At 38.2% G+C, this 138,590-nt stretch overlaps 18 protein-coding genes, 1 non-coding gene and 1 pseudogene across 23 annotated transcripts; 8 read left to right on the top strand and 12 right to left on the bottom strand.

Annotated features, from left to right (window-relative positions):
• Nucleotides 1-1,435: 1,435 nt before the first annotated feature.
• LOC116209182 (UDP-rhamnose/UDP-galactose transporter 6) lies at nt 1,436-5,417 on the bottom strand. The gene is made up of 6 exons (XM_031542747.1): nt 5,193-5,417; nt 3,688-3,937; nt 3,238-3,422; nt 2,774-2,974; nt 2,300-2,461; nt 1,436-2,014 (listed from the first exon to the last, which is right to left on the bottom strand). Exons 2-6 carry the CDS (start codon nt 3,815-3,817, stop codon nt 1,685-1,687), a joined length of 1,008 nt encoding a protein of 335 aa, XP_031398607.1. The 5' UTR covers nt 3,818-3,937; nt 5,193-5,417; the 3' UTR covers nt 1,436-1,684.
• A 4,314-nt stretch (nt 5,418-9,731) lies between these two features.
• Nucleotides 9,732-11,703, top strand: LOC116209503. Its single transcript, XM_031543157.1, has 3 exons — nt 9,732-10,039; nt 10,898-10,978; nt 11,187-11,703. The coding sequence occupies exons 1-3, from the start codon at nt 9,881-9,883 to the stop codon at nt 11,478-11,480; spliced, it is 534 nt and encodes a 177-aa protein (XP_031399017.1). The 5' UTR covers nt 9,732-9,880; the 3' UTR covers nt 11,481-11,703.
• A 1,599-nt stretch (nt 11,704-13,302) lies between these two features.
• On the top strand, nt 13,303-17,088 carry LOC116206787 (TSL-kinase interacting protein 1). Of its 3 annotated transcripts, none has more exons than XM_031539590.1 (8): nt 13,303-13,416; nt 14,162-14,376; nt 14,705-14,820; nt 14,950-15,188; nt 15,281-15,548; nt 15,694-16,101; nt 16,503-16,634; nt 16,729-17,088. In XM_031539590.1, exons 2-8 carry the CDS (start codon nt 14,265-14,267, stop codon nt 16,816-16,818), a joined length of 1,365 nt encoding a protein of 454 aa, XP_031395450.1. In that variant the 5' UTR covers nt 13,303-13,416; nt 14,162-14,264; the 3' UTR covers nt 16,819-17,088. The 3 variants fall into 3 exon arrangements, with proteins under 3 accessions (XP_031395450.1, XP_031395451.1, XP_031395453.1); XM_031539591.1 differs by having other exon boundaries at nt 13,316-13,416; nt 14,145-14,376; XM_031539593.1 differs by lacking the exon at nt 13,303-13,416 and adding an exon at nt 13,459-13,836.
• Nucleotides 17,089-17,699: 611 nt separating this feature from the next.
• LOC116206786 (transcription factor bHLH111) lies at nt 17,700-21,096 on the bottom strand. Its single transcript, XM_031539589.1, has 7 exons — nt 20,644-21,096; nt 19,824-20,418; nt 19,112-19,261; nt 18,731-18,796; nt 18,543-18,608; nt 18,090-18,131; nt 17,700-17,957 (listed from the first exon to the last, which is right to left on the bottom strand). The coding sequence occupies exons 1-7, from the start codon at nt 20,949-20,951 to the stop codon at nt 17,796-17,798; spliced, it is 1,389 nt and encodes a 462-aa protein (XP_031395449.1). The 5' UTR covers nt 20,952-21,096; the 3' UTR covers nt 17,700-17,795.
• Nucleotides 21,097-25,048: 3,952 nt separating this feature from the next.
• LOC116206789 (mitochondrial carrier protein CoAc2) lies at nt 25,049-28,691 on the bottom strand. The gene is made up of 7 exons (XM_031539595.1): nt 28,077-28,691; nt 27,516-27,601; nt 27,194-27,401; nt 26,428-26,554; nt 26,153-26,337; nt 25,923-26,048; nt 25,049-25,515 (listed from the first exon to the last, which is right to left on the bottom strand). The coding sequence occupies exons 1-7, from the start codon at nt 28,227-28,229 to the stop codon at nt 25,378-25,380; spliced, it is 1,023 nt and encodes a 340-aa protein (XP_031395455.1). The 5' UTR covers nt 28,230-28,691; the 3' UTR covers nt 25,049-25,377.
• Nucleotides 28,692-28,844: 153 nt separating this feature from the next.
• Nucleotides 28,845-31,079, bottom strand: LOC116206790 (thiamine phosphate phosphatase-like protein). The gene is made up of 4 exons (XM_031539596.1): nt 30,771-31,079; nt 30,554-30,675; nt 30,208-30,409; nt 28,845-29,285 (listed from the first exon to the last, which is right to left on the bottom strand). The coding sequence occupies exons 1-4, from the start codon at nt 31,062-31,064 to the stop codon at nt 28,965-28,967; spliced, it is 939 nt and encodes a 312-aa protein (XP_031395456.1). The 5' UTR covers nt 31,065-31,079; the 3' UTR covers nt 28,845-28,964.
• Nucleotides 31,080-31,416: 337 nt separating this feature from the next.
• LOC116206788 (protein arginine N-methyltransferase 1.1-like) lies at nt 31,417-34,425 on the bottom strand. The gene is made up of 9 exons (XM_031539594.1): nt 34,099-34,425; nt 33,987-33,997; nt 33,304-33,459; nt 33,126-33,189; nt 32,908-33,050; nt 32,481-32,568; nt 32,213-32,328; nt 31,886-32,036; nt 31,417-31,797 (listed from the first exon to the last, which is right to left on the bottom strand). The coding sequence occupies exons 1-9, from the start codon at nt 34,340-34,342 to the stop codon at nt 31,592-31,594; spliced, it is 1,179 nt and encodes a 392-aa protein (XP_031395454.1). The 5' UTR covers nt 34,343-34,425; the 3' UTR covers nt 31,417-31,591.
• Nucleotides 34,426-34,636: 211 nt separating this feature from the next.
• Nucleotides 34,637-34,718, bottom strand: TRNAS-AGA. Its single transcript has one exon. It is a non-coding gene; the product is annotated as a tRNA-Ser (tRNA).
• A 1,586-nt stretch (nt 34,719-36,304) lies between these two features.
• Nucleotides 36,305-38,473, top strand: LOC116206988 (methylsterol monooxygenase 1-2-like). 2 transcript variants are annotated; one of them, XM_031539834.1, is made up of 5 exons: nt 36,305-36,758; nt 37,023-37,303; nt 37,472-37,619; nt 37,725-37,758; nt 37,856-38,473. In XM_031539834.1, the coding sequence occupies exons 1-5, from the start codon at nt 36,426-36,428 to the stop codon at nt 37,897-37,899; spliced, it is 840 nt and encodes a 279-aa protein (XP_031395694.1). In that variant the 5' UTR covers nt 36,305-36,425; the 3' UTR covers nt 37,900-38,473. The 2 variants fall into 2 exon arrangements, with proteins under 2 accessions (XP_031395694.1, XP_031395693.1); XM_031539833.1 differs by having other exon boundaries at nt 36,309-36,758; nt 37,023-37,345.
• A 4,550-nt stretch (nt 38,474-43,023) lies between these two features.
• Nucleotides 43,024-44,944, top strand: LOC116207216 (methylsterol monooxygenase 1-2-like). The gene is made up of 5 exons (XM_031540103.1): nt 43,024-43,372; nt 43,637-43,959; nt 44,086-44,233; nt 44,339-44,372; nt 44,470-44,944. Exons 1-5 carry the CDS (start codon nt 43,040-43,042, stop codon nt 44,511-44,513), a joined length of 882 nt encoding a protein of 293 aa, XP_031395963.1. The 5' UTR covers nt 43,024-43,039; the 3' UTR covers nt 44,514-44,944.
• Nucleotides 44,945-54,871: 9,927 nt separating this feature from the next.
• On the top strand, nt 54,872-56,837 carry LOC116209597 (auxin-responsive protein IAA17-like). Its single transcript, XM_031543286.1, has 5 exons — nt 54,872-55,329; nt 55,533-55,717; nt 55,824-55,935; nt 56,265-56,326; nt 56,471-56,837. The coding sequence occupies exons 1-5, from the start codon at nt 55,046-55,048 to the stop codon at nt 56,512-56,514; spliced, it is 687 nt and encodes a 228-aa protein (XP_031399146.1). The 5' UTR covers nt 54,872-55,045; the 3' UTR covers nt 56,515-56,837.
• Nucleotides 56,838-61,240: 4,403 nt separating this feature from the next.
• Nucleotides 61,241-65,161, top strand: LOC116208895 (katanin p60 ATPase-containing subunit A1). 2 transcript variants are annotated; one of them, XM_031542466.1, is made up of 7 exons: nt 61,241-61,590; nt 61,983-62,682; nt 63,158-63,355; nt 63,686-63,930; nt 64,038-64,196; nt 64,334-64,421; nt 64,723-65,161. In XM_031542466.1, the coding sequence occupies exons 2-7, from the start codon at nt 62,257-62,259 to the stop codon at nt 65,002-65,004; spliced, it is 1,398 nt and encodes a 465-aa protein (XP_031398326.1). In that variant the 5' UTR covers nt 61,241-61,590; nt 61,983-62,256; the 3' UTR covers nt 65,005-65,161. The 2 variants fall into 2 exon arrangements, with proteins under 2 accessions (XP_031398326.1, XP_031398324.1); XM_031542464.1 differs by having other exon boundaries at nt 61,243-61,590; nt 62,214-62,682.
• Nucleotides 65,162-75,407: 10,246 nt separating this feature from the next.
• Nucleotides 75,408-77,781, top strand: LOC116206937 (gibberellin 3-beta-dioxygenase 1-like). Its single transcript, XM_031539774.1, has 2 exons — nt 75,408-76,017; nt 76,578-77,781. Exons 1-2 carry the CDS (start codon nt 75,533-75,535, stop codon nt 77,212-77,214), a joined length of 1,122 nt encoding a protein of 373 aa, XP_031395634.1. The 5' UTR covers nt 75,408-75,532; the 3' UTR covers nt 77,215-77,781.
• A 794-nt stretch (nt 77,782-78,575) lies between these two features.
• Nucleotides 78,576-80,491, bottom strand: LOC116206910 (annotated as a pseudogene).
• Nucleotides 80,492-82,985: 2,494 nt separating this feature from the next.
• On the bottom strand, nt 82,986-84,869 carry LOC116209671 (2-oxoglutarate-dependent dioxygenase AOP3-like). The gene is made up of 3 exons (XM_031543389.1): nt 84,442-84,869; nt 83,833-84,154; nt 82,986-83,672 (listed from the first exon to the last, which is right to left on the bottom strand). Exons 1-3 carry the CDS (start codon nt 84,642-84,644, stop codon nt 83,424-83,426), a joined length of 774 nt encoding a protein of 257 aa, XP_031399249.1. The 5' UTR covers nt 84,645-84,869; the 3' UTR covers nt 82,986-83,423.
• Nucleotides 84,870-91,886: 7,017 nt separating this feature from the next.
• Nucleotides 91,887-93,666, top strand: LOC116207125 (methylsterol monooxygenase 1-2-like). The gene is made up of 5 exons (XM_031539985.1): nt 91,887-92,277; nt 92,543-92,865; nt 92,992-93,139; nt 93,245-93,277; nt 93,374-93,666. The coding sequence occupies exons 1-5, from the start codon at nt 91,945-91,947 to the stop codon at nt 93,404-93,406; spliced, it is 870 nt and encodes a 289-aa protein (XP_031395845.1). The 5' UTR covers nt 91,887-91,944; the 3' UTR covers nt 93,407-93,666.
• Nucleotides 93,667-97,523: 3,857 nt separating this feature from the next.
• On the bottom strand, nt 97,524-99,058 carry LOC116206876 (probable 2-oxoglutarate-dependent dioxygenase AOP1). The gene is made up of 3 exons (XM_031539703.1): nt 98,617-99,058; nt 98,089-98,410; nt 97,524-97,954 (listed from the first exon to the last, which is right to left on the bottom strand). Exons 1-3 carry the CDS (start codon nt 98,997-98,999, stop codon nt 97,706-97,708), a joined length of 954 nt encoding a protein of 317 aa, XP_031395563.1. The 5' UTR covers nt 99,000-99,058; the 3' UTR covers nt 97,524-97,705.
• Nucleotides 99,059-110,955: 11,897 nt separating this feature from the next.
• Nucleotides 110,956-112,804, bottom strand: LOC116207744 (probable 2-oxoglutarate-dependent dioxygenase AOP1). Its single transcript, XM_031540827.1, has 3 exons — nt 112,323-112,804; nt 111,872-112,196; nt 110,956-111,408 (listed from the first exon to the last, which is right to left on the bottom strand). The coding sequence occupies exons 1-3, from the start codon at nt 112,703-112,705 to the stop codon at nt 111,157-111,159; spliced, it is 960 nt and encodes a 319-aa protein (XP_031396687.1). The 5' UTR covers nt 112,706-112,804; the 3' UTR covers nt 110,956-111,156.
• Nucleotides 112,805-116,840: 4,036 nt separating this feature from the next.
• LOC116207745 (2-oxoglutarate-dependent dioxygenase AOP3-like) lies at nt 116,841-118,480 on the bottom strand. Its single transcript, XM_031540828.1, has 3 exons — nt 118,016-118,480; nt 117,418-117,742; nt 116,841-117,277 (listed from the first exon to the last, which is right to left on the bottom strand). Exons 1-3 carry the CDS (start codon nt 118,396-118,398, stop codon nt 117,032-117,034), a joined length of 954 nt encoding a protein of 317 aa, XP_031396688.1. The 5' UTR covers nt 118,399-118,480; the 3' UTR covers nt 116,841-117,031.
• A 1,449-nt stretch (nt 118,481-119,929) lies between these two features.
• Nucleotides 119,930-127,357, bottom strand: LOC116207746 (pleiotropic drug resistance protein 1-like). The gene is made up of 24 exons (XM_031540829.1): nt 126,875-127,357; nt 126,311-126,431; nt 126,103-126,191; nt 125,899-125,983; nt 125,627-125,786; nt 125,464-125,540; nt 125,287-125,340; nt 125,094-125,184; nt 124,704-125,005; nt 124,327-124,608; nt 123,894-124,210; nt 123,632-123,792; nt 123,433-123,536; nt 123,199-123,355; nt 123,003-123,110; nt 122,759-122,913; nt 122,260-122,592; nt 121,855-122,145; nt 121,672-121,755; nt 121,439-121,572; nt 121,120-121,347; nt 120,845-121,016; nt 120,455-120,709; nt 119,930-120,362 (listed from the first exon to the last, which is right to left on the bottom strand). Exons 1-24 carry the CDS (start codon nt 127,204-127,206, stop codon nt 120,105-120,107), a joined length of 4,350 nt encoding a protein of 1,449 aa, XP_031396689.1. The 5' UTR covers nt 127,207-127,357; the 3' UTR covers nt 119,930-120,104.
• Nucleotides 127,358-138,590: the final 11,233 nt, after the last annotated feature.

Genomic DNA, 138,590 nt, shown 5'->3' with positions numbered 1-138,590 from the left:
GAATAGGAATAAATATAATGACGAGGAATTAAATTGATCAAAGTTTCCCAAGTCGGGAAGAAAAATAATAAACCTGCAGCATATGAATGGACAACTATTAATTGCATTTGAGATGAATTATTAAAATTTCGGGTTTATAGATTTTCTGATGAATTATTGGAGATGGATATGAGGGGGTGTTTTGAAGGGGATTTAGACGAATTAAATGGAAGGGAGGAGGGGGCCATTAACGAAAGCTAAATGATAGAAGGTATTGTTGGTGGGAGAGAGAGGGTGTGGGACTTGGGGTTGCTTTTTGGTCTAATAAACTCAACTCAAACTTTGGGTTTGATGAATTATATGTACATATATAAGCATGGTTTTTTTTTTTTTTTTTGGGTATGCACACGTATTCATGCAAGTGCAAAAGATAGTTGAGAATGAAAATCAATGCCCCACCGGAGAGATGATGACTTTCGAGGGGGGAAAAAAACATAATTATAAAAGGGATAGAGAAAACATAGGTGGACCCTACAAATAATTTGGCTATCATCAACAAGAGAGAAGAGAGAGGGAGGGATATGGACTATTGCCATCATTAGGCCCATTAGATAATGGGCCTATGCCCGGCCCATTTTCCTGAGCCCAACTAGGGGTTGTGTTTCAGGCGGCGTTTGGTACGTTATTAGAAAATATTACTAACAATCTGTCTGAATTACCAGCAATTGAAATTATAATCAATTTAAATTACCTGTATTTGTTGAATAGAAGTGTTCAAAGATAGCTACCAAGGTGGTGGTAATTCATAGACATGCCTCGTGGTGGTTGTCCATATTACCGCTATGGTGGTAATGCGCATTACCATAGCAATCAACCCCTCTAGAAAAGCGATCGATGAAGCCAAACATAACAATTTTATGAGCTCAGACAATTTAATCTAATATTAACGGTAATCTATTCCCTTGTACCAAGCGCTACATTAGGAAATTGAGACATTCCTTCATTTTTCACCTACCATAAACCAATTAATGTCAGGTAGCAGACCTTCCAAGCATTCAGTGACTGCAGAAATGGCTTATTTCCAATGAATTCTAATCAATTGATTAATTATCCAATCCTAAAAGAAGAGATATTATTAATGAAAAAATACATATATATATATGTGTGTGTGATGTTTTTTGGGACCACAAAAATGCCCATTTGAACAGGCAAAAGGATAAACAAAAGTTGCTGCCTCTGCTAGAGCTGAAGGAAGAGTTAATGATCATGTGAGCAAAATCCACCAACCTGCCACCAGAATTTACTCTCCTGCATCGTCTTCTAAAAGCCAGTTCGGTCACTCGGTACGAAATTCTCCGAACCCAGAGCATCGAAAACGATAACTCATGGAAATAAAATACATTGCTGCATTCCCATATGACCTTCTGATAACGGTATAAAAAAGCGAGACGGTATGAAAAGTGAAGGCATAACAGTGTAATTCCGACATTCTGAATAAATTACTGTAGAATTACGGGCCTCTTTTACATGGGGGGCTTCCAAAGGACTCGTCCTCCCGCTCCCCCGAATAAAATTTAAACAAAGAAAAGATCAGTAAAGGTACGATGACTCGAGGATTATGTAAAAAAGAAAAGCCGTATGCAGTGAGTGTAAATAATTATTCTCTTATTTCTAAGTTTTCTTTTCCTTTTGCAGTTTTCAAATTCTAGACCTTTTCTTCGGAATCAGTTGATTCTAACAACCCGTCGTGTTTCTCTCCTAATTTGGAAGTAGGAGAGTAGCTGAGGCGCTCTTTTCCCCCAGGCTTGGAGGAGGCATTCCCGTACCAGACCATTCCTGCTACGGCTACCAACATCCCTAGGACGACCTGGAGGTTGAGACCTTCCTTGCCGAAGAAGAGGAATCCCAGGATCAGGACAAGGATTGTTTTCATGTGACCGATCACCTGGAATGAGACTGCGGTGAACCGTCCAATGCATATGAATTGGCTCAGGTTCGTCCCAACAGCGATTGTGCAGGAGAGGAGAATGAATGCCTGAAGAAAATCATCAACAGTGATTTGTTAGTGAAAAGTATTCTCGAGTTTGCACTCGCATATGTAAGACCCATGGAGAAAACGAAACTCCAATCACATATTATATACATCATAAAAGCTTACGTGATTCTAAACGACAGAGGACACGTGAGAGTTCATAAGATGATTCATGCGCGAGAGAACTAAATCGCTATTGTTGTTACCTCAATACTAACACCACATGAAAGAAGAAAAAGAACCAATAGGAAAAACAAAGGATATAAGAGAAAACAACAAAGAAATTACCACAGAGATCAAAGTATAGTGATAGGCATCGACTCTCTGATCAGTCAACCAATAGTCGAGAAATGGGCCAACTATGAGAAGAGAGGTCGCCTGTACAGGAGCTGTGTGCCCTAGCAAGTTGAATGATCCCATAGAGTACTTCCTCTGTAGATAATGTACGTACTGAAAGAAACAGAGAGTTGATATGAATATCATTAATATAGGTCACAAATAACCTCTAGCGAGTACGTATTCCACTGATTAATCGAGCACCAGAAAAGTGTTCCAAACAGGGAAGCTCTTTTTCTCGTCCTGGACCAGTGAAAGATCTTACAGCTTCCAGTTGTTTCTGATCATTAGTATTGCAACGGGCAACAATCACTATATATTTTCCGGAGACATTTGGTAAAGAACTAAAAAACAGTTTTCCATCAACAAACAAAGTAAACAATAATCTGATGTGAGATCATCATCATACTCGAAAAAGTTACCCACGTATTGCTGCAGAGCAGTGCTCCAAACTGCGATAAAGGCGGCTAGGAAACCCTTGAAGTTGACGCTTACATCAGTGACTGTGCAGACTCCAACTCCAAGGAGAACGAGCCCTATGCTGAGCTTTGTATCCCTTGAATATCTCACTTTGTCCAATACAACTTCCAGAAAACAAGACACTGGGATCATACTTAGCTTTGCAATCTGGTAATACAACACAATAATCAGAGTTTCCCTTCAATTTTATTCCAACAATTCTCCAGTAAATCAAATTAAATTTACTCAAAAATGAATTTTTTTCCCCTTCTGCTATTTCAAGATTAAATTTATGTTCTAAAGAATTACCTGGAGAGCTTTTAAACCTGTTATGATGCCACATTTTTTAAAGAACTACTGACGAGGAAAGATGATAAATTATATAAAACAAGAACAGTAATACATGTACTTGAAAGAGAGAGAGGACTCGCCTGGTAAAATCCAACAGAGTTCCACATCAAGCTGACATTCATTCCAACAATAGAGAAGTTTGCAAACAAAACAAATTTGAAGAGCTCATCAAGTGGCAAGTGAGATGACTGAATATATCCCATCCATCGAAAAACGATAGTTAACAATGTTGTGGTAGCAAAGTGCAGACCCGTCAATGTCGTTGCTGCATTTCGATACCGTGAAAATCGTAAGTATTTCAGGTTTAATGTACTGAATTTGGAGTCAGAAACTATAAGCGGTCTATTCAAAAACTTGTATATTGTATATTGTTGAAGTTCTTAAAATTGTAAAAGATCTGCATCAGCGAACCCAACTAAACCAATTTCCCATCATTTAGCAATAAAAAATATTGAAGATCAGGGAATGGCCTAGACAGATGTAGATGCAGAGTGTGACAAAAAGAGGAACTTGCCAACTGAAAACTATACCGAAAGTAAAGCCGTAAGTGGCCATGAGGGCTTTATTGACGAGGATTATTCCGACAGAGGTGACCACATTGAACATCCATGCAGCCACATCGATAGTGGCCTTGCTGTCGGCCTTGCTTCCGGAGGACATCTTCTTCTTGACCGATTTTATTAGCTCTCTACAAAATTCTGTATTTCCTCTATCTAATTAGCCTTTCACCAAGTTTAAAGAACTATCCTTGAATGCTTCATTCAGTATTTGTAACCTAATCTGCATAGCAAAACAGATTTTACAAGGTTATAAGAAAGATTAACAATTGAATTCACTACAAACCATGCCTACCAACAGAGCTGAAAAATAAAGCCAAGAAAATCTTTTTCTTCATAGCACAGGCCATGAAAGATACTGTCTAGTCTGCAGATTCAACCGATATGTGAGCAGCTAAGTGTAATTTTTTTTTTTTACCATTTTATTGATGAAAAAAAGATATTTCTTTCCCTCCTAAGATGCAGCATCAAGATAAATTTAGTACAGAACTTTTATTTCTAGCCCTTACACATTCACGAGTAACTAATATCTTAGGCAAGCTTAAAAGTGCAAATGCATTGAGAAGTATGAATAGATAACTTGCCACTCCCGATATCTTAGCCCTTCAACAACGCAAACCACAGACAAACCATGAAATCCAGATCATTCAATACGGGTAAAATTAGGATATTTACATATAAAGCCAGAACTCTGAACTCAGGATCACCTCTGTAATAGGGCCAGACAAATAACAAAGCAAAAGTAACTGACAATGAGGGATGAACACTAAGAAAAAGAAGCCAAATTTGAAGTAGCATAATGCTTTGTATAGAATTTCCTCCTGTAACCCGAAATTCCATGGCAGGGTTATTCCTTGCCGATCATCTCAAGCCCTTTGATCTTTCTAATGTTCAACCACGTTTCCCACACAATTTCTAAAGGGGAATGGGGAAGTTGTTTATACATTATCTCCAAAAATGTTCAATGCAGCTGCAATTCTTTGGTAAAAAAATCCGATTCCTATCAGCTACGATACAATAATGTTCCGTTCAATAGGAAAAACTTAATTTTTTTAACAATCAGAGCAGCAAAATGATATAACTTAATCAAAACAACTCTTTGGGGAAGAAGAAAAATAAAAATTAAAAAACAAAAAATCAAGCATGGTCCTACAACAGAGCTTGGTGGGCTCAGAACTAAGCTCAACTATCTTCAAAAATCCAAACTTTGGATCAGAATATGAATCAAAACATAGTAATCAGCTACTAATGTGAAAATATTGAAAAAAAAAGGCCACCCTTTTCAAATCAGACACAGCATAAGCAATCAATCCTCGAGTGACCCCCCAAAGCTGAGCTGCCAAAAGCATAGACTAACCACTCAAATCCCATTCAAAACCAGCTAAATTGTCAAACCCGTGTCACGATTTCTCCAAGAAACTCTGAAGCGTAAGAATTAACCAAACAGAAGAGATCAAGATAAAGAGGGAACGGCGAACCTCTATGAACAAGTACACCAAAGGCAGGGAATTGCAGGGGAGGATTTGGAGAAGTGAGTGGTATTAATGCAGAAGGGAAGCTCTCTTGAGGAATTCAATGGCTTCTTCATCGCCATTAAAACAGAATAGACATGAGGAGGGGGTGTGAGAGGAGGAGGACGTGAAGGAAAGGAAACGAGGACGGAAAGAGAAACTCCTCTCCCTCTTTTCCTTCAGCTTCTTTATTATTGACATTTTGAAGTGTTTATTTATTTGATTATATTTATATATTTAATATCGCTTCTGATTATTATTGATTATCCTTAAGAAATCATAATTTTAAATTTCAGTGCCTTTATTTTATTTTATTTTTTTAAAAAAATTCCGTGATCTGTGGAGCTACTAATGGGAATTTCCATGGTATCTTGTTTGATTTTAGGCATCTTTCAGTCAAGAATTACCTAACCAATTAAATCTCTTTTCCAATATTTTCTGTCTTTTTCGTTTAAATGCAAATATATTTTATCCTTTTGCAATCTAAAGATGATATTGCGTCTCACCCAAATTTTCAAAAAAAAAATGAAAAGAAAAGAAAAAGATAATATATTGCAATCTTCCTGTGTATTATAATATTGAGTCCTTGTCAATTTCATATTCATGTTAGATAAATATTTTGTAGGTTGTGCTAATTTCTATTTTCTATTTGAATATATATATATATATATATATATCATAGTGGAAAATTATTACCATATTATTTCAGGAATATGTCAAAATCATGATAATCCCCGTACCTTGAATTTTCTTTCATTTTTTTCCTGACAAATAACGACTGAATTCTATTATTTTGACCAATTTTTATGTGATAAATATATGGACGGCTCTGATGAATTCATAGGCATCTCATTATTTCAAGTTCGGTGGCCAAAATACAAATTGCTCCTTTTCGTGGAAATCAATGGTGGGTTTCATTAGGGTTGTGATTTTCATTGTAGTTAGGGATTGAAATTAACAGCCAACTTTAGTGCACACAATGTGGACCCCAAAAGGGTCATTTTCTTCCCTTGTTTTGGAGTGAATTAGAGAATGTGAAATGAAAGGAATCCTAATTTCTTTCGCCATATTCATGTGCTGATTTTGATAAATTGGGCGATAATAACCCGATAAAAAGTCTCATCTTCAAACATGTCATGTGGGTCATTAACAATGAACCGTGTCATACTTTCTACTCCTACATAAAAGATAGTGTATTTAAGCAGTCTATTTTTGAGATTATCAATAAAGAAACATGTTCCTTGCATGAAAAATTACAATCACATCGATATTCAAATTATGATTGTATGTATTGATCTCAAGTTTGGAGATCATGAAGGTAAGCCTACTTTTGGTCTAATCATGGAAGAGAAAAAGTAATTAGATCCAACATCTCAAAAGGTATTAATTAATTTGGACGTCCATGGAAAGGAAATGGCCACCCTTTTCCTTAAGCAAGAAAGGAATAATCTCATCTAACAAATTATTATAACTAGAATATTTTATATATATTGGTGATAGTAATTGATTGTTCAGCTTTTAAAATTACTTGAATTGCATGTAATAATGGCATAATTAAAGATAATATATATATATATATATACACGCACGCACATTCATCTTTTACTTCTCAACTTATAAAAAAATATTGATATATACTATGATGCCCATGATCTCTCTTGTAATTGAAAAAAATTATCAATAAAAAAACTTATGAAAAAATAGAAAACAAAAAAACAAAAAAAAATGTTCATGATATATCACAACTCAATTGCTGCAAGACCGTATCTCATTGTAGTTATTCTACAATGATTTTCCAATGATTATATTTTCTTTTTAATATTCATCTTGATATTCAGGAGTCCAGCAATTCAATTCGAGACTGATCGATTTGCTAAGAGGTAAATCTACTCTTAATTACGAATTTTCTCTATCTGCAAAACTTAAAATTTGAAATTTCATTAAAAGAAAATATATACTGTACTACTTGAATAACTCACGATGGTTAATAATTATAGTAGTTAGTATCGCAAACAATAGCATAACTTTTGCTTCACTTTGCTTGTCCATATGATATTTGAGACCCTCCATTTTCAAATGCCAATTTAGGTCAACGATCTGTCCTAGGAAACATAAATCTATCTTTTAATTTTATTTTAATAATGAGATGGGAACCCTTTAAGTGAGCTTAAAATCAACTCATTATTATTTCCTACAATAAAAGAGAGAGAGAGATACAATTTTTCATAGACTCCCTTTTCTTTTTTCTTTTTTTAAATAGATCATAGACTTCTATTTATAAGATGGGATTTCTCATAAAGAAAAAACTATTCATTCATAGTCCATTGATAAGGTTTTAGTGATTATGGAAGTTTGTTAAGCTGTACTTTGCTTTATAAGTACACAATAAGCTATGTCACTGAATATCCGCTGCCGGCCAACCGATCTAGTTTCATCAATTACAATAATAATAATAATAATAACAACAACAATAACAATAATAATATTGCCTTTAAACTGAAAAGCCCATTTCATGTACCATATATGGACCCAATATCAAAGACCATATGGTGTCTGTCTCTTTTTGGGCCGGGAGTGGATTTGGATCTAAAATGGCAATTGAATTGCATTATTCAAGTTTCAGAGTCACTCGTGTTAATTAAGTTCGGAAAATTAACCCAAGCAGAGCATAAAACACGAACGATGATACGAAAAGTTTATCGTGACTTGGAAATAATGTATACGAGCAGTTTTGAATTTCCTCAAGATGCTGAGGGGAACAATGGTTGTTAATTCACGCGGAAAATATGAACTATTAGCCAATAAGATCTTGAGAGACATGACTTTTCTGTTGGACTTTCTCATCCATTAATCACGCGGAACATGTTATTCCATACTAAAAGTACAACATTGAACATGATGTGTTGATCTTTCAAGTTAGGGAAGAACAAACAATTAGCTAACCGTATCTCAGGAGTCAAGATCCCACAATCGACTATCCATGTGCACACGATTGCTTGTTCCTTAGACTGAAAATTAAAAGAAATTCATTAAGTTGATTCTAATATTAAATCGCTCTTTCGTTCACGGCTAAGTGTATTAACAATTATCTATATATTTCAATCACCGAGTTTCCTTCGGGTCCACTTTGAGTTCATATCGTTTTGAGAATGCGGTGGACATGGTTGCCAATTGGACTAGTTCGGGTCAGACTTCAGAGGATATAATTGGCTCAAGGGGCAAATATGCTTAGCCCTGAAAAGTTCAGGGGGAGCTTCTGCAATAAAAGAAAGGACGAGGCAGTATTTTCGCGTGGCCGATAATTAATATATAATTTTTTAATATCACATTGGTGGGCCCTTGCTTTAGTTAGGTAAAATGTGCAGGAGCCCACTTGGAATCCACGTGGCAGATGCCTGAAAAGTGAAATGTGGGCACTGTTCGGTTCAGTTAGAAAAGACCTGCCAAACCGAACCGAGCCAAGATCCGGTTTTCTCAATAACCGTCATGCAAAGAAAATCGAACCAAAAGAACCGCTCCTTCCAATTCGGTCGTTGTTCTTAAAATCTTTAATTAGAGCATAAAACTGATAGTTTTCCAGTCCATCATCGAGAGGAAGAGCAGAGGAAACTATAGACGAGCAATCAAAGCTAGGGATAGATCCTGGTCTTGTGTGGCTTGTCGTCATAGATAGGTTTCGTCAAAGTATGTAGATGAGAAATTGAAAGCAAAACGCGGGATGAGATGATATTCTCGGACATAAAGTTACTATTGAAGAATTAGCACGGTTTTTTCTCTTTTATTTTATTTTATTTTTATATTGAGACTTTCTCAATTGTTTCTACCAAATTCTCACGTTTTACGTTAACCCGAATCACAGAAAACATTGTTAACAGGGAAATCGTCAGTTATTCTTCAGGAACCTCATTCTGATGCTCAAGTCAATATATTTCTAGGAAGGGGAGCCAAATCACTAGAAATAAAATAGTGGACTCGCAAAATCTATAAAAAGATGTCTATATATATACGTATAAAGTAACTCAACGGAATATACTTAATCGAACTTGAATTGTCAAATTGCGGATTATGCTCTTGGGCCCAAGCATGGTGTGGTCGAGTTGGGTTAAGGCCCATTAGTATGGATTCCCGTGCCAAGTTCTCGTTGAGTTTATAAGAGAACGTTCGTTCCGTGAATTATTGCTAAATCATTGACACTGAGTGAGAATTAGAATTAAAGATTCGCACAACTATATATACTTTATCTGCTTACCGTTCATTTAGGATTTCATTTTCATTTGCTCGTAACTTTTACAGATATTGTAGTGCGTTTTGCAAACCGTTGTTAAATCATTGCCGAGTGCTGACCACTTGCCATTTAAAAGTTAAAACCGCATTGAAATAGAACGGCTTGAGCGCTTCGGTTGGATTGGTTCGGCGACGGCTCGGCTCGGTTCGGTTTTTTTTTTTTCGGCCGGAGCCCTAAGGTGGCCGCGAAACACTTTACCTTTGCCTTTGTCGCTTCAATAATCTCTCTCTCTCTCTCTCTCTCTCTCTCTCGTTTTCTTTCCTTCATCTTCCATCTCAATCTCTTCACCATTTCATTCATCCATTGAACAGCCATAGCCAACAGCTGTACGCAACCACCTCAGTTCGGCTCCATTTCTCTCTCTTCTCCGATGGCGAAGAAGAGGAAATCCGCCGCCACCCCGCTGGACGAGGTGGACCGGACGCTCTACAGCTCCTTCTGCGGCGCCGCCAATTCCCTCTCCCATCTCTACTCCCAGGCCATGAGCCACCAGCGCTTCTCCTTCCAAGCCGGTGAACGCCACGCCCTGGTCTGTTTCCTTTGGCTTCACCTTCTTGCATATATATATATATATATATATTTAAGTATGTGCTCCTTGGGGTTGGTGGATTCGCCAAAATTTTGTCTTTGATTGTCTGTGTCATAGATAGATTGTCGAAATTGGAAGATCCAAAGGTGAAATCTTTCTGGATAATCTCCGATTTCTGTCCAAATCTGAGTGTTACAGTTTGCAGTCCATGTCAATGTGCAGTCTCGAGTCTCAGCTAGTGGGGGAATTGAGCTCAAATTTTTTCATTTGAAGGCCAAGTTTTTCTTGTGTGTACTGTCCGGATTTTCTCTCGGTAGTGATCACATCGAAATCGAACACTGTTTATCTCTGCACACACGGAGTAGCATCAAATCATGAGGTTGAATTGAATTGAATTGGCTGACATCGAATTACATCTGCTCCAAGCTAGCATTGATCGGCCTGAAACTACAGAGAAATTATGATTGCGAAAATGGGTTCTTCTGGTCATGATGCTTTTTGAACCAATACCTGCGATTGCAGCTCTACATGATTCGTTTAAACTCGTAAAAGCATTATCTTTCCTGATGATTAGCTATAAGCTGAGGAAGAAATTGCATTTAGGATGGATAAGAACCAATGACCGATCTAGATGCCTGAATTTCTATATCCTTCCTTTATCTTCATGAAAACGCCTCCATACCCATTTGGCCCCATTATAGGTACTCCAACATTTTGGGAGGCTTACCGGACTTTAGCTGGTTTTTAATTTAGGCTGTCATGGGGTCGACTTCTTCCTTCCTTTCGTTGATTATTATTGGGTGAGAGCTAATAGTTTACAAGTATTAGTCTCTTAACGTGTGTTTTGTTTCTACTTAGGATAAACTTTATCAATGGATATTGAGGCAGCAAGAAAGCGGTTCAAGAGTGACTACAGTTGATATAGTTTCGTATTTGCAGGTTTGCTCCTTGTTATCTCATTTGCTGTATGCCCTCACCATATTATATTAGTGTATCAGCTTATGTACATTATCTGCTCTTGCTCATAATACAATAATGCAGTTAGCATATTTAAAATCTGCCAGAGCTATTTTATGCATGAAGGGATTTCATGTTGTTTATCTCTTGTGCTCTCTGTTTAACCGTCAATCCTTTTCTTTTTCTGTAGCATGAGCTTGATTATGGGGCCGATGAGCATCCGCAAACAGCAACAAACTTAGGTCACTCGCCAGTCACTCCAGTGCCATCAAATCCCTTCCCACCAGCTGTCAAGAACCCCGTCTTCTCAAATGCTCTCTCCAGCCCTGTTCGAAGAAGCCTTCAGAACTACCACCTGACACCGCGGAGCAATGAGAACAGTTATCCTCCACAGCATCAGCATCAAGGTAGTAGGGAGACGAACTCCAATGACTCCGCTATGGATATGCATGCTGATAGCCCTGGTCAAGACTCAATTTACTGAAGACTTGCGGGGGGCAAGGTCAAGAATCGATTCACTGAGAGTCGTGGGGTCAGGGTTAAGACTCGATTTAATGAGTCGGGGTGGGGGGAAGAAAAAATGTAAAGACCTTTATACCTAAATGATTGATGGTAATGCTGTGGCAGAGTTTAGCTTAACTTTTGCATTCCTTTGTGCTGATAAATTCAGTTTAGTTTTTGAAAATTCCTATCACCATTATCTACTAGTCGTGAAGTCCGTATGTTACAGGGATAAAATGTGGAACTCTGGTGAGGTATTACTAATAACGTGAAAATGATGTATCTGTATAGTATAAGAACCTTGTTGCATGTGATTATAACTGGCATTTGAACTCAAAATACAAATTAATACATAAGTAATGAAAAAAAGGGAAAAAAAAGGGAAGAAATCACCGTCATAAGACTACATTGAACTCACAATTACCAATTTGAAAAGAAATTATGATTAAAAAATTTAAAAGGAAAATTTCAAGTACGAAAAGATGGACGTGTAAGCAATTTAAGATTGAGAAATTAGTGATCAATAACTGACACCGAATAGCGACCGAAATATAAAGAGACGATAAGGACTAACAATTTCCACTTGCGAATCAGTGCAAAAACTTGTGAATTGGTGCAAAAAAGATGAAAAAATTGAGATAAGTAGATCTCGGTTTTCATATTTGAGATTGAGTGTCAGAAGTGAAAAAAAATGATCAGTTTACCTCCACATCTAATGGTAGATGTACTTTTTGGAAACTCACGTATAGTGATAGCATTATTTATCGAGATTTTATAGTTTTGTGTATTACTTCCTATCGATAACATATCATACATAATAATTATAAAAAAAATTAATTTATTTTTATTAAAGCAAATATGATCTTACGAGATTTAATTACAAAGATAACATATCTTTTATATGTTTATTAATTATATTAATTCAGAAAATGAATGACTGGTCCCATGACTACGGTTATTTACATTAAAAGATTGATTACCGGTTGGAATGAAAAGTGAGACTTTATAAACACAAGGCTCTGGAAAGCTGTAAATTTTTTCCAATACGATCATGGATCGATGAGAGCAATATAAGAAGGGTTGATATGTGGAAGGAAAGAGACAAGGGAGACAAAGTCAAATCGATACTTAAATTAAAAATTGTCCTTCATATTTTCTCTTTTATTTTAAATTACATAATATTTAAGTAAAAAATAAAGGATATATTTTTTTACTTTTCAACCGTCATATAAATAATGAGGTAGTTATAAATTCGAACTCTTAGTTAAATAATAGTATAAGATATTTGTAATATATTATGATATGTGAAATGGGCCATTATGTGCAGATGTACATACTATGTTTTCGATGTGATATTGCTATTTCCTCCGACTTGGCTTATTCGAACCACTCTTTCGATGGAAAAACAATTTTCCTTACAAAAACGGTTTCTTATTGTGATTTTTTGAATTTAAAAAAAGTACCAATTTTTGCAAACCAAAAAGAGGGAAAAAAACATATAAAATATACAACAACAGAAATAATAACAACAATAAACAGAACCAACGTGGCAGGTTGATTCAGATGTTCGACCTTTTTTCTTCTTAAATAAGGTATCGGGTTTCAGTATTGTAAATAAAGAAAACTTACGATCGTGAGAGTTTTATTTTCAGTGTGCTGATCCGGTTCGAACAAGGATTATCGCAAACTAGCAACTCCAGGCCATAAGATGAGCGGCCCAAAATTAGTCATATGGGCCGATTTAATTCTGTGCCGGCCCATTCAGAAAGCAGGCGGCAACGTATTTGAAGCACCGACTCTTTTCTTCTCAAACGAATACTTTCGCGAAATTTTCATTCCCGCCATCCTCCATTTCTATCATTCCCTCTCTCTCTCTCTCTCTCTCTCTCTCTCTCTCTCTGTGAGGATCTCTGGTTCAGGTAAGCTTCCATGCTTCGTCTTCTTCTGCACCTTTCGCTATTGAGTTTCATCTGTTCTGTTGATGTTGCATCTTGATTCTTCTCTCATGAGTCGACAGTTCTTGGTTTTCCCGTCAAGAATTTGACCTGTCGGCCCTCTGGCATCAATTTCTATGTCCTCTGATCCGGAAGAGCTCACTTCTCAGCGGCTTCTTCCTAATCCTTGTTCGGATTTTGTGTTTGTGCGCTATGATGTCGCATATCTGAGCTCGTATTCACGATTGTCGTTCTGGTGGTGAAGCAATAGTAGTTTAGCTGTTGCTTTCATTCCATTTACCTGAAAAAACCCTAATTGGTGGTTTCCTTGCTGAGATTTCTACCGAGGATTGGGATCCTTAGCATGGGATGTAGTAACCGAACAATGAGCGAACCGCAGAGCAGGTCAGGATCTTGATTATCTTGCCTAAGACCGTTGACTTTTGACCGTCGAGCCGCAGAGCAAGAAAATTGGGGTTCTTCTGTGGACCATAATTCATGAGAAGAGATCTGAAAGGCCACGTTTTTTATGTTCAGTATTCTTTTGAACAATTGCAGTGCCGACCACAGACTTGACTCCGTTTACTTGATCTTATTTGCAACTCTAATCGATTCTATTTGACTTCTTTAGTCGTTGCATGGATGGGATGATTTGTTTATGTGGGTGTTCGGGTGGGCTAGTTGTGGTTAACTGAAGCTAAATTCACTTCCAGGGGCATTGTTCTTGCAGGTAATTTTTACTCTCATATTTGGGACTCCTGATTTCTACAAGTATAGCTATACCACTTCTCTGTGACAAGAGAATCTTCGAGGGAAAGAGGAAAGCCAGCATAATGAGACCTGCAAGACAGCGAAGGGTGAGAGCGCAAAGCATTAATACACACACATTACCTGTTGGGAGTGAGAACCTCAAGGAAACTGGTCGGCAGGTACGCGAAGCTAAAGGTAAGACATCACATAACCTTTGTAACCTTCATATCATGTAATTCAAACGTTCCTTCTCTCCAGAAAATAAAAAAATCTTTACTTAGGCAAAGTCCAGTTTGGCATGCCAGCTGACAGTTTCTAGCCCGAAGATGATGCCAGAGGAGGAACAGGACGCCTCTCTCCCTCATGAGCCTATTTGTTCATTTGCTGCTTGTTTCTTAAACCTTGGATTAAAGGGAAAGCAGAATTCTGGTTTACAGTGATATGCATTGAGCACAACTGACTAGTCTTTCAAGTAAAGCTGAAGCATTAATTTTGCATCTTTTTGCGTATGGCTGTCTCGCAGCAACCATGAAGATGTCTATAGATGGGCTTTGCCCAGTGCAGGAAATTGATCCATCATCAAAGATCAAGCTACAACTTTTCCCAATTGATGACGTGACCCGTGCAGGATTGGAAAAGGTAGGATTACTAGTTTGCTAGTTTCTGGTTGTAGATCAGACAAGATAACAAAAACCTGTATTTGGGAATTACTAGCTTCGAAGACGTCCAATGGATATAAATTGATGCATTCTCTTTTGATTCTCTTAGGCTGGGCATCATCCATACTTGGAACTCATTCTAAGAGCACGGAAGAAGATATCTTCTGTGTTGAAACACATTAAGGGCAAGTGGGGAAGTTCAAGCATTGCTAGAGGGGAGCCTGTCCTTTTCCCGTACTATACACCTACGGAAAAGGCCGCATCCTACAGTTGGACAGTGAATGATAGTGAAGTCAGTGCAGGGGAAGTCTATGCAGCTATTGGATGCCCTGCTATATTCCGTTTGAGGTAAGATGCTTGAGAATGTGTCTCTCCTCAGTCCTCATAAGTTCTTAGTAGGTAATCATTACTTTTAAGGTTTTGACTTAATCCCTCTGTAGGTATGGGTGGTCTTCCAATTATGAAACAACAACCTGCCCACTAGGGTCTAAGTTGGCTTCTGCTGCATCCGGGCTTATTTTACCAAACTCGGCTGGGACTTGTTCACAAACTGGAGAACCACAGAAATGTACTGGTGAAGAGATGATTGATGTACATGAGGAGGAACAGAAGCAGACGTTGATGCAAGAATCTGTGGTGGAGAGTAGCAAAGAAATGCAAGTTCCTGGTAACGAGAAAATCTTGCCGTGTCAACCTGAAAATCATACGGTACATTTATTCCCTTTTTGTTTCTGATAAACAAAGTTTCTCCGAGTTTCAGAAATGTGGCACTGCTTTTCTTTATTGTGCTTGACTGGCAAGCTGAATACTCAGAACAGTAAGCAATGGGTTGCACTTAAATCATTGGATACAGGGTCCTGAAGAAAGAGGAAATGAGGCTCAGGGACAATCAGCTGCATTCTGGGCTGATAGTTTAACCAACATAAGCATTGGAGGTCTGCTTTCTGAAGCATCCTTGTTGGGAAAGATTGACAACTTTGAATTGAAAACAAATGGGCGGAGTAGGCAACCATCTGCACTCATTTCAGATTCATTAGACGCTTTCATTGCTGCTAATACAAATTACTCTCAAAGTCCGATGCTGCCCCCTAGCGAGCCACGCTCTTCCATCCTTGACGCTGAGGACACATGCCATGCATTTTCCTTTAAAAGGCCGTCATCATCATCATCAAGCAGAGATTTTCAAACTTCAAGTGGATATATAGGGGTCTGCCATCAGGAAAGTGTCCCCAAGGCCAGCAAACTTCCACAAACAACCAAGGTCTGCTTAATCTTTTGTCTTCATTGATATATTAATATCTTTCCTAGCCTTACCTTATTAGCTTTTATTTAATCGGCATATGAGTTCGTGAACAAGCAAACGTAAATTGCCTTATCAACAATTGCAAACAGTGTTTACTTGCAAACCCTGCCTTGTACTGTAAGGTGCTATTAAATGAACTGCGACGTTAGCTTCAAGTTGGAAGCTGATATTCAACTTGGGGTCTTGGTTAGATAAATTTGGTTATCGGTTCAGAAATTAAATATCGACTGACTGCAGATCAGCTTGTGAATTAGATTTTAAGAAATTAAGGTTGATACCGTTAAGGTATATGAGTATTTTAGATGGATGATTGGTTCATTGTTGGGTAAAACCGTTGCTTCCTGGTGATGGTCTATCAGGACAATGAAACAGGAAAGAGTCAACTTGGGACATCACAGGATCATGAACATCAAGAATCTGCAATGGATCTGTCATTTGGTTCTCAGGGTTACAATGACGAAAGCAGCCTTGGCTTGGCTGGCATAAATTGGGTAATTTGAATTGATTTCTGCATTATATTTTCTATTTTCTCTCTTATTTGGCCGAAAAAATTGCTTATCTCTAATGCTACTTGGCTCTATGCAGACTGACACTCTTGGTCCATTTGATCTCGGCTTACCCTCGAGGAAGATTATAAATGGAGACAGTATTAGCCTTGGAGGATTGGCTCGATGACCTTTATCTAATAGCTGCAAGAGTTGTCCTTTTAGATCTAGTTCATCATCTTCATTGACATGGAAACTGTGCAATATAGCTGTCCTGGATCCTGAGCTAAACAGTAGCTTTGTGAGGACTATGCCATGTCCTCGTCACTAGGCTTTGATCCGTGTTCGGACTTGCACCAGTAGATCCGCGTTGAATCAAGGATCTCGTTGCTTAGGATATTAATCATAAATTGACATTTATCGGTTGCTAAATTTGTATATGGTATAATATTCCCAGATTTTAACAAGATAGACAGTGGACAGGAACCGTAATTCAGTTCCAATTATTCAGATTACACAATCCGCGACGATAGGATTCTGTGATCTCTGCAAAATTCGAGTGTGCAGTGTTATTATTTCTTCTCTTCCATTTCATTTGCAAGTGCAATAACATCGTTTGCACCATGTTTTCGATGTCTGATCACTCTGAGAAAGGTTACTGTGTCACATGTTGAAGACATGTAAGTGAGATAATCATTCGAGAAATAAACCCTGTGCCACTGCTGGAGCTCGGTTGGGCCATTGGAGTTGCATAGGCTTGAGAAATGTACTTGAACTCAATGCGGGTGTGGGATGAGAGAGTAGAGAAATGTATTAATCATCTATCGGATGATGCCTAGCTCATAGATATCACTTGAATTCCCGACGATAAATGTACGTTCATGAACCATCCCTGCCAGCTCGATACAGCCGATGCTGCTGCATTTGTGTAAATTCCGGAAAAAAAGGAGAGAAGCATTTCCTATTTTTCTTGTTAGGGAGTCGCATCAAGTTACACTTGCTAGTGATAACACAAAATGTTACGATGCCAGCCACCAAGAGTTATATGAATTGTTGAGTCGATATTAAATATGAATAACTAGGGGAAATTATATTATTGTTTTTATTATTAATATCATCGTAACATATATAATTAAGTAATTATTGGTATTATATATAGGTTTCACCTTATCTATAGAAGACCCCTCTATAAGGGAGGGACCAGTAGTCGGAGCCGGTGTTGTCACGACAGACCTGAGGAGCACACGAGACTGGAATTAAGCAAAGCCCCCTGCTCCTGAGGTCCACCTTCACTTCTTTCCTCTCCAACCCTCCCCCCCATGGATATTCCTGCAAATTCAATTTACATTAACTAATTAAATAACCAAAAAAAAAAAAGGAAGATAATTTAATTTTGCATAATAATTGATATGATGATATATGGATTGTGTGTGTGCTAACTTTGATATTCTACATACATACCCTGCGAGGATTTGTCTTCAGATAAGGGTTGCTTATCAACAGCTGCAAAGCAAAGAAAAATACAACACAAAACCATGAACTCCACGATCTTTCGTTTCAGCTCATCTTCTTTTGCCGATCCTTATGAATCGAAAAGGGCATTCATCAGTATTTATTAATTTGATCTTCTCTCTGTTTCCGAATGTTTCAAAGCACATTTGGTGCAAATCCAGTAAATGTGATTCAAGTTCAAATTTCCAAGTCGGGGTTGTCATACTAAAATGGGACTCAGCAACGTGAGCAATTAATATAATACGACGTTAATCTACAAGTATATCAATCCCATCTTTTCCACCATATATACAATGTCTGTTATCCGTTCCTTTAGATAAATCAATAATATTTATTTTTTTAGCATAATTGCAATTAATTTTTTTCCCCCTAATTAAAAATGGGAGAGAAGGATATATATACCTGAACTTGCTCTTGTAGGAACTTTATGTATGCGATGGCTTCCATGAGCACCGATGCTGTGTCAGTCTGAATATAATATTATCCAAAGTCATCACATATAAAGATTGAGAGAGTTACATACAATTATAATATATGTATATGGAAAGTTATATATGTATATTGAGAGATGGTGCGATCCTTGTATGAACCTTTCCGAATGGCGACACAATTTGCTGGAGTGTCGCAATCCTGTCTCCGAGCTTGACCTTAGGAGCCTGCACCGACAATAATATATATTGCACAATCATCAATTTTGCAATAAGCATTATTACTCATAGTCGTCATATGATCATATCTAACGTGAGATCAATTCATCTATTTAGTAAAAGATCATATAGTTAGATTCAATATAGACTTAAACATTTCGATCGATCATCATTAGGTTGTCGCTGTTTATCAAATTTCATGTAATTTTACGCATTTGTATATCAGTCTGCATGCAAACAGTAATTTATGTTTGACGCGGTAATTCGAAACGGTCTTCACACGAATGGAGAATATTTTCAGCAGATTATTAGGTACGTACGTACCTTTGGAATTGAAACTGAGGACGAGTTTTCATGTTTGTGTTTCTTTTGGAGCTTATCCGAGGAAGTACTGTCTTCACATGATGATCTTTTCCTCTTCCCTTCGTTGGTAGTTCCACTTCTATGTCCCGATCTGCCATTGACTTGTGTCGACTGTTGACAACACACACACACACACATATAAATTAATTCCACATATACCCGTCCTTATTAAGGATTTTCATCAAAACTATAATCCTTTTTTTTTTTTTCCCTTGGATATCTAAGTATAAATAATATATTATTAATTCATCATGAACATGTTATATTGGCTAATAATTAATTAAGTCACGCCCTATATAATAATGTTACCCTTTTAAATTAGACGGTTGTGACACCTCAAAATTCACACGCGTCATGGCTCACTTCTAGTTGTTCAAATATTATGTATTTCTTGTAATGAAGCATATTAATACGTAGGTTTCTCGTCAACTAACATTACTAGGGAAGAGTATTTCGAAGCCCTAGTCGTCTATTACTACATCAAACTTAGACAATACTAATATTTGTTTTCCCGATTTCTCGACTTGAAACTAAGCTTTGTTCCTAATTATAGTAATAGTAGTTACAGAAGATATATATCTCTACATCAAACCACAAACAAATGACATGTCTCTCATGATGGACCTACATAAGATGGAAGCTGTAAAACAAGAATGTCTGGTTTGTTACGTACCGTGGAAGTACTTTTGAGCCCTTGCTTCGACTTAACATTTGGTGTGGAAATAGGTCTCGGAACTTTAACATCGAGCGAGGGTTTACTGATTAATCGGCTGCTGAATGAAATAAGGTCCGCCAAACTTCTGGTGTTTCCACATGAAATGAGTTTGTTTCCATTTTGATGCAGTCCGATATTACTTGCATACTTTCCAGTACCATTTCGGTAAGCTGCTTCCCTCTCAATGCTCGGATTATCATGGCCTTTATATGGATGTCGGTCAGAATCCCTCCCCCCCATCATCCCACCTGGTGTATAGTCACTCAAAAGATGCATCGTGTATTCATGCGGTGTCGCAATAGACCAATCACTTGTAAGTAAATCGGAGAGCTTGCTTAGCCTCTCCTCTTCGATGAAGCTGCTTCCATTGCTATTCATATACTCCTTATCCACAGGGTTATCCCAATAACTATTGTCCAATTTTTTCAAGTAATCACAGGCAGCTTGCTCGAAAATCCCTCCAGGCGATGCACTTTTTGATGACACCGCGTCCATCAAATTTTCTCGAATCTCAGGTTCATACTTGTGCAGGTCTTCGTCTGGTGCGTCGCTCCTATCGCAATAAATGGACATGAAACAACCAAATATGTAGTGCATAAATTGACAAGAAAAATAAAAAGATGGAGAAAGGTGGAAACTTTAGCTTCCACTAAGACACACCTAACCCCCCAATATCACACCTTTGTGTGGCAATAAGATTCTCTTCTTTCCACCCAATGGAAATATGCATAAGCGAAGTGGGCATGATAATTGAGAAATAGATCATATAATAACTCACAAGAGAAAATGGCTCCAAAGATGATGATTATTGCCATGGTCGCCGATCATCAACTCATCACTTGAAGACGCAGTGGTCTTGATTGGTGGTCGACCGGATGACTCGACAGTCAGGGCAGAGTGACCCGAAGCGTTGGTAAAGGAGGAGGTGGAGATCGAGACGTCATCTTCGCATGGAGAGCTCAAGCTAGGGTTTACGGGATGCACGTAATGATCGTTGAAGGAGATGGTGCTGGACGGAGGAGGAGGAGTAGGAGTAGTAGTCCATGCAGAGAGAGAGTAGCTCGACGTGTTATGCAAATCCCACATGCTTGAATCTTATGATGGTGAAGAGATGGCAATAGCAACGGAGCTCTTAGGGCAAGTTTGAGCCAGCCATCTATATATATCTGTATATGAATTGCATTTGTTTATATTTCGTTTATATATAGATACACGCACATAGTGCATGGCTTATATATATAAATGCTATTGCAATGACGTAATTGGAATTATTTTTTGTGGTGGGAGAAATTTGAGGGGAATTAGAGAGACAATTAAAATATGCGCCATGAGTTTCTTCCACTACTGAGGTTCCGTGAGCAATTTTAAGATGAAGGGCTGCGCGTCTAGATCCGTTAATTTACACATGTATGAATGCCTTGGACAAATATTAATCATGAGGCGATTTCGACTGTACCGAAAAAATTATAATAAACTTATATAAATAAATGGGCAGAATGGTATTACTGTTTCCAGTGATTTCTTTCTTTCATTATAATATAAGCCTAAATAATCCAACGTTGATCGCGCCCTTAGGGGATTGGTCTGCGTGAAGCAAATGAAGTGTCCGAGTTTGTTACTTTTATGGCATAGCGAAATTTTCTTGTGACCACATGAGATGGTTTCTAATCTAAAGAACCTCATATACCAAATCAGATGTAGTACAATATGTGGCCGAGGTCATGTCATGAATTTTTTTGTCAACTGCTGGAAACATTACGGGCCAGCCAGTCGAAATTGAAGGAATAGGTAGTGGGAGCGAGCACAACTTGCACGTACACATCCGGAAGAATGCGCATGAAATACGCTCCTCATTATTTTCCTAGCTTGTACTATAGTCTTGAAGTCATGATGATCAGCTACTCAGTATCATATAGTACTTGATATATATATATATATATATATATATCCAAATTGGTGGGACAAGTAATGTACTATTCAAATCTCCATTTCGTAATTATGGATACAACATATAGTATTGGAACAAGAGTACATTTAATTATTTCATTTTGATTTCATCTATATATGTATTTATATTATATATATATAGAACAAATTGAAGGTGAGGAGAGACGAGATGCAGGGGTACTTGAGAAACCCAAAACCGCGTGTAGATGTTCGACGAACAGACTCGAGAATTCGGAAATACACATGTTTCCAGAAATCAGAAAAGTCTGTTGTCGATACCTTCTATTCGTAAATGGTTGGATGTGTATATGTGTAGAACTTGTAGTACCCCAGCCGAGGAGAGAGTCGACAGGCCGACATAGAGAATATATACGTATGGTGAAGTATTGATGGACAATTTTCGGCATGCAAGATTGACATTTCCAGTTCATTTGGTGGGAATAGAAAATCTTCCAAGGCCCGTATTGCCCTACAACTTTACAGTGTGACAATGAAAGGCGGCTGAGTTTTGGCGGCCTCGAGGGACTGAGCTTAACCTTGCGGGCACCAAGTGGCATACCTCGGCCTAAAAGGCCGGCCGCGATTGTGTATATATAGAGGCAGCCTGTGGCAGCTTCCGTCAGAGCAAAGTGATTCTTACATGTATATCCAGTAGCTAACCCCGGCCAGCCCCTAATTCACCGGAATCCAGGCCTGGGTAGGGCTGTTGACTGTCCTTATTAAACGTAAATTTCATCCTACCGAAAAGCATAAAAAAAGAAGAAGAAAGAAAGAGTAAATTAAGGGGCTACTGGATGTATCTATTACACTTGTTTTGGACTCTCTCTAGATATATAATTGCTCCGATGTATCGTCCGAGTGTGGAACTAGCAACTTCCCATCGGCCAACTTGCTTGAAGTTTGATTTGGAAGTCCAATTCGTACCCCAAGACCGATGAAAATCCTAAAATGTCTCAACCTGATAAAAAGCTCGTTCTAAATTACTAAGCGCTCATCTTTTTGGGGTTTGCTTAAAAAAGATGTCATATACGCCTTTCGGGAACACTTGAGAGTAAACATACGTCATGCAGCTCGGACTATGATCTTTCAAACTTCTACTAGCAGTTCAATTGGTTGATGATCACTTCACTCGATCAAAAGGATCATCATACGTGCCGATGCTGTCATTGGTCTAGGGTTTCCGTACATTTCCACCAACAAAGTAATGGAGTTGCCCTTTCCAATAGGCCCTTGTCGAGTATCACTTGATGAGTTCCTCAATCTCGAAACGTTTCGCAATTAACTAACCACAACACTTATATACACTATTGATTGATACGAAGTGAAAGCTTATACATATAAATGTATATAATTAATAGCACTATATATATATATATATGTGAAGTTTTATTTTTGGCGAGATAGATATATATGAATTATAAGTTAGGTGCGGGGAAGTGCGCGAAATATAAATAATATCCAATGAGATAAGAGCTCGCCCATTACCATAGTGGAAGCCATTTTCCCAAGCTAACTTACAAATTCGCTTTTTGCTTTCCTTCCATCAATGGCTAACTTACTTGAAATGCGTCAAAACCAAGGCCCCGGTGTCCTACTCTTGCTCGCTAATTAAGTATTAATTAATTAGTACTTTGATCCAAATACGATGCGCATTAATTTCCAATACTAAGGCCTGAAGGTCGATCTGGTATCGTACCAGCCTCTGAGACTCACATCTTAAATACCAACCATATATGCAAAAAAATTCGTGTTGGAACATGTGGAATTCATAGTGTCCATAATTAGTACTAGTGGTCTAGTAGGGTGAGAGTATATTGTTGTTAAGGGAGAATTAGTTGAGTGCTTTAAAATTTCTGAATATTACGCTATTACGAAAGAAAATAGATGAAACGAAGATGACTAGGACAAGCAATGGGCACGCTTCTCATTTTATTAATAATGGAAAAGTTATTAATTATAGTTTATGTATAAAAAGTTAGAAGACTGATTAATGGGAAATGCTATTGGTGGTGGCTTCCTTTTAGTTTATCAATTAGTTATAAAAGAAAATAATATTCTAGAAAGAAATATATATATATATATATATACATACATATGTATATAGTGCAGGTTGACCTATTTTTGTTAGGATGAACGCACACCACCGGCCATATATATTTTATTAACTGAAGACTATATGTATACCTAGTAAGTGTAAAACAATTTTCTTTACAAAACTTTTGATCATATTAGAGTTTCCATCTCCACTATGAAAGCTTTTGGTGGTCTTCTTTGAGGGAAACAAAGTACAGATCTGTCGAATTTATCAGTGCCGTATGATTCTTTGTATGAAGTTGGGTCAATTAGGTAATAAGGGTTGTGAACCATTGTAATTAACTAGCTAGCTAGCTGGTTGGCTAGCCAAATGGCGAGTTTCTTTTGGTCGATTCATCATCGGATATATATGTGGTTGCCTCTAGTAAGGATTAATCCAGAGATTTAACGTGACTCACAGGAGAACTTAGCCAAATATGCGTCAGATTCATCGGCAGCCCGTTGTTATTTTACACGAATCGGCTTACTTCATATTTTGGCATATAAACACACAGCTAGGAATTAAACAATAGACTACATTCCTAGGACAATAGCAGGGGTAAGCCTTTCCTCACTTTGTGATGTGGGCAGATAACTCGAGCAGAAAATTAACGTTATCACCTGGCATTGAGGTTCGAGGTTAAACGTGGAGATCGGGACTCGTTACGGTTATGAAATCCACTTCCGTGATTTCCAAGATACACCGTGAGTTTGGATGTAAAAGGAGATATGGCGCCTGAAGACAGGGTCTTCATGAGAATGGTTCGAACAATTGGTAGAAACAGAATATCGTAAAATGAAAAAAAGATGGGACAACATCGATGTTTGGATTAATCTAACTTTTACATGATGATGCAATTATAACATTTCGACCGTCTTGCTCTGCTCTGTATGCGCTCTGAGTGCTTGAAATTAACAGACATAATGACTGACTGAACGGCCGAGGATTGGCAGAAGCAAATTTTCCCCACCAGACCAGATCTAAGGTTGATGTCTGCGTCACTGATGAAGTGTTCCGAAGTGTTGTTTTTTTTTCTAATTATATATATATATATATATATATATATATATATGGCTGTCGTTAAAAGAGGTGTCCGGGTAGGAATTAGGCGTGGAAAGTGCCACTCACCTAAGCAAATGGGATTTCTCCAAGCATGGAAGGATCTGAATGCAATTGTAATCTTATTGAAGCCCAACTTCCAATCAATTACATTATGTACACCACCGACATCAATACCGTCAATATGTCCATGACTTATCGATCGAGTTCTGCCTCTCCAATGCCACGAGGAATTGGAAAGATTCCTAGAATGTAATTCCCGCGATCCCATTTCTATTCAGGGAATCTCCTATACCTATAAATGGGGTAGCATCAATCGCTCGGGGAAGAGAATGAAATTGTACAATTCAATTTATCTTGAAAATACATGAATTTGACCCGGCGTTGGCTGGCTTCCCTTTGTGTATCTTGGTTGAGGGGAGGAAGTTGTGATCAAGAGTGCAATGAGGATGCCTCACTATTCCTCCGGCTAGCGACAACCTCAATCACGGCCTCGTCCCGAGATGGGACCCTCAGGCATGATTTCATGACATCGTAGATAGTGAACCCGATGGCAACCGACGGAACGACCTAAAAGGAATCGAGATGAGCACGTGACAACACACAAACAAAGCCAAATAGAGCAGTAATAACAAAAATATTAGACATGAGACATTGCACATTATCCATGTACTCAGCAAATTAACCGCCATCCTAGATGTGCAGAAAATGTGAAACTTTCTTAGGACATTTCTCAAGCATGGGGGTCCAGCGGTTGGAAGACAGGACTGTTAATGAACCCATTGACTGGCCAGGTCCAGCCTCTTCCCGTCCAAAACAGATAGAGTGAACCGGCCTCTTCGTGCTTTGAGTCATCCCGTCATTCTTAAATTAATTTTCTCATGATTTTTCTATCACTCCGGTTATGAAATCTGTGTATGCAGTAGTAGCTCCCCACGCACTTCCACATCGATTGATAGGTTAGGGTGTTGCCTTACCTTTAAGTAATTGATGCTTAGCCCAGAGAATAATTGCTTCCATCCTTGCTTCTCAACGATCATCGCAAGGGTTTCCATCGTTCCCTTGACAGCAACCGTGCTATTCGAGACCAAGAACCGTTCCACCTGTTGAACAAGTTTTGTTTCTTTAACTCTTTCCTACGAGGTCCAGACAATGGCAAGAACTACTCAATTGCTTGCATCCTTTTAAGTAATTGAATTATATGTACCTGCATTTGCCTCCTAACAACATCAAGAGGATATGTGAAGGTCTGACCCAGTAAGCCTGCTACAGATCCGCATACCAGTTTCACCGTTATATCCCTCTTGTGTTCCTCGGGAACGTGTCGTTTCATCTCTTCGTAGAAGTAGAACTTCAAACCAGCATACGGAAAGATTCCATATAAAGAAGGTGCTGGAAAATTGTTTTACACATGTTAAATAGGAGTAAACTAGAAAGGAATGATTATTTGCTTCTCTGATTATCTTGATGGCACCTTCATACCTACGCCACGGTAGAGACCTCGAATGCCAGCTTCCCTGTAAGTCTTGGAGAAACAATCGAGTATTCCTCGATAAACTTGTTCAGAACTAAGCAATCCTTTAATTGGCAACTTTGCTGAACCTCCGACCTGCAAGTCTATGGGAAATCAGTTCATTTTTTGGTACAGTAGAGTGAAGGTATATCAACAAATTCAAAATCCAATCATATTGATCACTATGAGACATGTAAGGGACAATAACCAAGATCACAGTTACCCCGTGGATCAGGACCTATCCACAAGTTAAGGGTGAGAATAGTGGAAGCTCCTTTCAAAACAATTTGCTCCCTAACAACTATAAGACGAGTAAAATCAATGAAACAGGGAGAAAAAAGAAAAAGATAATTAAATTAATAAACCCATCCTATACTACAGTGGGAAGCATCAGGATTGCTCAATGTCAAGCATCCTCAAGAACAGAACTATGTCTCATCCTCATTCAGATGCAAAGTCTTCAGAAGCAGACCCAACAATCAATAGGCAGAAATATACAGTCATGGGTTAAGTAATATAAACCAGTAGATTTATACAAAGTGACTGGTGCAAAAGAAGAAATGCCTTGCTTCATGACTAACAAGACAAGCAGGTTCAAGGGGTTAATTTGCAGAGCTGGTTTTCTCTCAGCCAAATTCACATGGGGTTGACTGCGGTCACTCAGTTAATCAACATTAGGAAACTATCTTCAGAATTATGCAAGCAGCAATGTCCTATCAAGATTAATTATAATACCTGATAAGCCAGCTTAGTCCGAACCAAATCTAGAGGGTAAGTGAAAAGCACAGCAGTTCCGCCTGCAAAGGATCCCGCTACAAGATCAAGGACGGGGCCTCTTCCAACATTAGGAAAGCGGTCAACGATCCATCTCCGGTACTGCTCATAGGCCATATAATGAAGGGCAGCGTATGGAACTATACGAGCCACACTAGCACCATTCCCTCTGAAGCAAAAATCATAATTAATACACGCGAAAGACTCCCATTGGCTTTGCAGGAAATCCTCCTGGGAAGGGTTTATTTCAACGGCATACAGTTGTGCAATATATTTTTATTACCTGTAAAAACCCATAACTCCCTCGGTCTTGGCAATCTTCTTGATTGATCCGAGCAGCCCGATGCTGTGAAATTCTGATCTTCTGGTCTAAGTGGATAGTGGAAACAGTTACATTTTGGACCAAAAATAACTTCAAACTCAAAACAGTAACATTTTGGATGGTGGCCAAGTGCAGGCAGCCAATCATAGCACACTGTGTCAGACAAGACGACGCATCTTCCATCGACCCAGCATGTAACTTCGATAACAGGTAACTCCAAGAAACAACATGTGGCATTATCGATGATAAAATCTTTTCATGTTTCACCAAGAAAAAGCGTCTTTTTCTCGAAAGAATCACACAATTGATAACCACGACACATAACAGATGGCAGCCGGTGGTGCTGGAGCTGCGCCCCATCACAAATGTGGAGCATTGCCTTCCATGACTGAGATTCCATCACAGTCAAAACCAGTCAAATTGTGGTCAATCAAAGCGGCAAGCAACTATCTCTCTGTATCAGCTACCGGGAATCCATCGAGAAATACACACAACCAAGAGCACAGAACTGAGTAGAAGTACCTGGAACAAGATCTTGACGCGCTCGAGCGGGGCCACGGCAGTCTTGGCGACGCCACCGGCCACACCGCCGGCAATCAGCTCTTTGGCAAAAAGGGGCATCGCTTCCAACACATTCGCCCCATTAGCCTCTCCCTCTTCCCCCTTCTTCCCCATCAGCACCCCTTCAAGCGAGAGAGAGAGCGAGAGATCAAACACTTGCTACGGCTATGCGGGAATCGTTGCTCCCATCATCATGAAGAAGAAGAAGAAGAAGAAGAAGAAGAAGTGGAGAATATCGAAACGTTGCTTGTGGTGAGGCGGGGAAGATGCGAATTCGTATACGTTGAGGAAATCTGAAAAGTCAGAGAACTCAGCCCCCCCCACCCCGGCTCTCTCTCTACGCGTCACCAACAGGCAATAGAATAGAATATACCCAGGTTTATTTGTTTATTAGGTTTGTGACCCGCGTGATTAAAATTTGTCGGAAAAGAATATATTCTTCTCCCGCTCTTACAAACTAGTCCTCTAGATTATATATCACCCTCAACCCTCAACTAAACCATTTATTTCCACTTTTACGCCCCCAAAACTTTGTCAAATGAAATTATTGCCCCCTGAAGTTGCAACTTCGAAAGTCTTACTCACCCTCGAACGACCTTTTGTTAAATCTCGCAGCTTAAGATATACAAAGCGTCGTAACATGGCAGCACTGTCCAGGCACTTGTCGCATACATACATGTATTCTTTGGAGCTCTGCACCGGAAAGCAATTCCCATAACTCATTTGGACGACAGAAATCAACCTTTCCATTTTTTTTGTGTCATTGCAGTACAATAAATTAGAAGTGATAACACGCTTCCACGATCAGAAACTTAGGGCCGAGCCTATAATTGAGGAGGAGGAGAAGAGTTATAATGGAATACTCCGCAATGGTGCTTCATGGGTAAAGTCAAGTGGGCATGCGTCGAGGTTCTTCAGAATTCTGTCGAGAAGGTCAATTAGGGTCCTTGCAAGATCATCACCGTTGCTCCATTCATGGACTTGAGCCTTGACAAGGTTCCTATTGCTCCAAATTTTTTCCCAGAGAGGGAAGCCCTTCCTGGGCATCAAGAAATCCTGTGTTCTGAGCTTCAGGCACGGGCAGTAGTCACCTTTCCCATCTCCGAGATAGATAAATCTCGTGTTTTCATCTCCGAGTTCAGAAGCTAGGAACCGGTCGAGAACTATGCCCTGCAGTGTCATTTCCAAATTTCCAACGACTTAATTGGGAAGAAGGAGAAGAGTATAGAGTGCACTGAGACCCAAAAATGAATAGCAAATCTGCTGGAAAAGAATCAGCAAAAGGAAAACGCTGATAGCAGAGTACTATATTCCTCAGCTCTGCTTTTCTTGGAAAGCATCCTAAAGACATCGGCATATTCGGATGCATGATTGACTATATCTCGTAAAACAAGTCTTAAGTTTGTGGAGCATTTTGGCATATCTGCAAGATATGAAAAGGTTGAAGATTATCTCAAACTCAGGTCCAACAGAACTCAGGCAGCAGGAAAGGTTCCGTTGCTAGTTACAGAAAGAAGATGAAATCAAGGTTTTCATCTGCTTTCGAATTCCCATGCATTGCATCATTGAAACGTATGAAAGAGCGGAGGAACTTCTTTCAAAAGCAACCAGGGGAATCCAATAGAGTATATGCCATAACTAAATCAATTCTGTCCTAACTTACCTGATTAAAAAAAATTTCAACTTTTGCTGGCGCGATATTCATAAATTACTTATGAGAGCTTCAAGAATCCAAAATATTTCAGGAAAGATAAACTCCTGAGCCTCAAAGAACTCCTTTTGGTGGCTTAAAAGATGATAATAATATTAGAAGAGGCTAACATGTTAATTGTTTCTTTCACCGGTTAGTCTTAAAATGGAACCTTACTATACTGAAATATAATCACCAAATGAAGAAGAAAGATGCTTTCAGGGCGGCTAGATATGATACTACCAGCTCAATATATTTGGCCCAGCAGTCAGCACCTCATCCATTAGATTTCCCGTATTTTTCTTCGCCATGACACGGAACATTATAATAGCAAACAGGAACAGCGCATCCAACAAGCTACAAGCAAATCAAGCATGGAACAAGAATTGAATTTGACTTTACCTTACACATGTTTGGGGGGCACAAGCTGCATCCATGAGGAGAACAGACAGTATCATGGAAAGGAACAATCCTGAGCCTGCCTTCCTCATCTTCAAAGGCCGGATTCGTAATGATCTCCGAGAAACAATGCAGTAGCCCGTGCTGCTTCAAGATCGTCTCTATGAAGAACCGATTCGCATCACTAACTATCTTCAGCTGACACCTAGAACGACAACAACCATAAACAACAACAACAACAACAACAAAATAGGAAGATCATCAACAATTTCGTTTTCTCCACCAAAATCCAGAATCAATCAAAGCCTATACATTTACGAAGAAGGGATCAAATGGTAAAATAGGGTACCCATGACTATGGACTGCTCTTATGGAGGAGATGACTTGTGGGTGCAGAGGGACTCGCTTAAGGCACTCTGCGATGTCCTCCACCGACTTGCCCTGCGAATGGAGCTCCCTCATCATTCTGTTCTGCAAAGCAATCGGTATGAGCTGCTCCATCCTCTTCTTTCATGTTTAAGGATGTGTAATTTCTGCGAAAGATTGTGAATTGATTGAGAAAGCACCATGAGAGAGGTCCATGGCATGGTGGGGTAGAGCTGGCGGAAGAGCTGCGTGAGACCCATCTCTGTCACCACCCAATTGTCGCTGTCGCAGTCGATTAAGGTCCTATCGAAGTCGAACACCACCACCAACACCGCTGCTTTGCCCATCTCGTCGCGGCTCGCAGGAGATGGTGGGGGACAGTCTGCAGCGGCGAGGCAGCTCCGGCGATGCAGGAGCAGAGCTGCTAAGAGAAGGCGTGCCAACGGTGACGGTCTTATAGACAGGACGATAAGACGGTCTGACCGGGTGCCCATCGACCAATGAATCACCCGCTCCTTTACTCGGGATTGGTCGGATCAGTTCGGTTCATGGTAAGAATCAGCCGGTTCATGACTGGACCATCCTGTGCTTTCTTCAGTTTATTCACTTCGAACATAATCTATTTTTTTTCTAAAACGATTTGAACTCCAGATCTCGACTAGTTCGACATTTGAACCGATGCATAAACGAGGATTCGAGGACGACAACATGGAGGCAATGACCAGGGTTTATAGCCCCCAATAATATCAATGACCTAAATCGAGGGCTACTTATCCCTTGACGCCGAATTTGGCATCCAAAAATATAGTATATCTTTAATTAATTTTGACATACACTATATTCTCATACATGAGATCAATCAAACGGATAACATAGATGATGAAAGAATAGATAAGTTGCAAAATCTTATAAGATTAATAAATTTTGACCGGACAAACAGTACCCAACAGATAGAAGACCCCTGTCCCCTTAATTATGGGGATGTAAAGAAACCGAATATTCGTCACCACCAACATATTAATCATCTCATCTTATAGAACTGGACTCGGGAGACCGAGCAGCGACGTCCGTTGAATGAGTACTTGAGCTTGATGTCAACGTCTCGGGGGTTTTTCTTGTTCGGTGCCACCGTCATGCTCCCGACGATTGTCTCTCCCTCGCATATCGTTATCACATCCTCCAAGTACAAGACAGTCTGCTTCCAATGTGTTGCCCTTGAGCGAGGCCCTGAATACATTTAAGAAATATAAGAGAGATGTCTCTTTCTCGAACTGAATGAAATTACGGGAAGAGGAACGAAGAAAAACTGATATGCCTGTGGAGAAGCCAGTCAACTTATGGCACTTCGTAAATGAAACATCAAAGTATGCCACCAAAGCGTGGATGTAGTCATCTCGTTCAGCCACGAGCTTGAAAGGAGCCGTAAACGAAGCATCCCCAGGAGTCATTTTAGAAATATCCATTGTCTGTCATGAGAGAAGTAAAAGCCAGCACAAATCAGCTAAAGAAAGATCTCTTGTTCAGTGCGATTTGCTTCACCATTATGTTTTGAAATGTATATTCAGACACCCTGTGTCAAACTGCTACTTCTGATGTACTACAAAGCCAAACATCCGAGTTTTATCACTTATCCCTAAATTACCTTTAATAGCTGGCTGTTTGTAACAATTTGGTTCTGATCAACTGTGTCCACGAGGGGTTCCATGATGGCTTGCTTCTTGATGCAGCTCATATCGAACCCATAAACACTATTCCAAACTGCAGCAGAGGCAAAGAGATAAGGAATCCATGAGCTGGCAGTGACAATAATAATATTTGAGATGTAACCTCATAAGAATGCCTCCAAGCAAGCTTGCTATATTAACTAGATGAAATACATTTTTTGAATCATACAAAAGGAGTAACCTTACACTCGATCTTGTCGTCCTTGTACTCTGCATCCTCGATGGCTGTTAAGTAAAGCGAAGCTTTGTCTGGTAAAACCAAGCCATCATTATTCTGTAAAAGGAAAAGATTCATTAAGCAGATAAAAATTAGCACTATAGGATTTGAACTATCATGAGCTTACCAGGTTTCAACAGCAGATCTTTTGTTATGTTTTCTCAAGAAGACATCAATAGAAGTTATTTCTTTTGGTGTTATTACATAGCTCACACAATAAATGTAGACATTAAGATCTGATTAAACTGCAGTTCGTGATCTGATCTGACTATTTATCGATAAAAAAAATCTCTTTTTCCCTAATGCTTAACTGCTTGCACAAAGCCAGAAAGAATTGTGTATCCACCGAAATTCATGAAATTCTAGGGGATGCGAAGAGAACAGAGAGCAACTCACAAGCCACTTATCACGGGCATAGAGAACTGTGTTCAACATGTTCTCAAACAATAAGAAGTACCCCATCCACTCTGATATAATTATATCTACTTTGGCAACTGGGAGATCGATTTCTTCAACTTTCCCCTTTAAAACCGTTATGGCTGCATCGGAAAATTGAGAATAAGACCCTTGATTTGAATAAGAATAGGAACGAACATGACCGGACATTTAGTTACCATTAGAAAATCCATTTGTTTCAACAATCTCCTTTGCCATGTCTGCCATGTGGGAGCACTCAATCTGGGAAAAGAAACAGCAACATTCATTCATCAACAACAGAAATTGACATCGTGAAGGCAAAACTTCTGAGTAATGCAGGTGATGCTTAGAAAATAGGAAGGATAAAGGGCACACCGCATAGACATGCTTGGCCCCCGCTTTAGCACAAAACAGGGACAAGATACCAGTGCCAGCCCCTACATCGAGAACTACTTTGTCTTTAAATAAGAACTTGTTCTGATAAATAACATTCTGATATGTCTTTGTTCTGACCACATCCTTCAACATTTCCTGCAAGAGCAGAGTAAGCACATTTCCAGTTAATTTAAACTAAGAGCTGCCCTATATGCCACTTCTAGCAAAACAGCAAAAGAACAAAAGCGCAACCGCTTTCAAATTCCAACAATATCGAACAAAAGCCTCTTCAATTAAGGGATCCCGCATTCGGATCTCATCGGATAGACTAGTAAAACTCTAGGAAGACCACCATGTACAACTGGATAAGTTAATTATTCATATACGCCAGTAGAGAGTTCACCATTGCTATGATATTTGCATAACCATATATCAGAACGGCCCCCAAAACTGACAGCATGATGATGAATTGAAAAGTTCATTCATTTTGTGTATTTATTGAGAAGCAGAGAAACGGAAAAGCTCGCTCAATTTTCTGGAAATGAAAATGATAATCTTGAAAGGAAAAAAAAGAAAAGAAAAAGGAATTTCAACTTCAATGTCCGAAATTTCCGTCCTTGCAGGAACCGACAAGAGACAAACATCGTACTTGAAGCTCACAAGCAAAGTTCAACCACACTTACTTCATGAATCCCTGCAAAAAGCCAAGAAAAGAGAAGCCAATCAATCATCTGCTGGAGCAGAGGAATCGACAACTGAAAAGAGCAAAACACTACTGACAGCAACAGGGCGTACCGAAATGAGAGTAGGAGTCGAAGTAATAGTCGGCGCTGGTCTTATCATCGCCTTCGGGGAAGGAGTCCTCGACCGGCGGCGTGTTGGCGGTCTCCTCCAGGTCGCACATGATCTCGTCCACATTAGAGTTCTCGGGGGCATCATCTTCCTCGTCTTCATTGTCGGGAAACCTGATTTTGGCGGGTTGATTCGAGGTCATTGAGCTCTGATTAGGCTGATTGTTCTGGTTCTTTCGACGCCCCATAGAAGAATGAAGTGAGTGAGGAAGCGGTGTCAGTATAACGTTGTTGTCCTTTGTTAGGGTTTTGGTTCTTCGCGTTAGGGTTTTAACTTTTATGTCTGCTGATATTTTATTTTATCTTTTTTTTTTTCGGTAGGAAAATGTATTGTCTGCTGATACTTTTCCAGTACCGCATGCTGAAATTCCTCCGGTTCAACAGAAAACCGGAGGAGCCCCGCTGAATTTTCCGGTTCTATAGCGGACAACAGAAGACCGGATAACTTATTTGAGAAAAGAGGCAAAAGAAAAAAGGGAAAACGTGAACGGCAGGATTCGAACCTGCGCGGGCAGAGCCCACATGATTTCTAGTCATGCCCGATAACCACTCCGGCACGTCCACTTGAATGACTAAGTTTTGAATCTCTTGCTCTTTTAATTTTTCTTTGCTAATTGTTGCTCGGAAGGGGAAAATGATGTTCCCCTTTTATAAAGAAACAGACTGCAATTTCCGCTAGAAGCTCTTTCGGCCTCGGCGGAAAATACCGGGCAATTTCTTAGGAGTATAGTTAAGACTAATAACTCATACATCTTTTCTGGCCCAAGAAGGGCAAAGAGGGAAAAAGAAGAAGAAGAAGAAGAAGAATGAGAAGAACGACTGTGTTTTGTGTTTGGCTAAAACAAAAATTATGGTGACCGATGTGATCGGTTCAGGCAGTATGGAATATGTTCCTCTTTAATAAAGTTTCGGATTCGAGTATTTTGAATGGAGAAAATTTTTGATTGAGAGATTTTAACTCCTTAATGGACCGACTCATATCGTACTGGATTAGTCGGCCATTGTTGGACTTTCCGATATCATGGTATACAAAAACAAAAAACAAAAATTATGGCATAGAATTTTTCCTTTTTTGGTTAACCATGGCATAGAATATTTTAGGTAATTCATGAAATGTCGATTATGGTTAAGCAAGCAAGGGCTTTTTCACTCTAGATATTTAATTATCTATCTTATTATTAAACACTTCATCCATATTTGGTACGAATGAAAGAAAAACATCCAGGAAAGGAATTAATGTATAAGACAAGATCGTATTCAATGTCAAATCGATTCTCTTTCATTCCGATCTGTCACAACAAACATAATATGAAGATAGATGTGTACATGTATATAAATGCATATGTGTGTTACATACGTAAAATGTTGAACAGATTCCATCCGTCAAATTTAATTATTTGAATCTATTGCCACCGCATGTGATTGATCGATATTTCATTGGGTCCTCCTGCCTTTTATACTTTGGGATACTTTCCCTCTTTATTTAGTTTAATGCATGGCGCTGTAATGACCTGGAAATATGTGTCATCCTTTTTCCAGTCATAGGATAGCAAGTGATATAGAACACGGAAAATAAAAAGTTACCAAAAATTCCACTAATAATAATAAATTTAGAATTTTTTTCTTTCGGTAGAATATTTTGAATTTGAGGTTGAGAGTGGGCACTATCGTGCTTAACATCTTTTATAGAAAAGTTGTTATAATTCAAGTGGTATTCGAGGATCAATCGAAAAAAATGGACCTTCGTGTTTTTTCTTTTGTTCTCTAGAAGGAATTTTCTTGCTTCATATCCTAAGCAGTTTGTTCCGACATGGGCTCTTACGCCTTGTTTAGCTATTTTGAGGCTCTATGAAGAAAAGGAGATGCCCATGGCCATAGTATTAAATAAGTATATCAGTTTGATTAATCAAATGGTAAATCGAAATACTTCAGTTTTCAAGCCCACAGGAAAGGAATTCAGGGTCGTCTTAGTTATTATGAGTGAGCTAAATCAAATCAATCAATCAATTGACTAATTTACCAATATACGTATCTCTATATCAATCAATCAATTGCCTAATTTACCAATATACATATCTCTATATATTTTACATATATGCATGCGTAATTCAAAGGATGTGCCCTTGAATCAAAGGTTCTGATATGTCCAAATGAACTGAACATGACATGACATGAGTTCCCTTCCCGCGTATTTAAACAATCGTCATTGTTCAAGATTTAGTAATCTCTCTCTCTCTCTCTCTCTCGTTTCTTCACTAAGGGCGGCGGACAATGCTGCCTCACGGCTCGATTCAGGAGGCAGAAGCCGCCCTTGGCCGCAGCAGCCTGACATTCGCCGAGACCGTCTGGTTCAACTACTCCGCCACCAAGTCCGACTATTTCCTCTACTGCCACACCACAATCTTCGTCTTCTTCATCTTCACCCTCGCCCCTCTCCCGTTGGTCCTCCTGGAGCTCTCCCCGTCTACCGGCTTCGGCAGGTACAAGATTCAGCCCCGCGTCCACCTCTCGTTCTCCGAGATGTTCCGCTGCTACAGGGACGTCATGTGGATATTCTTCTTCCTCGTGGGGCCCCTTCAGCTTCTCTCCTATCCTACCGTCAAGGTACGACGTGCATGAATCTGTCCATTCTTATATATTATACTTCGTTCCCTGTCGGTCCGTCCCCGACCCGAGCTTAGGTTAGGTTGCAGGGCTTCAGAATACGCGCTCCTTGTGTCACCATAAATTCTCCATCTTGCTTCGGCGCTGATGGAAATTAGCCTCATTTTCTTTTAGGCTTACGCGGTTTGCATGCATGGTATTTCTATACATTGCTAGCTGTGACTGCAATTGATTCCTCTTGGTTTTTATGGCCCGTGCATACAGATGGTTGGAATCCGAACGGGGCTGCCACTGCCATCGGGGTGGGAGATCTTTCTGCAACTGTTGGTGTACTTCATGATTGAGGACTATACCAACTACTGGTTTCACAGGTTCTTGCACTGCAAGTGGGGTTACGAGAATATCCACCGCGTTCACCATGAGTACACTGCCCCGATCGGCTTTGCAGCATCGTATGCGCATTGGGCCGAAATTTTGATTCTGGGAATCCCATCTTTCCTCGGGCCTGTGATTGTCCCCGGGCACATGATCACCCTATGGCTATGGTTCGTTTTGCGGCAGATTGAAGCCATTGATGTGCATAGCGGGTACACACGGCGGCAGTATACCATTAGCCAGCTGCAGACAAATAATGACACGCCCTTTATTTCTTTGCTGCCTGTTATATTCGACCCGATGGCCTGATGTTCGTTGATTCATCTATTGTAAAACAGGTACGACTTGCCCTGGAGTCCCACAAAGTACATTCCGTTTTATGGTGGCGCGGACCATCATGATTATCACCATTATGTTGGAGGGCAGAGCCACAACAACTTTGCTTCAGTCTTCACCTACTGTGACTTCTTATATGGAACTGACAAGGTAAGCAAGCATCTCCAGCGTGCCCTGTGCCTCTGCGCCTCGTATATTTACGTGCTTTGCTGGAAGTTGAACCAATGACTGATTCCTTTTTGGTTGTTTTTCCAGGGATACCGTCATTACAAGAAGCTTCTCGCAAAAGGTATAGCGTGCATGCATGCATGTGACTCACATGTTTTTTATACTGTTCTTTCGAATGTTTCTTTTCTCTAATTATAGATGATGTTCAACTGATACAGACGAAGGAGGAACAATCAAAGAAAATGCAGTGACCAGTGGCTGAGAGCAGATCGGCACCATAAATCTAGTTAGGACTAGCTGAGATGACTGTGTATAGTTAGAACAACGCTTTCGTCGATCGTATTCTGGTCGCCAACCACTTCTACATCTTATTCCAAGACAGCAGCATCTCAAGCCTTATATATGTATGTGCATATATATATATATATATATATATTTACATATATATAAGCAGAAGTAGTTTGGTGAAAGATCCATTCTTGGTCTTTTACTCAATATCTGTTAGAGCTTTGGGAGGGGAGATGTTGAACTTTCAATGCGGGGATGGGTGAGTTTGTCTTGAGTGGGAATGTTGCAATAGGCGTGCCATAGATTGTCGATGACACTTTCTCGGGCCTCAGCTATTTTCTGACACGATGCAGAGTTAGATTAAGTAAGGCACGCTAGAATAGACTTTCATAAATGCAGCTTGAATTTGATTAGTTAATAATTATTAGGGGCTCATTTATTAATTCTCATCGATCGCATGGTTGCTCGCGTTGTTAATTTCTCGCTTTTTGTTTTTCCCTTTCTCATCAATGCGAATAATCAAGGAAAAAAAATGAAGAGATGTTCTTGCTTATCATGTTTGCTGATATAATTCTTAATGATCTTTCTTTGCCGCGACACGATGAGGAAGATCTGATATAACTCTTTCATTATACGAATTCATTATTAGTCAATTTATCCATTTTTTTATAATATTGCCGGTGCTATTTAGGAAGATAGGTTTGCGAAAAAATTCCACGAAGGGAATTAAATGGGATGAACAATATCAAGAGCAATTATCCAAACCAAATCGTCCCCAATCATGCAGAGAGAGAGAGAGAGAGAGAGAGACTAGAGTGTAATAATGAGAATGAAAGAATTTGATCAATATGAAGTGGACCTTTGGAGTAGTGGTACAAGTATGGAACTATGAGGTCTCGGATTCGGTCATGGTCAGTGGGACTTCCAAATCCCTTTATTTAATTTTGCTATCTCTAATTTTTATATTAGGCCACAAACCTCCCTTATAAATTTCTTCACGAAAAGCTAACTGTCCATATGAGGGCACAAAATCACCTATACTCATCCTGAGGCCCACCACGCTTCCGACGAGGCTCTTTTCGACGGACGACCCCCATATTGATTTTTTGGGTTTTGAACTCCATAACCTGCATGACTTTCCTAATCTCTGATACCATTTCTCCACGAAAAGCTAGCTGTCCGTGTGAGGGCACAAAATCACCTATACTCATCCCGAGAAATTTGATAAATGTAATAAGTTTATCATTCACAACTTTGGTCCATAAGATTTTCTTAAGATTTATGAAAATCTATTAATATTTGATTTACAATGCAATATTATAAAAATGATATTAAAGTTTAGGTTTTATAAAATGGGAAAGGTAGGTATACTTGATCCTTCATGAGTTGATATATGTCAAACTATGAAGAACATGAGAATGAAAGCATTTGATCAAATATAAAAAGATTATCATTCACAAGTTTGGTCCATAAGATTTTTTTGTTTTTCGGATGGAAATCTGTCAATATTTTTTATTTAGAATGCAATATTATAAAATAATATTAAAGTTTAGGACTTATGGAAAAGGAAAAATAGGTATACTTGATCTTTTATGAATTGATATATGTCAAGCTGTGGAGTTTTTTTTTTTTCGGCAGAACCTGTGGAGAAAATTAGAACGATAGAATTTGATCAAAATAATAAGTTTATCATTCACAATTTTGATCCATAAGATTTTCTTAGGATGAAAATCTATCAATATCTGATTTAGAATGCAATATTATAAAATGATATTAAAGTTTAGGTTTTATAAAAAGGGAAAGGTAGGTATACTTCATCTTTCATAAGTTGATATATGCCAAACTATGAAGAAAATGAGAATGAAAGGATTTGGTCAATGTAAAATGATTATCATTCACGACTTAGTTCATAACATTTTTTTTTGGATGGAAATCTGTCAATATTTTTTATTTAGAATGCAATATTATAAAATAATATTAAAGTTTAGGACTTATGGAAAAGGAAAAATAGGTATACTTGATCTTTTATGAGTTGATATATGTCAACCTATAGAGGTTTTTTTTTGGGCAGAAGCTATGGAGAAAATTAAAACTAAAGAATTTGATCAAAATAATAAGTTTATCATTCACAATTTTGGTCCATAAGATTTTCTTAGGATGAAAATCCATTAATATTTACCAAAGTGAGTTGGTTCAAACGGTTCGACGCGTAAGGTCTTAGGTTCGAGTCCTCGTGAATATAGAATATCTATACTGGAAGAATTTTATCATTTAGTGAGCCGAACCGGCTCGACTGAATTAGTCGTCGGTTGTGGAGAGTTTTACCTCTTAGTGGGCCTATCTCGCTCCAATATTCATTCTCTTTGCGCTTTCTTTGTAACTTCCTTCTCTGCCGAGCAAACAATCGGTAGACAGTGCTGCTGACTCGCTTGCCTTCCCTGAACAACTGCTACTCTTCAAATTGGTGATCATTCTCAAGTCCTCTGTTCATACTATCTGTCCATCTATGCTTTGCATTCTCTGACATTTAACTTTGCTGGTTGAACACCTCTCTGCATTAGTTATCTTTGCTTGTAACTAATCCCTAAACGTTTGTGCCCATGACGTGCTCGACATATTGCTCATTTGACTCCATAAACTACATCCCGGTTCAATAGAAACCGGAGGAGCCCCGTTGAATTTTCCGGTTCTATAGAGGACAACAGAAGACCGGATAACTTATTTGAGAAAAGGAAAAAAAAAAAGGGGAAAACGCGAACGAGCCCACTTGATTTCTAGTCATGCCCGATAACCACTCCGGCACGTTCACTTGGATGACAAAATTTTGAATCTTTTTTTTTTTAAAAACTAATTGTTGCCCGAAAGGGGAAAATGATGTTGATCTTTTATAATGAAACGGACTGCAATTTCCACAAGAAGCTCTTTCGGCCTCAGCAGAAAATACAGGGTAATTTCTTAGAAGTAAAGTTAAGACTAATACATCTTTTCTGGCCCAAGAAGGGCAAAGACGGGGAAAAGAAGAACGATTGTGTTTTGTGTTTGGCTAAAACAAAAATTATGGTGACAGATGAGGATCGGTTCAAGCAGCGTGGAATTTGTTCATCTTAAATAAAGTTTCGGATAGTATTGTGAATGGAGAAAATTCTTGATTGAGAGATTTTAACCCTTTAGTGGGCTGACCTAGATCGAACTAAATTAGTCGGCCTTGGTTGAATTTTCGGATATCAAAGTATACACAAAAAAAAATTATGGTGTTTATCAATGGCATAGAATTTTTTCTTTTTTGGGTAAACATGGCATATAATACTTTAGGTAATTCATGAAATGTTTATTATGGTTAAGCAAGAAAGAGCTTTTTCCCTCTAGATATTTTAATTATCGATCTTATTATTAAACCCTTCAGCCATATTTGGTACGAATGAAAGAAAAACATCCAGAAAAGGAATTAATGTATAAGACAAGATCGTATTCCATGTCAATTCAATTCTCTTTCATTCCGATCCGTCATAACAAACATAATTTGAAGATAGATGTGTACATGTATATAAGTGCATACCATATATATGTGTGTGTGTGTTACATACATAAAATGTTGAACGGATTCCATCCTTCAAAATTAATTATTTGAATCTATTACCACCGCATGTGATTGATCGATATTTCATTGGGTCCTCGTGCCTTTTATACTTTGGGATACTTTCTCTCTTTATTTAGTTTAATGCATGGCACTGTAATGACCTGGAAATATGTGTGTTCATCCTTTTTCCAGTCATTTGATAGCAAGTGATACAGAACACGGAAAAAAAAAAGTTACCGAAAATTCCACTGATAAGAATAAATTTAGAATATTTTTGAATATGAGCTTGAGAGGGAGCACTATCATGCTTAACATCCTTTATAGAAATGTTGTTATAATTCACGTGGTATTCGAGGATCAACCGAAAGAAAGGAACTTTCGTGTTTTTTCTTTTATTCTCTAGAAGGAATTTTCTTGCTTCCTATCCTAAGCAGTTTGTTCAGACATGGGCTCTTACGCCTCGTTTAGCTATTTTGAAGCTCTATGAAGAAAAGGAGATGCCTATGGCCATAGAAATAAATTGTATGGCATTGTGTTCTCGATAAATATCGCGAGGTTTATCAGTTGGACCATACGATATAAATATCTTCTTCAAAATAAGTAATGAGGTCTCGATTATTGTCAACATGCATACTGTGGACCATCATTTATGGAATGAAATTTCTTCTCCAGCTAGATTGTCTAGACAATTAATTCATTCGCATTTGAAGGGGACTAAACCTTTTCATTGACGTGTTTCTTTATTTGCAGTCGATCATATGCTAGCTAGCAAGAGATAGAAAAGATAAAATAAAATTTTACGGAACCGAGCGAATGCCACCGAACGTTCGTTCTATTAATTAATATTGGCTTAATCCACATGGTATTCGAGGATCAACTGAAAGTACTGTGAGATGCTAACATAGCAGATTTAAGGTTTATTTTTTCGGTTACAGATTTATGGTTTATTTTTATATCTTTTAAAAGGAAAAATATTAGATGATGCATGCATGCTTTAAGATCATGTACTTTGAACGTCCTCATGCAACGGATTTCATCTTTGAATATATACTTTCAATGTGCATGGGCAATTTGATCATTTAATCGAGAGTGGATGATCAGTACTCACTATACCTATTAAATAAGTAGATCAGTTTGATTAATCAAATGGTAAACCAAGCTACTTCAGTTTTCAAGCACGCGGGAAATGAGTTCAGGGTCGTCTTAAGTTATTATGAGTGAGCAAAATCATATCAATCAATCAATTGACTAATTTACCAACATACATATCTCTATATCAATCAATCAATTGCCTAATTTACCAATATAAATATCTCTATATATTTTACATAGATGCATGCGTAATCCAAAGGACGTGCCCTTGAATCAAAGGTTCTGACATGTCCAAATGAACTGAACATCCGTACAGTTAATTCAAACATGACATGACATGAGTTCCCTTCCCGCGTATTTAAACAATCGTCATTGTTCAAGATTTAGTTAGTAATCTCTCTCTCTCTCTCTCTCTCTCTCGTTTCTTCACTAAGGGCGGCCGACAATGCTGCCTCACGGCTCAATTCAGGAGGCAGAAGCCGCCCTTGGCCGCAGCAGCCTGACATTCGCCGAGACCGTCTGGTTCAACTACTCCGCCACCAAGTCCGAATACTTCCTCTACTGCCACACCACAATCTTCGTCTTCTTCATCTTCACCCTCGCCCCTCTCCCGTTGGTCCTCCTGGAGCTCTCCCCATCTGCTGGCTTCGGCAGGTACAAGATTCAGCCCCGCGTCCACCTCTCGTTCTCCGAGATGTTCCGCTGCTACAGGGACGTCACGTGGATATTCTTCTTCCTCGTTGGGCCCCTTCAGCTTCTCTCCTATCCTACCGTCAAGGTACGACGTGCATGAATCTGTCCATTCTTATATATTATACTTCGTTCCCTGTTGGTCCGTCCCCGACCCGAGCTTAGGTTAGGTTGCAGGGCTTCAGAATACGCGCTCCTTATGTCACCATATATTCTCCATCTTGCTTCGGCCCTGATGGAAATTAGCCTCATTTTCTCTTTGGCTTACGCGGTTTGCATGCATGGTATTTCTATACATTGCTAGCTGTGACTGCAATTGATTCCTCTTGGTTTTTATGGCCCGTTCATACAGATGGTTGGAATCCGAACGGGGCTGCCATTGCCGTCGGGGTGGGAGATCTTTCTGCAACTGTTCGTGTACTTCATGATTGAGGACTATACCCACTACTGGTTCCACAGGTTCTTGCACTGCAAGTGGGGTTACGAGAAAATCCACCACGTTCACCACGAGTACACTGCCCCGATCGGCTTTGCAGCATTGTATGCGCATTGGGCCGAGGTTTTGATTCTGGGAATCCCATCTTTCCTTGGGCCTGTGATTGTCCCCGGGCACATGATCACCCTATGGCTATGGTTCGTTTTGCGGCAGATTGAAGCCATTGATGTGCATAGCGGGTACAAACGGCGGCAGTATACCATTAGCCAGCTGCAGACAAATAATGACACGCCCTTTATTTCTTTGCTGCCTGTTATATTCGACCTGATGGCCTGATGTTTGTTGATTCATCTATTGTAAAATAGGTACGACTTGCCCTGGAGTCCCACAAAGTACATTCCGTTTTATGGTGGCGCGGACCATCATGATTATCACCATTATGTTGGAGGGCAGAGCCACAACAACTTTGCTTCAGTCTTCACCTACTGTGACTTCTTATATGGAACTGACAAGGTAAGCAAGCATCTCCAGCGTGCCCTGTGCCTCTGCGCCTCGTATATTTACGTGCTTTGCTGGAAGTTGAACCAATGACTGATTCCTTTTTGGTTGTTTTTCCAGGGATACCGTCATTACAAGAAGCTTCTCGCAAAAGGTATAGCGTGCATGCATGCATGTGACTCACATGTTTTTTATACTGTTCTTTCGAATGTTTCTTTTCTCTAATTATAGATGATGTTCAACTGATACAGACGAAGGAGGAACAATCAAAGAAAATGCAGTGACCAGTGGCTGAGAGCAGATCGGCACCATAAATCTAGTTAGGACTAGCTGAGATGACTGTGTATAGTTAGAACAACGCTTTCGTCGATCGTATTCTGGTCGCCAACCACTTCTACATCTTATTCCAAGACAGCAGCATCTCAAGCCTTATATATGTATGTGCATATATATATATATATATTTATATATATATAAGCAGAAGTAGTTTAGGGAAAGATCCACTCTCGGTCTTTTACTCAATATCTGTTAGAGCTTTGGGAGGGGAGATGTTGAACTTTCAATGCGGGGATGGGTGAGTTTGTCTTGAGTGGGAATGTTGCAATAGACGTGCCATAGATTGTCAATCACACTTTCTCGGGTCTCAGCTATTGTCTGACACGATGCAATGACAAGACATGATCAACACGTTGCAGAGTTAGATTAAGTAAGGCACGCCAGAATAGGCTTTCATAAATGCAGTTTGAATTTGATTAGTTTATAATTATCAAGGGCTCATATATTAATTCTCATCGATCGCATGGTTGCTTGCGTTGTTAATTTCTCGTTTTTTTGTTTTTCCCTTTCTCATCAATGCGAATAATCAAGGAAAAAAAATGAAGAGATGTTCTTGCTTATCATGTTTTCTGATATAATTCTTAATGACCTTTCTTTGCCGCGACACGATGAGGAACATCTGATATAACTCTTCCATTATACGAATTCATTATTAGTCTATTTATCCTTTTTTTTAATAATATTGCCGGTGCTTTTTAGGAAGATAGGTTTGCCAAAAAATTCCACAAGGGGAATTATATGGGATGAACAATCTCAAGAGCAATTATCCAAACCAATTCGTCCCCAATCATGCACAGAGAGAGAGAGAGAGAGAGAGATTAGAGTGTAATAATGAGAATGCAAGAATTTGATCAATGTGAGGTGGCTTTGGTGTAGTGGCACAAGTATAGAACCATGAGGTCTTGGATTCAGTTATCGTTAGTGGGATTTCCAGATCCCTTTATTTAGTTTGCTATATCTAAATTTTATATTAGGCCATAAACCTTCCTTATAAATTTCTTCACAAAAAGCTAGCTGTTCGTATGAGGGCACAAAATCACATATACTCATCCTGAGGTCCACCACGCTTCGCGCGAGGCTCTTTTCGACTGACGATCCCCATATTGATTTTTTGGGTTTCGAACCCATGACCTGCATGACTTTCCTAGGCTCTAATACAATTTCTTCATGAAAAGCTAGCTGTTTGTGTGAGGGCACAAAATCACCTATACTAATCTCGAGAAATTTGATAAATGTAATGAGTTTATCATTCACAACTTTGGTCCATAAGATTTTCTTAAGATTTATGAAAATCTATCAATATTTGATTTACAATGTAATATTATAAAATGATATTAAAGTTTAGGTTTTATAAAATGGGAAAGGTATACTTGATCCTTCATGAGTTCATATATGTCAAACTATGAAGAACATGAGAATGAAAGGATTTGATAAATATGAAAAGATTATCATTCACAAGTTTGGTCCATAAGATTTTTTTTTTCGGATGGAAATCTGTCAATATTTTTTATTTAGAATGCAATATTATAAAATAATATTAAAGTTTAGGACTTATGGAAAAGGAAAAATAGGTATCTTGATCTTTTATGAGTTGACATATGTCAAGCTATGGAGTTTTTTTTTTCTTTTTTCTTTTTTTTTCCGTCAGAACCTGTGGAGAAAATTAGAACAAAAGAATTTGATCAAAATAATAAATTTATCATTCACAATTTTGATCCATAGGATTTTCTTAGGACGAAAATCTATCAATATTTGATTTAGAATGCAATATTATAAAATGATATTAAAGTTTAGGTTTTATAAAATGGGAAGGGTATACTTGATCCTTCATGAGTTGATATATGTCAAACTATGAAGAAAATGAGAATGAAAGGGTTTGATCAATATAAAAAGATTATCATTCGCGACTTTGGTCCATAAATTTTTTTTTTGGATGGAAATCTGTCAATATTTTTTTTTTATTTAGAATGCAATATTAGAAAATAATATTAAAGTTTAGGACTCATGGAAAAGGAAAAATAGGTATATTTGATCTTTTATGAGTTGATATATGTCAAGCTATAGAGGTTTTTTTTTTTATGGGCAGAAGTTATGGAGAAAATTAGAACGAAAGAATTTGATCAAAATAATGAGTATATCATTCACAGTTTTGGTCCATAAGATTTTATTAGGATGAAAATCTATTAATATTTATCAAGGTGAGTTGATTCAAGAGATTCGACGCGTAAGGTCTCAGGTTCGAATTCTCGTGAATGCAAAATATCTATACCGGAAGAATTTTACAACTCGACTGAATTAGTCGGTTGTGGAGAATTTTACCACTTAGGGGGCATACCCGCTCCAATATTCATTCTCTTTGCGCTTTCTTTGTAACTTCCTTCTCCGCCGAGCAAACAATCGGTAGACAGTGCTGCTGACTCGCTTGCCTTCCCTGAACAACCGTTACGCTTCAAATTGGTGATCATCCTCAAATCCTCTGTTCATACTATCTGTCCATCTATGATTTGCATTCTCTGACATTTAACTTTGCTGGTTAAACACCTGTCTGCATTAGTTGTCTTTGCTTGTCACTAATCCCTAAACGTTTGTGCCTATGACGTGCTCGACATATTGCTCATTTGACTCTATAAACTACATCCCTATACGTTTGTGCCCATGAATGGAATTGACGCGTAATGAGAATACATATGGAATGGAATTAACAATGAATAAACACATGGTACCTGTGTGTATTATTCTGGTTTTCTCTGCAAGAAAATCAAAGAACTTCGAGCGCTTCATACACCTGCAATATTACAGTAGAGATGCTTCATTCTTTTGTGGATATCACAAGACAGAGAGATAATGATTATTCTTCGCGTTAGGGTTTTATGTCTGCTGATATTTTATTTTATTTTTACTTTTTTTCGGTAGGAATATCTATTGTCTGCTGATATTTTTGCAGGGTTGTCCAGTACCGTATGCTGAAATTCCGCCGGTTCAATAGAAATCGGAGGAGCCCCGCTGAATTTTCCGGTTCTATAGAGGACAACAGAAGACCGGATAACTTATTCGAGAAAAGGAAAAAAAAAAAAAAGGGAAAACGCGAACGAGTCACATGATATCTAGTCATGCCCGATAACCACTCCGGCACGTCCACTTGGATGACAAAATTTTGAATCTTTTTTTTTTTTTTTAGTCTTTGTTTACTAATGGTTGCCCAAAATGGGAAAATGATGTTGACCTTTTATAAGGAAACAGACTGCAATTTCCAGTAAAGCTCTTTCGGCCTCAGCAGAAAATACGGGGCAATTTATTAGAAGTAAAGTTAAGACTAATAAATCTTTTCTGGCCCAAGAAGGGCAAAGAGGGGGGAAAGAAGAACGGTTGTGTTTTGTGTTTGGATAAAACAAAAATTATGGTGACCGATGAGGATCGGTTCAAGTGTGGAATATGTTCCTCTTAAATAAAATTTCAGATTCGAGTATTGTGAATGGAGAAAATTCTTGATTGAGAGATTTTAACCCTTTGATGGGCTGACATAGATCGAACTAGATTAGTTGGTCTTTGTTGGATTTTCGGATATCAAAGTATACAAAAAAAAAAACAAAAATTATGGTGTTTATCAATGGCATAGAATTTTTTCTTTTTTGGGTAAACATGGCATAGGATACTTTAGGTAATTCATGAAATGTAGATTATGGTTAAGCAAGCTAGAGCTTTTTCTCTCTAGATATTTTAATTATCGATCTTATTATTAAACCCTTCAGCCATATTTGGTACGAATGAAAGAAAAACACCCAGAAAAGGAATTAATGTATAAGACAAGATCGTATTCAATGTCAATGTCAATTCTCTTTCATTCCGATCTGTCATAACAAACATAATTTGAAGATATAAATGCATACAATATATATGTGTGTGTGTTACATACGTAAAATGTTGAACGGATTTCATCCTTCAAAATTAATTATTTGAATCTATTGCCACCGCATGTGATTGATCGATATTTCATTGGGTCCTCGTGCCTTATATACTTTGGGATACTTTCTCTCTTTATTTAGTTTAATGCATGGCACTGTAATGACCTGGAAATATGTGTGTTCATCCTTTTTCCAGTCATTTGATAGCAAGTGATACAGAACACGGAAAAAAAAAAAGTTACCGAAAATTCCACTGATAATAATAAATTTAGAATATTTTTGAATTTGAGGTTGAGAGCGAGCACTATCATGCTTAACATCCTTTATAGAAATGTTGTTATAATTCACGTGGGATTTGAGGATCAACCGAAAGAAAGGAACCTTCGTGTTTTTTCTTTTATTCTCTAGGAGGAATTTTCCTGCTTCCTATCCTAAGTGGGCTCTTACGCCTCGTTTAGCTATTTTGAGGCTCTATGAATAAAAGGAGATGCCCATGGCCATAGACATAAATTGTATGGCATCTCACCCGCACTAAATTCTCCGGCGATTTTCTATGTTCTCGATAACTATCGCAAGGTTTATCAGTTGGACCATACGATATAAATATCTTCTTCAAAATAAGTAATGAGGTCTCGATTATAGTCAACATGCATACTTTGGACCATCATTTATGGAATGAAATTTCTTCTCCAGCTAGATGTCTAGACAATTAATTAATTCATATTTGATGGGGAATAAACCTTTTCCTTGATGTGTTACTTTATTTGCAGTCGATCATATGCTAGCTAGCAAGAGATAGAAAAGATAAAATAAAATTTTACGGCAAATTTCATTAGTAATAAGAGTAAATCCGGAATCGAGCTAGCACCACTGAAGGTTCGTTCTATTAATTGATGTTGGTTTAATCCACATGGTATTCGAGGATCAACTGAAAGTACTGTGAGATGCAAACATAGCAGATTTATAGTTTATTTTATGGGTTACAGATTTACGGTTTATTTTTATATATTTTAAAAGGAAAAAGATTAGGAGATGCATGCATGCGTTAAGATCAAGTACTTTGAACGTCCTCATGCAACGGATTTCATCTTGGAATATATACTTTCAATGTGCATGGACAAATTTGATTATTTAATCGACAGTGGACGATCAGTACTCACTACACGTATTAAATAAGTATATCAGTTTGATTAATCAAATGGTAAACCGAGATATTTCAGTTTTCAAGCCCACGGGAAAGGAGTTCAGGGTCGTCTTTAAATTATTATGAGTGAGCAAAATCATATCAATCAATCAATTGACTAATTTACCAATATACATATCTCTATATGTGCTTCCTAGATTGAGATCAATATTTTCAATATATGCATGCGTAATCCAAAGGACGTGCCCTTGAATCAAAGGTTCTGCCCATCTAAAACTTCCTTCCTCACCAAACTAGGAAGAAAAACCAGTCAAGCAGAAAATCATCTCCTCCCGAGACTTGCAGAATGAGGTCCATCGGCCGCAATACTTTCCTCTTCATTGATTTAAAGTTGATGTACATGTATATGAATCATGTTTGCCAAAGTGGAAGAAGTTTAGAAAGCGAACGCTCACCCGATGTGGACAGAATTTCAGCGGCCGACGGCATCCTTGATGTCCTTCCTTATATGCATAATATGTGTATAGGCTTCCTTACATACAGAAAACCATGGGCTTGAATTATCATCATTGTTATTGTTGGTCAAGATTTAAATTGTGCGAATTATTCATGTATGTCATCTCTTTGATCCACATGGATTGACTCGAGTGGTGTGGCGTCCGTTTTACTTAAATGAGGTTTTTGATTAGTTTGAGTCATGAAAGAAAATTCACAATTAAAAGAGTTTTACTCCTTAACGAATCAACATGCCTAGAACTTGAATTAGTAGGATTTAAGAACCTATTGGCTTTCTTAATACTGAGTGGTGCACACCGGAAAAGAATAATTATGTAAATTATGTGTCAATTGAAGACCATATATTTGATAAGTGTAGATATTTAAGATTGCTTTTTGGTTTTCGAGTTGGATCATGATCCAATTAACTTGATTTAATGTAATGATTGCAAGTGTTGACAAATATATGGATATATGAGAATATATATATATATATATATGTACGTATAGATGGGAAAATAGATGAAAAATTAATTATTAAAATCTTGACTATAAAAATGGTTAGGAAAAAATATGAAAAATTGTTATTTAATGGAGAAAAAATAACACAGTAATGAAATATTGAATTTGGAGAAGAATAAAGTTGAGTTGAGTTGAGTAGAGTAGGGTAGAGTAGAGTAGAGTAGAGTAAAATTTTTTTACTCGAAAAACAAATAAAGTTTAAGTGATTATCATACTCATCTACTGTGTATGGATACGAATTTCGCCATATGAAAGTGAACTAACAGAATTCCACTTACATCGATTCTCATCGTTTCTCACTCATCTACAATGGATGAGTGAAACTAATCAATGTCTTTATTCTATTCAACAAAATTAACAACCAATCCTCCAATAAATGTTTTCATTTTTTATCCTTTTCAAAAGAATAATCATGGCTATTCATTAATGAAAATTAGGACATATTAAATTTTTATAATTATTTTTCTTACTCAAGCTCAACGGGTTTCGACAAATTCAGGTTCGAGCCAGATTGATCTAATAAGGGATTAAACTTCCCAATCGTGAGAAAATTTTAAATGGTTATTTCTCACAATGATGTAGCGAGGAAGATCCAATAAAATTATTTCAATTAATATATTTACCACAATTAATTGAGTGATTAACACTCATTATTCTATACATTGCAATTTAATTGGTGCTTCCTCACGTCACGTGGCGAGATAGGATCACCGAAAAATCTCTCTCTAATCGTGAATTTTTTTCTATTCATAATACTCGAACTGTAAATTTTATTTAAGGAGAATAAGTATCGAATTATCTAAATTTAATTATCTAAATAAATTTACGCGGACAATCTTGAAGCACTTATTTATTTATTTATAAATCTTTAGCATGTAATTTTTGTTTTGTGCTCGCCAAGTGATATATTTAATTCCTTTTACTGAACTGTCGGTAGAGTTTTCTAGTAAGAGATGGTTACTTGGACAAGTGTATGGGCATTGTCCCGATGTAAATTTCTTTCAATGGAGTAATGAGAATAAAATCCGGAAAAAGAAAATTAGCATATACGCATGGTACGGCGTCCATATTTCAAAGCCATACATTTATTTTCGAATAAACTGTCGCCCTCTATTTATGCACACTATTTTTGTTCCTGACATATTTTTACCAACAGTTAGCTCCAAACGTTGACATTCCGTCTAATATTTATTCCTTTCCGTGACGGAAAAGTGACACGGTATATAATACCGTCCATGAATTTTTCGTAATGAATGTTAACCGAATGATATAAATGTTCAATGGAATGCCAACATTTAGGGTTAATTGGTGGTAAAAATATGTTAAGAGTAAAAACGATGACAATGAAATAAGTGGAGGTCGACAGTGGTAGTCTACTCTTTATTTTCCTTGGCTAGTTAGTCTAATTAGTGTAAAATTTGCTATTTTCGAAAGAACACGGCACAGTCCTTGAAAGGATCACGTATTGCTTAGCAAAGTAATGCGGTAGGTTCGTTCTCATCGACTATTGTCATATCTCGGCGATTCAATTAATTTTCCCCTCGAATGGGGCAGAGAGAGTTTCGCTTCTTATTGACTGTTTGGTGGAAAAGAAAGGAAGTTTCGTCGTTTTCTCCTTTTCTTATCTAGAAGGAAGAATCTTCTTGCTAAATTCCTCCTAAGGAGTACGTTCAGACATGGGCTCTCATGCCTTGTTTCGCTATCTTGAGAAATCAATATGGATGATGCCCACGACATAGATATACATTCTATGACATCGGCATCTCACCTACAGGAAAATCTTGGGCAATCTGATCTCGCATATGTTCTTGATTCATGAGATTTGCAGTCGGACCGTACAACACAAATATCTCATTCGAAATATATAATGAGGTCTCGATTGTCATAACTACCGGTTATCTCGGGTAGCTATGACTTGGATCTTGGTGAACAATACCGTCATATTCCGAATGCTTTTGATCGCATAATGTACGGTATCATACCGCAACCCTTATTTGATAGATCTGAATTAGCAAACAGAGGAAAAAACAACATAAGCCAAAAAAAAAAAAAGAGTCGGGGCGAGCTCGAAGGTATAGAAAGAATTTTTGAGACAATAACAAGTCGGTAGCCTCTTTTTATAAATATATATATATATATATATTAAGATCCTCATTTCAGGCGAACTGAAAGACCAAACATGACTAGAACCGCCGACCGGCTACGTGGGACGGAAACCCCCAGTCGCCGGTCTGCATGACCGGAAGCCGCGTCCGGACCATATCTGATCGAGGAGGCACGTGTCGTTGGCTGGAAACCGGTGCCGGGTCTTCCAAACAGCCGCAGCTACGAAAGCGACACAGAGCCGACAAGCAGACAGCGAGCACATGGGTGTCTATTGTGGGACCCGCAGGTGGGGCCTGATTGAGGGGAGACGTTCCGCTGCACATGGACTCACCGTAGGTTGACTTGAACTTCATCAGACAAAGGAAGAACCCCCAGACATGTGGGTCCCAGCCGCCTTTCTCTCCCTTCACGTTCCGGGTTCCCATGAGTCACGGCTGGGCTGGGGGGACCCAATCCCCTGTGCCCGATCCTCACATGTTGCTATGCACCCGCGCGCTATCACCGGCAAATTGTGCGTGCAAATAGATGTCCGAATATGGCATATACACGATCCATATATAACGAGTTTTTAGAAGGAAATACTTTCTTGTTATTGGTGATCACTAGATTTTGATATTAGATGTATTTTTTTTTTATGAATTAGCTTGTCGAAAAGATTGATTTGCATTGAATATTAACTTGTATTATTGCAAATTATATTAAACGGAAGATATTCTTTTTGTTATATAATTTCTAGAAATTCAAGCATCACAATTTTCATTAGTAGAGTAATGTTCACAGTTTCTTTAATAATTATAAGACGTTGGCAAACATTTAGCACATCCGAATCATGGAATTAGACATTTTCCTATCTTAATAAAACATGCATCAATCAATTAAAAACTATATTGAGCACTCATATTCAAATACAAGATTTCATGAATCGAAATCATTATATTTCAACAAAAAGGACTAGGTAATTTTTTTTTCAATTAAATCACATGGTATCCTCTGCTATGAGATGAGACTAATTACATTCAAGCGTTGACTAGATCCCATTACAAAGTATTTTTTTAGTGATGTTTGAAATCCCATATCGTAGGTAGAATCGCGTCCATACCCTGAAATTTCGATGTACTTTCGAGTCAAGTGCTCGTCATTAAAGGTGATTTTTTCTTTAAAGAGATAATTTCAACGGTCCGATGTTGCGGACGCAATTGAACAACGGTAGGACAAACCGCATGCTGACACAAGCGAAAATAATTACGCTTTAGAACCTTACCGAAAGCGACGAGGGAGGGTCCGACCGACCGCGGGCCCTACGAACATCAGAGCACTCAAAATCAAGCGCACACGCGTTCGCGGTCATACAATGTCCGCTTACACGAATTGATGCTAGCCACTGATTTAGCAACACGTGTCCTGAGATGAATGGACTCTATCATCTTGCCGGCCAAAAGATATTCATCTGCTCCTCAACTAATTATTTTTTGGCTGAATAAATACTTCTTCCCCTAAATTTGATTTAAAAATTGTTCATTATTACAGAGGAATATTGCTCCCACGTAATTCTGGCTGAGTAATTGTTAATTTTTATTTCACATGGCGAGATGGAATTATTGATTTACTATTGAATAACTAATCAACTCTTGAAATTCATATGCAAATTTGATTTAAAAATTATTAATTACATATAGAGGAATTAGTCTTATCTATTAGGAATATTTCGTATGATCAACAAAAAAAAAGAGAATATTTTCATGATTACCACAAAAATTGTTGCTCTCAGATAATTCTTTTTGGCTTAGTAATTCTAAATTTTTATTTCACATGGAAAAATAAGATTATCGATTTATTAATATTTCTAATTCTTTGTGTTTTATTAATACATGTTGTTCAAATGTCGTCTTCGATCTGGCCAAGAAGTTCTTTCAATGAATCTCGAATCCTTTTATGGTAGATGCATAGTTTGTTTACTGCATCATATCTCGTGATTAGAGAGATTTCACATTTTTAAGTTAAATAAATCGGCATGATTAAATTACACCCCGATCCTCGGCGTACCTAAGCTTAATCAGCCGAGTAGGTTTCTTTTTTAGTGTTAAATTATCTTAATGGAAAATAAAATTCATGCACGTGGACCGTATAAATAGTGGCGCAACAGGGCCAAACCCGCGTCAGTCAACAACTCATTTGGAGTCTTCCTTGCTTTATAATTTGTTGTAGCCCTGAAGAGGAGCACGTAACACAGCTATAGCCCACGATCAGAATTTTCGCCTTTGAACATTCATCAAATCCCTTTTCCATAGAAGCAGTGCCTCAGAAGATATCGTATCTAGAAATATGTCGGCTCCCGGGCGAGCGGGGCATTCGCCGGAGATGGTAGAGTACTCTGGCGCGATGAATCTGGACGAGACGGAACTCACCCTGGGCTTGCCTGGCGGAGAGAGCCGGGGAAAGTCGGGGACGAAGCGGGGGTTTCCCGACACCATAGATCTCAGCATCGGAGCAAAAAGAAGATCACTGACTGGTGGTGGTGAAGCTGCTAAAGATCCTGATATTGCAGTGGCTGAGAGGCGGGAGGATGAAGTTTCCGGCACAATTTCCTCCAAGCCACCGGCAACGAAGTAAGATTTTCTTGCCTTCTTTTAACATATATTATACAAAACCATATGCAGCTCTAATAATACAAGGGATATGGTGATAAGTTTTAGGAGTTCTATGTAACATTAAACTATGCACGTGCCCAGAATTCGATGCTTCTCGATTAATTTAGCATCTGATATCGAGGATATGGTTTAATAGAACTGTAATTGCTATATTGAATTAGGACGCAAGTGGTCGGATGGCCGCCGGTAAGATCGTTCAGGAAGAATGTTATGACTAAAAGTTGCAAGTTCGTGAAGGTTGCGGTTGACGGGGCTCCTTACCTGAGGAAGGTGGATCTGGAAATGTATAGCAGCTATCAACAACTCCTTGCTGCACTCGAGGGCATGTTCTCTTGCTTCACGATCCGTACGTATTATATAGTTAATCATATAATCAATATCTTTTCAATTAAATCTCGGCTTCCATGAAACTTTTGTTCTGAATTAATGGTCGAGATGCCGTCTTTTATCAGGGAAGTATTTGAAAGAGAGGAAGCTCATGGATCCAGCAAATGGAGGAGAGTATGTGCCGACCTACGAGGACAAGGATGGAGACTGGATGCTTGTTGGTGATGTGCCATGGAAGTAAGTTAACTTATCCTATATACTCTAAAATTAATGTTAATTTTGTTGAACTTGTTATTTTTAAACAATAATACAAATCGACAGAACTATCTGTTGAAAACATTAATTTTCTTTTAATTGGTTGATAATTGAGGCCTTTAAGCAGTTCAAATTAATTATTTATCTGATCTGTGAAAAGGACAGCACGTACATAGATATATAGTAGTAGATCTGCTCAGCTCTCACAAAGTCGAGATAAAAGCATATAACTATACTGGTAAAAAGCTGTCCGACGATAATTTTCAACGTGAAAAGTTCTAATTAACCATTTGTTCGGTATATTCTTTCAGGATGTTTGTCGAATCCTGCAAGCGACTTCGCCTGATGAAAGGCTCGGAGGCAGTCGGACTAGGTAATTAGCTGGCTAATTCAACATTTCTCATTTCTTCATGAAGAAAAGAACTCGGCACATTAACTAATCGATATTATAAATACTGTACTCCGAGAATCTAATATGAATTAAATTTCTTTGTTTGGGTTTCTTTGTGATGAGCAGCTCCGAGGGCTTCGGCTTCTACATGCACGAGTTCGAGTTCCTGATCAGAGAAAATTGCAGGCTTCGGCATATACTTTATTAAGCAGAATTATATTTTGATGTACAGAGAAAGAGAGAGAGAGGCTGCAGGCTTTTGATTACTACCAGATCATGAGCACATATACATGTTTAGGCTTCTTTGTACCTTTTCTCAAGCTTGTGTTCAATGAATTTTTTAACTTAGGTGAAAGTTCTACCACAAATAAGAGACAGAGGGCAAGAGGGATCAGATGATGATCCGTCCTTGTCCCTTTGTCTGAATATTAATTATGCTCTGCAATGCAAGCATATATATATATATATATATAGACATGTTGCAGCTTGGCCATCTATTTAATTACCTTATTATACATGAAACATTCTATGATGAATCAATAAAATTGATTGCACCATACCATCAAGTAAAATTATTAAAAATGTAAGTGAAAATTAAATATTTTAGGGTAAATTACAAAAAAAAAAACCCAAATTTTATAAAATATCTCAGTTTTGTCATATATTTTGTTTTGTAATAGAAAAAATCATAAGTTTTCTAAAATGTCTAAAAAATGACCTCCATTATAACTTCCGTCAATTTTTGCCTACGTGTGATCTACCTGGACTGTTAAAGGGACCTACCATCAGCAGCAAAAATTGACGGAAGTTATAACGGAGGTAATTTTTGAGACATTTTAGAAAATTTATGGGTTTTTTTGTTACAAAAAAAATTTAAGACAAAACTGAGACTTTTTATAAAATTTGAGTTTTTTTTTGTAATTTGCCAAATATTTTACTAAATAATTACACGACATTGTTTCAAATTTGTGTACTTTATTTCAAATTTTGAATATTTTACTTCGAAAATGTGTCATTTGATTTGAAATTTGTGTAACTTACTTTCTCTATTAGTAATTTACTAAAACGTTTTATAGTTTTTTCTGAGTGAATAAAAATTTTAGTAGTTTACTCTGATTGTATGGTACAATCGATTGCATCATAGACCTTCCCAATTATATATACTAGCCTATCTTCTCATCTCAGCGTTTTCAAGAAAATTTTGGTTGTGTTTTTTTTTCATGGCATTCACTTGGCAATATGTTCGAAGAGTGAAGGATTGAGGCCATTAGTTGTGTGCAGGAAAAAAGGATCAGATACACTACAATACAAATGAGCTACTGAAACGGCATTATATGTCTCTTTAGGTCATTTACTTGCCTCTATAACCTTTAGAGACAAATAAATTAATTGACATTGTTGCAGCTGTTTCTATAGACCTTTAGAGACAAATTTGAAATAAATTTTTATTTGTTTCTAACTAGTTCGATTATAAATAAATGATTTGCCTTTAAAAATAAGTAAAAGTATCTTATAAAATTATCTCTATATACTTTTTAGAAGCAAATATAGTTGCCTCAATATGCTTTTTATTCCTGCATAAAAAATTATACAAAAAAAGTAAATATTTTTTATGGAACCAAATGGCGAATCCCTAATTCAATCAAAACAACTCAATTTGAATCGAACTCTTGACCTCCATTTTAGTATAATATTGCCTTATCCAATGCACCAATGTTCCTCACTTGTCTAAATTTACAACTTTTATTATTTATTATATTTTAATGATAATATTTATTCTCTAAATAAATCATTGATATTTTGTATTTATAAGTTTTATTTAAGTAACTACCAAATAATAATATTTATTCCAATAAAATATTTTGTGAGAGTTTATATTTTTAAAGAAATTTTTTTGATAGACTTATGTTTGAAATTATATCTGATATAATTTTTGTAAACAATTTATTTGTCGAGCAAAAATGCTAGAAATTCTCGTGGTCGCCTAATTTTTCTTGGATAAGTAGTCGCGAAATTTAAGTAGAGAATGAGAAGAGAGATATGGTGAGGAGCAGAAAGAACCGATAAGAAAATGTAAAGCTTGACAAGAGAAAATACTTGCATTGAAGAAAAGATCGAATGAGGAATATATATGTATATATACAAGAAATGGTTTTCAGAAAAAAAAAAGATTGAAAGAGTGAAAAATTGAAATGAATAAAGTAAAATTAATGAATTACACGATTCTTTATTCTTAACTTGCAGAATTTTTACATTCGAAAAATAAAAGTTTCAAATTCAATATAACAACTCTATATTAGTTTCAATACATTGATACACTTTAAAAGTGTATAAATTAGTCTCCATTGCTGATACCTAAGTCAACAATTTTTTCAATTAATTGTATTAGAGACAAAAAATATATCATATAGAGACACAATTTTATTTGTCCCTGAAAGTAAAGATTTAGAGACAAATAATAACTTATACAGAGTCATATATCTTATTTATTTTTAAAAGTATAAATTTAGAAACAAAACAATTATGGTGTGTTTAGTTTTAGAGTTAAGTAGAGTTGAGTTTTGATTTCAATTGGTTTGTAATGATTTTGTTGTTAAATTATGAGAAAAAGTGTGAAAAAGTAATAAATAATTGAGAGAGTAATGATTTGTGTTGTTGAATTGTGAAAAAAGTAATGAATAATTGACAGAATTTATTATTAAAAATTGAATTAAATGGTTAAAAAAATTGAAGAAAAGGGAAAAAGTAATAATTGTGTTGTTAATTTTTATTATGTAGTGAGTGGAGTTAAAGTTATAGTTAAAACTTTAAAAACATAACTCACAAACCAAATAGAGTGTAAAATGTCTCTAATTTTTGTTTCTATAGATCATTTATGTTGTAGTTATAGCTTGAATAATCAATGACATGAATTGTGGTATCTGGAAGTCTAGTAGGTCCCGACTAATTCGATCGAGCTGGTCAGTTTACGTCTCTCGAACGTTTGAGTAGCTCATATATGATGGAGCTCATCTTTGCAATTAATTCGTGTCATAGCTGTCAGACATATATAAGTCTCCTACATATATGATTAGAGGTGATTTCATGCCGTTTCATTTTTATGATTGTTATTAATGGCATAATAGGATTAAGTAGATTATATTATGGTAGGTAAGCCACATCGCACATTCTTTCTTTCTAGTAGAAAATAAAATGCTTTTGATACGTAGCCATGCAAATATGATACATACGAACATTTATATGCATATAGAGATTATATGGTACACGCGCCTTGGGTCGATGAGAAGTGCTTCTTGATGGATAAGTATTGAAATGAAATTACAGTAATCTAAATATTAATTATCTCAATGTCAAAACAAATAGCCGTTCTTTGACACTTAAGACCACCTTCTATTGTTGGGCTATACAAAAGCCTTAAAACCTATAAGGAAAATGACGAAAAGAATCTCATTTTTTTTCTTTATTAAATTCACGAACTTCTCATAAAATAAAAATAAAAATATAAAGATATTTTACAAAAAAAATTATTGATTGAGTTAGCCATTCGTTCCATACGGCGAGCTCATCATAGCTATCCAATTGAATTATACTTCACTGGTACAAGTCCTTTTAGCTCACATATTCAACTTAGAAACCTTATTTGAAGCGAATCTCAAATAAATGCGACGCTAGGGAGACCGCATTCCTTCGAGCGCATGTGGATCTGATGACCTCCATAAGACAGTTAATGAATGGATGGAAATCCCGACGGGTCATGTGCCAAAATTTGAACCTCAATCCTTGCTGTTTTGGGTGTTGGTCGCATCGCGAATTACGTGCTTGTCGGGTCCAAGGAGAAAGAGAATCATATAGTGCCAAGGGAATGATTTCCAAATTAAAGCTCGTGGTCCAGAAACGGCCCAAAAATCAAGTGCGCAATAGACATCATTAATCATTCCATCGTCAATATCGACAGCTGCCTCAACCCGATCCCACATATTCTCGGGCCTTATGCATTTTAACCTTTATTTACTAAATTGCTGTTATTATTACAAAGGGCGTTAGAGTCTTATTTGTCCAAGCTAAAAGATCTTGAAAGATGGTGGTCCCCAGAAGTCCAACATCGCAGATCATGGCCGTTGATTTGTTCGAAAGCCAGGCATGAGAGGTACGGGCCCCACAGGCCCAACGGCCGACAACTTCTCTTTATAAGAAACACATGCAATAAAAGCCCCTCCAACGGGCACTATGCCAAGGCCCACCATCCCCCAAAACCAAAAGGAAGCCCAAAGCAAAATTTCGAAATAGTAGTAAGAGATTGCGTTTGAATTTTGATACCTAACTTTTGTGCTCCGTCCCAATTTTGCCCCTTGGCGATTGAGAGAGGATTAGATTAGAATTTAGATTACCTCCATTTGAAGACACATTTGTTGCAATACTACGGAAAATCGCATCATGGGACACTAGGATGGAGATGCAAACAAGAGAGTGCCATCCCGACGAACAAAATGTATAAAAACAGTCTTGAAATTAACTCTTTAATAGCAATAATTTTTTACACTTTCAATTTAATTGATCTATAAATATTAGTTGGTTGGCCTATTCTTAAATGGCCAAACTACTCGATACAAAAAAAGTTAATCGCATTATATCAAATAATTGCCGGATTTGGCTGATTCCTATTTCGAGACAATTTGTATTTTGCAATGTCATGTTAATTCTAGGGATCAAATTGAATTAGATTACAAATTGGAATAATTCAGACAAATGAAACCATGGGGGTAAAATGATAAGGTAGTAAACTTCCTGGGTGAAATTGAAATTAACGTGAAACTACAAGTTCCCCTGGATCTCGAGGGTTTAAAGGTAAATTCAAATCCTTCGTCCTCCCGGTGCCCAACCGTTTAAACGTCGACGTCGACGTCGGAATCGAACTCACCTGCTCTGCTCCGCCCCACAGGTAGAGAGAGAGAGAGAGAGAGAGAGAGGCTCCAGTGAGACAGGTGAAGAGAAGGTTTATAGAGAGAGACGCTGCCGGCAGCGGCACGCAGAGAGAGAGGGAGGGAAGGAGAGTTGTTGTGGATTAGGTGAATCTGAGATTCTGCGAGGCGGCGAGACTGTGAAACCGTTGCGATTGCTGTGGAAATGGTGGGAAGTACGCTTGGTGGATTGCAGGATCACCTGAAATTGGCGAGGGAGTACGCTCTCGAAGGCCTCTATGACACTTCCATTATCTTCTTCGATGGCGCTGTAGCTCAGATCAACAAGTACTCTACCCCTCACACTCTCTCTCTATTTCGGTGTGAATTTGTGAAGCAATGTCTCCCACATTGCTTGCGAATTGGGATTTCTTTGATTAACTGATTGAAGACTTGATTTTGGGCGTGTGTTATAGGTCGATTTGTGGAATTACATTCTGTTATGTCGATTAGGCATTGTGAAATTGGGTAGCTGATTAGTCAGGCTGAAGTTCTGTTTCAGCTCATCGCGTTCTTCTGTAGAGCTTCTATGCTTAGACGGCAAAGTTAGAGATTGACTGAAGATTCTATATGTGGATAACATACAAATATTATATTGGGTAAAAATTGGTGTTTTCTGATTGTATCTGTTACCAAATGTATACTAAATATTATACTTACTGGCTAACTTTCATTTGCAGCGTGAAACGGTGGAAATGCGGAAAGTTGCTGCTTTTCAAGAATCGGACCCTTAATTCTTAATTTGATTGAACTCTTCACATCCTTTCTAATCTAATAGATTGCCAGCGATGTTATCCAAGGAACAGCATGATCCTTGGAGTAATTTCATTCTGAATTAAATTATCAAATGAAGAAAATGCAGCTATTTAAGGGCATGTTTCTTTCAACTTCTGATGGTTTGTTTTAACCAGGCACTTAAATACAATTGAGGATCCTTTAGTTCGCACAAAGTGGATGAGCGTGAAGAAAGCCTTGTCAGAAGAAACAGAGGTGGTGAAACAACTCGATGCGGAGCGGAGGGCATTTAAGGAAATTCCTGGTGGAAGACGCCCATCTTCACCTCCCATTAATGCCAAATCCTCATTTGTTTTCCAACCCCTGGATGAATACCCCACTTCCTCTGGTGCTCCGATGGATGATCCCGATGTTTGGAGGCCACCGAGCAGGGATACTGCCAGTAGACGACCTGCTAGGGCTGGCCAAGTCGGTATGAGGAAGTCTCCACAAGATGGGGCATGGGCTCGTGGTTCTACCAGAACAAGCACCACTACACGTGGTGGAAAGGCTGGTGCATCTAGCAAAAGCAGTACAGGGGTTCGTGCATCTACCACTGGCAAGAAGGGCACTGGTTCCAGTAAATCCAGCAAGTCAGACTCCGCAGTAAGCATTTGTGGTGAACTATGTTCACATGATCTGTTGATCTTTTCTCCTTGATCTGGAATTGACAGATGATTCTTTGTTATAAATGTGGTTTTTGTTACTTTTTTTAAAAAATAATTTATTATTGCACTTGTGCAATTATCTGAATCTCTACCCTCTAATATTCAACATATAGTGTTTCCACACGTATTATTTTAAAAGTCATTCTTGGTCATATAATTAGCTTGGTGGTATCGCAAAACTACCAAAGGTGCGAGTAATAATGGATAAAATATGTTAGAGGGAAAAGTTTCTAACATACTTTTTGTTTATTTATATTGTTATTCTTTTGTTTTAGCTCACCAAATATCTGAACTCCTATCTTTCTGAATGATAACATTTTAGCTTTCTCTTTGATAAGTTATATCAATAGTTTTTCTATAGTGTAGATGTTATTGATAATGTAATTAATGTAACTTAAATCTGCAACTTTTAGAATGGTGATTCTGAAGATGGAAAGTCGAAGAGGGGACAATACGAGGGACCTGATACTGACTTGGCAGCAATGCTTGAGAGAGATGTCCTGGAAACTACTCCTGGAGTAAGATGGGATGATGTTGCTGGGCTGAGTGAAGCGAAAAGACTTCTGGAGGAAGCCGTTGTCCTTCCATTGTGGATGCCTGAATATTTTCAGGTATTAATAAACTTTACTAGGACGCCTAGACATAACTTCACGAATATTTCAACTATAGAAGTATGAATGGAATTCATTTAGGAAGAAATGAAATTTTGGTCAGTTAGTGATCCTTTCATGATGTTACTTGGGCCAATTGTTGAAATGCTTTTGAGAGTACCCTTAAGTACATTCATTGTTTTGCAGATCTCTTAAATAGTAATTGAGCTAGGAGCGCCTGAAAAAAGATGTTGACAGACAGAATTATTATTGCATTGTGGATAATATTGAGACTCGAGATATCTTGACTGGTTTTGGGGTCTCTGTTGATACTGCTCTTTCTTCTGGCAGGGCATCAGGAGACCCTGGAAGGGGGTTCTTATGTTTGGCCCTCCGGGGACTGGGAAGACTCTTCTTGCAAAAGCTGTTGCCACTGAATGTGGTACTACTTTCTTCAACGTTTCATCTGCAACTCTAGCTTCTAAATGGCGTGGAGAGAGTGAACGCATGGTCCGTTGCCTGTTTGACCTTGCCAGAGCTTATGCTCCCAGTACAATTTTCATTGACGAGATTGATTCTCTCTGCAATGCTCGTGGGTAGGTTTCCTCTTTTTTGTTGCCTGTTGTCAATTAACTTATTGAGCTTTTTAATGTGATATATATGGATTTGAAGATTCTGAGTATTTTTAGTGCCTGCTATTCAGGGCTTCAGGTGAGCATGAATCTTCCCGAAGAGTGAAATCAGAACTTCTTGTTCAAATAGATGGTGTCAACAATAGCTCTACAAATGAGGATGGGACACGTAAAATAGTGATGGTATTGGCCGCCACCAACTTCCCATGGGACATAGACGAGGCACTCAGGTTTCTCCAAGTTTTACTTTTGTTGCTTGTTTTGATTCTGAATGAATTATCTGATCCTTATAATTTTCTGATCGAGTTATGTCAGTTATATAGTTTGATTCAACTGTAAATTTGATGCTATTGCTAATACAATGCAGGAGGCGGTTGGAAAAGAGAATATACATTCCGCTTCCAAATTTTGAGAGCCGCAAAGAGCTTATCCGGATCAATTTGAAGACAGTCGAGGTATACATTAAAATGTGTAAGCTGTAGACATATGGTTGTGTCAAGTATATCTTTCACAAAGTTGGCTTCAGTTATTGATCCATATTTTAGTCTTAGCATAGAAGTGGCAGTAGAAACAAAGAATCTCATAGTATAACTTCCGATGGCTATATGCTGTCTTGCCTCTCATTCCTGCTCATAGATTATTTAGTTCCGGTACAATGATTTAGTTCAACTTCTAACCAAGAACAGAAAAAAAGAGGATTTATGTGAACTCATCAATCTGGCAACATTTTAAACTAATTGGATGTGATGATCTCAGGTGGCGGCTGATGTAAATATCGATGAAGTGGCACGAAGGACAGAGGGATATAGTGGAGACGATCTCACAAACGTCTGCAGGGACGCCTCCATGAATGGTATGAGACGTAAAATAGCTGGGAAGACTAGGGACGAGATCAAGAACATGTCCAAGGATGAGATCTCCAAGGACCCCGTCGCTATGTGCGACTTTGAGGAAGCCCTAGTGAAGGTGCAGAGAAGTGTTTCTGTGGCAGACATCGAAAAGCACGAGAAGTGGTTCTCGGAGTTTGGATCCGCTTAGAGAGAAGTCTCGCTGCAGAAAGGATTTTTGTGTTTTATCTAGTGTGTAGTATTCAGATGATACCAAACTGAATTCGACTGTATGAAATTCGAAAGGAAACTCTGGAATCGCTGTCTCATGTCTGTTCCGTTCTCAACGGCCTCGTGTTTTTCTCTCCTTTTCCTGCTTTGTCTCTGTGTTATGTAACTTCTCTGGATACTGTAATCATCTGTCGATGAAAATGAGGGCAAAAGGATGTTTCTTACAGAACCTGCCAATTGAGGGCAATGCAAATCCACCACCAACATAACAATCATGGAGGATAATGAAATTCGGGTGTCCATTTTGAGGGTGATTCTTGCCGGTGGGAATTTCTATGACCATTTATTTTCTTTGATTATCCTTTTACTAAGTCACGGACCTCTTTTATTACCCTTATTTTTTTCCCTGTGAACGAGAAAACCAAATTTTAATCGGTCCAATGGACCGATTGATATCCTCATATATTGGCTTAATAAGATTTCCCATTCTAACTACGGTGGCCCAGGCCCATGTAAAAAAGACATTGGGCCTAATCTATTCCTTAAACAACTTGTCAAGGAACTCAAAACGCAATACTTTTCAAATCATTATATATGTAATATATTTATAATATTGTCATACTTACCTATATTTATTTTTATGTTATTTTTAAGTTTCATTTTTATATAACAATGGGCAATGTTACCCGCGCTTCCTTGTGGGTCCCGAAACTATGTTAACGTTTCTAATTTGAAAAACCATGTTAAAAATATAATAGACTTTAAGTAACACTGTTAATTTTGAATAGTCCAGTTTTACTTGCAGTTGATTACATTGATTCGAAATTCATTTAGAGCATTTCGTGGTCATGGTCAAGCCAATATTCAAGCAAAAATTAGTCTTAGTCAATAAACTAACGTAATCTTGCGTTTCATTAAAAAAAAAGGTTAGAACATTTCTAACGTCACAAATAAAAGAGGCTACTTAAATCGTTAACTAATTAAAATAGTCATTTTGTATGCTAATAAGGAATTTATTAAAAATATTAATCTATGTTAATTTTAAGTGGACGAAATTTTATTTTAGTGAAGGAATTTGAAAATCATTAAGTGGTCATGACAAAGTCAAACTCGAAACGAGAATTAGTTCTAGTTGGCATAACCATGCGTTTCATAAAAAAAAAAATTAGGACATTCCTAATGTCACAAATATATATATGAATATATATACATATATAAATATTAGCTACTCACAATTGGTTCTATGCCGTAAATCAAGAAATTATTAAAAAATATTAAAATCCAATAAATAAACGCTCCTAACAATTTTAAATGCACGAGCTTTACTTACATCATAAAAGCTTGAAATTCATCAAATGGTTATAGCCAAGTCAAAACTTTAAGCTAGGATTGGTCTCAGACAAATGGTCGGCATAACCTTGCATTTATTTGAAAATAAGATTATGACATTTTTATCGTAAAAAATAGAAAGAAACTACTTAAATTGGTGGCATATTGGAATAAATATTTTATAATCAAATATAATTTTAAGAAAAATAAGGAAAGTGGTTTGAGTGGAAAAAAATGACCCCGCTCGCCACCAAAAGTCCAATTGGGACCAAAAATCATTATCTTTATATAATAATATAATATAATATAATTATTGATTCTTATGACTATACTCAATTCTGAGTTTTTATATATTTTACATAAAAAATAAATCTTTTAAATTATAATTTTGTTAATTCGTCATCATTTATAATTGCATGATATAATTCAAGTATAGAAAAATGGTAAAATGGAAAATCTTTGTGGATGTCTCACTGCAAGCATTAACATTATAAAATGATAAAATTATTATGATAATTCCGAACAAGTCATAGTTTAGTTGCGATTCAAGATCTAATTTTTGTAAAAAATTAACCTCCGTTGTAGTGCACAGGCTATCTCCGCTAGTTAATTATTGTATATTGACAGGTCTGTATCTCCATTCGACATAGATGCATGTCATGACTTTTCTTATGGTGCATTAAGGTGCTCAATTTTTAACATTTTAATTGCTTTTTCCCTTGTTTATTATATATATGCTCTGCTTCAGTATGGTCCAAAAGCAAGAGCAAGAATTGATTAGCTGTAGATTCTCCTTTAATTTTTTATTAATGCGATTTGTCTTTATTAATATCTTGATATGTGCTTTGTCCTCATGAGGATAGATAAGCTAAATTGAACGTGTTTAAATAATATATTAAACATGAGAATGTGCCGAAGAATGTCAAATAAAATCATAGGCCTTTGTCTTTTGTGGTGTACTTGTACCTTGTCCTATTTCTCACGGCTGATTTTATCATGTGGATGATTCATTAGATATAGATAGAGAGAGAGGGAAAAAAAAATCGAACATATACTTGGAGAGGTTTTGAATTATCCCAGCTACCTTCACGTGTCATCTTAATTCGGATACCAAATGCCACCTAAAAGCCTGTTGCCCTTCTCAATGGCTCAGAGTTGACGATCAGCGAAAGCTAAAGCTAGTTCAGCCGGCCAAAAACCATCCGGTTGAGGTTGATCTTGCTACATTAACCAGAATTGATCCTAAAAAGCAGCCAAGCTTCAAGTCGACCTAGGCTGACCTCAACCCGATCATGGCTAAACGTAGGCTAGCAACCCTCGAGGTGCAGCTGCTGTGGACATAAGTACCAGTTTAAAACACATTGGATGGAGGGTTCTTAGAACTCGAGCATAAATCAGGTGATGAAGATCCATTTTTTAATTAGCATCCTTTGAAATTAAATAGACCTCTTCAGAAGGTAATTTTAATGTGGTCGACTTCCCCTCTTTTGCCATTAGTTTCTCTACAGCATCCGCTACTCTATCTAATTTTCCACCCTTTCCAAATGTGATTTCTATGTTACGTGATCATCACAGACGAGCCAAAATTCAATTGGAGCGGGAGCAGCCATTAGTTAAATACTTAATCTTTGATTAAGGACAAAAGCCACGTCCTGCCAAAAATTCCAACCGAGGGTTGAACATTTGTCGTTATGCCACAATACTCAATTATAATTAAAAATTACAATTAAATCTCCCTGCGCAGCGAGAGCTTGAGAGATCGCCATGACAGCTGGGAAAGGATGGCAACATTAAAATATCGAAAAATCAAGATATGCTTAATGATTAAAGCGCATATGTCCCCTAGATAACCTAAAAAAAAATATACTTAATCATCATAATTACAGTTTATCCCTCATAATACTTTTAGGCCAAGTTTGGCAATGCATTGAGATGGGATTTCTGGTGGATTTCTCGTATCATATCCGCCCTTAAACGCTATATAAATCTCTAGATACAAAGACTATATACATATGAAAATAATTCTCTCGGTGGGCACCATATCTAGTATTCAAAATTTCGATAATTTAATTAAATTTGAGTTGAACTGTCGATTTTCTTCGTTCACAAGACTCGAACTCGAGATCTTACTTAAGAAAAATAGATATTGAACTATTTGAACCAAACAATGCTAGTTATATAAGAACAATTTCTTTGCTGGATGTATCACTACGCAATGTCTGGACTCTCGTGTTCAACCACGAACATATCAGGCAAATTGAACAACCAGCAAAAACACTGGTTCTGTCAACGTACCACCATCAAAGGCCTAGTATATATGATTTACAGAAGTCGATTTCCTCCAAATCCAAGCTAAAACAACTAGTAATTGTTTTTAACAAATGCACTTGAAGGGATTTGAACTTGGGATATTGGATTACAAAATTACATGGGAGTAAGCTTGTTAATCACCGGACCACTACATTTATTGGTTGTACGAGAATAATTTCAACAAAGAAGAAAAATGAACCAAAAGTTAATTAATTATAATGGCTATGTTGATAAGAAGTTTCCCATTTACCTAAAAAATAAAAGAATTTTTCAAATTCCAAACATATATATGGTGTTAGGTTAGATGTGAAATTCTGATTTGCTGTTAATATATCAAATATATTTTTCTCCGTATATATATATATATATATGTGTATTGTAATAACAATAATAATAAATAGTAACTAGTTACGTACATGATCCCCGATAATTATATACATACTTGTGATAATCTATAGCTAGCGACAGATGCTCGAAATTGATTTTTGCATGGCACATGCAGCAGCCGTATTTAATGAAAGAAAGCTTACAACTTTTCTCTGCACTCCTGTTGCTTGCCTTACTCGATTTAATTAATTAAGCTTCTTCGAAGTTGTTAGTTAACGTCAATGATACAAGACTGCTCAATAAAGCCCGACTGCGGGCCGGCAGTTCCTCGTCTTATTAGCCTCTCAATTCCATATCCTCCAAGATACATACATACACACCCATATATATATATATATATATATATATATATTATAGTCAGTGAAACCACATCCCGACAACGGTCAGAGAAAAATTGATGTTGAGATTGAAAGCAACATGGCATATGGTTCCATATGAGTTGTGCCTTGTGGTAATCGTCCATTCTTATCAATTATATATGTTTTGGGACCATAGGTAGCAGTTGATTGGAAGACATAATTTTTGAGGACCTGATCTTTCCAACATATCCTTTTACAAACTTTATATCCTACTCATCCTTTTCCAAACTTTATATAGATATATATACTACGATCGATATTTGGGTTAGTTTAATATATTGAAATATATACTCTAGATGTCCCTTATGTATAATTAGTATCGCGTACATACATATATATACATCAATATCGACATCAACTTTATACATAATTTTTCATGATCATACTGTATAGATTAAGTGCGTCTGTTGGCTAAAAAACTTAAAGGAAAAGATATTATATTACACTATGAAGTTGCATATCATCACATTAGGGCAGCGAATCATCGTGCAAGAATAATAATACCTTTCTACAGACGCGAAAGCAGTGATCCGTTAACATTATTTGGGATAAGGAAAATGGCATAATTTTTTAGTACAAAATATCATAAAAGAAGCTTTACTTTATTTTAGTGGGCTTGCATGTAGTCTTATTCGTTGACTTTTGTTCGGGCAACACCCGGAGCTCTTAAATGACCATAAAATAGCTTATAAAACAATCAAGAGCATTCCAACAAAGAAGAGATTTGAGTGTTAATCACGTATATAGTGATCACAATTGTTATTTATAATCATCTGTTTCTCCTTGATTATAAATTATAACTAATCATTTTTCCCGATTATAAGAGAAACCCACGAACCTAATACGTATAAGAAAATATAATTAATAATAGCTAATTAAAGGTATAGACAGTTCCATTACGAGAATTGAATATGTAATCTCTTATTTATAGTCTGACGAAAGCATATATCATTGCACGACACCTTCTTTCTCACAACTAATTATCTAATTTTTTTTTAGTGGACAACTAAATATTTAACTATCATTTCATGAGAAGTGAAATTTCCTAATGAAGATAGTATTAGAATGTATCTCGTGCATTTCCTATGAAAGGTTCTTGTACTTTCCGATATATATATCACACACAGAAAGATTGAATTCCATCTTCATAAGTTATCTAATATTGTTTGCAACATTAGACTTTGTTCTGATCAATAGGAAGACGTGAAGACATGACATCTCTTGTCTGGCCAGCTAAGAAGTAGCAATTTTTTGAATTTGCCTGTAAAGTTATGCCCGTTATATCCAGTAGCTTTACTTTCTTTTTCAAAATCATTGTGATTTTGAACAATTTTGTACGTGGTGGATCCAAATATACATACAACACCCATGTATATACACATAGACTTTGTCGTTTGTTCAGCTGCCTTATCAATATATATGTAGATATGGAGCATAGAGATTATTAATACAACCTTTAGTTAAATCCCCTATGTATGTATAAAATTTAATTTACTTGAAAAAAAAAAAAGAACTCTATTGTATATCATGTTAAGTTATGTGGCGATCGAGCTAGCTAGGGGAAAAAAGAAAAAAAGAAAAGAAAAAAGATAGGCATGTTTTATGTTTTGCCAAGTGGTTGGGGTCCAACTAGTCATCAATGGATTTAACACCGATATATACATACACATATATATATATATGTATGTATCTATATATATATATATATTATTTTAAGAACTGGTGATCAGTTTCTTTTGTGGGTCTGAAATAATTGCAATTCAGAAAATTGGAGATACGATGTAGAATAGGATCTAAAGTACTGCACATATAGAGCAACTTGTGTGTTGCGTTGCTCTCTCTCTTTTTTTTTGGTTGTTTCAATTAAATTTGTTGGCAACTAAAAAAAATTGTATTGCTCATTAGTATGTATTGTCCCTTGTTTTGTGAATATCCCCCCAGCATAACTAGGAGCAGCATAACAGCTTGGCTGTGTGAGGAAAAAGAAAAGTTATTAGAATCAACTTCAAGGAAGATGTGCGGATTGACAAAAGATATAAGATAACCAGGTATATGTTCTGAATTATTAGGTTGCGTTTGATTTGTTAGTGTGATTTTAAAATCATGATTTTGATTTTGATTGTGGAAAAAGACAAATGAGATGGTATTATAAATTTGACTTGGGAAACGTGTGTTTTTGTTGTTTAGTGGGTATAGTTAAAATCAAAATCGCAATTCTAAAATCACACCTACATTTCAAACGGGCCCAGTTGAAAGTGATTTATCGAATAAACTTCGAATAATACGTGAGCATGTAGATTCCGCTTGAATATTGTCCTAACCTTCAACTGTAGCTGATGACACGATTTGTTATCCATTGGAAAGTTCTTTCGATGAATAATTTCATAACCTTGATCAAGTTTACTTGATCACGACAAGTACTTTAGCTGACGACATGCTTGAATATTTTCGTATACAATTATATAATGTATACGATTGGTTCTTTTTTTTTTTTTTCATTCTTTGAATTATCAGTATTTGATTTGATCAAATTCATGATATTCAATCGTGAAATGAAAATTAGATTCGTCCCGACGACTAATCAACAAATGTTCAGCATATTCAACGGGTCATGGCCAATTGAGACATTTTTTTTTTGGCATAATTAACTCTTGAGACTTGTCCTTAATACATATACGAATATTAATTAGGCCCAAAACTTTGATTCAAACTCTCGAACATTTCACCACTTACTATGCGGAAGGCAGTCAACGATTAATTATCATCTTACTTTCGTATTGACCGAGATTTTTTTTTTGGATAAGTGTTGTTTCCATTCATTCCTCAAAATAATATGCACAAGATTTATACAATTGACAGAGATTTTCAGCCCATCAATTCCCCATTATCTGATTCCAAAAATCCAATTTAATCAATTAAATCCAAATGACTTTCCCGAGCGATTCATGATGACAACCAAACTATTTTGATTTGTCCTTTTCTTACTTTGAAAAGTATGTGATCTTCAAAGACATTAATTCCATATGGCAAAGCCAAATTTACGAATGCAAGGAAACTGTCTGTCCAAAAGTAGGGTTTTATAAAGGCTAGACATGGCTGAAGAAATGTCGACAAAGGCGACAAGGTTCTCGAGAAATCTATATATGTTGTGTCTTGCAGATTGATTGTCTTGTTCCCTGATGTTTTGCTAAATATATCATGCCAGGTGATCATACGAGTCATCTTTACCCGATCGAATTCACTAGAAATTCTAACTGGATGTATGCGTATGGATCAACTTATCTGGATAAGATATGCCATGAGGATGATTGGAATTCAATCCCGATAAGGCATTGCAAAAAGAGTATCGAGTATTCCGCATTGCTTTCAACTCTACTTTGATCTTCCTACAACAATATATAATACTGATTGAACACTAGTCGATGAGAGATGTGAGGAAATTTCATAAGAAAGGCATGGATATTATTACATGAAACTTATTACCGTTGATCGATCAGAACCCGAGATAGGCTCGGAAACTCATGTCGATCATAGAAAGCAAACTGGTCTTTTATAACAAGCAGTCGGGTCAAAGTATGGCTAATAATTAGACCCCCGCGACATTATGAAGGACGGAAAAAAGGTTTTCCATTTTGTGAGAAATGTGTTTACTGTTGGAAGTTTGTCTTTTCTAATAATGTCGTCCCTAATAATTGTTAATTGTTCCAAACAAATTGAATCTTGTCGACTTCTTCCATTAAGCTTAAGATAAAAGAAATAACAATTTCGACTCATTATGAAAAAGATGCCAACTAATGAGGTTTAAACAGAGAGGAACCTTTTTGCATTAATTCTATCAGACATTCTTTATGTTGGAACCCTTACCCTTATAACAATAATTAACTATAATTTTTCAATATAGAAAGACCATTTGCCCCGGGAAAAATTGTAAAATATACTTAGAAGAGTTAATAGGAGACCCCATGAGAAACCTTTTTCATAAGGGCCGAGTATAAATTATAACACGACCAGGCCATGTGAACGGCGATGCCTATATAAGGGCTGCCATCACGGATGTCATGTGATTATGCAACCTCACAAGTGCGGGTTGTCATGTTTTGTGATCGATATTGGCGGCAATCATCACATGAAACGAGGGATATATGTAGGATCTGGAGTGTGACACTGTGAAGTTGAGCATATGCATGACGATCGCGACATGTTACATTATCTTGTTCTGCCAGCCTATGAAAATATCGCTATCTTGTTGTGGCTGTACCGCATCCGAATCACTTCGGCCACATAAAACTATATAAAGGATGTAGTGTAGGATGACAAAAGGAAAAGGGGAGGAACTATAGACTTAGGAGGGGACTTTTTTCTGGTTACTTTTCGGTATGTTATACAGGACAATGTGGAATGATGCCTTGTGCACGAAACGAGACACCGTAGGCAAGGAACGATGTGGTGATGGAAGATTATTATTTGTTCGTTTCAATTCTTTTGGGAGCCCACTAGGGGACACAAAGGACAAAAACATCACGAGTCCGAACCCTAAGTACCACAGAAATGCTTTGCTTTCTTTTACGTGGAGATCATCAAATTGTGAAATGCCATTTAGGGGGACACCCATTGGTCGAGAGGATATCATGCTGCCCTTCTAGGTTCTCCTTGGGGGACATTAAGTTTAATCCACTTTGAACTTCGATGACAATTCACCACCAATGCCTAAGTGCATGGGGCCGTGTAATAGGACGAAGTTAACACGAAAGCTTAAGCCAGAAACTGCAAAAAGTCAAAATGGAACCATTGAAGGGAAGTTATAATATAAAGGAAAGGTGATATACGGGATTATTAGCGTGAGCCAATTCTGTATGAGAATGGAACGCCATATGTAAATAACAAGCTTGTACGATTTGCTGTCCTTATAGATGAGAGGGGGACGATGTGTCCTTACAGACGATTAGGGGATGGCATGAAGACATATCCGAGCAATGGTGAAAATAATTGCGCAGAGCGAAGAGAAAATAGAAAGCCTAAAAGATAAAAGAGGGATTTTTATTTTATTTTTTATTTTTAAGTTTGTTCCTTTGGATGTTGAAGTCTTCCATAAGTTGAGGACAAGATAAGGGCATATGGAGAGAGAGAGAGAGAGAGAGAGAAGAGACATAGGAGGGAGGCCCCCTCCTCTCCTCCTGGTTTTGTGATGACATAGAAAGAAAGAGAGGTTACACAGATGCTTTCCCCTCATCAGTTTCCTTCGGTTACTCGTGTTTGCTGTGAGGACAATATGGTATTTTTCGTCCCCTTGATTTCTTTCTCTTGTCCAATGGGAATCTGCTTCTCTCTGTCTCCCATTTTATATTTCTTGTCTGCTTTCATCAATTTGCCCTCACACCAAGGGAAAAAAACAAAAATAAAAAATAAAGTCATAACAAAGAGATCGTAGTACAATGACACATATCTCACTTGGTAATTAAAAAAGTTTCAAGTTTGATTATCGTGATGAGATTATCTGCGTCCCTTCAATAGCTAGGTTTTCTATTTCATAAATTCTTTGACCTCTCCTGTAATTGAAAAAAGGAAAACCTCAAGCGTTGATCGACGCTGTGAGAGTTTTACCCCTTAGTGGACCGACCATGCTAGATTGGATTAGTCGAGACCCAATTGGGTTTGATGATACCATAATTCATATCGAAAAAAAATATAGCTAGCGACACATAAATTATAAAGAGATTTTAATTTATCGAAAAAAATGAGGAAATTTTAAGATTCGATTAATCATTGTGAGACTTTCCATGTCCATTTATCTTTACTATTCTCAAGTGCCTCCATAAACCAAAGGAGAAATACTCAGAAGCAAAACCACTAGCGATAATAATCAACGGATCTCCATAGCTTAATTAGCTCCAAAATTCTTTAACCACATTGTCACCACCTTCCACAACCTCTTGTGTGTATATATATATAGATGTACAATACCATGTCATAAATAGAATTCTCCTTAGGTTGTTCTACCACAAAGTACACAAACAAGCAACCTAGCTCTAGCTCCCTTTGATCTTTGCACCACCAAAGATTGTTTCTTAAAGTGTATCCTTGATAAGAAAAAGGACTCCTTATTCCCAGCTGCCTAGCTACACTATGCCTTCCCTACTGTCCGATGCCTTTCAAGCTTATCCTGTCGAGCTCCATCACAAGCACGTCGACTTCAAGTCTGTGAAAGAACTGCCCGAGTCGTACGCATGGGCACCCCATCAAGTTGAAGAGAATCTTTCATCAGTCGGCTCCTTCAGTAAAGAAATGGTGCCCATCATTGATCTTGACGACCCGAAAGCGCAAAACCTCATAGGCCATGCGTGTAGGACTTGGGGTGCATTCCAGGTCATGAACCATGGCATACCTAAACAACTCCTTGATAAAGTTGAGTGTGCCGGAAGGAACCTCTTCTCCCTGCCGGTCCAGCAGAAGCTCAGGGCGTCCCGCTCGCCTGATGGAGTCTCTGGCTATGGCGTGGCACGAATCTCCTCCTTCTTCCCCAAGCTAATGTGGTCTGAGGGGTTCACCATTGTCGGGTCGCCTTTGGAGCACGCCCGCGGACTCTGGCCTCAGGACCCTGGCGCATTCTGGTACGCCCCAAACACATGCTCGAGCTAGCAGTTGAACTCTCGTCACTTTCTTTTGTCGACTTCCCTCTTCTTGTCTCCTTAAAGTATCAAAAAAAGAAAAAAGAAAAAGGAAGCACCCGAACCGAGTTCCGTTAATGAAAGTTAGCAAAAGATCACACTAATGGAAGCATAGACCCCACACAAGATTCTAGGAAAGAAAATTATTTGATGATCTTACATCGATGACATATCAATATGCTGTACGTTTGCAGATTCTAGTCAACAATACTAATCATTATTTATTTGATATATATGGTTTGTGTATATGGAGTGGACGGTATACTTACCTTGCTCAACTTGTAATAAAGATAATTTGATCTGGTCTACTGGACTGATGTGTACCATGTCAATTAAGGTCTCTTTCTGTGCAGGGACAGCATATAATTAAGGATCAAATCCAGTGCCCACAGCCTCACCTTTTACTTTGTTCCAGCAACATAATCATATATACAACAAAAACTTGCCATGTCGAACAGTGTCTACGAGTCCTTTTCTAACTTTAAGTTCTTCTTTCACCTCAGTGATATAATTGAAGAGTACCAGGTAGAGATGAAGCGGCTTGCGAGGAGGCTAATGCGGCTCATGCTCGGTTCATTAGGTGTTACAGAAGATGATATCAATTGGATGGCAGACAATAATGGAGGAGAGTTCTCCACGGAGGCATGTGATGCTCTACAGCTGAACTCCTATCCTGCCTGCCCGGACCCAGACCGGGCCATGGGCCTTGCGGCCCACACCGACTCGACGCTCCTCACGATCTTGTACCAGAACAACACGAGTGGTCTGCAGGTCTTAAGAGAAGGCGATGGGTGGGTTACTGTTCCTCCGCTTCCCAGCACGCTCGTGGTCAACGTGGGGGACCTCCTCCACATACTGTCCAATGGTCTGTTCCCGAGCATCTTGCACCGGGCGGTGGTGAACAGGACGAGCCACAGGTTATCCGTTGCGTACTTATACGGGCCGCCCAGCAGCGTCGAGATATCCCCCTTGAAGAAGCTAACAGGCCCAGCCCATCCACCGCTTTACCGGCCCGTGACATGGACCGAGTACCTTGGCACCAAGGCAAAGCATTTCAACAAGGCGCTTTCGTCTGTCAGGCTCTGCGTCCCCATCAACGGATTGCTCAATGTAAACGACAATGTACTGAAAGTCGGCTAGCTTTCTTTGTTATAGCTAAGGTAATTAATTCTTGTATCCGTTGGCCGGTGCGACAGGGACTCAAATGTCTTGGAGGGTTGCGGAAGTGTTCCTATATGATGATGGCCGTGAGTGTGAATACGAGTTGTATTGAGTTCATTAATATATAGAGAAGATGCTGATAGATGTAGACACATAGTGATAGCCCAGTCCTGTGTCTGTCCCCCTAGTCTTGTCTGTTGTCTCTATTGGTTGGATCTGAAAGATGGAGGGAATATGGCGTATGTTTGAAATTATTCCGGTAAAAAGACACACAAGAAGAAACAACAGCCCATTTGCCCTGAGGATGAAGCAAGCAAAGGATGATCCAACTCCCAACTGATAATAGGACACAGATCTGGGCAGCAATTTCATCTGCCAATCTCTTGTCTAATATTGTCAACAAGGATCAACCTCGGAAGAGTGGATCAACAACCCAGATTGGGTCAGCCGGTTATGAAAGTTGGTACGCGGTCGATCGAGTTTCATTTCATGTCTTCGTGATGTTTCATTGATTTGGATTAATCTCGAAAGTCATTTTACTGTTTATTTTTTTTCTCTGTTTACTTCGATCCCTCGTTATTCATTATTTTTGCCTGTGCATCATTAATGGCCTAGATTGCGGAAACTCGGGGTGCTTTTCAGTTTCCATTAACTCAAGAATGGAATAAAAAGGAATGGAATGAAAATCGACCCTTCTACTCCATTTCCCGTAGAGACACTTATATGTGGGTTAAAAAGAAATTATATTTGGAGGAAAATTTCTTTCTAACATGATGTAATGATTGTTCCTTCAAAAAATTTAAGGAATGCTCATTCCATTTGTTATATCTTTTAGTTTTATATATCTAAATATTGATATATAAAATCATATCATGAAATATGAGTTCATTTAATTAAATTTAATCATTCATATTCTCTAATTCAACAATAAATCACCATATTTCTCTCGGCATAATAATATTCACTTTACAAAAATTCATTTCATTCCTTTCCGGCGTACCAAACAGGCCTAACAATTTATTGGTCCAAAATGCTCCCCCAGCTCTTCATGCATGTCCTGTTTTATGATAGAGTACTGTAAGGGGCAATTAAAAATGAGACCCAGGCCATTTAACGGGATGACTTAGAACGAACTAGATTAGTCGAGGTAGTTTGACTTCTGGATATCATGATGCACACCGAAAAAAATTAGAAATTTTGAACTAAATATTCAATAAGTATTACTCATCCACTGTGGATGAGTAAAGGCAATCAAAATGCTTTTAAGTGGGAATCCGTAAGCCCACTGTGGAGCCAATTTTTCAATTTTAAGCGTCTTGATTGGATGTTACACATTCAAATGGATGAGTAATACTCACTCAATATTTGCTCCAAATTTTAGGCCAGGCCATGTTGAGCTCATGGGCATGTGCAAGCCCGTTTACACATTAATTCAGTCTTAATTTTATACGGGTCATAGAGCATCGGCCTTTTTTCTTACCCCAAAAAAAAAGAAAGTGTCGGACCGATTTCTGACCGAAGATTCTCAGTGCCACGATCGCCTCGAAGCAAGCTAACAAGCAAATTAATTTGTTTCCAGCATGTGCACCAGCAATTCCTGATAAACAAGACTCGTCAACAAAAAAAAAAAAAAATCCTGATAAACCGGGGCAGCAATATTACGTTGACAGGCAATTTTTTTCCTTTGGCTTATCGCAGGATAGAGATGCCATCATTCTGCTTCTTCAAGACGAAGTGAAAATGAAGATTGATCGAGCAATCTCTTAAACATTACAATAAGTCCTGACGGCAGATTCGACTCGGTGCCCCACCCCGTTGTCGTAGAGACTTGATGAGCTCATAATAATCGAAGGGCTCGAAGAGTAATGGGTGTTCCTCATCTACCATTTTGTCCGGTGCCTTTATTATATATCCAGCTTTTGGCATCGAGAACAGCCCAACTGAGTACCTGGCCTCGCTTCCGCTTATCATGACCCGGTGGTATGGACTGCGGAGCCGTCCATTTGTCCACGCCTGCGTTGATTACATACAGTATATAAAATGCTCGTCGTATGTAATGAAGAAGACGAAGAAGAAGATGCACAAAATGCCATTCTGATGCAACTTGTTCTGAAACACAAATTGTGGAACAAGTTTGAGGGTAAAAAGAGCACCGCGAAGAAACACTTACATAGAGTGAGTCCCCAACCATAACGATGAAAGACTCTGGCGAGGGCTTAATACCGATCCATTCTCCATCTTTTGTTTCAACTTCAAGCCCTCCAACTTGGTCCTGATACAGTATCGTCAGCATACTCTTATCAGTGTGTGCGTTAATTCCCGACTTTGCTTCCGCTGTCGGTGGCTTTTTATATTTGTTGAGACGAAGAAGGTAATAGGCAGAACTTAAGTGTTCCTCTAGATGATTTTCCAAGCCGAGACTCTCTAGGATCATCCTTCTAATGATCTGGTCCAGTGTCAACAGTTTCTCTGAATAAGAATGTGTTGTTTTGCTGCCAAGAGAAAGCAGATTTCTATCAATAGGATTCCGCATCCGCGGTCTAGAAGTTGGGTTGTGGCCCGAACAAGCGTTATTTATGAGCGGCCATTTCTAGTTCAGAAAGTAACAAGAAGTCTCCTAGTCTCCAACTAATCCAGATCGGAAGACTTGAATCCGAGAACTTGCTTTTAAAGTATAAATTACCGAACTACGACTGAACCGAAGTTTTTTACCTACCTGAAGGTGGGATGCCCTTGGGGCCAAAGGGTACTAACTACCTCATCGACCTTTTCATGCACATTGGCATCATCAATTCCCATGCTCTCGTACAGTGGTAGCTGGGGCATCTGACCCATATACCCATGGAACGGCCTTCTCGAAATGTTCCGCTGCTTGATCTCCAGCGACAACTCGAACACCTCCTGAAGTGACCCTATCATCTTCTTCTGAAGATCCTTGGGAACCTCTCCGAAATGAGCTTCGAAACACCCGAACTCCTCAAGGGCTCGTTTCACTTGGACCTTGAGGTCGGTCCATTCGGGACAATCCGGGCCCAGTTTATCACCTCCCTTGTTGAAGTCAATGAAGGGGAGTTTGATTTGCTGGGAAATGGAAGCCATTTTTAACAAACCTGTTCCTTCTATGTCGTTGCTTGTTGATTATTCATATGTCTTGCCGACGGGGGGAGAGATAGAGGAGCAAATTTCGGGTGGGTGGGGACTTCTGAAGAGAGAAAGGGGTTTACATACTTAATTATACGGCTCACTTCCCCATTTCAAAATAGTTTTGAAATGTTTATTTCGTCCAACAAAATAAACTTTTGCCAAATGGCTGTTACGAATTGCTGATGTAATAAGTAACGCTGTCAAATTAATTATTTAAAAATGAAAAGATAAAATATAAATAAAATTACGTCTTTTTAAGTCCATTTATTTGAAGTTATTCTCAAAAGGGAAAAAACGTATAAATTAAAACGCACAAGGCAGGGGAGGTCGTTGGAGGCACCGAGAGTATGATTACAGTTCTTGCGACACAAATTGACTGACTGTAAAAGAAACAAAAATAATTAAAAGAGCTCTCATCGTATATCTCCATAGAACCAACATGATAGTAGGATTTTTTAGCACATAACTTCTTTCATATGCCCGTTTTGTCTCTTGTTACTTTGCAATCTCCGACATAACTCAATTAAGATTCGAAATGTTTTCCTTAATAGGGCAGATTAATTATCACTTCTACAGATAACTAAGGGAGCTGAATTTGAATGCAATGTCGCATTTTGTCTTTCCTTTCTCAATGAATATTCAGTTTTGTTGTTGTCATCATTTGGATCATGCCGATTGACTTTATACCTTTATACTTGTTTATTGTAATATATATGTATGTTTAAATCATCGTGAGCTTCCATCCAATATAACTGTTCATTTTGAAACTGTCAAAATAACTAAATAAACTTTAATATATCAAATAAAAAAATGACTAACTGATTAACTATGATTTGCATTGAAAGATTTTGAATTAGGCAAAATGTAATGTACGTAATGGATACCAACAATTTCTTGGTTCATATTACATACATGTGTGTGGGCGAGTGTGTGTGATGTATCTATTATTTTGAATATATGTGTAATATTATATTTATCGACACTGATGGTCAAGGTTTAGAGATTGAATTGGCTATGTAAACTTTCATGAATAGATTATCACGTGAAAAAGAGATTTCAAAGGCCAACTACAACCAAGTGCGTATGGGACTTCTGTTTAATAATTACGTAATCATTTATTATTATTATTTTATTGGTGGAGATGTAATCAACTAAGTTGATTCTTTATATATTCGAAGTCCATTATAATCACATAGACATGTATTAACTAATTAAAAGTAATAGTGGGCCGAAAGCTTGAGACTCGTATAATTAAGAAATTTTCGGTCATTCTATCTCGTCACGAGATATGAACAATTAAAGTACCATCAAACTATACCTAATAGGAAAACGGGTGTTAATCAATCAATAATTACCATAATAATTTTTAATTATTATAATTTTATCAATTCTTTCTTACTAAGCTATTATGAGACAGGGGCATTAAAATTCTCTCAATATAATTACATGGATCAAAGAAGTCTTATATTATTAGTGGGTTTTCCTTTGAATTTTTCATTTATTTTATTTTTTTTAGGGTGGTGGGTGGGGGGAAGTGGTTTGAACCACACATATCGTTACTGATTAGTCGTTTTCGCATTGACTAAGTAACCCTTGCTATCGGATGTTTCCAGTATGTTTCTAACCACTGTAACAAGTAAAATAAGCTATATTACTTTTCATGATTACTTTTCTTTGTATTAATATTACTTTCCTTATCTCCTATATTAAACTCGTGACATTTCATAATTAAAAAAAAAGATTTGTTTCACTTGTATATATATATATATATATTTATATTGAGAGTGCCTGAATTTCGCCCGACTGATTCGATAATCTACGTGAATACCTTGCAAGTCCACGTGACATGTCAATCTGGCTAAAGTCTGTGCATAGATATATTAAAGTTTTCTTTTACAAAAGATATCACTGAAGTTAATAGAATAGGAGATCGATCGTAAAGAAAAATAAATGGATACAGAGACTTCCATGTACGATAATCAAAATATGAGACCCCCATGTTCCGAGTCAAGGTGAGTTCTGCTGAAGTTTTAACAACTTTGAACGGTAGATTTTCGCTTTGGCCATAAATGAATATAAATGAAGGTACAAGAATCCCTCCTTAATCATGTGCTTAGATGCAATTCAAGATTCCGATGACACTGTTAGATTAATTTTTAACATATATTAGAAGAAATAAACCAATTAATTAACTAGATATGATCTCTGCACGCTGAACCGACAGATTACGAAATAGTAATTAATAATTGCACTGGGAATCAATTGCGTATCGGTAGCTGGGTGGTGCTATGGCATCGAGGACATATATAATTTTTTTATGTGCACCATTGGTAATATGAAAGTCTAATAACGGTTTCAATTAATGTATATTTGACAAAATTCAACTCAAAACTTTATTTTAAAGAAATGAGCGTCAAATCATATATAATATGATGACTATTTATCACCGTAATAATGCGGCACTTCAACTTGGAAGATGTCGTACTTCTATTCAAATTCACAATATTTTGTAAAATCATTGTTGTACTGAAAGATTCTGGAGAGTGAATCTCCAGTGGGTTCGATGAAAGACTCTGGGGAGGGCTTTACGGAATCCCCTTTCTATCTTTGGTCTGAAATTCAATCCCTTAAATTTGGTTCTGATACAATATCGCCCGAAACTTATTATCTATGGGCAGTTTCAGTCCCAGTTCATTCTTGCAGGCCGAGATTCTCCGAGATCATCGATCTTATGATCCGCTTCAGTGTTGTCAGTCTCTCCGAACAGGATGCCAAGGGAAAGCCAATCTCGATCAGAAGACGGGCTGCTTCCACTGGGCCACTGGACCAGGCGGAAATTGTAAATTTGCAACATGCTATGAGCCACATTCCTAATAATAATCAAGACAAGACGGAGACTAATTTTGCTTATGATGTTTCACATTCAATCTTATTAATAAGTAACGATATGCTTTTGCGATCACAATAGACTAGAGTTGCGCGCGATTATTCTGCTTCTCGAAATATGAAAAGTATGACAATAAAGATCGACCAAATAGTACTTCTTAGATGCCACAATAAGATTTGAGCGCCGATTCAGCTTCCCACCCGTTCTCTCTGGAGTAGAATTCAAGGAACTCAGCCATATCGAAGGGCTTAAAGAGCAAGGGGTGTCCCTCATCTACCAGCTCGTCAGGTACCTTTACTATATAGCCGGATTTTGAGATCGTGAATAGCCCGGCTGAGTACCTGGTCTCGCTTCCGCTCATCATGACGCGGTGTTTTGCGCTGTGAATCCGTCCATTTGACCATGCCTATGTTCATCAGAAAACAATGCAATGGCCCAATCAATCAGAGTTTTTTGTTTGAAGAGATTCCATGTGTTTATATTATTTGAAAAATAGTATATTATGGAGAAACAGCACCAAATCACAATAAATTCTACTTCATGAACATAACTTGAGAAATACTTACGTAGAGTGATTCCCCAGCTATAACGATAAAAGACTCCGGCGAGGGCTTAACACTGATCCATTCTCCATTCTTGGTCAGTACCTCGAGCCCGTTTATTTGATTCTGGTACAGAATCGTGAGTAAATTTTGATCGGTGTGCGTGGGCAACCCCACCTCTGTTTCGGGGGTTTGGGGTCCTTTATATTTGGTGATGCGAAGAAAGTAATATGTCGAATTTAGGTGCTCCTCTAAATATTTTTCAACGCCAAGGCTCTCCAAGATCATCCTTCGAACAATGTGGTCCAATGTCGACAGTTTCTCAGCATAGGATTGTATTGTCTTGCTGCCAAAAGAAAGCTTTTTTTCATCAGAAGGCATACTCCATCCGCTCACCTCTGGGCCAGACATGACAAAGAAAAATGCCCAATCGAGGAAAAGATAAGTAAAACTAACATTCTCAAGGCCAAATTTTAATCGTAGGCAAAATTTCATGTTATCTATACGTCCATTCCAATAGTGATTACAGATTTTTTGATATGCTTAACGCCCATAGGCGTGGACTAATTTCAGTAAATAGGAAAACTATTAAATAGTATTATCTGTTATGAGAGGATTTTCATTCATATATACCTGAAGGTGGGATGGCCTTGAGGCCACAAGGAACTGACGAGTTCATCCACCTTTTCTTGTACATCAGCATCGTCGATTCCCATGCTCTCGTACAATGGTATATGAGGATGCTGCCCCGCATACCCATGAAACAGCTTCTTCGCGACATTCCGTGTCTTCGTCTCCAGGGGCAGGTCGAACAGCTCCTGGAGGGACCCCAGCATCGTGTTACGGAGATCCGTGGGGACCTCACTGAAACGAGCTTCGAAGCAACCAAACTCCTCGAGGGCTCACCTCACTTCGGCTGTCAGGTCAGTCCATTCGGGGCACTCGGGACTCAGTTTGTCACCTATCTTGTTAAAGTCTATGAAGGGGAGTTTGATATGTTGGGCAATGGAACCCATTTTTGACAAGGTTGTGTCCTTTTGGTCAATTATGCTGATCTCCGAGATCTTGCGGATGAATATATAGATGGAATGGTATAGACAGCTTGAGAGAGAGCTTGGGAAGAAAAAGCATATAATAAAAATAAAATGTCATAAATGAATGAATGCGATTGATGTAAGACTCTCGTTAATAATAACGTGCTCAGTTTCAAACGGGACTTCAAATGAAGATGTGAAAGCAATTTAAATAAATCAGTAACAAAAAATAAAAAAAACGACTAATTAAAAAGGGTGAATAAAAGTTGGTCTTATGAAATATACTTTTATTTGGAGAAAAATGATATATTTTTCTTCTAGTTGAATTTAAAAATATGAATGAATGTAATTAAAAAGGACTAACTTATTTATTAAGATTTTAATTATACATATATTTAGATATGTTATCAACCTTAAATAAAATATATCATACTTTGAATAAAAGCTAGTTGAGATATGGGATGATGATTACTTCAGTTTTTTCATCATCCCATCAAGTTGACAAAAATCACTCATCAGAAAAAAAAAAGATTATAATAATTAATAGAATACTCTTTTCAACTCATGAAAGAGACACTAAAAAAAGAAACGGTGAAAACTATGTCAATTCCATTCTATTTCTTTCGATTTTAGCGTACCAAACGTGAGCTTGAAGCTGATGGAAACAATACGTAGATCTCACATGAATAATGCCATTTTAGAAATAAGAAAAATAGAAATGAAAAGTTTAGGAAAAGAAATGGAAGCGCCTGATGGAGTCCGTCCCACCACCCCCTCCAACCACACACTGCTGTCGAGGCGGGTCTGGGAGCTGGCGATGGTAAAATTGGGTTGGCGCGATAGGTGATTGTCGTTCCGCTGACAAAAACAGAGAGAGGAGAGAGGGAGAAGGTTGGAGAGATATTGGCTTGGTGGTTGCTTTGATGCCGAGCACCATTGCTCCAAGCAAATCGCCGATGGTCTCCAATGCCACCGACAACCTCCCTCATGGTGGTGGTGGTTGGCGTTGACCCACACCTGTAATTGGGAAGAGAGAGGTGGAGAAGAGAGGAAAAAGCAAGGAGAGAATTTGGACGATGGTGGCTCGATAAATTCACAAAAAATGACATTTTCTTTTCAATAAGATAAATTTACAGTTTATAAATAAGTATACATAATAAACTGCAAATGAAATTTTACAAGTACACGGATATTTGCAATGACCACAAACGAGTGCAGGTAATTATTATAATAATCTCACCACCACCACCACCACCTCAACTCCTTAAAACGTGCTATTTATCATTTTGTCTTTCTCGTTGTGCCAATAATGAAGGAAGGATGGAGAGGAAAGTCAGACGACTTAAATGAGGCACATCAAAGTAGATTTTCATAAATGCAGCTCAAATTTGACTAGTTTATAGCCAGAGGTTTATTTATTTATTTATTTTTGTTACAAACAAAGCACATGAGTCTACTAAAATAAAATAAAAATCATAATAATTAATAAAAAGGTATGAATAATTCCACCATATTGGGAAGGGGTGTGCTCAACCAAACAATAATGCAGCGATTAATCTTTCTTCCCTACTAGTGTAATCGAGATAAGAACCAATCAAATCAACCAACAAGCGGTAAAGAAAAGAACATCAAGAATTTTACGTAGAAAATCCCGATATGGGAAAAAATCACGGGACCAATTCCGAATTAACGATCCACTATCAATGAAGGTTATGCAATGTTTTTCATCAAGGGTAAACCATTGGATCACCAAACTCAAGAGAAACACTCTCTTAGATCACCCAAACACCAAATTTGTCACCCACACCGGGTAGTTTACAAAGTCAGCTGAAACAGCACCTACAGAGCTCAAATAGGAATTTTGACCATTCAAAACTTAATCCCATGTTTCGTGAAGCCACTATCAAAATTTCGTCCCGATCAGAGTTCGTTTGACATCCCGATCGAGGTTTGATCTTCAGCTGGTCGGACTGAAAAACAGCTCTGCTGCTCTCTGTATTTTTCTGCTCTGTACTGCTGATCTTATTTCAATTTTACCCCCTCTTGCTGAAAAATAAACCCTAATGAAAGTTAGTCCTTGAGTCTATTAAAGCCTGTTAAAAGCCTAACAAGATTTGAGCCCAACTTCCTCCAAATTGGAGGGGTACCCAACACACCACGAGTATCGAATCTAAAATCTCTTGATTACTAATAAAAAAATGACATTACTACGTTATATCTTTTAAATTTTTTTTTATAGATAGAGGCTTAAATTAATTCTCATCGATTACATGGTTGCTCAATTTATTAAATTCTTGCATTTCTTTTCCTTTTTTTATCACGCAAATTGCTTACTATATATGTTTTTTATACAATTTTCAATTTTATTTTTTATTACATTGATGCTATGGGGAAGACCTGATATAATTCCTTCATTATAAAAAAAGCATTATTTGTCCATTTATCTATTTGTTAAAATGTTGCCGGTGCTTTTCCAGGAAAATAGGGTTGCCAAAAAATTCCACGAAGGGAGATAAAATGGGAGGAACACACTCAAAAGAAATTATCCAAATTAAATCGTCCTCAATCATGCAGAGAGATGTCGGTGAATGATTGACAATGTCAAACGAGATATTTTTCGGATTTATGGACCATATTTAGTCTTCCGACATGTACGTTGTATTATTCAATTTGTTATGTTTTATTTATTAACGCATGTATTTGCTCATTTGTAAAGTTAAAAATATAAGACATAATTATGTAAAAAGTTTAAGGTTAGATGTAATTAAAAATCTATTCTAATGCTTCAATCTTTAAGCTGTCCAAAAAGGCCTCTTTTCAAATTACAATGAGTATAGACTTTATTATTTATGCGTTAATTTTTACCATATTTTCTGATATAGTAAGTGACGTGGGGCTATATTAATTCACATGTATTGCAAACAATATTTCATGTTTTTTTCAAAATAAAAAAGGTCCTACCACCATATTTGGCGAGGGCAAATATCCAATAGACTCCCTCACAAAGTTGTCAAAGTAGGTCATGTTAATTATAAATTCTATCTCGTGATAATGAGAATGGGGGATAGATTCGACAGTTGCCAAGTGCCTCATATGGTGATGGCTGGCGACCAGCCACAATCGCCCCCTCTTCCCCTTCAATGGTTTTGCTTTATTTATTTTGTTTTTTAAAAGTAAAATAAATAACATTTAAAATTGTCTTGTAAGCAAATAAGTATATGGGGTGCCAATTCATGAGATTTTTATTAGATCTATTTCCATACAATTTATAGTATGCTTTCTTTCTCCTATATCATACTAATAGACATATTACTTTTTTTTTCCCGAAAATCCAATTGGATCTCGACTAATCTAGTTGAACCGGATCGGGCTATTAAGGTTTAAAGTTCTCCCAGCGTAAATTTTCTACATTCACAAGAACTTGAACACGAAACCTTATTTAAGTGGAACAAGCGTCGAATCGTTTAAATCAATCAACGTTAGTATAGACATGTTACTTTTGTACATAAGATAATTACATGAAAATGCAATCGCTTGACACTAACTAAAAGAGTAAATGAAAGGGAAAAACGGAAAAAAAAAATGGAGTGGGAGAGAGTAGTGAGTACATCATCAAAGTGAAAAATGAAAGGTAGGTGGGTTCAATTCAGAAAAAAAAATTAAATAAAAGGACCACAAAATTAAAGGAGATGCTACCTCATCGAGGAACCGCCACTTATGTGTTTCGAAGTCTCTACGTTTCCTTTCCTTTTTTTGTTTGAAATCTCTATTTCCTCTTTTATTGGCGATTTAAGAAAACAAAAAGCAAAAAAAAAAGGAATAAAAGAGATAAACACCAATAAAATAAGCTCGCCCCATCAGACCAGGTAGGGACCAGAATAAGTATAATAATAATAAAATAATTATTATAACAATTAAATAATAAAATGATAATTATAAATATATAATATAATAGGAATAATATAAAGGTAATTATACATATATAATATGATACATAGTATAATAAACTATATAATCTATAATTTATATAGTATAATATAATATATATTTTATATACAATATAAAAATAAGTAATAAAATTTTAATTAAATATTTAATTAAATATTTAATGTAAGAAATAAAATTATATAAAATTTATTAATTAATTAGTAGTGACACATACATTCGCCTAATAATTATAAAAATATTCTCCATCGCTTCAAGAATTAGGTGATTTTCAACCTCATTGATAGAATGAAAGAACATATTTTGACAATATCGGCAAGAACAACGGATTTGATGGCGAGGCCCCATCCATGTGATCTCGAGCGAGCTTAATGAATACGTCACTCTCCGCACGATACTTCCGCTAAAGTCTATCATCAGTTACATCCAACTTCTATATATCCATTTTAAGATACTTATAAAATAAAAATTCAAGTTATTATTGGTCATGCACTATGTGATTGGTGAAGCGCTCAAATAAAAGATATTCAAGAGAGAAGAGGACGGGGAGAGAGAAATACAACATCCTAAAAACATCTTATTTATAAACATAGATTGATTTAAGTGGTTCAATACTTATTTTCCTTAAATAAAGTATTGAGATTAATACTTATGAATGGAGAAATCCATATTGAGAGAGTTTTACCCCTTTAGTGGGTTGACCAGGCTCGAACTGGATTAGTTCATATTGGTTGGACTTCTACATTTCGTGGTACGCACCGAAAGGAAAAAAAAAATCTTCTTTGTATCAGATTCTTTAAAATGTGACGAGTGGTTTTCATGGTAAATATTTTCATCCTTTCTAACATGAAAAGCCCATATTACCAAAAGAAAGAACAATAAATACAGACACTTCCAATGCGTACTTCTTTGCAACATCCACTTTAAGAGATTCCCCATAATGATCTTATATGAGGCCAATGTTGCTAAGATCATTCATACAACACCAACACATTTATTTGTAATCGTTCTTATTTTTCATAGTGGACGTGGCCAAATTCTTTCACCGATTCTCGATTGGAAACATCATCACTAGGAGCTGAATCTGCATCGAACCTGAAATTGGTGACATAGCTAAATCTACCAAGGTTGCTTAGGCATCGACATCGAAGCATAATAAGCACAGACAACCTTTAATTTTACCAATGTTCAATGCCCAAATCAAAGGAAAAGATTCGATCTTCAATCTTCAATCCCAAAGAGCTTATCTCCATCAAAATCAATAAAAAATCATCCGAAGACTCAAAACTTTTTCACGTAAACAATCGCGGGCTGACAGGTAAAGCCACCTTCACCAATAGGCATGCCAGTTGCAAGTTACAGTTCTACGTTACTCAATTTCTAGAAAGCTGCAGCCATTTGGTGGAAACTGCAAAGACAGAGCAGAAAGATAAATACATTCTATAGCACAAAAAAGAAGATTCTAACAGACATTGACCCGATTTCCATTGAACTGAAACTTACCCTTTTATGAACAGAAGATGGTGATTTCAGTGACGAAGAGAAAAAGTTGGCCCTTGCAGCGTCTAACAGGAGCTGAGGGACGAGGAAGAAGGAGATAAGTTTCCGGGATGACGGAATCAAAAACTAGACATACTGAACGCTTTGAAGTTTGAAGGAGCTGGGGGATGAGGAATTGATGCCAAGTTCCTGCTTTAAAGAAGTTATAAGTGGAGAAGATGGAAATTACCCTAATTGAAGATCCTGAATTTAAGTTTTGAACAACTAAATTTTAGTTAATAAAAGTGGCATCTGTTGCCACTGGAAAAGTTTTAGTTAAGCTATGAAATCCTAATCGTACTTCCTCCCTTTAGTGACCGAAGGCATGAAAAAATCAAATTATATATTTAGCAACTATAAATACATCAGTCTCGAAAAGTCTATATCAGTTTTAACAACTAAAAAATATGGTTTGTTATATGATCTCACGCTACCAACTTAATTACTTATTAGAGCAAGAATGCACTCGGTATCACGAAGGCAATATTCCTACGGGACCTATAAGCGATAAGGCCGGTATTCATCTCAAAGATTCAAGCTGTTAGAATACCGAAGCAATTATCTCATAAACTCGCAATTTTTCATATAAGGTTGATATGGGCCAAGTGCCCAGGCCTAATTTTGATACAAATATTGAAATTCCTACTAAACGAAGAAGAAATTGGTCTTGTCACGGATTTAAGTCTTGTGAATGAAGAAAAATTAATACCGGAAAAGCTTTACCTCTTAGTGGACCGACCCGCCTCAACTGGATTAGTCGGGAACCCATTAAATATCCGGATACCAAGGTGCACACCGAAAAAAATCGGCCATGTCAATTAAAAAAAAATTGAACTATTAGATGTAGGTACTCAATTCTATTATAATATTTCATTATTTTCAAGACGGAGGATCTTAGGATCTTCAATAAAATATATTCTCAATCCTCGCCCAACCATTAACCATGTTCCAATGTTAACCGGTAAAATAGTTAATTTTATTCAGACTGCAGATGTAATATGAATTTTAGTATACAAGTGCAAATAGTTGTTATTTTGACAGGTTCTTCATATATATATATATGTATATATATTTATTTATATTTATGTAGCTCATTCTCATCCTAATAATATAGGATTAAATTAATAAATTCACACAAGATGACAGTTTTCGAATAAATCTAATGGACTAAACATGTATGCTCTCCTTAATTATGCGTACTCGGTGCCACACAACGGAATGGAGTATAATGGCATGGGACTTTCGGGAAGAGATATATAAATCTAAAAGGTAAATTGCTCCAAAATAAAGTTATGCTAGTTATTAAACTGTCTAATATAGCACGTTATATGATCGAGCTAAACATACGAGAATTGAGTAGAAGGATAAAAATTGACCAAATTGGTTCATACAAAAGTTTCTGTGTTGAAAATTAAGCCCATCTTTCGATCCAACAAATTAAGAAACATGCACGTGAGAGGGTGGAGCATAGCACAAGAAACCAAAAAAAAAAACGTGGAACTATCAGGAACACAACATGAGTTCCCTTTCCCCGTATTTAAACAACCGTCCATTCTTCCAGATTGAGTAAATCTCTCTCTCGCTCTCTCTCTTGTTTCTTCACTAGGGGCGGCCGACAATGCCGCCTCATGGCTCGATTCAGGAGGCAGAAGCCGCCCTCGACCGCAGCAGCCTGACATTCGCCGAGACCGTATGGTTCAACTACTCCGCCACCAAGTCCGACTACTTCCTCTACTGCCACACCACCATCTTCGTCTTCTTCATCTTCACCCTCGCCCCCATCCCATTGGTCCTCCTGGAGCTCTCCCCATCTGCCGGCCTCGGCAGGTACAAGATTCAGCCCCGCGTCCACCTCTCACTCTCCGAGATGTTCCGCTGCTACAAGGACGTCATGTGGATATTCTTCTCCGTCGTGGGGCCCCTCCAGCTCCTCTCCTATCCTGCCGTCAAGGTACTACGTGCATGAATCTGTCCATTCTCATACATTATACTTCGTTCCCTGTCGGTCCGTCCCCGACCCGAGCTTAGGTTAGGTTGCAGGGCTTCAGAATACGCGCTCCTTGTGTCACCATAAATTCTCCATCTTGCCTCAGCCCTGATGGAAATTAGCCTCATTTTCTTTTTGGCTTACGCGGTTTGCATGCATGGTATTTCTATACATTGCTGGCTGTGACTGCAAATTGATTCCTCTTGGTTTTTATGGCCCGGGCACACAGATGGTTGGAATCCGAATGGGGCTGCCACTGCCGTCGGGGTGGGAGATCTTTCTGCAACTGTTCGTGTACTTCATGATTGAGGACTATACCCACTACTGGTTCCACAGGTTCTTGCACTGCAAGTGGGGTTACGAGAAAATCCACCACGTTCACCACGAGTATGCTGCCCCGATCGGCTTTGCAGCATCGTATGCGCATTGGGCCGAGGTTTTGATTCTGGGAATCCCATCTTTCCTTGGGCCTGTGATTGTCCCCGGGCACATGATCACCCTATGGCTATGGTTCGTTTTGCGGCAGATTGAAGCCATTGATGTGCATAGCGGGTACACACGGCGGCAGTATACCATTAGCCAGCTGCAGACAAATAATGACACGCCCTTTATTTCTTTGCTGCCTGTTATATTCGACCCGATGGCCTGATGTTTGTTGATTCATCTATTGTAAAACAGGTACGACTTGCCCTGGACTCCCACAAAGTACATTCCGTTTTATGGTGGCGCGGACCATCATGATTATCACCATTATGTTGGAGGGCAGAGCCACAACAACTTTGCTTCAGTCTTCACCTACTGTGACTTCTTATATGGAACTGACAAGGTAAGCAAGCATCTCCAGCGTGCCCTGTGCCTCTGCGCCTCGTATATTTACGTGCTTTGCTGGAAGTTGAACCGATGACTGATTCCTTTTTGGTTGTTTTTCCAGGGATACCGTCATTACAAGAAGCTTCTCGCAAAGGTATAGCTTGCATGCATGCATGTGACTCACATGTTGTTATACCGTTCTTCCGAATGTTTCTTTTCTCGAATGATAGATGTTGTCCAACTGATACAGACGAAGGAGGAACAATCAAAGAAAACGCAGTGACCAGTGGCTGAGAGCGGATCGGCACCATAAATCGAGTTAGGACTAGTTGAGATGACTGTGTATAGTTAGAACAACGCTTTCGTCAATCGTATTATGGTTGCCAACCACTTTTACATCTTATTCCAACATAGCAGCATCTCGAGCCTTATATATGTATATGCATATCGCACATATATATATTGTTAGTGACATGCCCTAAAGCCGGTTTATGTATTTGGATAATTTTTTTTATGGCAATGAAGATTATTATATTATTCATATATAGTTTATGTTTATTAGAATAAATTCCTTAAGATATTTTGAATGCTTCATTTTTAGTTAAAAATATGAGTGACGGAGTAATCCGATAAAAATCTTTAAACTGTTCATGATTGTAGGAGACTTAACCAGACATTATCTCTCTGGATATATCGTCATCTCTATCTGAATTCATGATTAGTATATAGAAAAGATGGAATAGTGAGTCTCTTACTATTTGATAATTGTTGTCATGACAGACATGTAGATACTTATAGGATAAGTAGTCGAACGTGACGTTCAAATAATATTTATACGGTAATTTACTAATGTCAATTAATATTATCTAGACCGTATTAGTGTATATAGTCCTTAGACATAAAATGGAACGCTATCTCATAGGTAATTAGAATTTACTACTGCTAATGTATTTGTGCTTAGCATGAGTATTTGGCATATAATGTTTCTAGTTAGTTATACTTGGAGGTAGGTGTATGATCAAGATGTAATTCACTAATCTGAGTAAACATGGAAAATGTCTTATGGATGTGAGTTTTATTCTGGATCGAAAAATTCTCGACCGAGATAGATAGATTTGAATAGAAAAGAGTTTCTTGCTTAAGTTCTATGGATCCAAAAATGAAATAAAAAATCCATATGACCAACTAAAGGGTTTGACATTTACTGTAACTCTAACTAGATCAAGATCTCATAGTGAGGGGACTCAGTGCATGGTATATACAATCATAGGTTCATCATAATGTTTTAATTATATATTCGTCACCATTTGGATTGTCATGATATGCTGCTAGGCGTCGCTCGTGAACTTGGGAGCTAAGGGCATTTTGGGAATTATACTTTTGGTTACATAAAGAGTTTTTGATAATGTCAAATAAGTTGATATTATAGTCCCAATGCCAATTGGTGATAAACCTAGTTAGTCACACACATTAAGTGTGTCTAAACCGAGAAAAGAATTAATTATAATTAAGGAAGTTAATTATGAATTAATTATCAAATGAGGCTTGCAATATGGTTACGAGGGTGCTAGCACATCTTGAAATCGAATTCAACATCAATGATAAATCTAATTAAGGAAATACGAGATTTTCCTTATTTGAAAAGTTTTTATAAATAGATTGTCTATTAATGGAAACTTGTGCCAAGGACTAGAATGATCTTTCTTTCTTACTTGGAGGAGAAGTCATTAGATGACTTAAAGTGCAAGGACTAATTTGTGATTTATTAATTAATATGGATTAATTAATAATTGCAATTCGATCCCTAGGGTAAATCTCTATATAGATATGATCTTGTGATTAATCCTAAGAGTGCTTTTATTACCAAGACCCTAAAATTGAGAGAAAGAAAGGATAGCAGAGTCGGGCGAGACCCTATAGCTCAGCTGCCAACTGACCTTGGCTGATCGGAAGCTTCTCGGATTCTATTCGGCGATTCGGTGTTATCCAAGATATTCTTGAAGCGGTCATTTCCTTCCGTGACAATTCCATTCGAATTTGGTGACCTAGATCGGAGTGTACGGGTCAATAAGAGGCTATACTAGGTGGTGACACGCTTGTGTGGACGAGTTAGAGACCGGACGCTTGGATGGTTGCTTTGATCGACCAAAACAACTCGAATTCGACAAGGAAAGTTTAAAGGTTGTGTCTTTTCTTGTGGATTCAATATATAATATTATCTATTCGTTACATGGTGATTCATCATGTCAAGATTTGATCTAGAGGTTTTTGATAAAAACGAGCATGCGACAAAAAAATTAATTTTTACCGTTTTTAAAGTTGCCACTACGCACGCATATATACAAGCAGAAGTAGTTTGGTGAAAGATCCACTCTTGGTCTTTTACTCAAGATCTGTTAGAGCTTTGGGAGGGGAGATGTTGAACTTTCAACGCGGGGATGGGTGTGTTTGTCTTGAGTGGGACTGTTGCAATAGACATGTGCCATAGATTGTGTATCACACTTTCTGGGGTCTCAGCTATTCTCTGACACGATACAATAACAAGACATGATCAACACGATACAGAGTTAAATTAAGTAAGGTATGCCAGAATAAGCTTTCATAAACGCAGCTTGAATTTGATTAGTTTATAATTATTAGAGGCTTATATATTAATTCTCATCGATCGCATGGTTGCTCACGTTGTTAAATTCTTGCTTCTTTTTTTTTTCCTTTCTCATCAATGCGAATAATCAAGAAAAAAAATGAAGAGATATTCTTGCTTATAATACCGCCGGTGCTTTTCAGGAAGATAGGTTTGCCAAAAAATTCCACGAAGGGAATTAAATGGGATGAACAATTTCAAGAGTAATTATCTAAACTAAATCGTCTCCAATCATGCACAGAGAGAGATGGAGAGAGAGATTAGAGTGTAATAATGAGAATGAAAGAATTTGATCAATGTGAGGTGGGGCTTTGGTGTAGTGGTACAAGTACGGAACCATGAGTTCTCGAATTCAGTCCTCATCAGTGAGACTTCCGGATCCTTTTATTTAGCTTTGCTATTTATAATTTTTGTATTGAACCATAAGCCTCCCTTATAACCGAAAAAAGAAATTTGATAAATGTAATAAGTTTATCATTCACAACTTTGGTCCATAAGATTTTCTTAAGATTTATGATAATCTATCAATATTTGATTTAGAATGCAATATTATAAAATGATATTAAAGTTTAGGTTTTATAAAATGGGAAAGGTAGGTATACTTGATCTTTCATGAGTTGAAATATGTCAAACTATGAAGAAAATGAGAATGATTATCATTCACAAGTTTGGTGCATAAGATTTTTTCTTTTTCGGATGTTAATTTGTCAATATTTTTTAGTTAGAATGCAATATTACAAAATGATATTAAAGTTTAGGTTTTATATAATGGGAAAGGTAGGTATACTTGATCTTTCATGAGTTGATATATGTCAAACTATGAAGAAAATGAGAATGAAAGGATTTGATCCAATATAAAAAGATTATCATTCACAAGTTTTGTCAATAAGATTTTTTTTTTATGGACATCAGTCGATATTTTTTTATTTAGAATGCAATATTATAAAATAATTTTAAAGTTTAGGACTTGTGGAAAAGGAAAAATAGGTATACTTGGTCTTTTATGAGTTGATATATGTCAAGCTCAGGAGTTTTTATTTATTTATTTATTTTTTTCGGGCAGAAGCTATGGAGAAAATTAGAACGAAAGAATTTGACAAAAACAATAAGTTTATCATTCACAATTTTGGTCCATAAGATTTTCTTAGGATGAAAATCTATTAATATTTACCGATGTGAGTTGGTTTAAGCGGTTCGACGTCTATTTCGTTTAAGTAAAGTCTCGGGTTCAAGTCCCTGTGAATGTAAAAAATTTATACTTAGAGAATTTTAATCCTTAGTGGGTCGACTTGGCTCGACCGGATTAGTCGTTTGTGGAGAGTTTAATCCCTTAGAAAGCCTACCTCGCTCCAGCAATCATTCTCTTTGCGCTTTCTTTGTAACTTCCTTCTTTGCCGAGCAAACTCAGACTTCTCAAAATCAAATGGTGCTGGCCATTTTGCTTTGAGCAAACAATCGGTAGACAGTGCTGCTGACTCGCTTGCCTTCCCTGAACAACCGTTACGCTTCAAATTGGTGATCATCCTCAAATCCTCTGTTCATACTATCTGTCCATCTATGATTTGCATTCTCTGACATTTAACTTTGCTGGTTAAACACCTGTCTGCAATAGTTGTCTTTCCTTGTAACTAATCCCTAAACGTTTGTGCCCATGACGTGCTCGACATATTGCTCATTCGACCCTATGAACTACATCCCTAAACGTTTGTGCCCATGAATGGAATTGACGCATAATGAGAATAAATATGGAATGGAATTAACAATGAATAAACACATGGTATCCGTGTGTATTATTCTGCTTTTCTGCAAGCAAATCAAAGAACTTCTAGTGCATCGTACAACGAAAATGATGAGAACACCTACAATATTACAGTAGAGATGCTTCATTCTTTTGTGGATATCACAAGCAGTGAAAATGAAGATCAACTTAACAGTCTACTAGACACCACAATAAGCCTTGAGTGCAGATTCGGCTCTTTGCCCTTCCTCGGTGTAGTAGAACCCGAGGAACTGAACATGATCAAAGGGTTTAAAGAGCAAGGGGTGTTCCTCGTCGACCAGCTCATCTGGTGCTTTTATTATATATCCAGCTTTTGGAATCGAGAACAGCCCGGCGGAGTACCTTGTTTCATTTCCACTCATCATGATGCGGTGGTTTGGACTGTGAAGCCGTGCATTTGCCCATGCCTATGTTGATACATATACAACCCATGGTCATATCCATGACAGAAAAAATATTACTAATACAAATTTGGAATTTACTTTTTGCAATAATAAACCATTTCATGAAATGGACCTTGGGCGAAGCTGAAAAAACTTACATAGAGTGAATCTCCAATCATAACGATGAAAGACTCCGGGGAGGGTTTAAAACTGATCCACTCTCCATCTTTAGTCTGGATCTCGAGTCCTTCCACCTGGTTCTGATACAGTATCGTCACTATGTTCTTATCGGTGTGCGCATTCAGTCCCAGCTTTGTTTCGGGAGTATGTGGTCCTTTATATTTCATGACGCGGAGAAGGTAATTCGTCGAGTTCAGGTGTTCCTCTAAATATTTTTCCACACCGAGACTCTCTAAGATCATCCTTCTAATGATTTGGTCCAGCTTCAACAATTTCTCGGAATAGGACCGTATTGTTTTGCTGCAAAATAGGACACGAGAGTATCAATTAAAAGGCACATACTGCAAGCAATAACTGTACCTGCCGTGAAATTGGGCTGGGCCAAAGTAGCTTTTGGAGCAATTTCTGGCCCATGGGCTGGGCCCATGGAAAAGTTCTGAAAGGGAAAACCATTAGACAGGTTCGCAATTTTTATTAATAGCAAGTGAGAGCCAAATATCTTGTACCTGAATGTGGGATGACCCTGGGGCCATAAGGAATTAGCAAGCTCATCCACCTTCTCATGCAAATCGGCATCGTCGATTCCCATGCTCTCGAACAGTGGCACCTGGGGGTACTGCCCCACGTAGCCATGAAATGGCTTTCTCGAAACGTTCCGCAGCTTCATCTCCAGGGGCAGGTCGAACAGCTCTTGGAGTGAGCCCATCATCGTGTTCCGGAGATCCATGGGGACCCCATCGAAACGAGCTTCGAAGCACCCGAAGTCCTCGAGGGCTAGCCTCACTTGGGCCCTGAGGGAGACCCATTCGGGACTCTCTGGGTTCAGCTTATCACCCTCCTTGCTGAAGTCAACAAATGGGAGCTTTGTTTCTTGGGACATAGAGCCCATTTTTGTTGACAGATGGAGAGAGAGAGAGAGAGAGAGAGAGAGTACTTTTTGTTCGGGTGGCAACATGCAAAGAAGGAAATGGGTTATATATAGGCCTTAAGGACCATGATTGGCTTGAAAATATTGTGTCAAATTAATATGAAAAGAAAATCTATAATCTAAAGTAACTATCACTTCCGGTTTCAAGAACAGCTAGATCAATTTAGAGCGATCACAAAACCCATCAACCCGAGCTAATCATATGACTCTCGACTTAAGAGTGGTAGACAATTCATGTGATCGCAGAAACTTCCTTTAACTAGTTTTTTTTTTTCTATGAAACTGCGAGCCTACCCAAGGCCAGAGTTTCATTAATTCAAATCTTTGTAGAGATTCTCAATTTTGAAAGTAATTGGAGAAGGGGGGAATTAAGAAATGCGAACGAAGATATAATGCAGTTCTTGCTTTGTACTGACTGTCATTTAAAATGTTGGGGGCCAAAAAAAAAAAAAGGGAAAATGACACTATTGATCCTATATGTTTGGCATTTTTTTACTTTGAATTCTAAAAGGTTTACAAGGGGTAACCAAGTCCTATAAGTTTTTAAAAAGTGTCAGCATTAGTCTTAAATCTGACTGTCCGTTACCGTCACGTCTACGTGGACTTAATGCCATCAAAGTCGTCCTGTTGGCCGTTAATGCGATGACGTGGCACGTTTCTAATGGATCGATTTGAAATCCACCCGTCTTGCTCATGCAGACTCGACTTGCTCCCGATAATACCCGACCCACCATAATTCCCAAATTCTTAAACCAGGCAATGTAGGATTGTAGAAGAGAGCGAAGACCTTCGTCGAGGAAGCGGCCAAGAAGTCCTATACCCTCGCTAATCCCACCAAGCTTTCCGATCTGATCTCCGAGACCACCCAGAAGTCTAAGGATCTCGCCGTCGAAGCCTCCATGGTTGCTGGCTCCGAAGCAGAAGTCAGGTCCTTCTCCGATGCCATCGCCCCGCAGATCGCTGGCTCCTTCACCAATGCCGGCCTGGAGCTTGACACCGAGGAGCTCGGGGTCACCGTTGATCTGAGGGACTTCGTCAAGGGATTCACCGCCATGACCTTCTAGAACTTTCATCGATCGAAACCCTAATTCCCTGCCTCATCTACGAGGTGACCCGCGGGGTCTTGAAGATCTTCCTAGAGAACGTCATCCGCGACGTCGTCACCTACACCGAGCATGCCCATCGGAAGACTGTGATTGCGCCCTTAAGTGACAAGGCAGGACCTTATACGGCTTCGGCGGCTGAATTATTTGTTCTCCGATTTTGGTTTTCGGTTGGATTGGGCGCCATTGTAAATTTTAGGGCTTTGTGCTATGAGCTTGTGATCTCTTCAGAAGTTCAATTTCGTGTTGTTTTGCTTTCTGCTCTCTAAAATTGAATTTGAAATTCAATGAAAGGAAGTTCTTTTTGTACTAAATGTCGTTTAATTAGTGGTTATTTTTTTTTGGATGAATGGCGAATTTCATTAAACAAAAGTAATTACATCAGAGGCCATTAACCCAGTACAACGTTAGAGACTAAGCCCCAAACTCTACCCCAAAAGGGAACTAATTAGTTGTGAACAAAATCAGAAGAGTTAAACATGTGATCGACTAACGTAGCATTTACAATTTTTTGTGAGAGACGGGGGTAAACACTCAGCTTCGCTTTCACATCTGCAAAGACCTCCTGAACTATTGCCGCTGGAGGAGAGATATGCTTTTGGTAAATTCTGACATTCCTCTCTCGCCATGTACAGTATATGTAGTGAGTCCAAAGAAGTTTGAGGCAAATGACATCAAGCTTCTTCCCTCGAAGGGAAGCAATCCAGTTGATTTCCGTATTCCAACTCACCGTAGTTCGGTGCAAACCGATTTGAGCTAGCAAACTTTTCCAAATTCCTTGGGTAACAAGACATTCAAAAAAGAGATGATCACGAGTCTCCCTCTGCATACTGCAAAATTGGCACTCAGTTGACGCAAGCTGAATCCCCCATTTTGATAGCCGGTCTTTAGTAACTAGTTTATTATGAACACTGAGCCAGCTAATAAAAGAAGAGCGAGGAAAATGTCCATCAAACCATATTGCACTTCCCCATTCCATTTTAGGGCCTCTCGATCTAAGACACTGCCAGGCATTTGCAATAGAGAATTGCCCAGATTTCTGAGGGGTCCATAAGACTCTGTCCTGGTTAGAAGATTCGAGAGCTGTGGCCAAATCCCGAATACAAGTAGCTTGTGGGTCCGAACTCCTCGGCCAGTGCCATTGCCCTTTCACCAGAACTGCACTAACTGTTGCATGCTCCTTGAGTGAGGGGAAGCACTGAAGTCCTCTGTAACAATATTTGATCAACGGGCCAACAGGTAGCCAGGTATCGTACCAAAAGGACACAGTTTTGCCTGAACCAACCTTGTATCTAATATAAGGGAACATGAGAGTTTTGATCTGCATTAATTTCCTCCAATTCCATGAGCAGTCTCCAGGCATCCGTAAAGACCAAAGACTACGGCCTTTTGTTAAGTATTTGTTTGCCCAAGCCACCCAGAGAGAGCCCGAATTTATAAGGAGAGACCATAAGTTCTTCAACACGCACACCTTGTTCCACAGAGTTAAGTCCTTGATACCAAGACCTCCCTCAGCTTTTGGGAGGCAAATGGTTTCCCAACTGATCTTGCCCCCACCTGCATATTGCTCGAGACCTTTCCAGAGGAAGGATCGACACTTTTGCTGCACAAGTTTGATGACTTTTTTTGGGAGGATAAAGTGATAACACCAATAGCTGGCCATACTAAAGAGCACAGAGTTGATCAACTGCACCCTTCCTGCATAAGATAAATACTGCACAGTCCAGCTCTTGATTCTTTCCACAATTCTCTCGGTAAGAGCTTCACAATTCTTCGAAGAGAGTTTCCCGGAAACAAGAGGAAGGCCTAGGTATCTCACAGGTAGTAAGCCTATTTTAAATCCAGAGCAAGTCACCAAGTCAGAAACAGAATCCTCAGAAATGCCTCCCGTAAAAATCTCAGATTTTTCAGGGTTCAACTTCAAACCAGACCAATGATAGAAGGTATTCAATACATCAAGGATAGCAACGAGGGAGTCCTTGGAAGCATTAGTGAACAAGAGCAAGTCATCCGCAAAACAGAGATGGGTTAGACGGAGTGACTTACATCTTGGATGATAGCCAACTTTACCCTCATCTGCAGCCAAATCCATGATGAGGGAGAACACCTCCATGGCAATGACAAATAGATATAGGGATATCGAATCACCTTGTCTCACTCCACGCTTACCAGGGAAGTAACCAGCTAGAGTCCCGTTGATAGCCACAGAGAAATAAGGGGAGGTGATACATCCCCTAATCCACCAGAGAAAACGGGGCGGGAAATCCAAAGCTTCCCAACTATTGAGAATGAACTCCCAGCTTAAAGAGTCGAAGGCCTTCATAAGATCGATCTTTATGGCACAACGTGGGGATATTCCTTGTCTGTGATAATTCCTCACAAGCTCATGAGCAAGTAATACATTATCTGAAATTTTCCTACCCTGCACAAATGCTGTCTGGTTTAAGCTGATAATATCCGGGAGCACTTCCTTCAGTCTATTTGCCAACACCTTTGAAATACATTTGTAGACGACATTGCAACAAGAAATGGGTCGGAAATCTCTCATGCAGTTTGCCTTTTCCTTCTTTGGAACAAGAGCTATGATCGTTGAATTTACCTCTCTTCGAAGCTTTCCTAAGGAGAAGAAATGTTGCACAGCATTAGTGAAGTCCTTATGAACAATTTGCCAAGCATGTTTAAAGAAATATGCTGTGTAGCCGTCAAGCCCTGGTGACTTGTCATTCCCCATCGAGAACAAGGCAGCTTTAATCTCCTCATCTGTAATAGGCAGCATAAGCATTTGACGTTTTGAGTGGGGAACCTTCCGTTTAAGTATGGAAGAAAGCTGAGATGTCGAGATCCCCCCAATACAATCATCCTTTTTCCCCAGGAGGCCTTGATAGAAATTTATTGCTTCGTCCTTAATTTCCTGCACTCCTTCTAACTTGGCGCCAGAAGCAGAGTATAGGGCTCGTATGGTAGTTCGAGCATGTCTACCTTTTACTGCTTTATGGAAAAAAGAGGTGTTCTGATCTCCCGCTTTTAGCCATGCTACTCTAGACTTTTGCTTGAGAAACTTCTCCTCCCTGTTGATTGCTTCTAGGAGCTTTACCCGCAAGTCCACCTCCTTTTTGATCGATTCAGGAGGCATACAATCACTATCCAGCAACGTAGCTTGAACCTGGGCGAGCTCAAACTGCAAATCGTTTATCCGTGTATGTACATTCCCAAATTCAGTTCTGTTGAAATCCTTTAGATGCATCTTGAGGCTCCTCAGCTTTTTGTAAAGCACTTCCATTGGAGTACCTTCCTGAGCCTCTGTCCAGACTCGCCTGACTAGTGCCATATACTCTGGATGTTCAGTCTAGAAATGAAAGAATTTGAATGGCTTAGGGCCGGCACTCTCCTTATCACCAAATTTCAACATAGCTGGGCAATGGTCAGAGATACCAGGAGGGAGGAATTCAACGGTGGAGGCTATTTGCCCTTGAAGCCACTTTCCATTAACCAAGACTCTATCAATCTTCCTTGCTTGGAAACTCTCTTGTCTCTTGTTGCTCCACGTATAGTAGCATCCAATGGAGGTATGATAAGTGAGTTCGGCTGAATTCATGAAGTCCGCAAAATCCCGCATGCTTTGATCCATGGCAGTTTCCCTCCCATCTGCTTTGACCTCTTTTATATTCTTTACAGCATTGAAATCTCCTAACAACACCCAACTGTGACTCATGCTTCCGGCGACGACCTGCAGATCATGCCATAACAATCTTCTCTCCGTCATATCATTTGAAGCATAGACAAAAGTTACCGCAATCCAGCCAACTCCTTTAGGCACATTGAGCAGAAGATGTATAAATTGAGCAGACTTGCTTAGCATTTGAACTTGCAAATCCTCTCGCACCATTAACCACAACCTACCATTTCCGGCAAACTGATAATTCTCAAACATATACCAACCTTTCCATCCATCTGCAATTTTTTTACAGTTCACCTCCTTCACCCGAGTTTCAATGATAGCAAAAATCCCCAAGTCATTATCCTGAGAAAACTTATAAACCATTTTCTGTTTAAGAGGGTCATTTAGCCCTCTAACGTTCCACGAGGCTATAATCATTGGGTTCGTTTGGGAGGTTTACCACCCTTACCCAACCTTGACTTCCTTGATCCTTGCACTTTCAGGACTGCCTGGACTACTCCTTTCGATGCACTTCTAGGTTGCCGTTGTGCCCCCGGCCGAGCCTCTTTCACTTTTGTAGCAATTTCCCAGTCATCATCAGAGCTGGTGACCCCATTACGGCCTTCCTCGTCCTCGCCTAGTTCAAACGATAAAGGAACCTTTCCCTTTTCACTAATCAAGTCTCCCAGGAACTCATTCTGGTCAGTGAGAGTTGTGACAACAGCAGGGGAAGCTTTCTCAGTAGCGATACATCTCCGTCGGGCCTTGCCAGCAGGTCGAGACGTCGTCTCAGCAGCCCGAGTCTCCTCCACAGTAGTTGGGCTGGCAGGGGATGTAGCTTCTACAGTATGACAGTTCTCCTCAGCAGGCTGAACGTTTGGAGTAATCTCAGCTACTGGTGGCACCTCCGCTGAGCTATTGCATCGATGACCAAAGACCTTGCAGTGGTCAGATTTGTCTGGCAACCAAGGAATGTCCACTATAACTTCTACTGAGCGATTATTACCCAAATCAACATTCAGAAACTCCGGGATTTCCTTATCAACATCCAATTCAATACATACCTTTGCATATTCCAACCTTGATCGGAGAGCAGTAGCTCTGTCCATGAAAAGAGGCTTACCAATGGCACTCGCTAGGTAGCTAATGTCCTTGGGATGGAAGTACTGCAGAGGAATTTTCCGCAATTGAACCCAGATTGGCATCTTCCTCAAGTTTAGTTCCTCCTCAGTGAAATGAGGGCTCCATTTCTGCAAAATTAAGAACTTTCTCTCTACATGCCATGATCCCGTCTCCAGAACCCAAGACATTACTGCTTCAGACGGGAACTGGAAGATGAACAAATCTCCCAGTGTACTCACTGTCACCCTCCCGTGTTTTCCCCATAAACCATTGACCACCGAGGCAACCTTTCCAAAGTCAGGGGCTTTGCCCAAAAATCTTCCAATTAGTGTAAAACACCATTGATCAACACCAAACTGTAGAAACTCCGAAGGAGGCTTCACATTGCTATGCTCAACGCCTTCAAAATATTCAAGATTTTGATTTACTTTCGGGAAGACTTTCTTCCAGTTGAGAGGGCCCTTAGGAGTCGATTTTTCACCTGAAATTGAAGTCGGATCAGGATTGACAGAGATCATCGACGATTGAGGGGCTGGGTTCGACATTTCTCAGCTGATACGGCTGCTCCGCTGCCCAAGCAACGCCGGAAATTCTCAAATACCCTTACTTCATCCTATTGAGGTGTGCAAAAGTAGCAGAGCCAGCAGAGAAGGAAGAGGAGGAGGGGGAGGAGGCGCGGGGAAAGGAGCGGAGGCAGAGGAGAGAGGAGGGGTGCTTGGCCCAGGGGGGGGTGCTTGGCCCAGGGGAGGGGGGGCGGCGGCACGGATGAGGAGGAGGGGAAGGAGGCGCGGGGAAAGGAGCGGAGGCAGAGGAGAGAGGGGGGGTGCTTGGCCCAGGGGGGGTGCTTGGCCCAGGGGAGGGGGGGCGGCGGCACGGATGAGGAGGAGGGAAGGAGGCGCGGCGGGGGGGAGGCTAGGGTTTCCAGGGGCGAAGACGGAGGCGGAGGTGACCCAGAAGCGGAGGCGACCCAGAGGCGAAGGCAGAGGAGGGGGGGCGGCGACGCGGGGGAGGGTAGAGGAAGGGAAGGATGTGCAGCTTGGGGGCGGCGTGGAGGCGGAGGAGGGGAAGGAGGTGCGGCGGAGGGGAAGGGGGCCGGCGGCGGCTAGGGTTTCCTCGGTATCGGCATTATTCGTCTATTTCCTTGCACTGTTGGTATGATTGGTAGAGAGGCAAATGGAGTTTAGCCCATTAGTGGTTATTTTGATTGCTGGTAGTAATGGAACTTCGATCATGATGGAAAGATAAGTTATCATTCTGGATCTATGGTTGTTGATAAAATTACTTCATTAACGCATACAATTGTCAAGTATCGCAAGATTGAACCTCTAAATATAGATGTTTGGAAGATGAGAATGCAATTCCTTCTCAAAGAACATGATTTTTTTTTCATTCTTGAGGAAAGAGAAGCCCTCTTTTTCTTCCCCACCTGCAACCTCCTCCCCTTCTTCCTCTTCATGTACAGAGTTTCCATCGCCCTTCTCTTTCTGAGTCTTCAAGGTTCAAGTCGCCAGTCGCCCGCCTTCTTCCTCTTCATGTACAGTTCTCGTCGCCCTCCTCTTTCTTAGTCTTCAAGGTTCACCTGGAAGACATAGCAGCAGTAGAAGAAGTAGAAGAAAAAGAAGAAGAAGAAAGAAAGAAAGAAAGAAAGAAAGAAAGAAGACAAATCTGATCCAAACTGGGGTTGGATATGAGGCCACTCGGGTTCGGGTTAAAAGGTTGCCCAATCGGTTTGATACTCGGGTTGAAAAGATGGAAGTCAAGTCGGGTTGAAACGAGATTACCGTGAGCAAGTCGGGTCAGCATGAGCAAGACGGGTGGATTTCAAATCGATCCAATTGGAATGTGCCACGTCATCACATTAACGGCCAACAGGACGACTTTGACGGGGTTAAGTCCACATAAGTGTGACGGTAACGTTAGTCAAATTTATGACCAATGCTGACACTTTTTGAAAACTTTATAGGATTTAATTACCCTTGTAAAACTTTTAGAACTCAAAGTTAAAAAATGCCAACTATATAGCACTAATAATGTCATTTTCCCAAAAAAAGATATATATATTTTGCATTTGTTGCAAATACGGTAGGTGGCAAAATCGAATCTAGGAGACATTTTATTCCCCCCAAGCAATTCTTTGGCAGTAATTCGCGTAAGGTAGGTGATAGGAGGAATATATTTATATTTTTTTTCTCACGATTACAGAGAAAATGCTGATCAAATTAAAGGACTAATTACGTAAAATTACACGACCTTTACTCAAATTTTCAATTTTAGTACGACTTTTCGAAAATAGTATTAAGGCATAACCTTTCATTTTAGTCTTAAATCTAGCACGCTATTAAATATTCCATCAATTCTAACGGTATTGGCTGACTAGGCATTAACGATACCACGTGTTGCCATATTATTCGATGAGTGAACCCTACATTTTTTATTTAATAAAAATAGTTCTTAATTTTTTTAAAAAAAAAGGGAGGGGGAAAGGTCAACTGAAGACAAAGGGACGAGGGGGCGAGTGAGTCAATAGTGGTGGCTTCAATTGCGGCCACCACAACCAGAATCGAAGGAGTCCCAATTTTGAGTCTCCTTCGAAGGAGCCCTAACCACCGACCCCGATTGGGGGGACTACCAGCCCGCTGGCCCCCCTCCTCCTTAGCTCCAACCCGATCCTCCCCCCTCTTATTCTAATTTTCGGCATTATTTTTATTAAATAAAAGATGTAGGGTCCACTCATTGAATAATATAACGATATATGACACTGTTAATGTCTAGTCAGCCAATACCATTAGAATTGACGGAATATTTAACGGTATGCTAGATTTTATATTAAAATGAAAGATCGTACATTTCTGTACTATTTTTGAAAGGTCGTGATAAAATTGAGAATTTGAGTAAAAACCGCGTCTTTTTACATAATTAGACCTAAATTAAATGCGGAGTCACATTTTGTAAATTTGGTCACATGAAATCTTTTTTGACTCCCATAAGAATAAGAGAAAACAGTAACGTCCCTAATAAATTTGGTTTTTAGTGCGAGGAATCTTTACCTGCAATCCTCCATCTGTTGCTTGGCATCTCTTTTTCACGTGATGATCCCTTGATATTTATTTATTTAGTTCGGCAGGAGTGATCCTTTCTCAAAATGTTGTCTGTACCAAATTGAAATGTGTCCCTAATGGTTGAATGTATTTTTGAGACTATCTAGGCAATAAGGAAGTGAAACATGACACAACATTTTGAGAAAAATATTCAATCAATATTACTCATTTACATTTAAATAAGTAACATCCAATAAAAATGCATGCAATGATAACAATGCAACGAGAAAGAAACAGTAATATCATCACACAATCACAAATATAATAAAACGGTAAAATCATCACACAGTTACAAAATTAATGTTAAGACTATTTGTATAATTAATGCTTGTCATCGATTTGATTTAATTTAGGGTTAGTAACTTAGAAACGCACGACTTTTGCACTTTTTTCTTAAATATAACATGATCTTTAGAAAATATCATATAAATGCATGACATTTGTATTTTTTAAAAAATATAATATGATATTTGGAGAGTAGTACTATAAGGCATTACTTTTGTACTTTTTCCTAAAATAGTACGACCTTTAAAAAAATAGTACAGTAAGGCCCTTCAAGCATGATCTTCTTTTTTAACGTGCCATAATTGCAGTTAAATTTGAAAGTCGTGCATTTCTGTACAATTTTTTTAAATGTTGTGCTATATTTAGGAAAAAGTGCCAAAGTTGTGTCTTTTGTACTATTCTTCAAAAGTCGTGCTATATTTAGGAAAAATGTAAATGTCGAACTTTTTTGTGTTATTTTCTAAATATAATGTTATGTTTAGGAAAAAGTGCAAGAATCTTTTTTTTTATGTGATTAACCCTTTTAAATATATGTCTGTTAGCTCCTAATTCTGTTCTATAGTTACTAGAATTTCTTCACCAGAACACATCCAAATCGTCCTATTCATATTCGAGAGGTCCCGGATTTCATTTTCACAAGTGGGACTTCCGTATCTTGGCCCTTTAGTTCCACTTCTCGTATTTGAATTTATGAACCTCTCCCGTAATTAAAAAGAAAAGGTCAATTTCCATAAAAATTACATAAGCCATTACGAATGTTGCAGGTTCATGTTGCTGTTTTGGATAGGAATAATATATTAATTGATTGCTTTACTATTGATAAAAAACATATATTAACGAGAAAAGAGGTGTTTTTTAGTGCTGCAACTCCCATTAAATAATCAAGAATTTTCAAATTCGATTATCACGATAGAACTACTCAAACTCATTTATTAATTATTAAATTTTTTTCTTCATATTCTAAATTCATACTCTTCCCTCATGGTAACTAAAAAAAGAAAAAATCATATACTAATTTATTACTACTACGGTGACAAGTCCATAAAATGGCTTGGGCCTTTCCGGGCCCGCCCTTGTTTTCCTCGTGTAGTATTCGTTCACGCTTATGATTAAACTTTAGTTTCATATTAAATAATCATCAGGACGCATGAATATTAATTACAATTTTTAGAATAATAGAATAAATATATTGATATAATGGGGAATCAATCTTTACTAGGATGGCCAGTGATTGAAAAGAATATTGATTTGGATGGAATTATGTTTGATAATGTTGGGCTCAGTATTAGAGATGCACGATGCAAAAGATTTGTCTCGTAGCATATATATTAATTAGTACATCATACACATATACGTATATAACCCAAATTATTAATAAATATCATTTTAATAAAAATATCAATGAATGAATTGGGACGCGCCAGGTGGTCCCAGTTTTATTTATATATGATCACTATAATAAAATAAAATGCCTCCCCCAATGAAATTATTTATATAGTCTAATAAGAGTCCTATTCGGTTACATAAATGTAATATTTAATTCCAAACAATTACACCAGAGCCAATCAATCGACAAATATTTCATAGATGACCTCAATATGATGCTTCAATAATAAACACAAATATATAATAAATAAAAAATCATTCATTTAATTACAATGTATAGATCTCTTTAATTTTAATTTTCATTGGACTAGGTCAGGAAAATGACATGATATAGTTGGTACTTACATTATGCCAAGAGTGATCGTGAAAGTGGTCCAAAAGGCAAACTGTGATCCTTTCGATTGGAGTGACTTAGAATATAACATCTGATGGTAATTTGCCTCCTTAAATTTAAATAATATCGCCACTAGAATATCACTAAAATGATATTCCAAATCAATCGTTTCATGTTGAAGTTGAACCATGAAAATTAACTAGCTTGGGAAAAAAAAAGTGTGTCCTAATAACTTCAGTAATATATCATCATAATCCACCATCTATATATAGTATGGACGCAAGCAGGGGATCAGCATGACAATACAGAAAGTAATCCAAAATAATTTCACTTAGGGCTTCTTTTTCTTTGGATGTGTATGATAGTATTTGAAAACTCAATAAGTCTCTGTTGCTAATCCGATTCAAGTTCGGTTGGTCCACTAAGGAGGTAAACCTCTCATCTCTTAATCATGAATTTTTTTAATTACAAAACTCAAATTTGAAATTTTATTTAAGAGAAATAAACGCCAACCCATATTAGTCACGTATTTTCTTGGTAAATACTGAATAGTGAGTAATTATGTTACGTGCATACATAATTAGTGTTTACTGCAGTTATTAATTACCCAACCGTGCAAGATGAAGAGCTACTTTCCACGAAGAGCGTCATTTAAATGAAAGTTCACAGATATGACCTATGACCCTAGTCTTTTCTTCAGTCTTCAATATTATCCTCCAGTCCTCGTATAAACTCCTTGACACTTCGGCCATCCGTATTCCTTGAAAAATGAGGCTAGGTCCCGGGTACAAGTTCGTGTGGCATGTTGCTAATTAAACGAGAAAGAGACAGCTACAAATTAATTTCATGAGGTTTTTGAGTTGGAAATGAATCCAATCGGTTATAGTGTTCCAGTTGAAATTTTACAATATAATCGACTAATATACTGATATACAAATTATAACAAGATTCCATATATAATTCTCCATTTCCATCTTAAAATTAATATCAGTTTGATGAACCACACTACATATAATGACCATACATACTAAATGTAAAGTTTTTATGTCTCCTGTTTATGTTTTGATTATCATGGCAGGGGAATAAGTACAAGCATCAAATTATGTCGGACCAAGATCAAATTTCAGCCCTCTCAGATGCCACAGTACGCCTTGGCAGTCCGCTCGTGTAACTGAGGCAGTGTGGCAAAGTATCGAAGGAGCCCATAATGTTCAAATGATTTGAACTGCAGAGGGTGCTCGTCATCGACTAGTTCTTGCGGAATGTGAATCATCCCACTGTGGAAGGTAAACAGGCCGACCGAGTATCGTGGTGATTTGTTTCCGATATCTCTGTTCATGACCACCCTGTGAAAGGCCGAATGTACTCTCCCGTTGCTCCATGCCTGCTCAAAATCAACAGCCTTCCCCTTAACACGCGCACCCACATATATATATGTGTGATATTATATGCATATGCGATGTTTTCACAGACATACGTCGATCAGTCAATCTCTTATTGACATGGATATATACATGTTTTTCAATTTTTTTCTTTTTGAGTTAGAGTTAGTATCAGTTGATCTTCGTTGTTAAGTGCACTGTTACTCCAGACATGCCATTTTATGCTGAGCCTACTGCATTCATTTATATGCGGGTGAGGGTCTCACTGTCTGCAGTCTCTTGACTAAGCTTCAATTTGAGAGACGTAATGAGATAAAGTAAAATGCCAGTTGTTGTTTTAGTGATTGTATCCGCTTAATTAATCTAGTTATCGATTTTAAATTCATACCTAGAACTTGTTATATTATGATCCTCCCTAACTAGATAAAGGGAATGGATATAATTGATTATTAGCATAGCGATTACCATCAATGCGTCGCCTGCCATGACCACGAAAGATGATGGGGAGAGCTCAAACCCTACCCAATCCCCACCCTTGGTCTTAATCTCCAACCCATTAACTTCATTTTGATGAAGGATGGTGAAGAAGCTCTTGTCAGTATGAACATCACACCCGATATCGGTCTCTTCCGGGTCGGGGGCCCGATACTTCATGAGCCGAAGCATGTAATTGGTTGATCCGACATGAGAGTCGTAATAGTTCTCTTGTAGCCCGTAACTATCAAACAGCATCCTCGTCACCGCCCGTTCCAGTTCTGACACTTGTTTCACGTATGAGAGAGCAGTATCACTACAAAGGTTTTAGAAGCACATATAATCAGCCAATAATCCAAATCATGCAAAAAAGAAAAAAAACAACAACACTTAACCTCACTAGCTACGCATGTGCGAAACATGAGGCTCATATGTATATTACCTAAACCGATCATTCCCCGCGGGCCACATGAGGCTCGCGAAGCTCTGGATCCCTTCAAGGCTGGTAGCGTTATCAATTCCTGTCCCTTCGAGCAGAGGGACCAATGGATGATTCCCGCTGTACCCGAAGTATGGCTTGTCAGAAATGATGTTCCGCGCTTTGACATCGTTAGGGAGGTTAAACAAGCCCTCCAATTCGTGGAAAATTGTGTCTTGAAGGTCTGGAGAGACCTTATCATAGACTGCCACAAAACAGCCAAATTCTTCTAGGGCTAGCTTGACAAGTTTTGTGGTACGGAGCCATGGATCTGTCTGAGGCTTAAGATCCTCCCCTGAGAAATCTATGACAGGAATTCTAGGTAGAGTATCAGACAGAGAACCCATGAATAAATTTTTGTCAACTGTGCCCAGCTGGGTTTGGTCGGTTGGTTAATCTTAAGGGACCACACAACTCGTGATGTAGGCTTCTACCACTAATTTTAATTCCCATTGGTATTTATATAAATTCGTGCATGGATAAATTGCGATGATACCCCTCTATATAAAATAATTGCAGAGATATCCATCTAGCTCGAAAGCATCTACTGGTACACAATTTTAGTGCAGAAAGATCCACCGGTTTGGAGAATTTCATGCCTTGCCGTCCGAAGTTCTTTAAATATGCTTGCTTAGAATGTATGGTGATCACATTAGACAAAAAAAAAAAAGGCTGCATTTTTTCACAGGAAATGTCGAAGACTTATTATTATTATTTTTTTTGGGTAGAGCCAAGGAACCTCGCAACTCCTTGGATTTATCAAATGTGTAGTAATTTGCTGGCAGTGCTTAGACCTAATCGTTCCACTAATGCAATATTAATTAACTTATAACCTCCTACATATGGCGTTAAAGCAATCCTTGCTCCGAGACAACAAAGTCAAAAGCATCTCAGTACATATGTCCATGACAGACTGAGTATATCAAAAGGCATGCGTCAATTTTTCTTATTCTTATCGACATTATTTTTTTTATTTTTGTAATATTTCTATAAATCAACAAATATTGTTAAATCCTTATTGACTTGTGATATTCCCCTATACATAAGACTTTCGCAATAAGACTTATGCCTATGACACAGTGTAATCACGTGAATAATGAAAAACATTGTGCATGAAGTATCTTGCTATAGATCAGTTGCACCACTGTGATATATGCAACATGAGTATGTCATGAAAATGTACATAGCCTTGCTCATCAGGAATATGTGGCTGCTGTTTTTTTTTGGGAAGACAAGATGAATCTTCACGTTCTCTGTGATTGCCCGAACACTCCAGAAATCTGGATGAATCCATGATAACATCAGGTATCTATTGCTTTTATATGCTTTAACTTTTAATTTTCCTTCATTTATATCTCACCGAAAAATAACATAAGTATATTATCTATTAAACTTTCATTGGATTTATGCGGACCTGAGTTCATATCCACTTAAAAGCTCAAGCTAATAAGTGTTGATACTTAAGTCTCATATAAACTAATGATTATTCTTTCATTTTTTTCACGTGGGATTATAATTCCCAATATTATCTCCAAGCAGAACAAGAGCAGTACCGGAAGCACATTTGAAATCATTAAATCTTACCGAACATACTAAACTTCTTTCGTAAATCCGAGTGAAGACCCTTTGAATAACATGATACCTAACACTATAATATAATACAACATAATTAATATAATATAAGATGACACAGGAAGACTAATATTCTTTTTATTTGTCAATTTGGTTAATTGATGAGCACTTCATCAGCTACAGTTTTCACTGCTCCAATAAGTTTAAGACAAACGCATGCATGCAACCGCGGCATCTTATTTAGAATGACTTTAAAATTTATAAGTTGTTCGGCTCATTTACCTCAATTAAAAAGTTTTTTTTTTCATGAGATTCTCAACACCCATTCTCATTTGGTATCATGGGGCATTAACACTTACACGTATCACATGCGTTTAAACACCCAATCTTAATAATTATAAGCTAGTGATTGCGCGTATATCCAACCTAAAAGCTCGATCCATTAGGTGATAATGTATTCTCGTGGTTTTCTGGCTAGTTAACCGGATTCCACCTCTCATACAACCACGGTATTGACTTGTTCCAGATTTCCAATCGGAAAGTGGCTTTATTGTTCCTCTTTCTTAAGTAATCCCCACAAGCCAACTCTTGTGTACTTATTTTCAATACTCTTGATAGGGACTCAAGTCTTTTTCTGTTCTTCATGTGGACGCCATTGATGGAGACTAAACGCCTTAAAAAATTCCCGGTTGGAAGAAAGAGCAGGCCGACTAGTGGTTTTAATAATTCAATGGAAGTGATGTAGCCAGTGTAATAAACTCTATATATAGCCCTCTTCGGGTATAGATTTGCTTACCTAAATATGTATGTGCAGTTAAAGTTTTGGTTAGGCACTGATTTAGCGTGATGACCGCAAATTTCCGATAATGAAGGTTGGCAATTTTTTTCAAAATGTTCGAAAGCGAAGTTTTGAAGAGATCAATTAATGATCTCGCTCATTGATGTTGATTGGATCTAGAATTATTTCCAGTTCGAATATAGAACCTAACGAAGCCCTATCCGGCACCACCCAAACATGACAAGGGCTATACGACTTTAAAAATGTGGTCCATGTTAAAATTAAGCAATTGTTGTGACTTGTGAAAGTACCATATTTCTGTTTCAATTATTGTAACTTCTATAGTATAATACAGGACTTGAAACTGAAGTTTTGAACAGATCGGTGATCTCTCAGTGATGTTGATAATATTGATTGGGTCTAGAAATATATTCAATTCGAAGTCATAACAAAATGAAGCACTAGCCGGCACCACACCAGCCCAATGGGACAGGTATACACAGCTCCGTGGCGTGGTCCATGTTAAGTAATTATATATCCTGAAAATGGCATGGTCTCGTCAATCGATTGTAACTTGAACGAGGGATGACAGATATAGGATCCCCACAGTACCACATGTATGTGTCGTCTGATGTTGTCATTATTGATGTTGTTCGGGGCATTCTGTTGCTTCTTTGATTTTGATCTGCCAGTTTCTTTGCTACCGTCTCTTCGTTTTTTTGCATCTATCTTTCTTTCCTGACTAATTCGGAGACTCTTATGTTTGATATGTTTGGTAAGGGATCTTCTGTTGTATCTCTTCTTCGTCGTCTCTCATTATATTGTCTTCCAAGGTCTTGTTCTCTTTGAGGCCGTCAATACCTTGTACTGACCTCTCATATTATCAATGTATGCATATCACTAATTTCTTAGCTCTTCATCGAGAGAAGAGTCATGAGTATTGGCTTTTTTCTGGTTACAAACAAGGTGCATGGGACTTAGAGGGGGATACGGATAAATAATAAGAAATAAAGGAGTACGAGAAATCCCACTGATAAGAATCGAATTTAGAACTTTTTTACTCTAGATTGAAAGTTATTGATGCCACCGTACCAAACCTCATTTTCCAATATTGCTTATTTTCTTTTGATCATAACGAACTCTGATTCAAGTATCGAATTTACAAGTCAGATATGAGCTAATTACCTTACTAGCTAGTTATACCTAATGAATGATCCAGATAAAGCGAAAAATCAAGGTTGGCGTTGCATTGCATCACGCCCCACATCAAATCCTAACATATTTCAATTGCTCGGGTGAAGACAAAACTTGGGAGGAGGCAAGTTGGCCTAGGCAATCTCTAAGAGATGACCTGTGATTTCGCGAGGTACATAAAAAGGTCTCGAATATTACTAATCCAATGGAGTTGCAAGCAACTCAGATTTAAAAGACAAGATCCGTTTATTCTAATCACAAGATAAAAATCTACATATATTTTTTGAGAAGATAGAATTAAGTAGAGACAGTTCTAATAATCATATAAAATAACATTCAAGTAGCATTATTTGACTAGAATTGACTCGGGACCTCTTGATTCACATGATAGGGTGCGTGCCTCTAAGCTACACTGCCTTTTTCAAATTCGAAGGCTTTAAATGAGGGAGGGCTGAGCTATAAATTCAGAAAGGCAGATAAAATAACCAGTTTTCTTCCGATAGAGAATCACCCTCTGAATGTGGAGAAAGCCTTTATACAATAGCGGTATCATGTGACAATGCCACAAGCCAATAAGAGTTTGTCATTTTTGCTTTTTAGTATCTAAACAAAAATAGAAAAAAAAATTATTGTTGATAAAAATAATATTTTTCATGAGTTTTATGGTATAATCCTACGTGATACTACCGTTGCACACACGACATTCTCCTGAATGTAACATAATTAAGTACATTTGAGTCATGTAAGCTGTCAAAATCGGATTACAATAATTAATACAATATAATATTCTCCGAATTCGGCAGCTGCAGCATTACATTACTCAATTGTTTATCATGACACTCTGAGAGGCCGATTCTCTATTGGAAGAAAAATGGTTATCTGATTCTTTTTTGTGCTTCAAATTAACTAGCTCGTTGCCAGAAATAAAGAGAATTCAGTAATAATAAAAAAGACTCTTTAAATAAACTCATCGACAAGCTATAATTCATCCTTACTTTAACATCATCACCCATTGCAAACACAAAAATTCACCCTTCACAAAGCTTAGCAGATACATATCTCATAGCAAATCGTCCTTCCTTGACAAAACCAAGCAATCTCAGAATGCTAAATAAGCGCTAGTAGTAGATTAGTAAATGCCGCAGTACGATTTGATTGGACACTTTGATTTGTATCCCTCGTCCGTGCGGTAGTATCGGAGTAGCCCAAGATGATCGAATGGCTTGTACTTTAATGGGTGCTCATCATCAACCAGCTGATCGGGCACTTGAATTACCCCGTTGTTGAATGAGAATTGTGCTAGGGTGTATCTGTCTTGGTCTCCGATTATCGTGACCTTATGGTTTGGAGACTGTATCCTGTCATTGCTCCATGCCTGAGCCAACAAAAATCAGATTAATTAATCCAAAAACAAAGTATCCTAATGATCATTTGTGTTAGTTTTATAAACTCAGTCGTCGGACCGGTTGAAGCAATGAATCTGACAATCTGATTCTGTAGCTAAGCTGTGATTACCATCAATGCATCGCCTGCCATGACCACGAAGATGGAAGATGACATCTCGACCTTGATCCACTCTCCGTTCTTCATTTCTACCTCCAAGCCATTGACATGGCCATTTTGGTGAAGAACGGTTGTGAAGCTCTTATCAGTGTGATTTATAAACCCGAGATTAGGCTCATCTCCTTTTGGCGCCCTATTCTTGATAAGCCGGAGCAGGTAAGCGGTTGATTTGATGTACGAATCATAGTGCTGCTCCACACCATAGCTCTCGAATATCATCCTGCTGGCAATCTGATCCAAGTTCCCGGCAAGCTTCGCATACGAGTGTATGGTATGGCTAATCACAGGAGATTAGTTGTAATATGATTAAATAGCACCCAGCTGATAAAACAAAGGCTCGGGCCCTGAGAGATTCTGAGAAATAAGAATATAAATGAAAGAACCCATCTCAAGTATGTAAAAAATCAACAAACACCTTGACAGTAACGAAGTCAATCGATATGGACCTAGTCCTACAGGGTTAGATAATGCTGTTTGACTGCATTTGCCATTTTGACGTGAATTACGCACTGATGAGTGACAAAAGCTCGAGAAGATACAGGAAATGTACCAGAAGCTATTGTTTCCAGTACCGGGCCACATGGTGTCCGTGAATCTTTGGGTGCCCTCAAATGAGGTCGCATCGTCGATGCCCAAGCTTTCGTGGAGGGGCAGCTTAGGTATCTGCCCAACATAGCCATTCAAGGGCTTCTCGTATGTGTTCTTCATCTTGGTGTCCGTCGGTACACCATCGAACAGCTCTTGGACTGCATTGAAGGTTGAGTCATGCATGTCTGGCGTGATCTTATCATAGGTCACGAGGAAGAAGCCATAGTCTTCCAGGGCTCGCCTAACCACATTGCAGGTGGAGGACCAAGAAGCTGTTCCGGGTCTCAGAGTGTCCTCCGAGAAGTGAAAGTGAGGGAGATTAACAGGTGGGCCAAAGGAACCCATAATGATTTGCCTTAGTTACTAACACTATGCAAGTAATGGTTCGGCGTTGCAATTAGGTTTTATAACAAGTAATTATTACTCTGTTTTGATCATGTGGGAGGGATAGGATTATATATATACATGCAGATAACATACCAAATAGCGCTTCTAAAAATAAAAAAATAATAATTAAGATAACATATAAAATATACCATACGAGTCTGTATCAATTATCAGCTCATTATAATATTCAAATTTATATAAATGTGCGGCATTTCGCCTATTATTGATATATATACACGTACTCAAACTTTTTATTTTTAGAGAGTACCGATTTCGCGTGGTTCCAGATTCACAGCCAGCCATATAAATGTTTAAATAAAGGGAAATTATGCACGTGATCTTATTATTATTATTATTATTATTTATAAGTGTGATGTTAGGTATGTGTACCTCCACACGATATATGTTCGTGCCACATATAAACTACACGTATAAATAATGTGGCGCATGCATACATACAAATATGTATGGAGGAATCTTTCGGTTACTTAAATGACAATACATCGATGATGTGACGAGCGACAATGATTCTCATCATCAGATCATTAAACCAAATCGAATGCAATCTCCTTAATACATATATATATATATATATATATATTATTAATATTGCTTAGATCAAAGTTCTTTATTTTATGCTCTTTCATTATTTGGGGACAAGTTTCTTGGTCTCCCAAAATGAAAAGGAATTGTTAATATCATCATTGATCTAAACAATAATATTCATTGCTCAATCTGTTTATCTTTTTTAGGTTAAATGAGAGAGAGAGAGAGAGAGAGAGAGAGAGAGAGAGAGAGAGAGAAATTATTTAACAAAACTTTATAGATGATTGAGTAGACAGATAGAAGAATAGATGTAAACAAAAATAATGAAATCAGTGAATTTACGTGTAATTTGTAGCCCTGCGCAAATTGCTAATTTCCCTTGATCATGCATTATGTGTGCAGACAACTATATATGTTGAATTACAACTTGCTAAATGATATATATATATATATATTATCAGCCCCTTAATAATAAATAATGATGCATAATGGCTAGCTAGGTATCATCTGATCATCATTTTCGTGAATTTCAGGACCACTACATGTATGAGCTAATTAACAACTAATTACACAGTAGTAATCTTTCCCTCAGAAGATGTAATCCGTGTCATTTTCGAGCCTATCAAGATTTTTCGTTGCTTTTATTTTATTACAATTGTATTATTTCTTGACAGTGGCACAACAATTGTTTTTCCTTTTTGATCTGGACGATGATATATATATATATATATGTTTTAATCAATCCAACCCACAGCGTCGTCTTGGTAGGATGTTACTTTTATTGGATCGTGTTTGTGAGCATTGAGGCCCACCTACTGGTGTTCTCGATGGGCCTGATCGAGCCCATTTGGTTAATGGGCCAAATCCCAGGATAAAGCTGTGCGCAGTCTGTCTTTTCTTCTTCTTTTTTCTTGGGATGAATCGATGTCAGCGGAGTCGTATATGTAAGAACAAAAAAATCACTTCAATTTCTTCGTTAGAAGATGAACAATTTCTACATAAGATCACACAACTTAATTGAACATTTAAGAAGGAAAATATACAGCTAGGCTCTTAAAACATGCATCTCTAGTTCTAGTCAACTAAATTATTAAGCGGTATCAAGCTATTCGGGTTCCTTATCTCCTTTGGAAGTTGAGCACCTTGATCGAAATTGCAAATGTAGCTGCAAATAGAACGGTGAATCCCACCACCACAGCTGCAACCACTCCAAGGAAATCATGTCTATATCCGAGATACTCTCTAACGTACGCTTCCACGCTTTGGCCATCATCAAAGGTCGTCTTTATATCACCAAACTGCGATGCGACTAGTCCGTACAGGGTCCAGGAAACCGGGCATGCCCAGTAGTACCACCTCCACCAAACCGGCATCCTCTGTTGGTTGGAACAGGAGCTTTGGGAATTAAAATTTCGTTCAAAATCATTAATGGCAAATAATATTTATGTGGTTTTTTAGGGCGAAATACCGTTCGTGGGATGATGAATCCCGAGAAGAGATTCCACAGCCCGTAGAAGGCACCAGAGACTATGGAAGCTATATGGTAGTTCGGGGTCACAGCCACTGCCATCATGCCATAGAAGGTGAAGTAGAGCAATGTGAAGTACATGAAGAAGAGGAACCAGAAGAACTTCACAACGGTCCACTCGAATCCCATCATCGCATACACTAGCACTCCATATGTCACTGCTTGTACGAGGATGTAGGGGATTTCGATCAGAACCTGCGAGCATGAAGAATTTGATTTTGTTAGTCGATATGTAAATGATTGAGCTGGATGAGACTGGATTAATCCTAGCTGGTCACTCTTCGGCTCGGTTTCCTGTGGACAAGGCAAGGAATTTCAATTTATTCTTACCTGTGCTACAGCATATGGCAAGGCTGAGTACATTCCAGCAGCTCTTTCCCTATAGAATACTGTCCGTTCAACCGCCACCACAGGCTGCACGGACGAGCAGTTCTGGACACCAAGGAAGAGAACAGAAGCATACATCGAGCCCATCGCATTGTTTAGATCTTGTTGCGTTTTCCTGGAAATCATATGGTAGGATTCCGTTATTAAGATATGGAACTTTAATTAGCCTCGAGGGAATAGAGAAAGTATGCATATATTGCCCGTAACAGACAGGTTACCTTCGCGATCCAAGGTCCCAGAACATTGTCCCGAACATAAGAGCGATGATGGTTGTGAAGAGGAACCGAACAGCTGTGTAGGGCGGGTTCCTCCAGTAAGACCAGCTCTGCTTCCATAGACAGGCCATGCACTGTGTGAACAATGATTGCGAATACTGTGTCGGGAAGTAGAGGTCCGAAGAACCGGGAGCAGGTACACTAAGTTCCTTGATCAGAGCCTTGTTACTCCTGAAAATAGTAATTTTGCAACAAATTTTAGTTTCATCTGTTCAGTCCGAGACTTGCTTGATTAGCGTAAATTTTGAACTGGAAAATTCACCTGTACAAGTCTGATCGTTTATACAAATCAGCAAAGTCGACTCCCAGAGCCATCTCTTGTGCATTAGTCGTAACTTCAAGCATCCATGTCGCCGGGTTATATCCGTCTTTAATCTGGCTAACCCCTTCAATTCCCTGATACATCAAAATGAACACGAGAATGATTCAGCACTGATCACAGAATTGAACGACTTTTTCTTTTTGGTTGGTTTTAGGTTGATGATATATTCCTACCTCGAAGTACTGTATCAATTGACTAGAGTTACGACCCAATGGACCAACGTATATTTCTTCCCCTCCTCGCTTCATCAAGAAAAGCTGCAATTCCATATAAAGTCCAATTAGATGGAATAATTCGTCGCACAAGGTTTATTCTCTATAATCCACCAGAAATGGAGATATGCTGTCAGTTGTCACCTCATCAAAGGCTTCAAAGATATCGATACTCGGCTGATGGATCGTGCAGACGACCGTTCTTCCTGTGTCCACAGTGTTTCTGACAGTTCTCATTACGATGGCAGCAGCTCTGGCATCAAGTCCTGAGGTGGGCTCATCCATGAAGATTATGGATGGGTTTGCCACCAATTCGACCGCTATTGTAAGCCTCTTCCGTTGCTCTGTGGAGAGGCCGTTCACGCCGGGTAAGCCAACCATTGCGTTTCTCAATGGTTTGAGCTCCACAAGTTCCATCACTTCCTCGATAAACATCTGCAATAACCCAAAATTCAATCTGATATTAGTACTTGTTGTACTTTCTCACCATTTGTCACAGCAATGGAAAGACAGTTTAAACTAAATCAGGCTCCGGCAATAAGTACGAACCTTTCGGGTGTCGCTGTTGACGTCGGATGGAAGACGAAGCCAGGCAGAGTAAAGCAGGGACTCATACACGGTCACGAGAGGAGAGTGGATATCATTCTGCTCACAGTAACCCGCAATCCGAGCAAAAGTTTCCTGCTTTTTCGGATACCCGGAAATTGTGATATTGCCCTCTATGTATCCTCCAGTCTTTCTACCTGCTAAGACATCCATAAGGGTAGTCTTACCGGCACCACTGACGCCCATAAGAGCTGTGAGAACTCCCGGCCTGAAAGCGCCGCTCACTTCCTTTAGGAGCACCAGTTTGTCCTCCTTAACACCCTGACTCCTCATTTCCTGCACAGAGATTCCACGGGAAGAAATAAGTTCACCATTCTGTTACTGCTTCTAAAAAGTTAATTCTTCTTTTCCGATGACTCGAAGACTGATTCGGGCCAGAGTTCAACATATACTTAATCCGGGGCACCATTCTAAATCACAGAAGTTCGGTGGTCTAGCTTACCTCTGGCATATCGACAGAGTATTTAATCTCATCGAAGGTTATCGAGTGCTGCTGGAACGGAAGAACCATTCCTCTTCTCCCGTTAGTATTGAAAGCCGGCCTATCAGATGAAATCCTCGACAAATTTCTGCTTCCCCTCCTAATCTCCACATTTTCTGAAATTAAAAATACTAATCGTTGATAAGAAAAATTGCAAAGTTTATTCGTCAATGGATGTGCAAGGAAAGCAAGTGTGGTATCTAACCTGATCCCCGTCTGTGACTAGATCCACCTCCTGGTACTGACAGTTCGATGGCTCCTCTAGCAGTTTCCTCGTTATCGTCTGATTTAATGGTCTTGGAATTTCCAAATGCTGCAAAATTTTGTGTGCATATTCAATTGCAAGAGATTTTCACTAAATAGTACTACTGAAATAGGATAAACCGAACGAGATTACTTACGGTTAAGATAAGCCAGAGCTATCGAGAATCCAAAATTGAAAAGTATCACAAATCCGAACAAAGCCCCAACTCCAATCCAGTACCAATACGCATCAGTGAAGAAGCCGCGGGCTTTTAGGACTTGGATTCCAAGGGGTTCCATTGTGTTCGGAGGTATCTAAGGAATATGACAAATAACAACGATATCAATTTTACGCAGAAAAGAATAAGTGAAAAGAGAAGAACTAGACTAACATGGCTCCAACTCTTCCCCAAGAACTCGTTCACAACAATCGCGTTTTGCCCGTACATCAAGGGTGATGCCCAGTAGCCCCATATCCACCATTTCTTCACTTGCTCTGATTGTTACAAATTGAGGTAGAAATGTTGAGGACCGAATTCGAGGAAGAAGTTCGGGTTTGATGGTTTAAGAATTATATGCGTTTGCCTTTACCTCGTGAGAGGACTACTCCACCCAGGGCAAAGAGAGTGAGCAAAGCAAATGAACCAAACGTGTTTGCAACAATCAAGTTCCTTCCCATCGCGCCAATTAATCGGAACAGAGCCGAAGCCATCTGATTGACGAGTATTAGAAGAAGGTATTGCTTAAACAACCTGAAAATAAGACATGTATGCATTTTCATATAATTTCTTTTAACAGAAGAAAAAAAACGACAGAATGCCAATTAGAGCTGAAATTGTTTGTACTTCCTCACCTTCCTACATTAGGATCGAACCCGATCACATAGTAAGTAATGAAAACGCATACACCCACTTCCACGAACGTAATGGGGATCTTTAGGATCCATGTCGGGAGAGCGTAAGACCACGCTGGGTAGAAGAGTAGATCCCTTTGCTTGTAGAAGACAGGAAGCTTTGCGATTGTCATTGAGAGTTCAGACATGCCGTTGAACATAATCATAGTGACTGTGAAGAACAGTACTCCGGTATAAATCCCTCCGTCGGTTATGGAATCTCGGTGCATCTCAGTCCTCAAGAAGAGCGTCATTGAAATTAAAGCCATAATCGCAAGCTAAGAAACAGGAAGCAGAAGCCAAATAAGTCGTCATTGAACATGATATCACATTTTCATCTACCAGTTTCTCGATGGACATAATAAATAAACCAGATCTTCGACTCAGTTCTTACTTGGACAAGCTTGAAGATGTAAACAAATGAGTTCCTCTTCATGAGCAAGTACTCTCTTGAGATGTTAGCCTTCAAGAGTTCTTTCTTCCCGATACCGTACTTTTGGGTCACTAGAGCAGCGGGGTGGCACTTGCTTCGGTCAAACGGAGTTGACAGCTCATCCCCAACCTTTCTTCCAACATGGAACGATTGAAATGCCTCAGCAAATTCCCGAACCGTCACAAAACTGTAAGGCTCGTCCCTCCGGGCCCAATACTGCTGCTGATCCTTCCTGGATGTCACCTATTTAAATCAAAAGCAGAGCATATAGAATCTTGGTTTAATCATTCTGTGCCTTTATAGCTAGAGACACGAGTGCAAGGTGCGTCTTAGCTTACTTCCTGCAAGAAATCAGCGACTCCTTTCCTCTTGGGGCACTGGAATCCCATGGACTCAAAGAACTCTAGGACCAGTTCCCGTGGACCCTGATACACTATCTGACCATCTGATATCAAGATAATATCATCAAACAGATCGTAAGTTTCGGGAGCTGGCTGGAGCAGAGATATGACAGCAGTCCCCTGGAGGATGTGAACGATCTGTTTGAGCGAGTTCACGATCTGGTAAGTCGTAGAGCTGTCGAGCCCAGTTGAGATCTCATCCATAAACAGCGCCTTTGCTGGTCCGACAAGCATTTCGCCTGCAAAGGACCGGAGAAGTGTTGTACTATGTAGTGTAAAAGCTAGACAGGAAACTGGAACTAGCTTTCTTGTTTGTTCAATTCTTACCCGTGGTAACACGCTTCCTTTGCCCACCAGAAATACCCCGCAGCATTTCATCTCCTACCATAGTATCTGCACATACCTCTAATCCCAAAATCTGCAAACAGAAAAATCCAAATAGTGCAGAAAACAATTTAGCCGTTTTCGTTTAAGTCAGGCAGGCAGGAAGAAACATTGATGTCAATTCTCAGAAAGTTACCTTAAGCACGTAATCTGTAACCACATGGGCCTCTTGGCCTTCTGTTGCTGCTGCCTGTGAAATTGGACATAGAAAATTATGACTACGCTGGATATAGAAACCAAAATTACAGACAATGTCTCTATTGACCAAAATCATATAACTTCTTTTTCGAGATTTCAACAAATAAGTGCTTACCTTCATGTAAATGTCGATGTCTGGGTTGGGTTTTATATTTGCTGCCTTCTCCCTCCTCGACAACTCTGCCAACATATCTGCAATGGCCAAAGAAGCAAGATTGAGAAAATCAGGAATTTTCATTGTCCTCAAGAAAATTATAACAACGAAGCAGCAAACCAACCGTATCGGGTCCCGACACCCTGACATCGAGCTGAGAAGGTGAGAGTCTCTCTGACAGTCATCTCTCCGATATGGAGGTCGTGTTGGCTGATATAAGCAGCTGTTCTTTGGGGCACAAACTCATTCAGCCCATGCCCGTTGTATATCACCCTTCCACTAGTCTGAGCAACACAAAAACATTCACATTTAGAATGAACATTAATAATATGCCGTTTCGTTGTTCTAGATATCAGAGTACAATGAGTAATTGAAGTTTGGTAGATAATAGTTGACCTTTAATTCTTTGTCAAGCTTCCCGGCCATAGCCAACAAGAGAGTCGTCTTTCCTGAACTAGGAGGACCCAGTAGCAGGGTCATTCTGCACAATTAGAGGCAGATAACGTTTAACGAATAAATAGTTAGCTCATGAAAACAAATTTTCTATTATATATTTAGCCGAATTTAAGATCAAGAATTTTCATTGAAGATTTTATCCACCTGCAAGGTTTGATGATTCCACTAACATCTTGAAGGATTGTTATGCTCTTCTTCTTACTGGGAAGTATGTGCAAGAAATTCAAGAATCCCTGAAACCACAATGCATTCACGAAAATGGAATTAGCCACCGTACGTCTCATGACCCCGAGCCCGCAGACATGATCACTGATGTCATCGCATTTCAGAAACATATTCATGCTTTTCTTACCTCAACTATGTTGACGGTGAAGTTGAAGAAAGTTGGCAGAGCTCTGCCTCCGACATGGGCCTCTGCCTCCACGCTCAGATGTTCATATCTGACTTCGATAGTAGGAAGATCAATCCCGACTCTGGAAACACAGATTCACCCGAAAGACATTACAAACCGATAAAGATCAAAACTAAACTTCATTAAAGCTCGTAATCATAATCAGCGCTATGTTTACATGTCTTATCAGAACATAGAACTGTTGTTTTAGAACAACGGAGCATAAAAAGCCGGTCTAGAGCACAAACACATTTTATTTGAACGGTAAAATCCGCCGGTAACTTTAGCTAAAAACTAACTAAAGTGGGACCATGAGCTCTTCTATTTTAAGGGATCGTGTCATTTTCTAACGTTTTATTTATTTATTTATTTATTTATTTTTTCCTTCCGTTAATTCACCGTCCGTCACTAGAAAAAAGAGAAACTGCATATGCATGTACTACAGACGAATTAACGTGATCCTTCCAACCATATGCATCAGCTAGCACTTCCGGAAGATGAGTTGGGAGCGGAAGATGTTCTCACCGGTCGATACGGTCCTTGAGCTTCAGCAGGAACCGTTCATTATCCTCCTCGGTGACCCTGATGAGTCGCTCCATGAGGGTACGTCGCTCGTGGATGCCCAGGTTGTGGATGTCGATCTCGTTACCAGCCCCATTGGAGGCCGTGAGGATCCCTTTCCTGAGGCGGTCGAAGGTGGGGAGCTTCTCAAGGGCGGCCCATTTGAGGGCCTCCTCGTCGTCGTCATCCATCGAGGACCTCGAGAATGCGTCCATCCCGCCGCTCCTCCATACAGAGGAGGTGCTGCCCGCCCTTCTCAGGCTGTTGCTCGCCCTGTATATGTCCCCACCATCCATGACGGGACCTCTTTGGCTCTCGCAGTGTGTTATGGCCGTTTCCTCTTTGAGCCAACCCAGAAATGTAAAGAAAATGAAAAAAAATGAAAAAGAATGAAAGAACAGGAACACAGTTTGATTTGCTGTCGTCTTTGGGCTAAGGTTGTGAGGGGGAAAAATGAGAGTGAATTAAGATAAAGAAAGGTGAAGCTTTTATACAAGAAGAAGGGGGTGTATATGTGTGTGTGCGTGTTCCTTGAAGAAGCGCGAGCGGTGACGGCTTTCCTTTTTTAATTTATTTTTAAAGTGTCAAAGTTGATTTTCTCTGTTTTTTTTTTTTTATCTTTTCTGATTTTTTTCCTTTTAATTCAAAGTCCTGAATTCCTTCTAGAACCTTTTGATGGTGTGTTTGGTTTTTAAAAAATTTTCAACTCTACTCAACTCAACTCAACTCCACTTATCTTCAATTCAACAACACAATTATTACTTTTTTCATTTTTTTAAAAAAAAATTAACTATTCAATTCAATTTTTAATATTAAATTCTTTTAACTATTTATTACTTTTTCACAATTCAACAACACAATCATTACTTTCTCTCAACTATTCATTACTTTTTCACATTTTTTTTTCATAATTCAATAATGCAATAATTACAAACCAATTCAAATCAAAACTCAACTCAACTCAACTTAAAAACCAAACACATAGTAAATTATATAGTTGATAGATCCTGTTAATTTTAAGAGAGGATGATTGCTAAAAAATATGGATAATTTGTACAACACTCACACGCATAATTGTGTAGAGATTGTTCTCATTTATGAATTAGGATTACAACCAATATAGAAACATAATATTACATAGGGTAAATTGCACTGGTGGTCCAAAATATTTTACAAATGTTTCATTATGGTCCAAAAAAGTTTTTTCGCTACATGATGGTACAAAATGTTTCAAAGTTATTTCATGATGGTACAAACCGTCAATTGGCCCTAACACCGTTAACATTTTGCTGACGTGACGTGTCCTATGTGTCACTTTTGTTATGTTGAACCAATCATAGTGTGCCACGTCATTTAAGAGAAAATAAAAATTTTAAAAGTCCAAAAAAATACAAATAATAATTAAAAAAATACAAAAAAGAGTAAAAATTTTGAAATTTTTAAAATTATTTTTAAAAATTTAAATTTTTTAATTTTTTTTAAAAATACAAAAAAAATTAAAAAATACAAAAAAGAGTAAAAATTCAGGAAAAATAAAAAATTATTTTTAATTATTTTTTAAAAATGTAAATTTTTAATTTTTTTAAAAAAAATTTAAATTTTTTTAAAATTTTTTTAATTTTTTATTTTAAAAAATAATTTAAAATTTTTTATAAAAAATTTAAAATTTAATATTAAAATTATTTTAAATTTAATATTAAATTTTTTAAATTTTAAAAAAAATTAAAATTTAAAATTTTTTTAAAAGTTTTAAAAAAATTTAGAATTATTTTAAATTTTTCGGCCACGTCAGCAAAGAGGTGACACGTAGTAGCCACGTCAGTGTCGGCTTGACGGCGTCAAGCTCGAGTTGACGGTTTGTACCATCATGAAACAACTTTAAAATATTTTGTACCATTATGTAGCGAAAAAAAATTTTTGAACCATAATGAAACATTTGTAAAACATTTTGGACCACCAGTACAATTTACCCTATTACATAACAATTAACATCCCATAAATATAAGAGATTCTCCATAATCTCCTAGATCATATCAATCCCTATTCTTGATTCTCTCCATTAATTGCCACTTTATCAAACCTCCTTTCTCGATTTTTCCTCTTTGTTTTTTCAGTTTCATGTCATCATAGCAATTTGAGAATCGTTGATCTCTCTGTTTTCTTAGATTCCGGTATTGAAAGTCAACTACCTAAGTCCAAAATAAAATCCTTATGTCCTTTTTAACGGGTAAAAATTGGTGCCTTTCTAATATATTTCTATATATTATTTTCTTAGGCGAATTTTATATATTATTTTATATATAAAGATCTCATTTCATTATCAAAGAAAAACTAATAATAAAGAACTTAAAAAAAAACTCTATATCCCATAAACGATTAGCTGCCAAAACTATAGAAAGAATATAGGGTTAAATGCACTTTGCCTCCCGACTTATGAGGTGAAATTAGATTTGCCCCGGACCTATGAAATTTGGCAAAGTGCCCCCTCACCTAATCCAAAAATAAGCGATGTGACTCCCGGATCAAATTTCGGTCAAAATTTCGGCCAAAAGAAGTTATCATAAATTGATTATCTTTAATCTGATCATCAATTGGTCTTCCTTTTTCCCCGTGACTCCAAACGTTCACCTCTGCCCCTGAAAATCAATTATGAGATACACTCTGCGACATATGATAATATATATTTATATTTATATTTATCATGCAAGCATAAATTTGTTGATATGCTACTTTTCATTTGAATATGATTATCACATATTTTACATTTTAGAAATACATAGGACTTAAGAGTAAAGTATTTAGATAGATTTTAGACTAGACGAATAAATAATATTATATTAGATTGTCAGGGATTCACGGAGCCTCGATGATTAACCGGGTGAAACTCGGACATTCGAGTCAGCAAAAAGAAAAAAATAATATATATATATATATATATATATATATATTATGTAGTGGATAAATAAAATTAGTCATAATTACAAATTTATCAGTCAAAATTGATTTTTTTTTTCTGAGGAATCTGAAATTATGAATTATTTTATTCAGTAGCCATTCCTCGTTTTCGTAATTAGGAGCTGAGATTTCTCGGAGCTACAACATTAATTGATTAAGGAAAACTTATTTTGGCCGGAATTTTGACCGGAATTTGGTATGGGAGTCACATCGCTTATTTTTGGATTAGGTGAGGGTCATTCTGCCAAATTTCATCTCATAAGTCAGGAGGCAAAGTGCATTTAACCCAAGAATATACTTAAAGGTCCAGAGACTTAATTCTTGATTCAATTTAACCCATTTGCATCGTCCCCTTGCCATTCACGGAGTCATAGCTAACAACTGTTTGCATTTTAACTTTATAATAATAATAGCGAAAATTCCAATTTCTGTTTTTCTTTCAAATTTACGGAAAAGGGGAGTTACTAGTGACAATCAAGCTGTAGATGATAGCATCCAATTGCTGGTATTCATATTAATTTGCAATATAAATGAACATAATTTATTTGTTGATTTTAGGGCTGCTGGTATTGGTAAATTTTAATTATGGACACGCTGAACAAGTTTCTGAGAATAATGGCATGTTCCCATTACAACCACACGTCGTGACGTCAATTTGTGCTTATTTCCTTGTTTCCTTGCATAGATTCAAAGCCAAAAAATAATCGTAAATAATTTGCTGTTGAAATATGACATGTATATGTAGGCAGGTTGACTTTCGAAAATTCTTAAAGATTCGTAAAGTTCGATTAATAAATAGGCAGCGGAGCCCTTTTGATCCCACAACCGCTTTCATTTACTGTAAGCTAGCCGTCCTAATTTCGAGAGCCACGAATAAATAATCTTACGTTTCCAATATCCACTAATTTTTTTAATTAATTAGCAAAAAGAAATTTCTCATGCAATGTTTTCTAGGAGAGTCACTTGTACTAAGTGCACATGTAACGAAGAATATTTTGAGGAAAAGGGCTCAGTGTGGTGCACAAATCTTTGATTTAGAATCATAATTTACAATATTGTAGATTGAATTCTTATCGGTAGAATTTATATACCCCTTTATTTATTCACTTTTTGGGTGAGATCTTTATTTAGTTTTTATTAATCACCCTTCTAATATATAAAAATAAAAGAGATGATTTTTTTTTAGTAAATTATGGGGCTAAGATCGGATTATATTAAAAGATAAACTAAGCATTACAAAGATGGGGCATGGTAATCCCTACAGTATCCTCAAAAAACAATAAATCGAGTCCAAAATGACAGTTACTAAGCTGATGTATGCCTATAGGAAGCATGAGAGTATAATTCACAAGCCACTTGTGAAAATTAAGAATTGTATTCAACATTCTGCCATTGATGTTCCAAGAATTACAAGAAATACATAACAATTCTACCGCTCAATAGGAAACTAAATTAACTCGAGGAAAGTATCTAGAAAATACCTAATCTGGGGATTACAATAACAAAATATAGTACAATATAAATCCCGAGATATTATCGACTAATCCTGGAAGATACCGAAAATATCTCACAATACTCCCCCTCAAGTTGGAGCATGAGATTGTCGAATGCCCAACCTGCCAAAGAGAAATGTAAAGCGATCTCGGCTCAATGCCTTTGTAAAGATGTCTGCGAGTTGCAGCTTGGAAGAGACATGCGCAGTGGCAACGATCCGAGACTGAATGTGTTCACGAATAAAATGACAATCTATCTCTATATGCTTTGTCCTTTCATGAAACACCGAGTTAGCTGTTATGTGTAAAGCAGCCTGATTATGATAAAATAGTCTTGTCGAGTGATTAATCTTAACTCCAAGAGAATTCAACAAACTCCCTAGCCCAAGTATTTCGCTCACTGTAGCAGTCATGGCTCTATATTCTGCCTCTGCAGACGACCGAGACACTGTTGTTTGTTTCTTGGTCTTCCACGAGATCGGTGACCCTCCAAGCATAATGAAATATCCTATAACCGATCTTCTAGTCATAGGACAACTAGCCCAATTCGAATCGCAATAAGCTACAAGATCCAGAGAATTGGGTTGTATAAAAATTCCTTGTCCAGGGGATTGCTTCAAATAACGAACAACTCTCATGGCTGCATCCCAATGAAATTGATGAGGATCCTGCATGAATTGCGCCAACACATGTACTGAATAACATAAATCAAGCCTGGTAATAGTCAGATAAATTAAACGACCAATTAGACGTCTATATCTGCTCGCATCCTCAAGACGTGATCCCGAAGTGGTAGAAAGCCCATGGTTCTGCTCCATAGGAGTGTAAGAAGGCCATGATCCCAGCATACCACATTCAATGATAATATCAAGTGTATATTTCCTCTGACATAGAAAAAGACCTGAAGGATTATGGGTCACCTCAATTCCCAAAAAATACTTCAATGGACCAAGATCCTTAATCCGAAAGCACTAATGAAGATACTCCTTAAAGGAAGTACAATGTGCAGTGCTATTCCCGACCAATATTAGATCATCCACATAGACAAGAACTCCCAGAAATACGTCTCCTCTCGAATAAACGAACAAATAATGATCCGCACCAGACTGTCGAAATTCATATCCTCGCAAGGCATCAGGAAACTTAGAATACCAGTTGCGAGAAGCTTGTCGAAGACCATAAAGAGACTTCCTGAGACGACAAACTACCCCTCCTCCATGCGATGAAAAATCTGGTGGCAATTTCATATATACTTCATCATCTAGATTTCCATGTAAAAAGGCATTTTGTACATCCATATGATGCATTTCCTATCCCCTTGTCACTGCTACAGTTAGAAGACATTTCACTGTAACTAATTTTGCCACGTGAGCAAAGGTCTCGTGAAAATCAACACCTTCAACCTAAGTAAATCCCTTAGCAACTAAACGTGCCTTATAGCGCTCAACACTTCCATCTGCTCGTCGCTTTATTTTGAATACCCATTTACAGTCTACGGGTCGCTTGCCAGGAGACAGAGTCTCCAATGTCTAGGTTTGATTTATCTCCAAGGCTCGTATTTCTTCCGCTATCGCTATTCTCCATCTAGAATCACAGACCGCCTCCCGATATGTCTTAGGCTCGACATCCGAATCAATAGCAGCCATATATGACAAATCAAAATTGCAAAAATCATCACAAGCTAAATACGGCTCAATAGGATACGACGTACCTGATGATATCGGTGGAATGGGTAAACGAGAAAGGCAATGGTGGCAACATGTGTGACAAATTCCTTATTTTTATGATCAACAAAATTCCTGAGATATCTTGGTGCCAAAATCTCCCTATCGGATCGTTGTGTAACCACCATTCCCTCTTCTCTACTAATCAGATCAGCTGAAGCATTTTGTTGAACTCCAGACTATTGGGCAGGGCTCATACTGTCAGGAATTTCCCTAGACCCACCAGACCTTTGTGGTTGTATGTCTAGTGTCCTTATTTCCTCCGATCTACTGGGCCCTCTCGTCTGCGGACTGGACGTCATATCCTAGACCCTTTCTTCCACTAATCCGCTGGGCTTGCTGTGTCTGCTTGATCGCGGGCCATAATCCATTTGCTCAACTGACCCAATCTGATTCAGTCGGGTCCTCTCAATATCCTGAAATCCATCCAGCTCCCCCTTTACCTCAATATCCTCCTCATTCCATATTCGATTGACAAACAAAGGATTATCGGTGGTCATTGTTGGACGACCAATTCTCTCAAATGGAAACTCACTTTCACAAAATCAAACATCCCTCGAAACAAAGAAATCTTCCTTTTCCAAATCGTACATCTAACACCCTTTCTTTCCATGAGGGTAACCTACAAAAATACATTTCCGAGCTCTCTCTGCAAACTTGTCCCTGTCACATGGTCGATGGTGAGCGTAACAAAAGGATCCAAATACCCGCAGGTTCGAGTAATCTGGCTTCCTTTGGAAAAGAATGTCATAGGGACTCTTACCTCTTAGTACTTGGGTCGGCATCATATTAATCAAATATGTCGCTGTCGCAACACTCTCTCCCCAAAAACGTGTTGGAAGAGATGCTTGAAACAACAATGCACGTGCAATATTAAGGATGTGTCTATGCTTTCTCTCGACCCTTCCATTTTATTGCGGAGTATCTGTACAAGATGTCTGATGCATAATCCCATTTCTGAAGAAGAAATCCTGCAATTCTCGAGATAGGAACTCTAACCCATTATCACTTCGAACTACCTTCACCATTGTTCCAAATTGGTTTTTAATTAAATTACAAAAACCAATCAAGCTTCATTTTGCCTTCGACTTGTCTCTCAACATATATAGCCATAACGCCCGGCAATGATCATCCACAATAGTCAGAAAATAACTCGCTCCAGAGATAGTTTTCTCTCTATAAGGACCCCATAAATCACAATGCACAAGATGGAATGGAGAATGAGCTTTATTCGAACTTAAACTGAACTGTGAACGAGTCTATTTAGCCCGAAGACATACATCACAATTCTTATTTCTCATGCAACTAGAATCAAAATTAATGTCTTTAATTCTAATACCACTTGATGGATGCCCGAGACGTTTATGCCAAATATCTCATGAGCCTACTCCCAATGCTTGATATGCCAAAGTCGAAGATGCCACCCATCACAAGTAGTATACCCCCCTTTGAAGCTCACCCAGTCCAACCGTCCTCTTCGATACGCGGTCCTGTATAAGGCATAGCTCAGGTAAGAAAGTCACAAAATAATCCATGTCTTTGCTTAGTTGACCAACCGAGATCAAGTTGCAATTAAATGTTGGCACAAACAAGACATCCAGCAAAACAAATGAGCCTCCAAGTCGAGCAGTCCCTGTACTCGTTGCTCAAGTAGAATTCCCGTTAGGAATATAATGGGAATTTTATCATCAATCGATCTTAAATCATCCAAACAATCCATACATCCCGTCATGTGCCTTGAAGCACTGGTATCAATGATCCATTCATTTCTCTCAACAGAAACAAAATTATTATTACCGACAAGTGGTTCACTGCATCCTTCGTGAGCTACGATGATATTCAATAAAGTCTCGAACTGTGTGTTGGACAGGCCCATGAGTGAATTTCCCACACTGTTCGATATTCTTCCTTCATGAACAGCATTAGGCAAACCCAAATGGGGATTTCCTCAAGCCCAACCCAAATTAGGATTTCCTCCAACCCATCCCGAGTGAGAGTTTCCTCCAACCCAACTCGAATTAGGGTTTCCTCCAGCCCACTATCTGATTCCTCCCAAGAGTTGGTTCACGACGTCGCTGGATGCTGCTGGTGTCCCCTCCTGTGCAGTGTTGGCTGCAGCCGACCTTCCCCCATTCCACTGCCCCGATCCTCTCTACTGTCCTGAGCTTTGTTTCCCTTGGCCTCCCAATTTCTTCCATTTCCCTCTGTTATTTCCATCTGCAGGTTGTCCATGGAGAGCCCAGCAAGAGCTCTTGAGATGTCCTGATCGGCCATAGTGGTCACATATCGACTTTCCCTCCGCTGTCCACCTCTGCCATTTTCTGTTCTCACTCCCACTTCTAGCTACAAAAGCCCCAATTTCAATTCCTCCTTCGGGCGTGCGTGCGACATCCCTAGAACGAGCCACGGTGTGTTGTTTCTCCTCCTCCGAACCAGCTGATAAACCTTGCTCATCGAAGGTAATGGTTCAGTCCTGAGTATATCGGACCAAACTCCTCGGAATTGTTCATCCAACCCCATCAAAAACTGGTATGTTTTCTCCTTCTCTCTCCGGGCTGTGTAACGGGTTGCCGCATCACATGAACACCCTAGCGACTTGAGATAATTTTTGAGTTCATCCCACAATGTCTTGATGCTCGAGTAGAATTTTTGAATCGTCTTCCCTTCCTGTCTATATATACTGATATCCGACTTCAATTGGAAAATCCTCATCTCATTCCCTTGTGAATATCTCTCCTTGAGATCATCCCATAGGGTCTTCGCTTCAATGGCATAAGCAGCACTCGGCTGAAGCTCTTTCTCTAGCCCATTGAATATCCACACTAACACGAGGGAGTTGCACATCTCCCAGCTCTCTAGATTCGGGTCTACTGTTGGTGGCTTCGGGACTTTGCCTTCACGAACCCCAATTTTCCTTTGGTCGTGAGCGCAATTCTCATTGCTCTCGACCATGTCAAATAGTTATCTCCATTAAGAAGATAGTAAGTGATCTGCAAACCTGTCGAATCCGAAGCTTCAATCCTGAATATTGCTGAAATCTGCATCCCTTTCCCAAAGTCTTCAGCTTTGTCTTCATTCCTTGTCATCCTTTCTCAAATAAATTTTCGATCTCAGTGGTGCTCTGATACCATGTGAAAATTGAGAATTGTATTCAACATTCTACCATTGACGTTCCAAGAATTACAAACAGCTCAATAGGAAACTAAATTAACTCTAGGAAAGTATCTCGAAAATACCTAATCTGGGGATTATAACAACAAAATGTAGTACAATGTAAATCTCGAGATATTATCGACTAACCCTGGAAGATATCGAAAATATCTCACAATACCACTCCGCACACATGTTACTTTTCTATTAGGTGTAATTGACACCACCGTGCAAGCCCTTTCCAATATAAACTTACTTTTAAGAAGAATTTTAGTATGATTATATTCCTTTAAAATATATATATATATATATATATATGTTATGTTATGATTAGTATCAACAATTAATTTCAATTGTTCTACATTTACTTGAATATGTTTAGTAGCTTAAATCAAGCAACCAAAAAAAATATATTACAAGATTATCCCAACAATTAAATTTTCGATCACGAGGAAAACCAATAGGGTACAGAGAAGAAGTAAGAAAAAAAGGACAAGGGGATTGAACCCGCAACGTCTTCATAATTCTAAATCGAGGGTGAATATCACTGTAGTTTTTGGAATTTTAATCGTCGACTTTGTTATTTTTTTTTTCAATCTGCAAAACGGGGGAAGTAAATAGTCAATAGTTACATAATATGCATATCTTTCGAGACGCAGGACGCCAGTAAATAGTCGTCCTGCAGATCTTTGTTTCGTCTCCCTCGTTGACAAAATAAAATGGCGAAATAGTAAAATTAGCATAGAGAATATAATCGGGTCTTAATTCTGCTCGTTCAAAATAAATCGTCCCAATCTATCTTTTGACTGAAATTTGGCTCCCGCATACATATTGAACTTGGAAGACTTGCAAGTTCGTCGCAGCTATACAAGCCAGGAGTTTACAGCAAATTGAATGGCGGGTCTAATTAATTACTTTTGTACGATGCCTTCCGATATCGATTCACTTCCTTTTGTTATGTCCACATTATAAGGGTCGATTAATAACCAGCACTCATATGTGACTATGGTGTGCAGCTCCAAACGCAATAACGCCTTGACATACCTGGTATTGGTATACTATATATTCCCTTTCCCTCGGGCCAAGTAGCTAAAATGTGTTGAGCATATCGGAAAGAATGCAGGTCCTCCTGAATGGTCACACTTCGAAGGTCCCAATGCTAGTCGCATATATCACACACACTTTATTAAGAGAAAGAGGTCTAAATGTAATTGCCATTTGTTCTCGACTCATAACCAAGGGAGATCATGAGTTGAATTTCCGAGAATTCAGTTCTCTTTATGTCAGTTTCTTTAGAGGCCACACTGGCTGGTGGCCAGTGGGTCACGAACTGGAATTGGAGACATTATACATGCAAAGTTAACTAAGGACGACGATTGGTTCGAGTTAGGACACTGCACATCTGTATTGTATATGTTTGCTTCTTCATAAACGGAATCAATTCAGTTACAAACCCAGGCTGACTTATTTAATTGAGTGTACCATGGCTGACTTATTTAATTGAGTGTAATTTTGCGGAAGTGGAAGTGACGATGGAGAGTGGGAAGTCATATTAATTAATTAAGTAATTAAATTGAAAGCTACGTTCACTCAGAAATTGTGAAACCATCACATGTGGATTAAATAATAGAGGCGCAGCCCAGAAAAAGAAACCGATGATGGTCCCGCCGCCCCTTTTTGCTTGTTGATTAATGCTTGGTCCCTCACCCGTCTTTGGCCTTCGACTTTGACTCATGAAAATACGAGACACTATAAAATACCACTGGACCTACACAAATTTAAGCTCATCTGAAACTTAAAAGCTTAAACTGATAGGTTGTTGGATTCAAATCTCATATAAAAAAAAACCGATGATGGTCCCGCCGCCCCTTTTTGCTTGTTGATTAATGCTTGGTCCCTCACCCGTCTTTGGCCTTCGACTTTGACTCATGAAAATACGAGACACTATAAAATACCACTGGGCCTACACAAATTTAAGCTCATCTGAAACTTAAAAGCTTAAACTGATAGGTTGTTGTACCCAAACCTCATATAAACTTGTAGTTTCTTTCTTAATTTTTCCATGTGGGAGAACATATCTGAACACCCGCCCTCACTTAGTAACGTGTGGTCCAACACGTATCACGTGCCCTTAAATACCCGTTCTTGACAACTAACCACGAGCTAAATATCCTCTTTCGTGGTCGGGTAAGGGGGAACAAACACCAAACCAAACTCGAGCTCCACACTCGGACCTAACTAGAGGTGCACTTTTTAACTATCTCGGAACTAAACCGGGCCAATCTCGGGCCTGATTAACATAAGGCGCACTCTTAGCTGCCTCGAAACCGAATCTGGCATGGTGTGAGCCCACACGAG

Source organism: Punica granatum, chromosome 5 (assembly GCF_007655135.1).
Source record: "Punica granatum isolate Tunisia-2019 chromosome 5, ASM765513v2, whole genome shotgun sequence".
NCBI classification, from domain to species: Eukaryota; Viridiplantae; Streptophyta; class Magnoliopsida; order Myrtales; family Lythraceae; genus Punica; species Punica granatum.
The sequence above is the reverse complement of the archived record's forward strand: the minus strand, read 5'-3'. Positions and strand labels throughout refer to the sequence as shown.

Excerpts from the sequence above, each read along its gene's own strand:
- LOC116209182 (XM_031542747.1), bottom strand. The coding sequence starts at position 3,817 with ATGTCCTCCGGAAGCAAGGCCGACAGCAAGGCCACTATCGATGTGGCT. Across the intron at positions 2,975-3,237 it reads ACTCTGTTGGATTTTACCAG|ATTGCAAAGCTAAGTATGAT; the intron begins GCGAGTCCTCTC and ends TTGTATTACCAG. Across the intron at positions 2,462-2,773 it reads GCACTGCTCTGCAGCAATAC|TACGTACATTATCTACAGAG; the intron begins GTGGGTAACTTT and ends TGTTTCTTTCAG.
- LOC116209503 (XM_031543157.1), top strand. The coding sequence starts at position 9,881 with ATGGCGAAGAAGAGGAAATCCGCCGCCACCCCGCTGGACGAGGTGGAC. Across the intron at positions 10,040-10,897 it reads CCGGTGAACGCCACGCCCTG|GATAAACTTTATCAATGGAT; the intron begins GTCTGTTTCCTT and ends GTTTCTACTTAG. Across the intron at positions 10,979-11,186 it reads ATATAGTTTCGTATTTGCAG|CATGAGCTTGATTATGGGGC; the intron begins GTTTGCTCCTTG and ends CTTTTTCTGTAG.
- LOC116206787 (XM_031539590.1), top strand. The coding sequence starts at position 14,265 with ATGAGACCTGCAAGACAGCGAAGGGTGAGAGCGCAAAGCATTAATACA. Across the intron at positions 14,821-14,949 it reads CCCGTGCAGGATTGGAAAAG|GCTGGGCATCATCCATACTT; the intron begins GTAGGATTACTA and ends TGATTCTCTTAG. Across the intron at positions 15,549-15,693 it reads GTCAACCTGAAAATCATACG|GGTCCTGAAGAAAGAGGAAA; the intron begins GTACATTTATTC and ends CATTGGATACAG.
- LOC116206786 (XM_031539589.1), bottom strand. The coding sequence starts at position 20,951 with ATGTGGGATTTGCATAACACGTCGAGCTACTCTCTCTCTGCATGGACT. Across the intron at positions 18,797-19,111 it reads CCTCAGTTTCAATTCCAAAG|GCTCCTAAGGTCAAGCTCGG; the intron begins GTACGTACGTAC and ends TTGTCGGTGCAG. Across the intron at positions 18,609-18,730 it reads TTGTGTCGCCATTCGGAAAG|ACTGACACAGCATCGGTGCT; the intron begins GTTCATACAAGG and ends TATTATATTCAG.
- LOC116206789 (XM_031539595.1), bottom strand. The coding sequence starts at position 28,229 with ATGGGGAAGAAGGGGGAAGAGGGAGAGGCTAATGGGGCGAATGTGTTG. Across the intron at positions 27,602-28,076 it reads GCGTCAAGATCTTGTTCCAG|ACCAGAAGATCAGAATTTCA; the intron begins GTACTTCTACTC and ends CTATCCACTTAG. Across the intron at positions 26,555-27,193 it reads GGACTAAGCTGGCTTATCAG|GTCGGAGGTTCAGCAAAGTT; the intron begins GTATTATAATTA and ends ATAGACTTGCAG.
- LOC116206790 (XM_031539596.1), bottom strand. The coding sequence starts at position 31,064 with ATGGGCACCCGGTCAGACCGTCTTATCGTCCTGTCTATAAGACCGTCA. Across the intron at positions 30,676-30,770 it reads TGCCATGGACCTCTCTCATG|AACAGAATGATGAGGGAGCT; the intron begins GTGCTTTCTCAA and ends ATTGCTTTGCAG. Across the intron at positions 30,410-30,553 it reads AGAGCAGTCCATAGTCATGG|GTGTCAGCTGAAGATAGTTA; the intron begins GTACCCTATTTT and ends TTGTCGTTCTAG.
- LOC116206788 (XM_031539594.1), bottom strand. The coding sequence starts at position 34,342 with ATGGGGCGTCGAAAGAACCAGAACAATCAGCCTAATCAGAGCTCAATG. Across the intron at positions 32,569-32,907 it reads ATGCCCGTGATAAGTGGCTT|AATAATGATGGCTTGGTTTT; the intron begins GTGAGTTGCTCT and ends TTCCTTTTACAG. Across the intron at positions 32,329-32,480 it reads CAAGGACGACAAGATCGAGT|TTTGGAATAGTGTTTATGGG; the intron begins GTAAGGTTACTC and ends CCTCTGCTGCAG.
- LOC116206988 (XM_031539833.1), top strand. The coding sequence starts at position 36,426 with ATGCTGCCTCACGGCTCGATTCAGGAGGCAGAAGCCGCCCTTGGCCGC. Across the intron at positions 37,620-37,724 it reads TCTTATATGGAACTGACAAG|GGATACCGTCATTACAAGAA; the intron begins GTAAGCAAGCAT and ends TTGTTTTTCCAG. Across the intron at positions 37,759-37,855 it reads CAAGAAGCTTCTCGCAAAAG|ACGAAGGAGGAACAATCAAA; the intron begins GTATAGCGTGCA and ends CAACTGATACAG.
- LOC116207216 (XM_031540103.1), top strand. The coding sequence starts at position 43,040 with ATGCTGCCTCACGGCTCAATTCAGGAGGCAGAAGCCGCCCTTGGCCGC. Across the intron at positions 43,373-43,636 it reads TCTCCTATCCTACCGTCAAG|ATGGTTGGAATCCGAACGGG; the intron begins GTACGACGTGCA and ends CCGTTCATACAG. Across the intron at positions 44,373-44,469 it reads CAAGAAGCTTCTCGCAAAAG|ACGAAGGAGGAACAATCAAA; the intron begins GTATAGCGTGCA and ends CAACTGATACAG.
- LOC116209597 (XM_031543286.1), top strand. The coding sequence starts at position 55,046 with ATGTCGGCTCCCGGGCGAGCGGGGCATTCGCCGGAGATGGTAGAGTAC. Across the intron at positions 55,330-55,532 it reads TCCAAGCCACCGGCAACGAA|GACGCAAGTGGTCGGATGGC; the intron begins GTAAGATTTTCT and ends ATATTGAATTAG. Across the intron at positions 56,327-56,470 it reads CTCGGAGGCAGTCGGACTAG|CTCCGAGGGCTTCGGCTTCT; the intron begins GTAATTAGCTGG and ends TGTGATGAGCAG.
- LOC116208895 (XM_031542464.1), top strand. The coding sequence starts at position 61,469 with ATGGTGGGAAGTACGCTTGGTGGATTGCAGGATCACCTGAAATTGGCG. Across the intron at positions 63,356-63,685 it reads GGATGCCTGAATATTTTCAG|GGCATCAGGAGACCCTGGAA; the intron begins GTATTAATAAAC and ends TTCTTCTGGCAG. Across the intron at positions 63,931-64,037 it reads TCTCTCTGCAATGCTCGTGG|GGCTTCAGGTGAGCATGAAT; the intron begins GTAGGTTTCCTC and ends CCTGCTATTCAG.
- LOC116206937 (XM_031539774.1), top strand. The coding sequence starts at position 75,533 with ATGCCTTCCCTACTGTCCGATGCCTTTCAAGCTTATCCTGTCGAGCTC. Across the intron at positions 76,018-76,577 it reads CAGGACCCTGGCGCATTCTG|TGATATAATTGAAGAGTACC; the intron begins GTACGCCCCAAA and ends CTTTCACCTCAG.
- LOC116209671 (XM_031543389.1), bottom strand. The coding sequence starts at position 84,644 with ATGCTGGGGTCCCTCCAGGAGCTGTTCGACCTGCCCCTGGAGACGAAG. Across the intron at positions 84,155-84,441 it reads CAAGGCCATCCCACCTTCAG|CAAGACAATACAATCCTATG; the intron begins GTATATATGAAT and ends TTCTTTTGGCAG. Across the intron at positions 83,673-83,832 it reads TAGCTGGGGAATCACTCTAC|GCATGGTCAAATGGACGGAT; the intron begins GTAAGTATTTCT and ends TGATGAACATAG.
- LOC116207125 (XM_031539985.1), top strand. The coding sequence starts at position 91,945 with ATGCCGCCTCATGGCTCGATTCAGGAGGCAGAAGCCGCCCTCGACCGC. Across the intron at positions 92,866-92,991 it reads GCCATTGATGTGCATAGCGG|GTACGACTTGCCCTGGACTC; the intron begins GTACACACGGCG and ends ATTGTAAAACAG. Across the intron at positions 93,140-93,244 it reads TCTTATATGGAACTGACAAG|GGATACCGTCATTACAAGAA; the intron begins GTAAGCAAGCAT and ends TTGTTTTTCCAG.
- LOC116206876 (XM_031539703.1), bottom strand. The coding sequence starts at position 98,999 with ATGGGCTCTATGTCCCAAGAAACAAAGCTCCCATTTGTTGACTTCAGC. Across the intron at positions 98,411-98,616 it reads CAGGGTCATCCCACATTCAG|CAAAACAATACGGTCCTATT; the intron begins GTACAAGATATT and ends CCTATTTTGCAG. Across the intron at positions 97,955-98,088 it reads TGATTGGAGATTCACTCTAT|GCATGGGCAAATGCACGGCT; the intron begins GTAAGTTTTTTC and ends GTATCAACATAG.
- LOC116207744 (XM_031540827.1), bottom strand. The coding sequence starts at position 112,705 with ATGGGTTCTCTGTCTGATACTCTACCTAGAATTCCTGTCATAGATTTC. Across the intron at positions 112,197-112,322 it reads GCGGGGAATGATCGGTTTAG|TGATACTGCTCTCTCATACG; the intron begins GTAATATACATA and ends AAACCTTTGTAG. Across the intron at positions 111,409-111,871 it reads TGGCAGGCGACGCATTGATG|GCATGGAGCAACGGGAGAGT; the intron begins GTAATCGCTATG and ends GATTTTGAGCAG.
- LOC116207745 (XM_031540828.1), bottom strand. The coding sequence starts at position 118,398 with ATGGGTTCCTTTGGCCCACCTGTTAATCTCCCTCACTTTCACTTCTCG. Across the intron at positions 117,743-118,015 it reads ACTGGAAACAATAGCTTCTG|CCATACCATACACTCGTATG; the intron begins GTACATTTCCTG and ends TCCTGTGATTAG. Across the intron at positions 117,278-117,417 it reads TGGCAGGCGATGCATTGATG|GCATGGAGCAATGACAGGAT; the intron begins GTAATCACAGCT and ends TTGTTGGCTCAG.
- LOC116207746 (XM_031540829.1), bottom strand. The coding sequence starts at position 127,206 with ATGGATGGTGGGGACATATACAGGGCGAGCAACAGCCTGAGAAGGGCG. Across the intron at positions 125,006-125,093 it reads AAGGAAGCGTGTTACCACGG|GCGAAATGCTTGTCGGACCA; the intron begins GTAAGAATTGAA and ends GGTCCTTTGCAG. Across the intron at positions 122,914-123,002 it reads TAGTCACAGACGGGGATCAG|AAAATGTGGAGATTAGGAGG; the intron begins GTTAGATACCAC and ends TTTTAATTTCAG.